Source organism: Brachionichthys hirsutus, chromosome 20 (assembly GCF_040956055.1).
Source record: "Brachionichthys hirsutus isolate HB-005 chromosome 20, CSIRO-AGI_Bhir_v1, whole genome shotgun sequence".
In the NCBI taxonomy this organism is placed as follows: Eukaryota; Metazoa; Chordata; class Actinopteri; order Lophiiformes; family Brachionichthyidae; genus Brachionichthys; species Brachionichthys hirsutus.
Genome location: NC_090916.1, coordinates 1,671,367 through 1,813,120, shown reverse-complemented (window position 1 = coordinate 1,813,120; position 141,754 = coordinate 1,671,367). Strand labels below are relative to the sequence as shown.

Sequence of the window (141,754 nt, the reverse complement as noted above, 5' to 3'; positions counted from 1 at the left end):
GAGAGATGGAGGACAGATGTAGGGTGGACAGCAGGAGACGGTGTGAGGAAGCAGGGAGGAGGAAGACTGGATAATGCTTCCGTTAACAGCCTGGTGATGCTCCTTCACCAATGGCATAATCAACCCTCTCTAATAAATTGTCTCACATTTATTACATTTATAAAAACAATCGAGAGCGTTTTACCATCACGTGTGACCAAGTTATGTTTGAAATCCACACATATGAGAACCTGAAACCAGCAAATCAAAGCAATTATTTACTTACAAAGTATAGGGTCTCTGCCAGTTCTATTTTTTGCATCTTGTGGGAAAAAAAATACATTTTACATCTAAGGAACTTCAAGTCCCCAAATTCAAAGCTTAGAAATGTTCCTCCTCCTCCTCTCCGTGGCCCGAATGTCAGATCTGCAGATACTACAGTATAGTACATATAAGGGCACACATCAAACCTTACACACAGTACTTTAACTTTACTAATATTCTCACCTCACTCTCACAATCTTTGACAGATTATGTCGTTATTTATGAGTCAAAGATCACTTAATTAAGACGAATTCAAGTCCATCTTAAGTGTGATGCCACCAAATGTGGAACATTCTGTTCCCCCCTACTCCTGGAGGCATTCGTGATTTTCCTGCCGAGTTGGTTAAAAGAAAAGATAAACAAAAAAGACTTTCAAATGGAAACTATTTAAAAGACGTGAAAGCAAACTTGTCTGCAAATAGATGACCAAAGGGGCCAAAAGAAGAGATGAGGCAAGACCCAAGAAGATGGAAAGATGCAGACAGATTAGCCCGGCTGTCTGATCGTAAAGCAGCCGGGGGGGGGGTGAGGCGCTAAGCCCTCCAGTGAAAGCAGAGCTTACTTGACTGACACAGGGCAGTGGACCCCACTCAGCCCACAGTGGCCTACGGCAGAGGACCTGAGCCAAAGCAAAGACACATGGATAAACAGTGAGAGACGAGGCTCCACGCCTGCAAGCCCCACAGCGCTAAGGCAGCCCAACAAGCAAACACCCCCCCCCCCCCCCCCACACACACACACACACACACCAGCCAGGAGGGGAGACAGGAGGGTTAAGGCTTGGCTCCCTAACTGGCCGACAGGAGACAAGCCGAGACGTTTGACACTGTCTCAGTCGCCGAGTCCATCAGACAGAAGAACTTTTTGAAGCACCACTCATCCTCCTCTTCACACTCAGCGTCACGTCGGGTGTGAGAAGGTAGACGCAGAGCCGCTGACCGAGGCGTAATCAATTCGTCTAATGATCGATTGCACATTTCAGCATTCTTTGGATTGCTGCGGTTCATTTAGCAGAACTAAATAGCAACATCTTGTCTCATTAATATTTTAATAGTTCAGTCATCTACGTCCCACATCCCGGCTGCGTTATGGTATTAATAGCCAGACGGGCCAGACCTCTGCCAAGGCGGCTCCGTTTCTCCATTATGTCACTGCATCTAAAAGCAACGGTCCCGTCACCGTTTGACCCTCCTTTGATTCCTTGACCGAGAGAACCCTTCCAAAGATTTGGGATTATTATTATTATTATTATTATTATCATTAGTTTGATATGTTGGTGCAGATCCAGGTCAAGGTAATCCTTGAAAGCTGAATCCGGAGCAAACAGAAGTCCAGTCGCTTCCGAGTCGACTTTCGACCATGAGTCTGATAGGATAAAAAACATTTCGTTAATACTTTCGTATTTGTGACGATACATCAGCGCAAGCCAAAAATATATCTGTTTGCTGTGGGTAATAAAAATAGACCGTATATTAGTCTCATGCCATGCAGAGCATAACAATCACTGGGCCTCCGAGTTAAAAGGGTTGCTGTGACACACAGATCAATCGCAGCGCGTCTCCGCAGGCCTTAATCTTAGCCGGACAATCAGAACAAGTCGAGTGTTTATGGATGCGATTCATTGCTATGATCCACCAAATGCTGATTGTCGCGTCGCAAGCATGAACAGTAATGCGCACGCCCAGGCGTGACACGGATCCGATTGGTGCTGCAAGTCTAAAGACCTGCTGCAAGACAGACACTGAGACAGACAGACTCATTGGATACTGCGGCACCAACTAATGGAGATCCTTAATAAACTAAACTAAACTAAGATCCGAGCTAATCCAGAATTATCAGTGTCTTTGTCCCGATTCCCTCCATAGAGCAAAGCACCTGTTCCCGTCCCAAGCCGTGACCTGCCGGCGACCTCTAGTTAGCACAGCGATGACAAAGGTCATGAGTGTAAACTGAGGAGGCCTCTGTTCGCCACTGTCGTGAGAACGAGAGCAGTTTAGGTCTTTAGCCACCCTGGATTTCACACACAGCCCTCGTCTGCAGACGCATTTGCAGCTGCCGCTTCACAAGGTCTCTGCTGTTACGCTGCCGTGTGTTCGGTCCAATGGTAGGTTTATGGATAAAGTACCTTCTAAGGGTGTAAAACGCAGCGAAGTGGCCCGGGGGGTAGTGTGATCCTTGAAAGGCTTGCAGGGTGAGGAGAGCTCTGATTGATTTAGGAAAGAGTGTAAAGCTGTTGGTGCATAGTGAAAGTAGTCCGATAGCCGGACGCGGAAGCGACCGATGGTTTAGAATGCCGAGCACGGCGACAGTTAAGAGTCAGGAGGAAGGACGCGAGGCGGGCTGGGGTGAGACAGGCGGGAGCCGCAGACAGGCTGGAGTGTGAGCCGGGGAGGGGGTGGGAACAGGTGAGCTGCTGAGTGAGGGGCTCAAACTACGCAGGGGCGGCAGCAGGAAGTGATGTCATTGTAAAACTCGTTTAGTAAAATCAGCAAGTCGAGGTTTTGCTAGCCTGGAATGAACTTTTACAGCTTTGCTGTAAAATAAAAAGAGAGGAAACTCGGGATCGCACAATCGTTCAGACTTTGACGTCATGTCTTCTCCAGCTGTTTGGTTTGCACAGGGAGACTGAAAATATTTTACTTCACAGTAAAAATATGAACAAGCTCAAGTCAATTAACAAAAAATATCCAGAAACTCAAAGCATTCGCTGTAATAATGAGCCACCCGTTTCACGTTCAGTTGTTTGCAGGCGACGAACTTGTTTGTTCGCCTCCGGGTACAAAAAGCATCAGATGCAGGTACCTCATGACATCTAGCCCCACTTTGAACCAATGCAATCATGAGTTGTAAGATCAAAAGAAGGCCTAAACTTATCTCAGACTAAACAGGTCAAACCGAATGAAACTATTTAATACCTCTGTCCCGTCTCTTTTCTGTCCTGTCTCTTATTTTGTTGATTTCCCTCCCTAACAGGGTTTCCTTGAGAACTAAATCTACTTAGGATTTATTGTTTCTTATTATTTCTCGTCATTGGAAATTATAATCCTTTCACCTAATCCCCCCCATCCCCCCCTCCTTTTCAGATCATATTCATCGAGATCATCCCCTCTGACAAAGTAAGAAATCAGCGCGGCGGGGAGGCCGAAAGAGAATGTGTACTGAAACGGGGTTTCTTCCTAATCAAATCAGGTCCCTCTGATGTAATCAAGACGAGACGCCAAAGACGACGACATAATCTCTCGGGGGGACATGCCTCCCTTGCTTGCGCGTTATTAAAAAATGAGGAGAAACAAATCTTTAGATTGAAAGACTGGAAAAATGGAATTATCATAAATCGGTTGAAACTGGGGCAAGGTTGGATAAAGGCTTCAGATACGGATGAGGGGCAAATCTTCACAATGGTTTGGTGTGTGGGCATGTGTGTGTGTGGGGGGGGGGGTGTAATGTGTTTGCATGGTTGCTTATGAAATTTTTCAATTTACTCAAGATCACGTCCCTGACCTGACTCTCTGTCCCTACCTCTATGTAGAAACTCGTCATCCTTGTGTGTGTGGAAGGGGGGGGGGGGGGGGGGGGAGTGGACTGCGTGTCATCACGGCTGGGCTCCAGCTCTTTCAAGGTTCACTTACACTGGGCTCCCACTAGGTGGCGCAGTGTGACCAGCTGGGACGTGGAGCGCTATTTGACCCGGTTTGATACTCGACATGAATGAAGCAACTCCTGAAAGGACAGTTGTCACAGTTTCAATGCTCATCTTCAGTTAACTGATCTAAAGACACACACCTGCTGCAACATGAAGGAACACAGCATGCTGCAAAAAAAAAAAGTACCAACACTTTACACCAGTATACAGTGTAACAAATTAAATTAAAGTTGGTATGTAATTATTGTCACCTGCCCTTAAGAGATTTGAAAAATATATATGTACACAAAATAAATGCGTGTATGTCTTGCTGTGGCGCAGTGGTAAGCGCTGTTGTGCCTCACAGCAAGAAGGTCACAGGTTCAAATCCAATTTGGGCCATAAGTGTGTGTGTGTGTGAATCACTGTCTCTCCGTGTGTGGCCCTGCGATGAACTGGCGGCTTGTCCAGGGAGTACCCCGGCCCTCGCACGTTGACTGCTGGGGTAGGCTCCGGCACGGACAAAAGCGATTCATAAGATGAATTAATATTTTGACACGAAATAGCCAATAGGCAAATTAGAAAATGAACCATTTGTAGTATTTAAGATTGAAATTGAAAATAAATGAAGTTCAGTAATGACTTGTTCTTGCAGGTTATTTCCTTCCCAGGCGTCACACCTTTTCCTGGAGGTCGCTGAGCATCTTCTCAGTGTAAAGATAAAGATAAGTCATTCACACGCTCATTCTTATCTTATATCTTATCTTATCTTATCTTATAATGAGGCATCAAGGCAGATAAACAGCAGTTCAATCGAATACTGAACTTGCATTTATTTATTTAACCCCTTCAGTGCTCAACCTACTCCCTTCATTTAGTGACACCTGTTGGGCGGATGGGACCGATCTTATTACTGACCTGACCCTGTTGTTCAGGCACACCGGCTATAGGGGGCGCTGTTTGCTTCATTTAAGGAACCTTGTGTAAAATTGGGACGATAAACAAATAAGAAGTTCGTGTGACATGCCAAATGTAAGATAATTGCTAATAACATTAAGCTAAATTAAATCCATTATTTTCTTGTTGTTGTTTTGACATTTGTAAAATAATTCATTCGGTTATTCGAGCGCTATAACAAATAATGGAAAGGTTTTGTGAATGGCTGTTCCGTTCATTAACCAGCAGGCGGCATCATTTCGATCCCCAGTGTGAACTATTATTGCCCCCCCCCCCCCCCCCCCCCACATGATCCCACCTCTCTTTGGGCGAGCTTCATTCTGGAGGAAGACGCACGATGACGGGCAGCATCCAGGGAGTGGAGAGGTTTGACAGTCCGGGAAAAGGTCGAGGTCTCCGGGCCAGCAGAGCGTTTAAAGCCGGGGAGCTGCTGTTTTCCAGCCCCCCGCACTCCTGCGTGCTGTCAGTCAACGGGAGGGGCTCCTACTGCGAGTGCTGCTTCACCAGGTAAGGGGCCGATCACCTGCCGCTGCGTCAGAGCGCGTCGCCTCACTTCAGGTTAGATGTGAAAGTTATCATCAGTTCATCATCAGTGACTAGACGCTGACTAGATGTAACGCAAATAGCACCAGCATTGTGCTTTGGTTATTAGACGGTGGTTCATGTGTATCACATGACCTGCATCCCCCCCCCCCCCCCCCCCACACACACACACACACACACACACACACACATGAATGATTTTTATTTAATCAGGTAAGTTCATTGAGAGCTAATTCTTGTTTACAATAACAACCTTTTTTTGTCCACCTATGTGTCTTTTAATTTATTGTTATTTTGCATCTGTGGAGTAATTTATTTTTATTTTATTGGTATTGTTAAATGTCGATGATTTATGTACGAAGGACTTTCAATGGAAACAAGACCGCAAGGGCTTTTTTGAAACACTACTCTTAGACAGGATATTTGACTGTATTTGTACTGTAATACATGCTATTGTTTGATAATTGTACTGCTCTAACATTCTATCTAATAAATATATTCACAGAACACGAGGCATAGTCTGGTAACACGAATGGCAGGTATGGCCTTGCCTCACACCTGTAGCAGCAGCAGTTGTTCCTGATGGAGGCGACAGCAATAGAAACCAGTCGACCTGTCGAGCTGTGCTGCAGGCGTGTGCGAGTTTAAACAATTTAAGTGATGTGTGAACACAAGAGAATATGTTCTCATTGTCATTCACCAGCATTCATTCGCCGTATACAACAGAAATAATGATGATGATAATAATAATGAGACACTGTATGTCTCGAGTGTGTCAGACAATCACTCTTGCAGCAGCGCTTTATGTCTTTACAGATTGCGTGAAAGCAGCACTTTTATTCATTTTTAGATTATGTATTTACTCAGAAGCATCTGTAATTTGTGCTTTTGATCAATGAAGCGAGATTAGAGCTGTGAGAGACGTGGACGGCGCCTTGCTTTCAAAGTCAGAGACTGCCCCCTCTGGGTGAATCCAGGAGAAGCCTCGAAGTCCCATGCGGTCCTCGACAACACGCCCATAGAGGGTGAAACACCTCTGAGAGTTCAAGCCTGTGCTTTACATCAGGTGGTTGTGACCCCCCCCCCCCCCCCCTCACCAACCAGCAGTAAGCCTTTTTAAAAAGATTTATTTGGACGTACTGACTTCTTTACAGTTTCTATGGGGTAATAACGACAGCTGGTCCTCCGTAAGGTCAGCTCTATTAATACCACAGAATGTTTTAAAGCCCTTCGTCGCTATCGGTTACAGCTGCGGCTCCTCGACTCCGAAGGATGTTTAACTGTCGGGTGGACTCCCAGGCAACCAGACACGGTGGTGGACACTCACCTATCTGCTGACACCGTGTCTGGTGTTGGAGTGTTGTTTGCTTGTGTGCCTAGAAAACCAAATTATAAAAAAAAAAAAAAAGGTTGAGTGTGGCTCTTTTAGGAAATACGTTGTTTGATGTTCATCTAATATTTTATGTCGTTTATAGGAAACAAGGTTTGGCGAGATGTGGGAAGTGCAAGAAAGCCTTCTACTGCAATGTGAAATGCCAGGTAAGGGGGGTGGGGGTGGGGGTGGGGGGGGTGACTGGTTGAATGATAATGAGCACAGTGTGAGGTGATGTGGGGGCATATAGAGATTCACTGAGTCATATTTGTTCTGCTGGGGCTGATTATAAAGTGTTTAGTTATTTTACTCCATTTAAATCCAATAATTCTGGTTTCTCGTGTAAAAATCTCAACACAGTGCATTGATAGACTTTCAATGTATTTTGATCTGGGGGGCGGGTGGGGGGTGGGGGGGTTCTGTGCTTATTCTTACATATACTTTTATTTTATTTAACTCCAGAGGTGCTGCATGTAAGAAATGTGTGACAAACATTGTAATTGTTGAAGGTAAAGACGATCCTGAGCGATGATTTGTCGAAGAAGAACAGAGGGGAAAGTTTATTTTTGTGATAATGTTCTGGCAAAAATGTTAAAAAAAAACAGTTAGTGTGTGCTAAAAACATCACCCCACCGGTTACCATGGTAGCGTGCAGCTGCGCTTTTGCCCGCTATTAATGTAATTTCAGTTTCATTTTCAGAGGCGTTTCTGACAGAGCTGTTAGAGACAGAAAAGAGGGACGCTGTCCTGCAGCATCCGTTTGCTATTTTGACTAAAGACAGCCACAGATATTTCATATAAGTATTTGGGAACTGCGTTAACTCGTGGAAGAAGGCTGTAATATGTGACCTTTAAATCATTCTGCATCATGGTGGTGCATAGAAAGCGGACTGGGCCATGCACAAGCTGGAGTGCTCAGCAATGACTGCTTTCGGAGAGAAATGGTGCCCGTCAGAGATGTCCCGCCTGGTGGCTCGGATCCTTGCCAAGAAGGTCGGACCCCTAAAAAAAAAAAGACAAAGTGTCCATTTGGAATGTCTGGAACACTTTGTGGTTTATGCAAATAGTTTTTTTTTGCTTGTTTTCCCATAGAAAACTCAGAAAGAATGTTGCGCCTCTGAGAGGATCTTGCTAATAGGAGACATGGAATCACGTGAGTTGTTGGTCCTTTAACACAAAGGTATAAAAGCACATGTTATTTTGGTTTGTGATTTGATTTGATCACATGGTAACAATGTGTTCCTACCTGAGCACACAGAGAGTGATGAAGGTAGGAGTGCTGTCTCGCGTTAGAGACTTTCCATGCCGTTGTATGTCTCCTGTTTTTAGAAACCGAATGTTAAATCTCTTCAAAATAAAATAGGTGAAGCAGGTTTGCAGTACGATTCAACTTAAACATAAATCGTGAGTATTTTACTCCAAATAAGCATCAACTAGCAGCAAGACGTTGCAAGTTCACCCACGCGGTCACTTGCAGATAAGATATCTTACACATGACGGCATGCATCCTTCATTTTGGCAAAGGTCATACACCCGGGGGGGGTCCAGCATGTCCTTCCTTGTCTTAATTTTAGTATGGAATAAATCTGGAATAAAGACTGCTGTTGTTTGGTGAATACGATCTTCTGGTCTTCCACTAACAGACGTGGACGACCTAGATAATGAGAGACGGGAGATGCGTGAGGCAGACGTTGCCGGATTGCATCGTTTTTACTCCAAACACTTGGATCTGCCTGACCATAAAGACCAGCTCACACTGTTTTCCCAGGTACTGCTTGCGCACACACAGAGAGACACCTTTTCTCCTGTCCTCTTAGATTTGTGCTGCCAATACCAACTATTTGCATGTCCTTGAACGTCTCGTGGAAAGAGAACCTACTAAATAGGAATATGATGTGCTTGAATTGATTGGTGACCCTGTCCTCTGTCCTCTTAACACCAGGTTGCCTGTAATGGTTTCACTGTAGAGGATGACGAGCTGTCCCATCTGGGTACGGCCATCTACCCAGAGTAAGAGGAGAACCTCACACGGGACCGAAAACAACACTAGTCTACACACAGAGTAGTTCCTTCTTCACTCTCACAACCTTTCTCTCTATGTCTCTGCTTTTGGTCTCTTTTTGGATATGTGTATGCAGTTTCTTCATTTTATTTGGGGAAAACACGCACACATAAGAAGGACAGATAGTATGAACAGATGATAAAAAAAAGAACAATAGGCAAATGTCAAATATTACAGCCCAGGTCGGGGCCGTTAAATTTAAAACTGGCCGGGTGAAAATGGATTTGCCTGCTCAGCTTATTGCAATCCATGTATTTCAGTCAAATGCACATGTGCACACATTAGAGGTGTTGAATGTGCGGTCGTAGAATAGAGATAATACTTAGAATAAATCAGATTGATACTGTGAAACACTCCCAGCAGTAATGTTCTGCCACTGCAGGAAAAGTTGTCCATGTTTTTGTAACTTCAGGCTGGATTATTGAAATTCATTACTGTCCAGTTTCCCCAATTAAACATCTTCAGCTGATCCAGAACGCAGCAGGACAGGAACCAGACTGAGAGAACACATTTCCACTGTTCTGGCGTCTCTGCATTGGCTTCCTGTTAGAGCACGAATTGAATATAAAATCCTTCTGCTCACTTTTAAAGCCCTCAACAGCCAGGCCCCTCCTTACCTCACAGAGCTCATTATGCCATATTGCCCCACAGGGGCCCCGTGGTCCAAAATTACTGTCTCTCAGTCTGCAGGTCCTTCTATCCGTGGCGTTGCAGAACCTGGACCTGTGGCTGTCGAACCTGATTTCCTATTGATAGCATTAGCATTTATAGTTTTATAGAGCAGCTCTTTACTCAGTATCTTGTTCAGCAGCATATAAGTCACGTTATGTTTTCGTCTGCTCCTGAGCTGTCTCTCCATCACTCTCTATCCATCGCTTTGTTTTTGACTCTCCTCCTACCTGTCCTTGTCTCCGTCTCTGTCATTGTCTCTCTCTCTCTCTCTCTTTCTCTCTCCTTCTCAACCCAGTCGGTCAAGATAAATGGCCGCCCACTATGAGTCTTAGGTTCTGTCCAAGGTTTCTGCCTAATAAAAGGACGTTTTTCCTTGCCTCCATCTCCTTGCTCTCGTGGGTCAAGTTTGCTTCCGTCTTTCCCTGCAGGTCTTTCCCTGCTACACCTGTAAAGGGCTTTGAGATACTTTCTATTATAATCTGACACTATATAAATATCAATTCATTGAATTGAACTGTGGGTCTTGTGGATTTTTATTCTCATTTCTGTCTGTCCCTCTACAGTGTGGCTCTAATAAACCACAGCTGTCTTCCCAGCGTCATCGTCACGTATGACGGGACGTCGGCTGAAGTTCGGGCGGTGCAGGACATGAAGCCTGGAGATGAAGTGAGGAAAGATGACAGCTGCCATTAGAGGGGGTTGGGTCTTGTTCAGTTTTGTTTTTTACCCTGTGTGTGTTAGATGAGCATTTCTTTATTTTCATCTTCCAGTGACACAAAGAAATGAGTGAAGTAAATACATATCAAGATGATTTGCTTATCACACATCCTTCACAATATTTCAAATAATCATGCACATATTAACCCAAAAAGATGCAGAAAAGGTAGTCCATGCTTTTGTAACCTCAGGCTGGAATTCATTACTGTCCGGCTGCCCCAACAACTCTATTATACATCTCCAGCTGATCCAGAACGCAGCAGCTCGTGTTCTGAACGGAACCAGACTGAGGGAACACATTTCTCCTGTTCTGGCGTCTCTGCATTGGCTTCCTGTTAGAGAACAAATTGAATATAAAATCATCATTCTGCTCACTTTTAAAGCCCTCAACAGCCAGGCCCCTCCTTACCTTACAGAGCCCATAATGCCATATTGTTCCACTAGGGCCCCGCGGTCCCAAAATGCCGGCCTGCTGTTGGTTCCAAAAATGTCTAAATATCTCTTCACCTATATAGAAAGTGAAGAACCAGATTTTCAAATCTGGAAGCAGCCGTGACGAAATACCTTTCAGCTTTGTAACATTGGAAAGCCTGGAAGACCTTAGGCCCGTTAGGATTTCAGACTGAACGAATGTAGAGGCGTTTGCATGAGTGCATCATCGCTGCTGATTTACAATACGAGGTCTTTGGCGTTTCGTATCTGATGGCAAATAGAGAGATGAAGGAAGGGGAGAGTGAATTATTCAGGCATCTCATTTGCAATGCTGGTTTTTCAATCTCTAGCTACTCATCAGCTACATAGACCCCCTCTATCCAACAGAAGACCGCAACAACCGGCTGAGAGAGTCCTACTACTTCACCTGTGGGTGCCAGGAATGCAGAAGCAAGTCCATGGTGAGATGCAAAGACAAACTTGGTGGGCGACCATAGACAGGGACCGTTTTCTGTGAACCATTACTGAGAAGGATTATGTTACATACATTTAGAAACTGATCTTCCCGCTCATGGTTCCTGTCTTCACCTCCAGGACAAGACAAAGTTGAAACTACGCAAGAAGAGTGAACCCACTGAGCCGCAGGTCATCAACAGCATGTTGCAGTATGCCAAGAAAACCATCACAGAGTTCCGAGCTCTCAAGCACATCAAAAATATCCTTTACTGTTACGAAGCAGCACTATGCCATGAATCTGTGACTGAATAGTGGAGTCAAATCATGCATCTTTATTTATTAACGTCTGATGACGTGATCCAGAGGCCTTTGACGCCGTCTTGACTCGGTTGCACCCCCCAGTGAGCTGATGGAGATGTGCGAGCAGAGCTTGGAGGAGATGGGAGCCGTGTTCGACGACTCCAACGTGTACATGCTCCACGTGATGTATCAGGCCATGGGGATTTGTCTCTACATGCAAGACTCAGAGGGAGCCATCCGATACGGGGAGAAGATCGTTCAGCATTACAGGTGCTGAGAAAGGCTCGAACCCTGAACACACAAAGCGATCATGTTAGAGTCGGTCTTTAGGCCAGAGATGATGGAGCCCAGCTTTTACTATCTGCTTCTTATGGATTGTATATTATAGGAAATGTAGGTTCCAGTATTCTCGGTGTTTATTTTTTACTTTAAACTGAAAGTCAAGTCAGATTTACCCGAACTTTGAAAGCATTATGTGGAATGTTTTTCCTACTATCTTTATGATTACAGTCAACGATAGGATTGTTGTGATATCAGCAACGTGTTCCTTCATCATGTTTATCTTATCTTATCTTATCTTATCTGTGTGTTTGTCTCTGTCCTGCAGCAAGCTATATCCGCCCCACTCTTTGAATGTGTCCTCCCTGCTCCTGAAGTTGGGCAGGTTGTACATGGAGCTGGACAGACACGCAGCTGGCATCAAGGCTCTCCAGAAGGTCAAATTAACATCAGCATCCACTCTTACAAAGAAATAGATGCCAAGCACTTTTAACTCTTTCAGAGCCAGACATTTTCAGCTCAGCTATATGCTGAGTGCTCCAGTATTCGCCCGTGTTGCCCGATTTTCCAATCCCCACAGAATATTCTTTACTTTGACTCAGCAAACATATCAAACGAAAAATCAAAGTATCTTCTTTCATTAGGAAAAGAAAGTGTGTTCCTAGTTTTCTGACTTCTAAAAATAAGTAATTTAATAACTTCAACCAAGAAAAATATGAAAAATAAGTTGGCAAAAATTGCATGCGATTGCATAAATATGGATAAATATGTTTCAGTATCATAGTTTTCAGCACAGATAACGGGACAGGTCAGTTGGAAACAAAAAGTAAACCTAGAAATCGTGTTTGTTCTTGAATGACGTAAAACATTCACCCCCGTGTTGGTGTGTGTTTTTACAGGCAGAGGCCATAATGGAGGTGACTCATGGAAAGAATCACTTCTACCTGATCAAGCTGCGTGAAGAGATGAAAAGCAAGTGAGGAGAAATAAAAGGAATGGTGCAACCGACCGATCCTGTGGCCTGCACACTCATTTGACCAGGAGCTCCACGGAAAAGAAGGGACTTTAGTTTTTACAGAAATAATTCTAAAATATGATTTTTGCACATGGATCAGGATGTGAATCATTTTTAAAATATGAGTAAATGTGATTGTGTTTCATTTGTTTTGTTGTGTGACCGACCTGTGAGCTGCACCCTGTCGTTCATCACAGTAGAGTTATCTTTAGCTGTGTGTGTGTGTGTGCGTGTGTATGTGTGTGTGTGTGGTGGGGGGGGCACAGAAAAAAAAAACAACTTACAATTTGCATTTCATCAGAATAAAGGGGGTAATAAAAATACTTCACTTTTTGAAGGAAAAATGATCAAAACAAACAGAAAATAAGGCTTTATTCCAATATAAGCAAGTAAGACAGCTTCATACATGACAGGGGAGAGAAAAACAAAAGACTTCAAGCACTGGAAATGCATATACAAACATATGTACACATACTTTGAAAGTTATTTGGAAGTTCTGCCAAAAAAAGGGGGGGGGGGGGGATAATTAAATATGAACAAACAGTGGAATGCTGTGGGAGAAAATATTGTCGAAGAAGAGAAGTGCAGAAAACACTTATATGTAAGGAAGCTTATACTTGAGAATATATACATTGAAATATAAAAACATGCATAGTTTATTATGTTGCTGTATTTTGAGGGTACCAAGTCAAAAACTATAAAATACAAATAAGAAAAAGGCTTGTAGAAATCTGTTCTCTCGTGTACAAAAGTTACTCTGGACATGGTTGGCTTTTCAGAAAGATTCAGAGGGGGGGGGGGGGGCATGTTTATTTAAACAACATGGGAGAAAGGGAATTCTTCAGAGAGCGTCCCGGAATATGGGAGCAGAGCAATCTTTAGGGTTTGGATCAGATTATCAGAGACGGCTGCCTTTATTTGGCAAAGTGAGTTGAGTCACATTGATAAACCATCAGCCTCCTCCTACTGCCTCCTTAAGATTTGGGCAACTTGAAAGAAAGGCAAAAAGTTCTGACGACTGAAATCGGACACAAAGATTTTATCTTTGGAGGTTCAACAAAAAAAAAGGATTTTAATTTATGAAACTACCCAGGACCCTGGTATCAGCCAGGTGGCTTCCCACTGTTTCATCTTTAAGGCACAATCATGCAGAATATATTATAATCTACATAAGGACACAAATATATGCTGCATATGCAAACAGAGAAAATAGATTTATACATGATGCCCACTGGATCTTCTAGATTTTGAGACACTAGGTCAGAAATGAGACACATTTGAATCTTTTGAAAGAGGATGTCGATTTCAACATCACGATGGAAGACTTTCTCTCTGGAAAATAGTTAAAATGAACACAAAATACGACAAGAGGAGGAAGGAGGATCCGCGTGTTTATCGGTGATCTGCCCTTCAAAATAAAGGTGACAACCCTAATGGAAATAAATAAAGATATCAGTTCCAATGCGGAAGTTAATATTGCTGTGTTAATCGACACACTTTAAAATAAAGAAACATTTTAGAACAGTGATTGAACAATACTTTTGTTTGGCAAACTTTCAAAGTAGAAAAGCTAAGCGATAATACTGCTGCCACCTACTGCTCGGGAAGCACACTGCCATGGCTAACGGCTGAAGAATGAATGAGAAATGTAGCATGCAATCTCTGTCCAACCTCAGGGCGGGTTTCAAACACACACGGGGGGGGGCACGTTCACACCTGCAGGCAAATCAAGCTGCTCATTCACGTGCCCTGCATGGAGGAAATGCAAAAAAACAGGCATTCTTCAAAGTCTGAGCAAACACCACAAGAGTAGAAAGCAGAATCTTGTGCTTGTGAGTTTCTATACAGGGAAATATGTAAATATTTTCATCTCTTGAGTCGAGTTTGTTTAAAAAAATAAAATAAAATCCACAAGAATTTCCATTAAATAAAATTCAGCATGAATCTCTGTTTCTGCTTCCAACCAGATCAATTAGAATCAGTTGTACTGCAGGTGTGTGTGTGTGTGTAGAGCGCACGTGCTAATTTGAAGTGCCGTTGCTGTTTACCCCGTGCGCATTCTGGATCCCGAGTTCAGATGAGACGGGAGTTCTTGAGAAACTGGATGAGAACCTGGTAGACAAACTTGTACTGGGAGATGGTCTGCACCATCAGCATCCTCTGCTGCCTCAGCCCCGACAGCATGGTGGGGACTTCCACGGGCTGGACGGGACGGAGGACACACAGAAAGAGACTCTCAGCTACATGAGACGCTCCTCGACCGGCCTTCGCCACTGTTGTGTGCATTTATACTTCTAGAGCATTTATTAAGTAACATAATATATGGATCCAGATTGACCTTTGGAAGAGATTAAAGACCTAACCGGATGCTTGTAATCAGTGCATGGTATACTTGTGTCATTTGTGAGCCCACCTCATTGTGCTCCAGGCAGCTGATCATGAGCTCGGTGAGGATGACCACGCCGGTGCGGCCCACCCCCGCGCTGCAGTGCACCACCACAGGAGGATTGAGACTCTTTGAGGTGTCCAGCATGGAGTTTGTGTGTCTCCTGACAGACTGGATCTCTTCTAGATAGGCTGCAGAGATAAAATAGCAAAAAAGTGTGCTATAATACCACTGCGGGGGGGGGGGGGGCGTTGCACTAGTGTTATCCATTGTTTGACACTGCGCCTGTGCTTTATGCTAGATGAGGCTAAGCTAATAGTTTTGAACATACAGACGTGACAGCAAGTCGGTGAATGAGAACATAAAATGTCACGACTTTAATCTACTTAGATTGTAGGATGGCGTGTGATTATTTGATCACTTCCTGTTTTGTGTTAATGATGATGATGATGATGATGATGAGTTCACTCACAGAGAAATCCCTGGACGTATTCCGGACAGCCCTGCTCGGGCCAGTCAGTGTACTGCAGGTGCCAGACCGTCCTCTCCTGGCCAGACAGGAGGTGCTTCACCTTTAACCCTGTCGTGGCATAGCATCCCGAGTCCGTGCGGAATTTGGTGGTCACTTTGAACTTTCCGTGAGTGGCCGAGTTGTGTTTGGAGCCGAGTTTGGGCCAGTAACGGTGACTCTTGGATCTGCCGCCCTCCTGATTGGGGAATGAAGATAGATTAGGGATTGCAGGGAAGGAAAACAGGAAGGAGATGAGGGTACATGGATGTATGCTACAGTACACACACACACGTTTCACTGTGGTGTGCATCATGTCCATGCACGTGTGTATCTGTATGTGTGTGTACCTCTTCGGCAGTGACCATGGCGATGACATTAACCCCTTGCTCCCAAACCATCTGCCAGAAGTCTGCACAGGTGTTGGCCAGTGGGCCCTGGGTGGCGATGTAGTGCCACTCCTCCCCCCTGATCATCACCTGGGAAAACACACACAAACAATGAGTGAGGGCAAATCAAGCCGACAGACGCGACACAACAAATCTGCAGCAAATAAAAAGTCTCAAACAGCACAGTCATCACTGGTGCGTAAAGGCAAACGAAGGCACGCGCTAAAATATGCATTCATTCACCATTAGAGGGCAGCATAAATGTCATAAACAACAGCTGAAGTTCTCCAGTCTGTTTTTCCATTCTCATTAAAAACCACGCGGCATCACGCAGCACTGAATAGGTTCCACACCGAGACGCCAGAGAAGCATGGCAGAATGAGCAGGCTCCAGCTAATGCCTGGGGCCACCTTGTGACCGTGAACGCTGCATTCGCCCCACCGACGGGGGGGTAAGAGGGTTACGCCGTGATAAGCGGCGACTCCTTGCTGCTTTGGTGATTATACATGCATGCTGGACTGCAATTAGCCCCCCCCCCAAAATGCAAACTCATGGCGCAAACACTGTTTGCAAGCATGCATGATTAGAGGAACGAGTGAGAGCAGCTCAGCCTGACTTAGGGCTTGGAGTTTTGGGTTACATTCTTTGGGCATTCTACAAGCTCTGTGAACCCCCCCCCCCCCCCCCCATCAACAAAAAACCCAAAAGCTTTGAAGAGATGTCTTTTATCCTTTCCTCTGAGACATCAGCGGCTCAGGGATGACCACAACAAAGGCTCGCCAGGAGCCAAACCTATCAGGTGCATGTCCCTTGATTTAATTCACGAGGTGTGATGTGGGCGAAGCGCCTTAAGAGCGTAATCCTCAAGGGCTGAATCAGAGGCTGCGAGTCAAAGCTAAGCACATAAGCGTCAGTCTAAAAAGATGCCGTGGAATACTTTATGACTTAATTTTAAGAAGACAGCATCATTATTTTTTCCTTTAAACTGGAAGCTGAAGGAGAATGGAATTTAAACAATGCAGATTGGGATGGATGCTATGTTTGCCATCCAACTGTTTTAAAACGTGTGCTTTAATAAAAATAAATGCAATAGGAATGAAGTAAATTAATCAAATGAATAATGACGCAAAAAGGCACGTGATTTTTAAAGGTCCCATATTATGGAGAGTTTGAGTCATTATCAACCCAAAAACAGCTCAATAACCCATCAGCAATATTCGTATGGCATCTGCCACCTCGACATGTTTACCTCGGACTGAACACCGGACCTCCTCCCTTTTGTTTGTGTGTCTGTTTGTTTTTTAACAGTATTTCACCTTTGACCTCTGAAGCCCACCTTGATATGCGAGGCGTTGATGTAGCCCGTGTTGTTCTCCTTGTTCGGTACGAGCTCAACCCGATTCTCCTCGTACGGAACGACGTCGCGGAAGCGGTTGCGCTCCGTGTTTTCCGGCAGCGTTGCCGTGGCGACAGCACAGTCGCTCCTCTTCTTGGGAACTTGCTCATACTCAGTGAAGACTCGCTCCTCTTCCAGCTTCAATTCCAGGGTCTTGCACTGACGAGAAAGAGGAAGGAGGACGGGCGTTAGTCACGGAATTCCAAGCAACGCATCGGTCGGCGTTTTCACTTTCGGTCCCCAAAGGGCTTTTATCCATTTAGCTAAGACTCTATCGACGTCTGTATCCAAGAACTCAAAGCATGTGTTCTGCGACAGCATCTGAAAGGGTCGCATTCATCCCAGCGGGGGTTTGTTTACTAGGCCAATGCAGCTCGGTTACTCTCGCTCTCTCTCTCTCTTTCTGCGTGGCTCTCTCGGCCTCTGTTGTGTCACATTCTTAACATTCCGTCGGGCCGAGGGGGCGATAAGCGCCGCCATGTCACGAGCTCCCACAGCCCACCTTTAGCTTAGCAACAAGTCCGTGCAGAGGCTGGGTTTCACACGCAAAACGGACCCACAGGATTCAAACCAACAACCTGCGGCGCAACCAAGTTTAACCACTGCCTGTTCGTGAGATATTCAAGAGAAGAGTCCTAGTATGATGTCTTTTCAATCTCTAATTCAGTAAAAGCTCTAAATCTAGACCAGCGCATGGAAAAGTGTTCAGTAGTACGATTTGATTTGATTTTAGCTTGAAATGGTTTGTTTGCATGCTTTTGAGCACTTTGCAAATAAAAATAAGTCTGTTTTTGTATCTGTTCTACAACATCGCTGCAAAATCTACTTTGCATCTTAATCCATCTGGGAACATTTGAATCGACTCTCATGTAGCAGCAATAAAGAAACTTTATTTCGTTTTTTTCATTCCCGCCGCATCTTTAAAGCCATCATAACCGATTCCTGGGTAAAAACGCGCCACACAGTCGGGGGGGGGGAGAGAGAACATCTCACCCGTTCGTCCGGGGCAGCCTTGGCGTCTTCTTCGGCGAGGTTCTCGGGGACAGGCATCCGGGCCACGTAGAGCCCGTTCAGGGCGGCCATCATCAGCGGCCTCTTCGTGGAGTCCACGGACATCTTCTGTCTTTCCAGCGTCTTTAAGAGAGAGGAGGAACCCGGCGTTATGCTCACCGGTACCGGCAGCATTGCACTGGCCTCAAAGCAGTGCTCCCATAGAAATATGTAAATAGGAGCGGGCAGGAGAAGCTCAATGTGAATGTGTGTGTGTGTGTGTTCTGTTTGTGAGGCAACCCGGACTGTACCAATCGCCTTGTGTTCAGTCCAAAGGTGTGATCTAGCAGGGACAGCCCACAAAGCCTATTAAAGTGGACTCCCAGCGTCTGATCCGTCTCACTTCAATCTGCCACTTATTTTCATGCTTTAAACATTGATTTTTTTTCCTTCTTACCTTTCTGGCCTCTGTTTGTCTCACAGAGAGCAGCTCGGCCTTCACCCGGCCTTTTTTTTTTTTAAACGCTCTACCAGAAAGTCAATTTTTCGACCCACGTCAAATTGTCTCCCCTCACTCCCTCCCAGGATTACCCCTCCTAATCTCTGATGCTCCACCTCTTTCATTCCCCGCAACAACATCTCGGGGGGGGGTCAGTTAGGGGCCGTCTGCGAATGATAAGACACCCTGCAATTTCATATAGCGATTCTCACACCGCTGTCGGGCTCACCAGCTGAAGCCTGACAGAGACTCCTGTCCGGTCTCAAATGTTTGTGTGTTAGCAGAGAGCCAGCCCCCACTGAAGCACGACCCGGAGAATAATCTGAGGGATTTATTGAGGTTTTAGCTGCTTGGGGTCACTCAGAGCCTCGTGTTGCCTTCTAAGGTGCTGAACCCCAGATTAAACTGTTCAGCTGTGTTGTAGGTTCTTGTCCAGAACTCAATAAAAATGGTGCCTTGAAGTTTCCGACCACGGCATTGATTTAAAACAAAGATGCGCCATGACATAATGAATGCATTGTGTTAAATGCGTTGTGTTAAATGCGTTGTGTTAAATGCGTTGTGTTAAATGCGTTTATCTCGTGATTTTTGATTCCTTTCGGTCCCAACTTGCCCGGGTCGTGGAGCTTTTAGTCACATGTCTCGCTGCTCTGACTGGTTGCGGGTCACATTTTATTTTCAGTAACTGACTGTAGATCGATCCACATCATCAGAACAGCATTAAATAAGCAATAAATGAAGGGGTGTCAGGGCGCCGGGCAACCCAAATGACTTTCTTACCCTTTGAGCGATTTCCCTCTCCACTATGCTGTCTTCTAAGGAAAACATCTCGGACACTGGCCTCTCTTTGACCGGCTCCTTCCTCACCCTCTCTTTCACACTGGTCAGGTCCGGTTCTGAAATGGATGGACCCAAAACCCCTCCATTCACTGCATTCTGGTCCCCTCGGGTTTGTGTCCCACCGCCGCCGCCTGCACCACCACTACCTGCACACCCAGCAGAGCTCTGCACAGTTTTGAGCAGTCTGCCCTGGTCCCGGCTGGGCTCCACTGGGCCCTGGTTGTTCTGTGGTACTGGGTTCTGGTTGTGGTGGTGGGCGTGGTTATGATTGCGGGCGTGGGAACGGATTTGAGCATTGCTGGGAGGTCTGGGAGGGCCAGGATACTCTGGAGGGGGCTTGTTGGGCAGCTTGGCCAGAGCAGCCAAGAGTTGCGCACTGATGCTGATGTCCTCATTGAGACCTGGGATTTGAACGTCCAGCTCAGGTCTCTCCTCTTCCTCTTCATCCTCTTCACTCTCACTGCTGTGTATGAGCATAGTCACATTGGAAAGAGTCTTTTGATGCTGGTAGGCCACAGGCGGCCCCGGTGGCGCTGCAGCAGCCTCGGGGGCTTTCTGGGTCGGTTTCTGCGCCGGCAAATCCTGCTGCTGTTGGGGCGGGGGCGGAGGCGGAGGCTGGGGTTGAGGCGGAGGGGTTTGGTGCTGGGGTTGGGAAATGGTTTGAGGCTGAGGGGGCTTCACGTGCTCTCGGAGAGTATTCCTCCGAAGAAGTGGAGCGTTCACGCCCTTCATCGCCGCGCCCTCCATCCCTCCCCCCCCACCTCCTCTCATGCTGCTGATCACTTCCATGCTGTGTCTCTTGCCCAGCGTGGAGCGATGCTTAGCTGCTGCAGTCAGCGGCTCACTGACCTCCTGCAGGGACTGGTGCACCACAGCCGAGCTGTCTGGCTGGAAGGTCTTGACGGACAGCTGCACCATTCGCGTAACCAGCTCTGGACTGCTGCCCCCAATGCAGCGGTGTCGGAGGCTGGCCAGATCCGGGGTGCTGGTGGCTGGCCGGAAGGAGCTTGAAGGGTAAGGTGGAGGAGGACGCAGCATGTGGTTTCTCAACATGTTCGCGGTAGCTGCGTAGCATCCTGCGTTTGTCCCCTGTTGCTTGGTGTTCGCCAGATCGGGTGTGCTAACAGTGTGAGAGATGGAGCTCCCTGCTCCTCCAACGCCGCCGCTGCCTGCACCGCCATTAACGCACGGCGAGTGAAAGGGGCCCTGGCTGCTTGCCGGCCTCCCCTGATGAGGGCCATGAGACACGGGCTTGCTGTAGCTGATCTGCAATGTGAACATTCACAAGAAAACAGTGTGAGAAGCAGATGAGAGCGAGCAGTAAAAAGTAACACCAGAGCGTGCGGCCCTACCTGTGGCGTGTACTGTCCGGGGCCGGGCCCGAGGCCATAAGGGCCTCTCTCTCTCATCTCGGGCTGGCTGTACACCAGAGCCTCAGGCTGCCTGTAAGCACACGCATTGCTGATGTTCAGACTGCGCAGTGATTGGCTGTGGAGGTCGTGGTGCGTGGGGAGCACGCGCCGCTTCTGCCGCATGACGGCGTCGTATTCAGGAGTGGGCCGGTAGGACGGAGCGATGATGGCACTGTGGCGGTGACTGGGGATGTAGTCAGGGCGCATGAGCTCGCTGCCAGGTATGCTGAGGTTGGAGGACATGGGCGACGGCGGGATGAAAGTCTGGGAATGATTGAGGGAGCTCAGACTGGGGCTGCTGTACATGCTTCCATTGGGCACTTTACCATTTCGGAAAGGAAAGTCTCCCAGGCAACGGTCCAGACTAGTCTCTGACTTGTAGTATGGATCCTCATGGAAGATGCTGTCTAAAGAGCAAGACGGGGGGGTAAGGAGACTTTGTTATGATTTGGAGTTACACGTCATAGGGGGGGGCCATACCAAACATAATGAAACCCCACTTTTAACATAACAAATAGAGTTGTAATGCAAAATGACACAAAATAAATCAAACGTGGGGAAATTTCTTTTTTTTTAATCCAAACATTTAGGAGAAAACTAAAGCTACAATAAGTCATTTAACGCTCCACTGAGGATGGCTCTGGGTTTCTCCTTTTTTTTGGATGTTACAAAAAGGACTGTTGACATTTTCAAGACACGTCTAATGCAAAAAAAAAAAGTGTTTCTGACTGTAAAGCAGCAGCAACAAACTAGTTCCAACTCGGTTTCGGAGCGATTTGCTAATATTTTCCTCCCACCATAATGCTGGAGAAAGCGGAATGCACGTTTTTATTAAACAGACAAAGCATTCTCTCACACTTCAAGCCCCTAAGAAGGCATCATCGTGATAGCTGAAGCTGAAGCCGCTCTTCACCAACGCATCGTAGACAACCCAGAATGTTTTCCACTCGCTCTGTGTTTTTTACTATCGAGCCGACCTGAGTGAACTTTTTACGCATTTCAGGCTGACTGGGTGTGTGAGAAAGACGCACAGATGAGGTCACTGCTTGGCACGCCGAATGATGGGCTCTAATTGGCTGGGAGACTGTTAAAAGCAAAATGGCTTGTGAGTCACACACCCAAATGGAAAAGACTCAATTAGCTCCATTCAGATGTTGAAGTTATTATCAGGAAGGATAACACACAGAACACTGCAGTCAAAGCAGTGAGCGGGGGTGGGGGGGTGGGGGGGGGGAACTTAAACATGTCTATCTGTGAGTGTGTCTGTTTTTACCTTGAGAGCTCTGTGTGTCCTGATAATGCTCTGCGTACTGGGAATGGAGTGACTGGAAATTGCAGGACTGGGGCCGCGGCTGCAGGAAGCAGCACATAGAAGGCAGCACAGTTAAGAAGATGCAATCATTTCCATTGCAGCCACTTTTCCACCCAAAATATTTATTCCCAGGAATAACCTTTCAACAAACTAAAAGGTTCTTTCATTCCACTGTTGTTTGCATTTCCACTGTGGTCCTGTCAAAAAGGCAAATGAGTCCGTGGATGTACGCAAAATGTGACAGCAGTGTTTTCAGAAAATTCCCATACTTTGGCTGGTCGTGCGACTTACACTCCAGAGCGACGTATAGTCCGGAAAATGCGGCATTCCTTATTTATTATGATGCCTATCAGGGTTTTCATTTTCTTTACATGTTAAAGCAATCATTTTGCTTTCGTTCTGTTCTAACTGCAGGTCCGCCTCAGAGCTGCTCTCGGGCTGCTGAGCTGTCAAAGGCGCTGCCTGTGGTTCTGCAGCCCAGCGTCGAGGCACTCCAGCGGACTGAGTGAACAGCTATTGAGACAAATTTAGCCAAGCCATTGTCTGGCCAGGGGGGAGTGAGACACACAAATCGCTGCCTTCATTGTTGCACCGGAAGTCAAACCAAGCAACACCCTTGCAAACTTTCCAACAACACCCACCGCACCGCCGTTAAAAACCGAGGCTCCATCCACAATTAAGAGCAGGGTCAAATCTTCAGCCACAGCTGTTTCTGTCCTCCCTGTCAGATTCCCTCCCTGTTTGCTGGCTTTCCACCGGGCTTATAAAGGCCAGAGGCGGCAACAAACGGGACAGCAAGACAACAGGAAGCAGTCACCGGGCAACAGCCAATCACATTGAAACAAAGCAAACAAACCCTGCTGAGCCTACCAGAGATATGCGATGGGTCCAGGTGGGTCTCCGTCTGATTGGTGCAGGTGAGTGAGTCGGCCTACAGCGAAACAAAGCCAGACCAATTACATTCAACCAAAAAATACATGTGCAAAGTATTTGTTTTTGTTTTTTACATAAACTTGGGCATTGGGTGGGTGTACTATAAATGACAGATAATACTGTGTATATAACAGAGTGTGTGTTTTTTAACAGCCTTCAGTTGGCCCCTCCAGTGGCCTCGAGACTTACTCAGCACAGATCTTGTTCTGTTTGTAGAATTTGTGTCTGGCCGTGAAAAGACGGGCAATGTACTTGGCCATTTCCATATCCTCCTGCAGACGGAAATGCAAAATGGAAAACAAGGTTTTCGCAGAATGGAGACTAAATTCGTCCCACTGTTTTGCCCGTGCAGAGATAGCCGGGCAAGTGTTTGTTCACTTTCTGTGTAACTTCCCACTAGAAACCTTGCACTGAGCAGACACAACACTCACCAAGTGAAAAATGATGGTGTCGTCTCTGCTGGTTATCTCCACCGTGATGGCTGACTTGTTGTGTCCTATGGTGCCAATGTCCTTCCACCTATCAAATGTGGAAACGCAAACGCAAACATGCAAGCGTTTCAATTTCCCATGTAAAAAAAAATCCTTCCGATTTGTTCAGTAGTATGAGGTCAACCAGCTCATGACCACAAATGCCTTAACCCTCTCACTACAGATTGGTGAGGGCACACCCAGCCGCGGCACCAGCGCCACCTGCTGGTCAAAGTCAGTGCCGGTTCCCGGTAACGGTGGCGCATATTACCGTCAAACCGGGCATAGACAACAATAGCGGCGGCTACATGATGGTAACAAAGGGGTCAAAAAAGCCACCCAGGCAACAAACGCACGGACTTACTTGTGAAGCATGATGGATCTGCCGTTTCTGTGCTTGACGAACACACCGATGAAAGAGACGCCGATGAAAATATCATTGGTGTAGTTGTCCTGTGGGAATCAAAACAACAGAAGTCTTCACATGCGCAAGGCAAGAAGCTACTCTGTCCACTCTCATGCCAGCACGTAGGAGGCTAACACGGATGAGCTTTTACCTTAGCAGGAAAGCTCTCCTGGCCAAATCCGTCCAGTTTCTCCACTTCCTTGATGTACACGAGTTCTGCTTCAGCGGTCGGCATTCGACTGGAAGGCGCAGACAGACAGAGTAACAGTTAAAAGGGGAATCATTCTTCAAGCGTCTGGACATAAACAAGAAGTTATTAAAAGCTGAGAGTACCAGTGACTCTTGTGCTCCTGAGCAACTTTCTTGGTCCACTCCTCCAACACCTCATCGCCGCTCGGCCAGTTCTAAGAGAGAGAGAGAGAGAGAGAGACATAATTTCATTTATGCAGGTTGGAACCCACTGGATCCTCAGCCCATGCTTTCCGCTCGATCTGTTTCTGTTTTAGGTCTGACATTCAGGAATGCAGGGGGGGGGGGGGGGGGCACATAGGTGATAGTGGAATGTGTGCCTTCAGGCAACATGCAGAGTCAAACACACACACACACACACAGTGAACAGTGAAGGTTGAGGACTCACCACCGGGAAGAGCACGTACTCCCTGAGAAAGTCCTGAGACATGAACTGAGTGAAGTCTCCAAAGTCAGCTAAAAAAAACCATACAAGTATAATTCATTAGGTGATGCCTACAGATCATCACCGGGTGCTATGTGATGATTAAACTACGTCAAACAGATTTTACAGTTCATACGATAAGGTATATTTTGCAAAGGATGCTGGTACAGGAAGTTATTAATTCAGGAACCGCTTGTAGTGTCACAACAATTCTAGGGAAAGAAATGCAAATGAGGGGGGGGGGGGAAACGAGGCCTTGAAGAAGCTCTCATCTTATTGGCCAAGCAAACAGGCTGAGTAGTTTCTCTCTCATTTGTTTCATGTTCTTTTTACCCACTCGTTTTGTGTCACAGACATAAATGTCATAGTAATAATGCCTGCACATTTGTGCATGACACGCTCAGCCCTCCAGGTGGGACCCGTGAGATCATGTCGGGCTCTGTTCTCCAGTGTAGCACAGCGCCCTCGTCTCCCTGCAGATAAGGGTCTTCTTAATGCTGCTAATGCTAACCTTGGAACCAGTGATAAGCCGGGACACAGACAGGCCCCCAGGTACAAAACCAAGGAGATTCAGAGAGGCTCTTTGTGTATGCATGTGTCAAGACTGATTCCACAGGAACTCAAGTGGACCGGTCTCTTCCACTGGTATGCAGCCATATTAGGTAGTGAAGTCAAGACAACCTGAAAAAGTGCGAGTTTGTGTCTCTCTCTGGCGCTGCCCGTCTCCCTCTAGCAGACGATTCACATGGGACACACGTGAGTCAGGGGTTTACCTTGCACCGCTAGGCCGGCTAGTCTGATCCCCTGTTCTACTGCACAGTGGAGGCGTCCATCCAGCACCACCTTCTTCACCTGCAGGTAATACTGGTACCTACAAACAGGGAGAGAAAGCATAGTTCCTTTAGCTTCCTCCACCAGTAGGCGTGTTGGGGATGCAATGTGTGTTGTTTTTTTTACTTATGTTTCACTTTCTAATATCTTGAGGCTGATTCAGGTGCAAACATTGATTCTCAATCTCTTTTTCTTCACACAACAATGTGAGTAAATGTACCTTTAGTTAATATTTAGGCCAGTATCATCATAATAATAATAAATATCCCCTGCACAAAGAACTCTTGATGTACCACCTCTATATGCAAAGGATCCACATGCAAATCACAATCTGGATTCTGGTCATTTCAAATATATATAGATATTGGGTGGAGACATGACCCTGCAGCCTATATGAAATACAGCAGATACCGTTGTTCAAATTGTTGTCATGCATCTGTGAACACTATGAAATTAGAGCTAGATGAAGATATAACTGTTCTCCCTTATTCTGGAAGATCCTACCACGAATGAACTAAAAGTGAAAAGCACAAATATCTGAAAATGAAATAGTTTTATGTCTGATAGCAGTCAGTGAAATGTAGTTGGCTAAAAAAAAGTAAAGAAATAAAATTGCCATTGCTCAACATTAAACAGCACGTCGGCACGATCAATATGTCAATGCAGCGCACTAAAGTTAGCAAAAAAAACTGCTGTGTATAAATAGAGTCACGTAGCTGTTAGCATGGCTGTGGATGTTTTTCAGACAAAACACCTCATCTGAACAGTGAAAAAAAAAAAAATACACAATCAAAGTGGGTGGTAGAATATCGGTTTTCAGAAACTCTCCAGAATTTCATTGGTGGTTTAAGTTATTTTTTCCAACTAGCCACGCAGTCTGTGAACAGCACGGACATAAAAAAAATGATGATGGGTTTTCACTTCACAACATTTATCCAAGGAAAGTCCGAGCTGCAGAGTCATCAGCAACAGAACGGAGCAAACATCTACGGAGGCCTTTTCCTCTGCCTCTGCTGTTGGTGCAACAGAGAGTGTGTGTCGGGACACTTTTACAGCATCAGCTAAAACAACGCCAGAGAGGCCTGTAGCAGAATCCGGGTGAGGAATGAGTCAATCACCTCTATCTGAAATGCCAGTGACTCATTCTGGACTCGCAAGGAATGCCAAACGTATACCGGTAAGGGCTCAAGCAACATGGTTTATAGCTCTCTAAAACCTCCGGCTCAGAGTGGACATGTTAAATGGAACCGATGCTTAAACCCTTGGCAGGCCAGATCACACTGGAACACAATAAGAGTGTGTTAGAATTCCTGTGGAAATGCGGGACAAACAGAGACTGGGGCTTTGCGTAGTGGTTTTTTGCAAAGTGTAAACTCATATAAATACACAGTTCAAACACGGCAGGAGAGGCTGCAAGCTCCTCTGAGCTCCTCGAGTTCCAGGACACCTTTTTGTCCACTTTTAGCTGCGGTCCAGCTGGACGTTTGTCCTTAAAGGCCCGAGGAGGCCACACAGGACGAAACAGCGAAGAGCCAGGGCAGCTAAGCTCGGCTGAATGAAAATGTTTGCACCACTTCCTGTTTGATGGCATGGAAACCACAGGCTGAGTCTTCCCGATGTGGGCTGTTGGACACCTTTTCTGATGCACACACACACACACACACACACAGAGCTAGAAAGGTCTTTCTTCTTCTTTCTACATCAGACAGGCTTCTACTCTTTCATTCATAAACATCCTCTGTATTGTATAATTCCATCTCACAGTTTCAGAGTTTTACACTCACATCTTTCATCTGCACATTTTTTTTTCCTGACAACCCCCCCCCCCCCCCCCCACACACACACACACACACACACACTTCTTCTCCAACTTTTCTACATAGAGCTCTACTCCACGTACTCCCGGGGCCTATAATCTGACCCTGCCCTCCTCCCTCACCCTGTCATTACACCCCTTGGCTAAACTGCCATTCCGTGCCCGTGGCAACCCTCTAATTAGACAATCCCAACTGTCATGGCTGCACTGGGGAGGGTTGGCGGGGATGCGGTCTGGAGGGGAGGAGCCTCGCGAGACACAAAGCCTTTAAAGCCATTGTGGACTTTGTTTTTTTTTTTTTTTTTTACAAACTCTCCGTGCTGCCCACGCGGTGCCGGTGGAAATGTTGAGGTTGACAGAAGTTGCTTCTTATTTCTGAGGTTTGATGGTAACAACACGATGGTGTTTGTTCACACGTGAGGCCAGCAGTGAAGCGGCGGGCCAAGTGAAAGCGTGACAGCGAAAGCCACACTAGTGTATGCACTTGAATAATAATTACATAAAACAAAGAAAAGCAAACCTTTTGGTTTTTAGCCCTTAAAAGAAAACGGCCTGCTTGTAAACAGTCTGCAGACATTGTAGCTGTAATTTAATTACTTTCTGAAAACCAAAAATATATATTTTCACATTTTGATTGATGAACTCACCAGACATGTTTCAATACTTAATTACAGAACTACACAAACTACGCAGGAGTGACTGGATGGTTTCATTTAGCCGTTTTTGGGTTGGTAATGACCCGAAACCACCAAAATATTAGTGTAGAAACATGGGAAAAGTGATTTTATTTTTCAATAATATGTCGCCTTTAGCATAACATACAGCAAAAACATATTTCAGGAATCAATGGATGATGAAAGTAAAATACAAGAGAGAAGATTTCCTTTCACGATAACCAGATTCATGAAGAGAACTATAAATGAAACAACAATTATTTCATTCCCATTTTCTCTTTATCAGACCGACACTATATGACACATTATAAAGCAATAGTCGAAGCAATTTGCGACTTTATTATCTGCAAAAAAATGTGAAAGGGTATTCTCAGGTAGGAAAGAATGGTTTATTGTTTATTTATTTATTTAAAAAGGATCCCCATTAGTTGATACCGTGGCATCAGCTAGTCTTCCTGGGGTCCGGATTGTTGAACTGGAATAATCAAGACCATCTAATGTAAATAAAGCCACGCAAATGTCAAGTAATGTGTAAGGATTAAAAAAAGAAAAGAAGTGGAAACCGTGCATGTAATTATCCTGAATACATTTTTAAAGATCGGTACCTCACTGTTCACAGAGAGAAACACAGAGCTCTGTGGGCTACATTCAATTTGAGCAACCTTTATTGGCACAGAGGTCTTCAACACAAATCACTACAGGTGAGTGAGAACGTCTTTACTGGGTATAAATGAAATAAACACAAGAAAAAGCCGTCTGAATGGTGGCTTTACCAATGACACTGTAATCACGCTGTGGACTTTCACTGCTGCCGACGCGTACGTGTCCACAAAGACGCCATTCCAGCGGCACACACCTGGCCTTGCGTGTCAGAATGACATCACTGCACCGTAATTACAGGTGAAAATACATCGGTCACTTGTGATTTCCACTGAGGCAGAGCGCCCTGCTGGCATCGCACACAGCCACGCAGACACAAAGGGTCCTTTATGGGCCCCCGCACGCTCGAGCCCCGCTGGCGACACACTGCCAGATGTCCGAACAGCGAGCACAACACGGCTGCAAGAGTACGAGCACACATGCATGAGTGTGTGTGTGTGTGTGTAAGTGTACATGTGCTTCTTAACCCACCATCACCACCAACCTTCGCAGTGGTACGACCCTGACCACCCCTTCGGCCTGTGTGGGAGGCAGGACTTCACTTTGAAATGTGTTGAATCAGCATGGGGCACGAGCGTGTGTGTGTGTGTGTGTGTGTGTTTAAAATCTATCTGAACAAAGCTAGGACTTCAGGGCTGTTTGACGGGGCTGATGGCCTTGGGGGGGGGCTGCTGAGGCCAGCTGGCCCTGCTTTGGTCAGCAGCGCTCTTTTTGGGTTCCCTCTCTGGGCCACTTTGCCCCTTCTTCTTATGAGCGAGACAAAAGGCTCCAAGCCCACGAACAAAAGCTGAAAGACTCTAATGTGTGCTAAAAAGCCATTTTTGTGTCAGTGAGGCAAAGGAAACGCATGATGTCCAGTTACCAGGGAGTGATGTATGGGAGGCAACAGTAGGAGAAGCAGTTCAGGGGTCACACACAGCGCAGTCGATTCTGTTTGCTGCACACACACACACACACACACACACCTACACACACGCCATGGTCTTGCTCAATAAAAGGTACGGTCTAATCTTACTTTTGGTGAAGTTGATAAAACTGATTACAACGGCACTTGACTGGATCACACACGGGCCGGCGCGGTGGCGCAGTGGTAAGCGCTGTTGCCTCGTGGCAAGAAGGTCACAGGTTTGAAAGTCACGCCTTTCTGTGAGGAGTTTGGGATAGGCCGCAGCAGGACGTGACCCGTTAACGGGCAAAGCGGTTCGGGAGATGAATGAATGAGTTTCATGCATGCCAGGTCCACCACTCCAGCACCAATCAAAACTCCATTTGAGAGTTAACTCCGCCCACAGATCTCTGATTCAGTGGAGGTTCCTGGGTTAGTGTTTGTGGCTCTCACTATTCTCTCCCTCCTCTTCCTCAGATCTCCTGAGAACTTTATTGATCCTGACTTTCCTCTAGAGACTGATGAGAACCTGGGGTTCTGGGAAAGGAGCACAAATAAATCCATTTGCACTTTCTTTTCAGAACACTGTGTATTTGTCGCTTTTTGTTTGTCCATATTGTGCGTTCTCCCAGTCTCCGCCTTCTCTGGTTTCTTCACACCTCCAAAAACATGACAATGGGCACACCAAAATTGTTCATGTGTGTGTGTGTGTGTGTGTGTGTGTGTGTGTGTGAGAGAGTGGTTGTTTGTCCTTTATGGAGGCCCCACAATATGCTGGCGATACGCTCCAGCAACACCCGTGACCCGCAACACGGAATAAAACGGACATTAACATGAATGAATAAATAGATTACTGGTGAGAATATCTCCAAAATGTGCACACACACACACACACACACACACGCACACTTTACCCCTCTCCTCACAGCCGTTTGGAGGAAGGAAGAGAGATAGAGGAACAGATGGATGGATGGATAGGAAGAGAGGGAGCGCCAGCGTCAGGTTACACATCAGTCAAACACTCAGCTTCAAAGACCTGACCACATTATTATACATCACCCTCAGAACATCTCAGCAGCTCAGATCAAACACAGCTACAGAGAATCCTTTCAGACTGGAAAAGGGACTTTTCTCATAAACTAATTCCGTTTGAAAATGCACGCGCATTAATTAATGTGTAGTAAACATCATTAACGGCGTGCAATTAAAGCAATTCTCCTCTTCAAAGACTCTTCAAAAGGAGGACGAATGCAAGAAGTTCCCGAAAATGAAAGACACTCGCTCCTATTCTGCTCTTATAGACGGGAACAAATGTAAGTTTCTATGTGGACACAAAAATCGAAACCCTCATAGACAGTGAGGTGTAAACCCAGAGGGGAATTTGTCCTTTCTCTGTCCCCACGTGTCTTTCTCTGTCCCTCTGCCTTTCCCTCTTCATCAGCCCAGGTGTGAAAACACAGACAACATTCTCTGTCATCTACATTTTAAAATGAGAGCTGTGAGTTTCCTCATTTTCACACTGACTGATTGGCAGTTAAACTAAAGGAAAAACACTTTAAGGATTAAGGGTGAGGTAAAGTATTTTGTTGGTGCTTGTGGAACAGCTTGCCTCAGAGAACACATATGTTCTTTCAATGTGCTGTATTGTGACTACCTCTGACACGGCTGCAGCTGGCTTCTGAGTGAATTCTTGGGGGGGGGGGTAAAGTGAGAGAGATTTTGTAAGCGTGTGTGTTTTGCAAAACCAGACAGCCCCATCCCCTTTTATGCCCCCACCAGCACTTCTGCTGGGAGGAATGTGTGGTCCGCCTCCTACGCTGGACGGCTGTGCCAACATTCCTGACTGAACTGAAAAGGAGAAAAAGGGAGACAAAAAGGAGGACGAAGGGACCAAGAGAAAGAGAATTAAAAAAGAAAAGCGGGACTGGGGTGATGTGGCGATACGTTCGTGATAAAGGGGAGCCGGAGTGACACAACGTGCAGGGGCTGTCATAGAAATTAGATGGACGAGGGGTAAAAAAAAAAAAAAGGCTGAATTGCCCCTAGGGCCGTATCAAAGCGCCTTTAATCCCATAACCCCCCCCCACACACACACACAGATTTCCCTGTGAGTATTTTACTGATAAATAACGATGCATCTCAGAAATCCTCAAAAACTGCTTCACACAAACACACACACACACACACACACCTCCAAACTATTTTAAGTGTCGAAGCCTTGATGTGGGAAATCGACTTTTCCCACATCCCACAAAGCAGAAGCAGCAAATTCAGCAGCTACGTGCGAGGCAGACCTGCAGGGTGTGTGTGTGTGTGTTTGTGTGTGTGTGTGTGCGTGCGTGTGCACGAGCGTGAGAAGAAATTACAGATGGCAAGACGGTCCACTACACACTGACCTCTGGGCGGCCTCTGCACAGCTAGCTGAAAGCTGCTCTCACATCTGCACGCACATTCTGGTTTTAGCAGAAAGGAGCTGCTGCTGACGGCATAAACGCACCTCAGCAGGCTAATCAGACTGGCACGGCATCAACCCCGTGGATCGCATTCACACGATCCAGCCAAGCAGGGAGGGCCATTCTTAATCCCCCCCCCCCCCCGTAATGCGACAGAGCGCGCATTCTGACACTATGTGACCAAAGTGGACAAAAGCCCATTGAGTTCAATGGCAAAGCTGACGGAACTTCCCGTTGATTTCTCAATCAGGTATTTCATGGATGCCGATATTTCGCTGAGGGGAGGGGCTTGAAATATTTCAGTGAAGGATTTTTTTCACTCAGTTTTGATGTTGTTGTTTTTTCATTGTCAAAGAATGGAGGAAGTAAGCATCAGTGGAAGTTGCTACAGGAGTCAGGAAGTTATGCACTCACTTCAACTGAATATCATCACCACCAAAATATATGGACTCTGTTCTTATCAAGCAGGGTAAGAATGAATTGTTATTATTATTATTATTATTTAAGCTTTTTGGTGGCATTGTGTGCAAATTACGCAGTTTGTTCCCGATCAAACGTGCAGTAGCATAATTTCATGGCTGGGACTGGATTTCTAAATGAATAGACAATAGTCTACCGAAGAAAATGTTCATAGAACTTATTAAATATATCGTTATAGTTTATGCTACAAGTCCCACCGATAAGCCAGAGAGTCGGATGCTAATTAGCTAGTTAGTCGATTAAACGTAAAGCTTCTCGATACATTTGCCATAAAGCCTGATCAGGGCACAGGATGTAAAAGTCAATACATGAAAATGAGACAAATCTTTAAAATGACTTAAATTCTCACGTAAGTCCAACTGGAAATGACACTTTTGACCGGCTTCCTTGTAGATGAACTGATTCTTTCTGATTAAAATGTTCAAACAGTTATTATATTTGATGTACGAGTAAGTCACATGAGCAAATGTTACAAACTAAAATGAGATAGGAATGTTGTTGCCAAGTGAATGTAACGGCGTAAAGTGTAGCGGGGATGCAACGTGCGACATGGCGTGGGTGTGGGTGTGTGCGTGTGGGTGCGTGTGCGTGTGTGCGTGCGTGGCTGGTGGGTCGTTACCTGGTGGCCTCTTGCTCCAGCCGGGAAACGCTAGGCACGTAGAACATGACGCCGAAGAACAGCAGCGGTTCGTTGCCAAACTTGTCCAGCTGCTTCTTGAGCGGCTTCTCCAGTTCCACCCAGCGATGAGCCGGAGCCTGGGTCTTCCCATGGAACCACAGCCCGAAGTAATGGGTCTGGAGGCAGGGGGGGGGGGCATAGTGAGGGTCTCACATAATGTATATATAAAGAATAAAGTTTTGAAAAGTGTATTTATTTAAATAAGTCTACATTTATACTGCCGTGTAATACATTGAAACGGTTATATTGTTCAATGATATTATCTTATTTCAGCTATTGTGTCGAAATATGGGGAAAAACTGAAGCGTTATTCACAAACCTGGTTTCAGGGATCCCACAAATTCATGATTTATTCGTTCAGGATTATTCAAATGTGAAAACCTAGTAGAATCGCAGACTCTGTTGTTTATGTTGAAAGCCAGAAAAGAAGAATATTCCAGAGGACTTGCAAAAGTTGTTTGTGTTTACTTCAGAAAATGAAAATCATAGAAGACGACGTGACTTTAAAACATCAAATGGCACAAATTACTTTTTCTTTTTAATTGGGTGTTAAATTGTGGAATTTTCAGGAGAATGATTGAAAAAGTTGTCGACATGTTGGAATTTTAAAATATATACACAAAGAAACAATTTATTTTATACCAACTTGATTGTTGACGGAATGTATTAACTGTAAGACTGTGGGGGGGAGGTAGTGACCATCTTGTAATGATTATGATTAAAAAAAGGTGGGGGGCAGACAAACATGAGAATGTAATTCTTCTATCTGCTCCTTTCTAATCATGGACATGTTCAAAGTATTGAAAGTGTGTGTGAGGTGTAATGTTGTGAATGCATTTTCATGAATGGTATGATGAAAATGAAGGATGGAGAGATCAAGAGGAGAAGAAGGAGAGCTGGAGGGATGAGAGGCAGATGGAGAAAACGGTGCCAAGTGGAAGAGAGGAAGTTCTGAGATGAGAGAAACTGTTTAGAGAAACCAGGCAGAGCTGAAGAGCGGAATAATAATAATAATAATAAGCTGCTGAAAGATAAGAGATTTCTTTTTCCATTTCAAATCTTTTCAGACCTTTCACCTGAGTGAAACATAAATACGAGGCGAAGCTCAACTCCAGCGAGGCGAGGCGGCCCTGGGAGAACGGGAAGACGAGGATCCCATCCGGACTTTTTAATCCTGCCCGTGAGTTCTCATAGTGCTCTTGTGCTATCCAGAACTATTTTATGCCTCACTGCACTTATGGCTTCCTGGCATTGGATGCAACTGAAATTTAATCAAGGATAAAGGCTGTTAACACAAGGCAGGTTTCGACTTGCTCTGATTTGGCCTTACATCACTTCCTGTCAGGTTTTTCACCAATCAAAGAACACTGTAAACCTGTGCTTGGACACGCAAAAGGTGACTAAAGTGTGTGTGTGTGTGTACAGGTGTAAATTAAGTAAGTAAACTTGTTATTCCCACCGTTAAACATGTATGTGAGTGCCAGATACTTCAAAGAGAGAGAATGTACAAAGATTAGTAAAGCTGTGGAATTGATGAAACACATGAAATAGTGGAATTTGTTTTTATTTGTACATAGGATTATTTATCAATTAAAAAGGGACATTTTTGTCAAAAAGCATGAGTACCATTTCTACATTTTCTAATAAATTTACTCTTAATTTAAATAGCAGGATGTTGAAATACATAAATACATTTTTAAAATACTATTCCCGCCTTTGTATCTGTGTGTGCGTACATCTGTGCGTACGTTATATGTGTATGTGTTTTCCTCAAAAGCAAAGACAAACAAGCTCAAGGGCTCGGGCATAGCAATGAAGCTGAGAACAACACCCTGAGACAGGCACAGGCACACACACACACACACATGCACATGCACGCACACACACAGTCCTGAGCTGGAATCCATTGGGGGGGGAAAGACAGCTGGAGCTGAGGCGTCACACACCACCTTATTTATGACGTTGCTGACACCTGGCAAATACCACAGCAGCGTGTGAGTACAGACACAAACACATGTATTCATCACGTTCAATCAGCTGTCAAGCAAGCACACATTCCCTCCCTGATCCATCAGCAGCACACACACAAGCCATCTGACCATCGGACGCGGTGCAAGCAAACCGGGAACTGGATGTGTTCTGTGGGCAGGTTGAGGGCAGAACCATGGCATGGTCAAAATCTTCACCTCGCCGTTTGAAATGAAACATGTAGTGTAAGCACGGGGGGGGGGGGGGGGGGGCATCTTTCACTTGTTTTTATGTGTTGGAGATAAAGGGTGAGATATCAGCTGTTCTCATGTGCCTCTCCAGCCCCATCAGATTCTTGGATGGTTAAAATTCGGAGGCAATCCTGACGTTTCCTGATCCATTCTATTCTTTTTTTGTTTATTGATCTCATCCTCTAGTCTACAAGGTTTAAATCTTTGTCTGACAGGAGCATTAGGAACCGGATCATAATGAAGATTACCTCCCGTAGCTCCAGCCTTTGGGCCACCGCCTCCAGACATTCCTGTCCCGTGCTCTCCACTGACAGAGTGCATTCGATCACGTTGCTGTCCAGCAGGCGAATCCGCGTCACAAAGTAGTTCTTGCTCAGGACGTTGTAGCGCCGCGTTCGCGGCAGCTTCAGCCGGAAGGGCATGTCCGGGGTTGGAGGTCACGGCAGAGTTAAAGGTCAGAGGTCAGTCGGAGAGGCAAGGGGAGGAGAGGGGCGGGTGGGCTCTATGACCTGGCTGTCCTCCTCACTCTCGCACGACGCCAGCCACACCAGCGGGTGGAAAGATGCACCCTGGCAAGGCGCTGGCCCATTCCCGAAGAGGTCCGGAGATGAAGGAGAGGAGGGCGGCGGAGAGGGGAAGGGTTGGGAGCTGTAAGGGAGAGAAGAAAAGAGAGGTGGCTCATAAATAACAAGAAACACTTCAAAGATCCAAATCGATCATCTAAGGGATTTGTGTGCTTTTATTTTTTTACTTTGACATTTGAGCTTCTGGGGAAGCTTCTCTAATCAGGCGCTCCGGCAACATGCAGTGTCTCTCCCACATTTAGCATCCCGTCTGCCAAACGAAACACAGAGGAGGCGAGCAGAATCACGGGAGATAGCGTCCCGGCAGCAGACCGCTTCCTCCAGCTCTACGGCTGGCAAAGCAAAGCGGGGGGGGGGGGGGGGCGGTGAGCAGTGAGCAATGGTGGGGGGGGGGGTAATTGTACAGTAATTGTACTTTACACGTACTCATACATCAACCGACTGCGCACACACATCCATCTGAACCCGGCAGCTGGTTCTGAGGAACTTGTGGTGGTTTTTTGCCTCATATCTGCCTGTGTGGGAGGCCTTTCCTTCCCTTTATACCACCGCCCCCCCACCAACCCCTCCCTGTCTTTCTATCCGGCCAGACTCTGCAGCAGCATAAATGTTCCACCAGTCAGCTGCTGCCGCTGAGCAAGACACGAGAATTCATCAATAGCAATATTATGAGGCGACACACACACACACACACACATGGATTGGTCTTCTGACAGGAATGAAATCACAGAACCAAAACACGGTTCCACGCCCTACCAGGGAGGCAACAATCTGTGTGCCCCGGACGGACGTCCGGAGAACGGAGACAAAAACCTCAACAGAAGAATGAAAAGACCAACATATTGCACAACAATGCTCCAGAGATCAGGAGACCAGTGGGGGGCAGCAGAGATAGGAGGAGGAGAGTAGAGAGGGAGGGGGGGGGGAGTAAAGACGGGGTGGATGTGTTGCTTCTTGTCCTGCGCTCTGGCAATGTGCTGTCGATAGTCCGCTTGGACCCCAGCCCAGATTCCTCTCTAAGCCGACTGGAAAAACAGAGCACACCTGACACAAGTATGCAACACAAGGAAGAGAAGTGTGTGTGTGTGTGTGGGGGGGGGGGGGGCAGCCTTTAACAAGTTGACTCTTTTTTTCTTTTCTTGATTCATGGTTGTGTTTTTTGCTACAAATTGATGAACAGTTTGTTTCACATTCGTCTCTGGTAATAGCCGCCGTCCCTTTGGAAAACATGAAGGCGTTCTTTACTCTTGAATCCATCAGAGACCGCTCGCCGCGGAGCGCCATCGTTCGCACCAACACACACTCCCCAAGCAAGACAGTGAACAACCGAGCTCCAATGATTAAGACGTGCGGCTACGGTCGGCCAGCAGTCACCTGACCTGAGCCCGCAGCCCTCTGACACGGTGCAAAGCGGCGTCACAGCATTCACAAAAACATGCCTGAAGTGGGAACACGGGCCCTGCAGGATCACTAACAGGTGTGCACGTGTAGCAACACACAGACACACACACACACAGGGAACATGACAAAGCACACGGGATCACACACAAATCAGGTCCTGCAAAGGTTAGCCAGAGGACCAGACAGCAAATAGAGCAACTTTGGACTAGCAATCAGTGGCGTGGTTGGGAGTGTGTGGTGGCGTAAGACCAGACAGCCAGACAGACAGCTAGACAGACAGCTAGACAGACAGACAGAGAGACAATAGCTCAAGACCAAAAACCAATCCTTCACGCAAAAAAATGCTGCTTCAACACCACTGCAGTGCGGTAACAACATTCTCCTCCAACCGTCATCTTTATTCCCAGCGTGTAAAAACAGCACGGACGTTTATGAATTTGTACGTTGTAATTTTGTGGGATGCAGAAAACTAGAGGGAAAACTGAGGGAAGAGGGCTGGTTTTATTCTTTTCAGGGTAGCGAGCGTCGGCTAAATATACGTGAAACCATTCCCATTTGTTGTTGTTGTTTTTTTTTCTTTATCCCCTCGGGCTAGGCTACTGGAAAAGGACAGATGTTTTATTCTGTGAGTTTAATACAAAAGTAGTGACGCTATTTTTGGACACGTTTTTCTTGAAAATAAAAATAAAAATAAAGGAAGTTCAGCATAAAGGAGCCGTGATACGGATTCAAACGAGGTGAAAGAAGAAAATGTCTGACCCTTGCAGATCAGCATCTATCTATCTACAGTGGCACAAATACAGTACCAGGTGGAGTCACGTAAATTGCATCAGCAGTTCTGGACTTGTGGATGGTCAAGATGGCTGATTACTCCTGGGGCATAAACATCTTTGGCGATCTGAAGTCCTGAGAGAAAGTGAATACCTTCAATTAGGGCTGCACGATATGGCATATCGCGATATTTTTAGGCTTCATCGTGATACACAATATATATCTCGATATTCTCATTTCTCCTTTAAATCACTATATAAATGTTAAATTTAACACTTTGAAGCATAAAATGACACGAGTATAGTCATTGAAGCAGACTCTTCTGTTGGATTGGAAATTTGCTTGCAAAAAGGCGGGAGGGGGGGGGGATCACAATCAAGTTAAGTTCAGTGAACCTTTTATTTCAAACCGGGCTCTGCCCTCACAAGCTTTAAAAAAATAGAAATAAAAATAATGGCATGGTTGTGATTCACTCCGGTGCATTTTCTGGTTCCATTGATGTTTTATGTGGATTAGGAGGAGACGGGGGGGACATGCGGAGTTTGAGGCAGTCTTCGTTTTGAAGTGGATGGCGTTTCAGGTTGTGAAAGAAATGTGTGGTTCGGCTACCTTTGGTGCTTCGGTTTACCGGCATAGATTGCAAACGTCTTCCTGGTCGAAACCTGAACCACTTCCAGATGATGGAACCGGTGCTGCGGGGGGGTTGGAACCAAGTCATCCGTCTCCATCTTCAATGAACGCCTTAGTAACTCGTAAACTCGCCTGGGGTCGTAACTTTTATTTGCTCTCTCTCTAACACAAAAACATGATTGATCCGTTAGACCGCTGCCCAGACATGACCATGTTCTGTCTTCAGATCAAACTCACAGATGGTGGTGTTCATCACGGGGAGGGGGGGGGGGGGGTTATAGCAACCCTGACTTTGGGAAAGAGAGGTGTCGGCGGTCTGTCAGAGGACACCGGCACCCGAAACTCAGCCAGACGGACACAGTGCTGAGCTGAAAAGCGCGATGACAGAGCTGCCGCCTCCATTATGGCGTCCTAACCTTCACGCCGAGCGTTTAGGCGCTGCGTTGCCCTCCCGAGGCTTACGAGAGCTTTGAGTCTGAAAGAAAAGACCCATTGTCTCAGAAGTAACCAGAGATCTATAGTCGCAATTCTTCCTGGGTTATTGTAAACTGCAATGGGCCTCGTGTGAACAGAAAGATTAGCAGCTGTACCAGCGCTATGATTTTGGGGGGGGGGGCATGGTGCAGGCATGTTAAAGCCCATGCTGACACAGGCACCCCCTCAGAATGTCTGCGGTGTGGAAGTATTTTGAAGTGAATGAGAAAAACCTGCCGATTGAGCTGCTGTTCTTTTTATTTTAAATATACGTACTTAATATTTACTGTTGCACTAGTCCAAGTTCAAAGTGAAAAAAAGTATTTTATTTATTATGTGAATGTTGAAGCTACGCCACAGAAGTGCTCTGTTTAAGAGTTAAACGTTGAAATAAGATGAATAAAATAAAAGATCACTTCACTCGTCTTTGGATCGGGACATCCCTAATTAAAACCAATGCAAACAGGCTGCGACAAACATCACAGGATGTTACAGATAACTTGTTTCTAAGCATCTGCAGGATGAACAGAGCCACGGGTCCGGTCTGCCTATGATGGGCTTCCCTCTCAGGGTCGTCCTTTCGTTTGCTTCGCTCCATTCACATCCGCACAATAACGGCAACAACACAGCACTTTGTCGCCTACTGCTAAGACCATTAGACACAGGCCACTAAAAGCTGAGAGCACAAGTGTAGCATGAGCAACTCAATCAACCCGATCCCTGTTGCTTGTCTCCGTCTGAATTACCATCGCCGGCCCCCTCCTCACCTCGTGTTACACATGAGCGCGGCAGCAAAACACACGGGTTAAATGCTTCACAGCTCGTAGCCGCTAGTCCCCCCCCCGTGGCAGCCTGAATCAGGCATCACACAGGAAGCCAGTCCAATGAAAGCAGCTCTGGGTACTCCTGCTGCCGGTTTATGTGGAATCAGTTATTGAACATTTGAGCAATTAATCCAATGAACGTCGGGCTGAGCGCATTCTCAAAGGAGACGCAAAAACATCAAAGGAACAAAAATTAAAACGTGACGATTTTTATTTTACTTTATTTTAAATTACTACTACTACTACTACTACTATATTTAGAGATACACTGGCAATTAAACATTTTACTTGTTTTAGAGACACACTGGCGATTAAACATGTTACTTGTTTTAGAGACACACTGGCGATTAAACATTTTGAGATCTTTAAACATTATAATCTCTATGCTTCATCCGAAAAGACTTTGTTTTGAATTTATAGCTTAAAAAAGTCTGTTGCATGCTAGTTTTATTGTTCAAATAAGTTTTTATTTTTTAAAGTACACTTATGTGTGTCATTTAGAATTATGAAACATATCTGAGATTTTCTGAATGGAAGGGGGGGGGGGGGTGCATGTAGTTATTATGTGAGGCTTTACTCCAGTATTTTACTTGTTTTTATTTGCATTGAATGCTCTTATTTTGACCCTCCTGGCTGTGATAGTCGACAGTGAAAGGTTTTTGGGAAGTTCATGTACATTCCTGGACAAACACTCCCGGGGGGGGGGGGGCGGGGGGGCTGACACAGCGCCGGACTTTATCCTTTAGGCAGTAAAACGCAATCACTGTGACATCTTCAGCGATACGAAGACAAAAACACGGACACACAGGATGCACGCGCGCCACATGGCTGTTGTCCCAGCATGCCAAAGAGACAGCTAATAATCTTTTCCTACCCAAAACCTGACCCAGAACGCTGAAAAATAATAATAAACATGGCCTTTATTCAGCATTAAAAATAGAAGATTGTAAACAGGAAGTAGTCATCATATCATATCCTGTTTCAAAATGAACTAGCCAAAGCCAACCATTGTCCAACTTGCAACAGGGCTCCCACCCGCAGGAGCACTTTTCACGCCCCATGCAATGCATTCTGGTTGTTGTAGTTTTCCACCTTTTATGCAAACCCATGTTGTCTGTTTGCCCTGGATGTGTGTCACCAGTTTCATCAATAATAAAGTTTTCTACAGCACAGTAAAATGTCATGATTTTACAAAATCTACATCAAACAATAGATTTTCAAGAAAAATACATAAAGCTTTAGATGTTTTCACTTTCAGGATCTCTATAGTCTGCACACAATCTAGTCTAGTCTTACACACACACACACACATTAGCAGCTGCAAACAGATGGCGGAGCCAGACAGCCGGGTTGGGTTTCGAGCAAGCGCATCTGCTTTTTCACTCTCTCCTTTTTCCCCTCCCTCCGTCCCTCTCTCCCTTTAATACCATCTCTGAGACAAAGAGATGAACAGCAGCGGTGACCACCAAAGAGAGAGAGAGGAGTGTCCACACAGACGCGACGCCCGGGCAAGGAAGGGCGCCTTTCACAGCCTCAACACACACCTGACACAGGGTTCATCTGGAGATGGAACGCATTCAACGAAATTCAGAAAAAAAAAGCTTTACGCATGATCCAAGGTGGAGTCACATACTTTCAAAAAAACATTTGATGCAAAGTCTAATCATAGAAATTTAAAAATAATCAATAGAACAGACAATAGGTTCCCCAACAAATCCCGAGTTAAGCGGTTTCAGATACAGAGGTGCTGCAAATGCGTCCGAGTATGATGGAGTCTGTGTAGCAACATAATGTAAACGAGGAGCTAAAAAAAATTTCTCCCAAATACACATTTTTCAACTATTTTTTCAACAGACTGCACATGCAGCATCTCCAAATGTGACACTGGTTGTTCATTTAACATTGGAAAGTAGAGAAAAGAGCACACCGGACATTGAATGTCAGGCACTCCTAAATATTGTGTCATCCCAGGAACTGCAGAAGAGGTCAGCAGTAAATAAGGAACGGCCCTTATAGGACACCGCAGCGCCGGGAGGCGGGCGCGTCTTCGGTGGGACGCAGTTTAACACTGGCCAGAACTGGCTTCCCCCATCAACAAGGACGAAGCCCCGTCGACTCAACCTGCGGCAGCAACGTGTGAGGACTTACAGCGTCCTCTAAACAGGCCGAGCGATGGGGACGCCCAGCAGCGAGAGGACAGCTCCAGATTAGCGAGGATGTGGAGGGAAGAGGCGCCGTGACACCGGCGGTTCTCAGGCTCTTATCATGTTGGTACAGTGGTTCAGGAGGAGGGGGGGGGGGGGGGGGTCTGAGATGTGAATGGAGGGAAGGAGTAAATAAACACAGACAGTGAGGCTGATAGAGGCAGAGACACGGGACCGTCAGCCCTCGGCCGCCGTGTCTGTTCAGTCCAAACCGCGGAACTGTTAACATTTTCCACACACCCCCCCCCCCCCCCTCCTCCTCCTGGGAACCGCATCACGCTCACACCTCCGTGCATGCAAACGCAACTCCGCACGCATCCTCAATCAAGAGTGCAAAGGGTTTTCTTTTCTCACAGCTGAAACAGGGACTTCAATGGCCCGGCGTTTACGGGCCTATGAAAGCAGCGGCGCTTTGGGGTTCGCTGCTGCTAGCATCCGGCTGTCGCTGGAGCCAATCACGGCTGAGAGGAGAGGCGGTGCAGGCGCAGTCGGCTTCTCATCATCTAATGGAAAATTCCTCTGCTCGGTTTAAAAGTGGCCCAATTCCCCCCCCACACACACACACACAGTTCCTCATAAAATGTAATTTTTACCCTAAAGAAGCCGCATCCGTGTAAGTGTGTGTGTGTGTGTGAGAGAGAGAGAGTGTATTTAGAGCTGCAGAGATGCTTCTGTCTAAAGCTCTGTGTTGTGTAAGCGAAGGCTCTGGCAGCCGGTCATGCTGCGACCTGTCCACCTCTCCCACACTGGCTTTCAGGTGGTAGTTATCAATCGCTGCTCCCCTGACACTCACACACACACACACACACACACACACACACAACCTTAGACACACAGAGTTACTACTCACAGTTAGGTTTTATGAAGTCATGTATTTTACTATCTAATACAGTAATACCTTGACATGCGAGTATAATTTGTTCCTCAAATTGCTCGTATGTCAAGTCCATTTTTCCCGTATAAAATAACTGAAAACTATTTAATCCGTTCCGGACGTCTAAAAACACTCAAATCAACGCTAATAACAATGGAAAAAGCATTTTTAATTGCTATATAGATTCACGCACACACAATGATATAATAGATATGCAGTATTACTGTAATATAAAATGTGGTTTTATTCTGGGACTAACTTCGAGACAGACGGTAGCGTTAACGGCGGTGAGCAGTGCGATGGTGGGGGTGGGGGGGGGGGGGTAATTGTACAGTAATTGTACTTTACACGTACTCATACATAAACTTAGACATAATGGTTCCGCCTCTGGAAGGCTTTGTGTTCTTAATAGCGTCTGGAACCCACATTGGTATTATTTCGGAATCTGCTTCTCCTAACATGCAAAGTCACTTGTAAAATGGGACGTGAGTGTGGTATAAAGCGTTTCATGAAATCTAAATTAGAAAACCTTATTTTACCCCACAACACGATAATATTTCATTTTTCACACACACAAAAGCCATTCTCATTCTGACACTGCAGAACTGAGTCTCCACAGAAAACAGGAGAACCACAAGAGGAATTCTGTCCATTTCTTTGCCCTCGGTAAAACTGCTAAAACAACATTTCTTTTTTTTTCCTCCCTCGTTCTTTTTCCTGTGCTGCACTTGACCAAAATTATAGGTATGCGTGGCCCACATAGCGACTAGATGGCCTTTGGACACAAATGGCCTCGGGTTAAAACAATAGCCACTTTCCCTTTTGCCTGCAGACTCGCATTATGTAGTAAACAACACCTATTATAATCCTACCAAACTGCCCGTAAACAAAAACAAGGCCTCGGGGCCACGAGCGTTAACGTTTCAACAGCTTCTAGAAAGTCTCCTTCTATGAAGGAAGGACTTGTGTCTTGCAGGGGCCAACGAAAGGGCCCCCGTCGTTATGAAAACGATCGGGAACGTGCGATAAACGGTGCATTGACCACTCTGGTGTGTCTCGAAACAAACGCGCGCTTGAGGATGGAGGCTTGCAGCAGGGCCGACTGCGCTGACATCTGCTCCTTTAAATTCTCCACAAGTGTCTTAAACGTTCTGTGTACTCCCAAACCACTTGCTCTGGCACCATATAATTTACACAGCATGCCTTTGAGCTTATAAAGACAGCCAGATGTGTGTGTACATCTGTGTGTGTGTGTGTGTGTGTGCGTGCGTGTGTGTGTGTGAGCAGCCTACGCCCCCTGCAGCTATGCGTTATTTGCCTCCTCTTTTTACAGTAAGGGTGCCAGCCCATGGTGCGTGTCCAAACACATCTCCAACACGTTCTCACGCATGCGTGCGTGCACGGCGACGGCGTGCACAAAGGGTGGCAGCCGGAACGATGGCCGGCTTCAGCAACAAAGTGATCATATCATGATCGAGGGGTCAAACAGAAGCAGAGTGCAAACGGCCCCTCTAAACGTATCCATGCGCGTGCAGCCTTCATCCCCGTCATCATCAAAGCGGTTCAGGGTGGAATATTCTAGATAATCCATCTGATGGATCCGAGCTGGCGTGTGCCAATTTGCTTCCCAGTAGGATGTCCAAACTGGGATCTGAGGGGACATGATGGCGTCCCAGTACTGTGAGAAGGTTACCTGATGAGAAGTTTCCAGGTGTCTAGGGGTTCGAGCTCCGGTCCCAGTCGGACAGAAGACACCTCCTCAAGCAGAGAGAAGGACGTGGGGCTCTTTCTGTTTGTTTGTTTGTTTGTTTTTAATGCATGTTTATCTCGTGGGCGGGTGGGGATTAAAAAAAATTGGGATCCTCAGTCTGCCAGACGTGGCCAAGCAGTCCTTTTTTGTTTGTTTACTGATTCAGTCTTATTTGTGTGCGTGTGTGCGTAGGTGTGTGTGTGTGTGTGCGTGCGTGTGTTTGTGTGTAGAACGGTTACTTGGGTTATCTAGAGCAGAATCAAAGTCTTCTCCAAGAGAGGATTATATTTATTTCTAAGAACTCACCCTTGATCCAGCGCTACATTGATCCTCTTCTTGCTGCCCGCTGCAGAAAGAATCTCTCCTTTACTACTTTACTCGACGACGTTGAACGTCGCACCGCAGAGATTATCCCCGTGTGGGTTGTTTTCTTTTGAAGTCGCAAAAAACAGGAGCTCCTTCAAACTTTTCCTTTTGTTTTTTTGGTTTTTTTTTACGGAGAACAAAAAGTATAAAAGAACACACAATAAAACAATCACAACTCGTTGTCCAACTTGACCGTGAATGGGAAGAGGATCCTCGGAATGTGCAGCAGCGGCGGTCTCCTTTAGTCCAATGGAGGCGTGCGGGACGGAGGGAGAGGGGAGCGCGTGATGCATTCAAGAGCTGCGGGAAATATTGGAATCGCGGAGTTTTTTTCTGATTAACGGGTTCGGGATCCTCACGAAATAGTTGCAAGAATAAGACGGGAAGAGCGCATGTGTTTCGGATTCATTTTCTCAATGTTTTCTATTTCTTTGTGCGAGATAATTATCACTTTCACCGCGACTTTTATTAACAGCTAACTCCGGATAAACCTTTCACGCAGTGAGGCTACTGCGCAACATAAAAACGCGCTTCAAGCTGCTGAAAAGAAAGTTTCACGTTTTACTAACAAAAAAAAACTATTGTACAAGCTCGAAAAGAACTGGATGCAGTTCAGTAGCGAGAGTTCGGAGCCTTCGCTGGGAACGTGAAGGCAGCAGCGGTCCAGATGCCTCTGGAGTCCGTCCCCCTCTGCTCTGACATCAGAGCGCAGGAATCCGAGGAATGCCAGGCTCTTGAGAGAAGCCCTCCTCGTTTAATGGTTTTCCAGGGGCCACAGAGGTGACCAAACACCGAACAAAGGAGGTCCCCTCACATATTTATGTCCCACTTAGTTTGCCTTTTGGCCAAGGATGAGTTCGTGTCCCAGCGGGGCAGACTATTTGACTATAAGAAGGAATATAGCTAAGTAGGGAGGACAGATTGTTCAGATGATCGTCTCTCTCTCTCCTGTGAGGAGTACCTGTTCAAGCAACCCTTCTTTTTTCAGAATACCCTCATAACCAGTGGCCTCGGTAGGCCTATTTTAGGGCTTCAGGATACTATACAAGTTGTTTTATAATGGAGGAGAGGAAAGATGAATGGAGGAGGGGTTATTCTGAAGGAAGAGTTGGTGCAGAGTGTTCTAGTGTCGGATAGACTGATGCGTTTGAAGCTGGAGATTGAGGGAGTCATGTTGAATATTGTTAGTCGGTACGCTCCACAGGTAGGAGGTGAGTTAGAGGAGAAGGAGAAGTTCTTACGCTCCACAGGTAGGAGGTGAGTTAGAGGAGAAGGAGAAGTTCTTACGCTCCACAGGTAGGAGGTGAGTTAGAGGAGAAGGAGAAGTTCTTATGCTCCACAGGTAGGAGGTGAGTTAGAGGAGAAGGAGAAGTTCTTACTCTCCACAGGTAGGAGGTGAGTTAGAGGAGAAGGAGAAGTTCTTACGCTCCACAGGTAGGAGGTGAGTTAGAGGAGGAGGAGGATTATTATAGTGATGACGAATGTGAGTCCAATTACAGATAAAGGGTTATATCTTACTGCAACACATTATTGTGATTCTCCACAATACAAACATGTTCAACAAACACATCGTGTTGGTTTATTCAAATAGATCATTATTTTTTATTTAGTATTATATGTTTAAGGATCAAAGTGAAAAAAGAGCAAATGCACTGAGCTTAAGAAGCTCAAGCCCGTCTTATGTTTAATTAAATTGCAGCCTCTATTGGATAAACTGTGAATTGCAGCATCTAAATAGTCACCAGTAAAGCTCATATTCGCTTACTCATCATGTCGTCATTTTAATACGCAAGAGATCGTTTCTGTATTAAATTAGGTTATCAATCTTTTCTCCAAACAGATGAGTGGAAGCAAAGAAGACATGCGTGACATCATGACGGAGCTGATTGGGTTGGATGCACTCTCTGTTGTGTTTGTCCCGACAGCTGCTCAAATCCTAAACCTAGTTCTGTGTTTGAAAACTGTTTCCTGTGTTGCTTTGCAGTAAAAGTGCAGGTTTGTCTCGACGAGTTTGTTTTTGGCAGCTAAAAAAAATTACATCATACAAGAGTAAAAAAAATGTTGTATCACTTTTAGTTTAAATGTAATACACATTTTTCTGCACCAAATTATTTGCTGTTATTTAAAATCCAGACTGGCTCCTTTAAAAGAATATATATAATATATTATTGTATTATTACCTCTGATTCATCAACATCTCTCTAAATACTGATACTAATGACTTTATTAATTGTTAAGTAGTTTTATGTTATACAATATTCATGAGCCTGATCTTATGGTAAATTTATTTGCAGTCATCGGCTTCCATTTGTAGCTCCGTTTCCGTTCTCCTCTGGCTTTTAACTGAGCCTGTGCTCGAAACTCCCAGTAGATGTCAGCAAAGAAGAGATCTTTAAGAACATCAACCCCTCAGTTTATCAGCCACCCCTTGATCTTTATTTAGTGAAACCTTTACCTTTTACGTTAACTGCAAAAAAAAAAAAAAAAAAGTAACATTTTTATTTTAAATTCTCTGTATTTAATCTTTATTTTATATTCTATGGCGTATCAAGAAGAGCAAAAAAAAGAGTCAACATGTCTTGTAAATGTCTGTTTTTTAATTTCAAGTTTGAAAGTACATGCAAATTCAATGTGCCGCTCATCCTCTGGTTGAAGGAATGGCCACTAAATCGTGCGTTGTGGAGGCGTTGGAGTTGTTAGGAGAATTAGGTTGATTGATGAATAATAATAAAAATAGTAGGCCTGCTGTTACGTTTGCTGGTGTAGTCATTTATAATAGAAGATGAAATTGTTTAAATGAGTCTGTCAGCAAGTCTTTGGTACTTTGGGCCAGGAGATTGTGTTTGATGCCCAGATCTTCCCTGATCTGGGCATTATCGAATATGGAAACTTTCCATTTGAAATAACAGGAATTTCTGGAAACCAACGGGAATAAACTGGGAATTTTCCAAATTGAAGGTTTGCTCCTCACAGGGAATTTAAATATAGTTGGGGAAAGTATATTTTAGCATAATCTTGACAAAACAGATGCCACTCAAGTACACATAAATATCCTCCATCACATGCACATAGCACACTGCTCACTGCATGACTATTGAGACCACGCCCCCTACATGCACAGATGATTTCTAAAAAACTGGACCACACTTTTGAGCCTGCGGACGACAACAAGTGAAGTAGGTTTTGATAATAATATGTGGTAATATATTTATTTCATGTTTATTTAATTTGCCATCTATGAGGCACTCTCATAATGATGCTAGCTCCCTCAAATGTGATGCTGTTTTTTGCTTCCTGCCAGATGTTTTGAAGTTGATTCCAGTTGTTTAGCTAGACTAACTATTTATATCTCTGTTCATGCCATTACATTGGTATTCTTAAAATGCCACATGCGCTCTCCAATGTGTGGAGGCATGGTACAGCAGCTAATGTTCAAAGAAAGTCTGTGTATGTTTGTAAATATTGTGATTAGACATGCGTGAATCTTTCACAAATTCCCCATCTTAATGGAAATTTATCAGAGACTTACAGGAAATTTCCCAGAATCGGACGTTCTAGAATCTAGGGTCTCACCCATTATCTGGCGACGTGAGCTACACCATTGATTTAAAAGTGTGTAAATTGCCTTTATAAGCCACACTCAGACTTTTTTTTTATAAAGAAAATGTAATAATTTGGTTCATTATGTAATAAACCACCAAAATGACATCTGCATAAAGTTTTTTCTATTCTATATTTATTTTAGTCTTTTTTCTAATCACATAATATTTGTTTAACATCTTCCAGATGTGCCTGTGTCTCCTGACATCACAGCACACTGAAAATGTTTTGTGTCCATAATGTGCATTTTAGTGCACTTTTTGTCTCTGAACTTTCAAACACACTCTGCATTATTATAATAAAGAGTAACGTTTGAATACGTATTGACTCATGAAACATCTCACTAGTTATTAAAACAAGTTGTGAGTCATGATATGATGTTTAAAATCAATCTTGTTCTAACATTATTATGCTTTTCTCAATTTAATAATTTGGTGAATTATGTAATAAACCACCAAAATTAAGACATCAATTATGGTGGTTTATTACATAAAGCACCAAATTATTAAATTCTCTTCATAAAAAAAGTTCAACATCTGCATTTTCTAATAACCGGTGCAATATGTAACAACTTATTACATAATGCGGCGCTACAGACCCTTCAATTGGAAAACACCCTGAGGCCTTGAGGATCTGAGCTCCGCACTTCATGTGACAATAAAAAGGGCTTTCCTCCTTCTAGGAAGCAACAGAGGACCGTTTCTGCTCATCACAGAGCATAGAGGAGGCAGAGGAGGAAGAGATCAGCCAAGAATCAGCCACTTTACTGGACATAGACGGAGAGAGATAAGAGCAAAGGGGGGAAAAGGCTTTTGGAAAAGGTAAATAAAAAAAACTTGTTTTTGTATTCATGCAGTTGAACAATTGAGGCTGAATGTTTCTTCTCTGGAGGAAAGCAACGATTGACCACCCTCACTGTCTGATTATAGCTTTAATATTTTATTGCATGTACAGCTACCCTTGCTCTGTAAAATAAATGTTTCGGTGTATAAAGATACCAAGAACAATTTAGAACCTTTTGATGATGATCCAGATCACCGTGTGGACGGTGCAAATCTAATGACGAGGGGAATGCTGCTCGGCAAAGGTCTGCGCTCTCTGAGTGCTTTTCTAATTTTTTGTTTTGTTTTGTTTTTTGTAATAATATATTACTGTACTGTGCTTTTCTACAATTAAGGTCATCTTAATTTCACCTTTCTATATCTGACACACATAAACCCATAAAAAAGGGTTTTAAAACAAGGGTTTCAGGGGCCGGAGAACGAATTAATTGTCGTTAAATTAATTTAAATGGGGGGGGGGGGTGGTTGTAGTCAAAGAACGGATTCAATTAGCAAACTGAGGTTTGGCTGTATAAAAATAATTTGATGCAGATACTTTATTGCCCTTGGAATATGGCAAGAGGCTCTTCTATGGTGTCATATGAGATATATTACTCATTATTTTCTCTGTTAATAGTAAATCTCCCAAGACACAAATCGTAAAACATCAAACACCCTAACATCTGCATCTTAAGTAGATCGGCAGGCCACATTCTTTCTCTCCACCACTAAGCAGATCATTATCCATATACATTAATGTGCTGTTGATAAACAGCACTATGCGTCCCAACGTGAGTGCATTTGGCCGGGAAAATGATTTGGTGCCATATGTTACACTGTTAAAAATTACTTCACATTAAATGGAAAGTACTGTGGTGCAAGTACCTAATTTGTATTTCTGGTTTCATCAGCAGGCTGAGGATGGAGATTCAGTCAACGTTGTTTGTGGTGGCAATGGCACATTTGTTCGCCCCCGGATTTGGGTGCTCAGACGGCAGCATCTGTAATGATAAGAGCCAAAAGAGAAGGCTGCTGGTAGGTCAAACTGCCGTGGACGTAGTCGTCTCTCTGTTTGTCACCTGTGTAGCAGCATCAGCAGCTTCATTAGAGACCGATTTCACACGCGGTACTTAAAAGTGGTTTAATAATGATACACCCAGAATAAAAATAATAATAATCTAGTCTCACTGAAAATAGTCATGATGTGAACCTTTGATTCAATTGCCAATCTGAAACAATCAATGATTAATAAGTCTTTTAAAGTCGGCTTTGTAAGATGTTTTTCTAGCATGTTCTAATGTGGAAAAAGCAAATGAGTTATTTAATTGATTTTTCCCCCCCCCTTTTTTTCTGACATTTTGGGTGTCAGCTGATATTAGTCAATAACAGAATTATTTTTAGTGTTCTAAAATCATGAACCTGAATCTTAGGTTCATTTCATCCTTTTGTTGAAACAAGGAGAAACTGTCTCAGAGCAATTTTGAAAGATTGGCGTAAAGCCCACTGTTATAAATATTGCAATAAAGGTATTGATTTTCTTTTTTTCTTGTTCTTCCAAATTCATTCCCAAAGCCCAAAGAGTTCAGAGTTCACCCCTTATTTCTGCCGTATCAAGCCAACTTTGTTCTTATCTTCATGTGGAAGTTGAGATTAAGGCTTTAATCCATGATACTAAACATTATGCAAATCACAGAGTCTTTGAATGAGTCTTTTTTTCGTATTAGCAGAAATCATAGGAATAAAACAGCTAATTTCTCATTGCAGCAGCATCATAACAATCTCTTCTTCTTCTTTGAAGATACGAGTGGACTTTAAATAGTACTGTGTGATTCTTCCTTGCAGGACTCTGTTCACTTCCGTAAGTCTGTGATCCAAACTGAATTACCAGCTCCCGGCGCCTTGTCCGTAAAGGTTATGGACGATGACACCTTATTGCTCAGCATCATTTTCATCAAAAGGGTCCCTGCAAACAAAATATCAGAGTCAATTTTGGAAGGACAAAACAATCAGAGACGCTCTTACGGGCATTTCCACTGGGGCAAACACGAAGGCCGCGAGCCCCGGCCTGTAAAGGTCTTTGCTGCTGCTCGGGGTGGATGGGGCACAGTTGATGGAGTTCCCCCCCCTCAGGCACGGAGGCGACCGAACCGTCATGAAGCAAAGGAAGGCCCGAATGGAGAAAGTCATCCAAAGCAAGGATTGTTGGCAGCCAGGGTTAGCTCTAAGTCAAATGTCCAGCCCAGCCCACATCAGAGGAGACGTGGGACATATGAGATGAGACACTTCAGATGGGGGCGTCCATCTGTCTTCAAACATAACGGCAACGTCATGAGGGCATCGACACAGAGAAAACAGAGGCAGATGGCCAAGCAAAGTAATAAAAGTAAAGCGAAGGATCTGCAAAGGATAACAGGCAGGATGGATAAAGAAGAGGAGGCGGGCCGAGTCATCGAGAAAGTATAAAGCTATTACACATATAATAGCTTTTATAGCAGCACCCATGAGTCTCGGTTTTTACATCACTGGCTTGTGACTATTAACTGCATGTTGTTGAATGATCTTACTTGAAGTTGAGTTTTCTGTTGAATCAAAGCCTTCATTCATCTGCAGACTGCCTTGACCCGACTTGGTTTAAAAGCTTTCTGTGGAGATATTTCTCTTGTCATAGATCCAAGTGTTCATGAAAAGAAAGCGAACGGAAGCTGAGTGTTATTACAGGAGAGGAAGTCGTGTCCCGCTGCGTGAATTATGCAAGCTAACGGCTTTGTTCTCGGGTGGAATGGAGATTAGTGGGGAGCAATTGGTTCAAATCCACCTGAGGACCTGGGACTTTTCTATATGCATGTTCTCCTCATGTCTGTACGGGTTCCCTCGAGGTTCTCCAGGTTCTTCCTACACCAAAAACATACAATATATATGAATGAGTGAGTCTAACCTGTCCAAAGGTGTGAATGATTGTCTGTCTGTGTTACCCTGCCCCCCCCCCTTCAGACCCACCCAGGTTAAAGAATTGTGGATGTTTGGATGGACGGTGCAAAAAAGAAAAACGAGCAAACCTGGAAACACAACGACAATTATGTAACCAAATGCTTAAAGGTGTCAAAATAAGTATATGATTTTGTTGTTCAGACATGCATAATTCCATGATCAGATAAGCATGTAATTTAAAGCTACTATAAACAAATAAAGGGCAACTTATAAGATGCAATAAATGTCTGAATGTTATATTTATGCGTGCATTTATTTATATTTGTTTGCCATTCGTAAACGTCAGCAGTTTTGAGACAGTGACAGCGACTTACTGTTGCTTTTTTAATTACTGGCGCCAGCCGGGCCGGTTACTAGCATTAATTCATTAAAACAGTGATGCTGCAACTCAATGCTGTAGTTTCCACAGCTTTCACTACCTTGAAAAAGCACAATTAAAAATGTATTTGGTCTGTGCAAAAAAATGTCAGCGGCAACAAATCAATTCTCCGAAATGAAAGCAACCCTTCTTCAGCCAGTCATGTGAAGCAGCACAGACTATTCGCTGTGGCGCCCACTTCCTCTGCATGAATGGGATGTGGCTGCAGGGAAAGGAGCAGCAAATGTCACCGAGATAAAAACATCAACCGCAGCAAATGTTTTGTTTCTTGTCAGAGTTTTGCGTGGAACTCGGCAGTCTGGAATCCATCACTGGTAATAATCAGATTAATAAACAGATTAATAATCAGATTAATAATATATATCCAGCTGTTTATCATCTGTGTTGATGGACTGATATTCAGCGTAAACGCATTGCCAAAAAAGGACCCTGAAGGGACTGTGGGTAAGGGGGGGGGGGGGGGGGTTATTAGTTTCGTTTGACATTGTGTTGAACTGGAATTTTGACCAAAGTGTACATGAAGCTAATAAAAAAAAATATCTGTTGGGGGTGAAAAGCAATAATCAATCTTGCTTTCAGAGCACTGACATATTTCCAATCGCATGTGCTGTGACGAATCAAGACCACATGTCTGAGGTGGGTGAGAAAAGAAGCACACAAAGAATGGGAAGTGCTGGAACATATATAATACATATACATTTATTATATACATAATAATATATATATATACACCCTCACGCTCTTCAGGTCTTACCCATACAAGCTGAGGCTCAAACCTTCCTGCAGATTTTTCAGTCTGTGTTTTCTCAGCTGCAGCCCCCACCCCTCCACTACATCTGTTGCCTCCTGCACCCCCCCCCCCCCCCCCCCCCAATCACAATACCGCTGCCTCTTTTCCAGCGAGCCCTATCATCATCAGCAAATAAACGTCCCTGTGGACACCTGGAAAAACGTAATTCATCGTGATTATGTGAAGTAGATGACTGATAAATGCTTCCCTGATGGCTTCCATTGTTTTACCTGGAACTGACTGGACGAGACCGAGCCAATCTGGACCAGACTTGGCCTCTCGGTTAGACAATCTCAATTTCTCTGTGTAGGTTCTCAGGCATCCAGGTCGAGGTAAAGAATCAACCGGGCTTGCTTGCGTTTGGATGAAGACGTTTCACCTCTCATTTGTGACCCAACAAGCATCCTCCCACCCACCCCTAACATGCAGAGTTCTGTCTGACTCAACAACTGACTCCCTTTTTGCCCAGACCCTCGCGTCTCTCCTAAAGTTCCTTTTCTTTCTCTCTGTTGCATCTCCTCTCAATCAAACCTGAGTCCCATCTGTGAAAGATTGACAGGACCATCAACTACTGGCCAATTCACCTAACTAGCAGTCAGATGTACATCCCCGCTAGAGCAACCAGCGAATTTAAAATCTTAGAACTGAAAACTTACCCAAGAACAAAGTGTTACCATCGACATTTGGGCTTTGCGCTAAACAAGGAGGCACAGAGAGGAATACTAAACTCCAAATAGTGACGAAAGGCTAGATCACAAATGTCATGGTTAAGAGCAACGTATACAGCAGGGGGCAGGAATCTATGGCTCGGGAGCCAGATGTGGCTCTTTTTATGGCTGCATCTGGCTCGCAGACAAATCTTTAAATATATATATTTTTAAAGAATTCGTTACACTCCTTTGCGCGTGCGACTAGACTAGAAAGGCGGTTCGCTATGAGGCAGAGATCAGAGGAAGTCCGGCATACATACGGCGTTCTGCTCACTGGGAAAGGGACAAACGACGATTGATAGCGGGTCGATCTGCGTTCAAAAACAAACCAGTCATTTCAGTGGGAAAGTGGCAAACATACATGTTGTTGTGCCTATCTATCTATCAATCAATCACCTAGGCAACGCAGATGAGGCAGAGACACTGTTTATTTTGCTGTCGAAAATAGTGGCCGATGTGCACATGTGCAAAAGGGTCCGCCCAACGGCCTGTTGTGAGATTAATCGCGTTGTCAGCGAGCTAATTTTAGAAGATGGCTGAAAGAAAAAAAGATGAGGAGCATCGTACTTTTCACTTTGTAGTCATCAGTAAAGCCACGCAGGACCAGAAGTCGCATCAATAGTAAGTAATATCCATCATTGGTTAGCAGCAGCATAACGTTATTAAAGATAATTCAGAGACTTATTGTACTTTAAATGTGTTATTACATAAAATGCACACATTTACTTGTATTTAGTTTTAAACATATTACCAACCAAACCAAAAGGGTTCCCGACCCCTGCCTGTATACCAGGGGTCCCCTGGTGTACAGCACAGATATTTTTCCACAGTCTTTGAAATGTACACGTTTGATTTGGCGAGATACAGAAGAGCAGAGAAATTGCACAGCTGCAGACTTGACCCAATCATCACGGAACCAATTACCTCTTTCATCTCATCTGGAGAACGTGGATCTCCAGAGGATACACTAACTTGCATCGGAGATGGATTTGTACTTTCATTCCAAAAAGTATTTCAAAGCCAAATACCCTTTGGGTTAATAGTACTTAGCGAGCCTGCATATCAGAACATTTGTCTGCACCGAGTTGAAGTAAGGGGGGGGGCTCTGTTGGGTTTCAGCGTAATGTTTCTGATGACAACATAATCTAGTTTAGCGCTCCTTAATCTCTGAGAGATGGTCAGACTGGAACTGGAGGCATCGCCTCATGCCGAGTCGCCAGGGCGATTGCTTTGCAGTGAAAGCCCCGAAAAACAAACTGACTCCATCACCGAGTGTCTTTTGCCTGCTCTCTCTCGGCTGCAAGTTTAGACCATCCTAGTCTTTTTTTTTTACAAATTGACATATAGCATGACTCTGCAGTAAGCGATTTGGAAGATGTGCTGCCCCCTCCCTCCCCCCGATGGACAGATGGATGCACTCTGTAGCAAATGAGTCCAGCTGATAAAACTCGAGAAGTGTCACCTATAGATCTTTTTTTTTTTTTTGCATTTTGAACTCTAAAATCTGGCAGAGGAGATCCTGAACTCTAGAGCAGCTGAAATCCTATAAATCAGACTAAAGATCTAAAGTCCCGAAGCACTGCGTTGTTAAAAGAGGAGGTGATGAACGGAGGGAAGCGCGACCCTGTCCCGACAATGTTTAAAAGTCTAAATGATTAAATTTGTCTCTTTCCACAACTGAAATCTTGCCTTTGCTATTTTGCTATTCCATGTATGGCTTCAATGAACTGAAAATAACCGCTTAAAAAATAAATATGAATGTCCGAGGTGGGTGTAGTAGAAACTAACAATCAAAATCAGAAACAGATCAGACTCTTTTTTTTTTGGCGGGCAAAGACAAATTTATTGTACAAGACATCAACATCACCAGCATGCAAAGTCGTTTATGTCAATCGTAAGGCATTTTCCTCCTCGTCAAAGCTGCCTTTGTCACCAGGTAATCCAGCGTTAAAGTGCAAAGTTCACACAATGAACCGATTCGACCGACAAGCTCTCGGTTGTAAATGGTTCCATCGACGAGACAGAATGAAGAAAGCAAAATTCGGTTACCGTCAGTTAATACTACAACTAACACCACGCAGTGATAAGCACGCCGGTAGATTTACAGGCCGATGATGCCGAAGACAGATGGGGGGGGGGGGCATAACCACAAGGACACACGAACAAAGACAAACACGGAGACAAACGCTCAAAACTGACATCATGTTGTAGAGAAATGCTAAAACCGGCAGGAAACTGGGTTCTAACTCCAGATGATCAGGGACAGACAGACTACATAGAGAAAAGAGCGATGGAAGCAAAACATGTTGGAAGTGTGGTGCAGTGAATTCATAGCAGCACAGGTGTGTGTGTGTGTGTGTGTGTGTGTGTGTGCGCGCGTGGGGGGAGGGGGGGTGACGCAGTCTTGTGAAGCACCACAAAAGCAAAAGGCAGCAAAAGGTACAATTTAGCCAGAAGGATGAGCTATCAACAGTTGGGCCGCATTACCTTGAAAAGTTATTGCCATTGTACTTAATACCTGTGTATTAATACCTGTGTATTAATACAATAAATGGCTTTTTATCTTGTTGCCTCAGAGATGCACTGCAGCAGCTTCACGTAGGGAGCAAAGTCATTTCAGACAGACAGAAGGCGATACAGGACGCGGCTGATGCTAAAAACGTGCAGCGAGAAACAAAGCTGGACCTGGGGGGGGGCCTTTAAAACTTGAGCAGGGCTTGAACCTCAACATAAGTGCTCGATTTCTTATGTCACTCTTAGATTTTTTTATAAACTTCTCTGACTATGAACTGCGCAGCTCCCTCACAAATCCTGGAATTCTAATTCTAAATTCTAAAATTGGAATTAACATATATATGAAAACACAGAAACTCTCCTGGTCTGTACACTGGCTTAAAGATTTAGATATTTCTCTCTATATACACATTTATATGGAAAGTAAATAAAAAACAAAAATCATATGCTTCACGAACATCCAATGTTTGATCTGTCAAATATCTCAGAAGTTTATTGTGCATGTTTTTGTGTATGCTTGTATTGGAGTCACCTGTAAGGCACACTCACGGGGGGACGGACGGACGGACGGACGGACGGGGGGGGGTTAGCAACCAGATCCGCAGCTATTCAACATAAGAACAAGGACTAAGCTGCAGGAAATAAATGCCTGTCGTAAATTAAAAAGCACTTTTGGCTGACCCTAAAAAAGGCAAAGCAAAGAAAAAAATATGGTAAAACGTTAAACACAGAAACATGTTCAAGAGGCAGGGAGGACAATTAATAGCGTCGCACACATCTATCCATATTTAATTTAGAAAAGCACAATTAACTGAATGTACTGCATTAATAACAATAAATCCCATCGAACATGAAATGACAAATGATCGGAGGGATGTACGGAGTCACAAACACACCGAAAGAATCGCAGCATGCCCCCCCCCCCCCCCCCCCCAAAAAAAGAGTCCACTTACAGAGCATGCAACGTGTGGATTCATTCTAGCGCCTCTGCAGCAACTCTTCACTCATACCTCACAGTTCTTGGCCATTTCTAATTTGAAAAATTCAGCCAGCTGAATTCCTACAGATATTTAAGGACAAATAAACGAAATAGAAAAAGAATTTGAGCATTTGCTGAAGATGTCCGACTTGTTTTAGGTTGGAATCACAGGATTAGAAAGAAGGGACATTACGTAAGCAGTGGCTTGTTCTTTACTTGGCTTCAAACAGTTGTGGTTTCTCTCCTGATCCACAGTGGCTGCTTGACTCCATTATCAAGATGCATTAGCAATGAAGAGCAGTTGCCCCCCCCCCACAAAATCCCTGTCTTTGCGCATGGACTCCGTCTAGTACACACAGAGGTCAGGAAACTTCATCTCATAGATGGGGACAGATCGACTCTGGCTTTGGCCGAAACCTGAAGAAATGGTTCCAGATGGGCTGGGCGGGGGCCTGGATGAGGAGACGAAAGAGACGGTCATCGTATCGCTCTCTCACGCCTCATTAAAAATTAAAAATAAACAGTGAAAATGATCCTTGTGCACTCGCACTGAAAATGTAATCCCTTTAATGTGAAGTTTTGCCGTTTTACACTAAAACAGCAATGGTGGAATTTTCAATAGATTCAATTCAAGGTATTCTATTATGCAAATAAACAAAACGTTGTCAAGTAAATGGAGCCTTAGTCGGTATAAATGTCACCACTACCCTTTCAAAAAGTGACTTGTGAAAGATGACTCGCTGAAAACACCGTTTCTTACCTGATTGTGATCTCAAAGATCTGATTGAGTTTGCTCTGCAGTAATGTCGCCTAAAAGGGATCGTAAATATGTGAGACTAGAGCAGAGAGCAAAAAAGCCTGAAAAGAATACATCTAAAAAGGAAATGTTTGTTGTACCCTGGCACCACAGTGGGCAGCGATCTCCTCAAAGGGCGCTTTCTGAAACTTCTCAACCACTTGTCGCCTCCGCTCCCTCTCCTGCTCCTCCATGCCGACACTGTCCACTAGGGGGAGACAGATACGCATCACTGTTATATGTTTACTTTCTGCTAAGCAACCTGCTACTCATATCAGCCACTAAATTCAAGGCAGCGCAATAATAACAATATGACTAAATTGCAGAGCCCAAAATGTTATTATTATTATCTTTGGTTTCAACTGCTCTGAATGATCCAACAGAACCTCCTCCAAAAACAATTCTTCACATTTACATTAAGCAGAGACTCCGTGCTGCTAAATAAAGAGAAGAAAGATAAATGAACATACCAATGGCATTTTTCAGGCTTTCAAACGTGATCTCCTCTGCTGGTGTCCTCTGAAGACAACAAGGAGACAATTCAAATATATTTCCAAGGGAGCTAAAAAAAACACCTCTTAATAAGAGAGAAAATAGCATATACAGTAATAACTCGACATACGAGTATAATTCGACCGAACTCATAACTCAAATCGCTCGTATGTCAAATCAATTTTTCCCACATTAAATAACAGAATTATCTCTTTTATCCATTGCGGCCGTATGTTAAAATTTCATATTTTATTCTAGATCTGGATCAGATCCAGAAGACATTTTGCATGAGTGTCTGTATCAGACCCCTTTATTTCTGGTGAGTGAATTGAATGGATACAAGGATAGGTTTCTTTTGATAAAGCCTCCATAATGGGAATTTTTTTTGTATCCAGATGGGTATCCGGATCGCTCTCAAAATGTAATGGAACCCAAGTTAGAATTGTTTTTATTTATTTTTTATTCAAGATTCATCCAGACGTTTTTCGGTAATCCTGCTAACAAACAGATAAACGGCGTCAGAAACATAACCTGCTTGGCGGGGGGGAACTATTCTCAAAGTGTCCTTCTAGTTGTAAACACTTTGTCTTTACCTCCTCTTTTTCCGGACTATTTCGGGACTCCACCTCCACCTGCAGTGAGATGGTCTCGCCGATACTCTTCCTCTTAGACAGGCGGTCCTCATCTGGAAACAGAACACACACTTTACTCTTTTACAATAGAAATTCCTGACAAATTGAGAAAATGAAGCAGCCTTCATGCATCTATTGAAGATGGAAATATAGAAGGTCACTAAGGTCATTTAACAATTGAATATGAGAGCGAACCGGCTTCTGAAAAGTTAAAGGTCCCATATGATGAGACTCTCTTTTCCCATGTTTCTACACTATTATGGCGATTTTGGGTCCTTATCAACCTCAAAACAGCAAAATAAACCATCCAGTCAATCCTTCGTAGTTTGGGTAGGTCCGTAATCACCTCCTGAAACACGTCTGGAAGAAATCGCTCCCCTTCTGACGTCAGGAGGGGCAAAGGTGCACAAGCTGTGCGTGCGTGCGTCCCCGTGTCCGCCCGTCCACGCTCTACGGCATTTTCCCTGCATAAAGTTTATTTTTGGTGGTAATGTTCCTGCGAAAATGGGTAAAAATGTTTTTGTGTGTGGCTCAGGCGGCTGCCCCCTCGACCCGACCCGGATCAGAGGTTTGAAGATGGCTGGATGATTCAAGGCATTTTTATTCCGTCCTGAGATTATTGCCGTCATTGCACCGTGTGTAGAGACACTCATTTTATTTTATTGTGTGCTTAAAACGCTACCATAGTAGCGTGCATGCGCATGCTCACTATGAACTTTTGCTGCCGGGTTTAGAGCGTTTCTGGCGGAGCGGCTTGAAACAGAAATGCCGGACGCTGTTCTGCAGCGTCTGTTTACCATTTAGAGCAAAGACTGGCACAGATATTTCATATGAGAGTTTGGGACCTGCATTAACTTGTCGAAGAAGGCTATAATATGGGACCTTTAAGGAAATACTCTCCTTCAACTGAATGATCCTGGCTGGAGCGGCCCTGATGGGGTGGCCTTCAACCCGACACTAAATCTCCATTAGCCCCAGAGGAGAAGTTCAACTCTACATTTTCATTCAAAAATCCATAAAGGGCCCAGACGGCGTCGAACCACTCTGACGCGTCGATGAAGCGTATCGATATTTTGTTCATTATTTTCTTGGAGCCACAAGCCAGTCAATGAAAGAGCTCAGCGCTGCAGCTACTGGAGCTGCGTACCGGTATACTGGGGGACGTAGGGCGTTCCCAGCCGCTCTGTGTTGTAGCCACTTCCTCCGAGGACCTCCGTGATCTTAGACTGGAGGAACAAAACATCCCCTTCTACCTTCTCCAGTGAAGAGGGCAGCCTGAGGAGAGAAGGCGGAGGGTCGTGTATAATAATAAAAAGCTGATGTTGGTTTGATCTGTGGGAGGAAAAAAATATCTAAATGATACATACTTGGGATTGTCAATGAAGACACTCTCAGGCAAAAGATAGGGACTCGCTTTCTGCCTCACCTCGATAACCTGAAGGGGAGCAAAAAAACAGAATGTTTGGTAAAACCGTGTGTGTGTGTGTGTGTGTGCGCGCGTGTGCGTGTGCGCGAGCGTGTCACAGGGAAACCCAAACCTCATGTATGTGCTGGCAGAAGGCTGGGACCGTGGTGAGCTGGCAGATGAGGTTGAGGTAGGCGGCAGCGAGGGCATGGATGGCGCAGCGGTTAAAAACGGGCAACGCCTCATCGGTGGACAGAGCCAGGTCCTGTGTGGGAAAACACGAGCAACGAAACGCCTTCAGCTGCGCCGCACGGTCAGAAACGCCACTCGGATGATGAGGCAAGGGAAGTCCTTCTGGTTTGATCAGTTTGTTTGTTTGTTGTAACTGTGTCTCAGAGTAATAACAGAAAACGCCACATTTATTTCCCACAAGAAATGAGCAAATCCGTCCTCATTACAGAGCGTTCTCTTCATCGGTACCTGAAAGGCGAGCGCCAGGCGGATGAGATCCACCACCACCTCTTCGTTGGCCAGCTCCACACTGATCAGGCCCAGCAGGGCGAACAGCGTCTCGTAATGGCGCCGGCCGCTGCTCTGCTCCTTGCAGCCCAGGTAGATGTGTCGGTACAGCTGCTGGCCGTGCTGACAGAGGGACGCGCGGAAGGCAAGGTGAGTCCGGCAGACGAGCGCGCCCTACGGTCTGACTACTCGACGGTCTCTGAGAAGCCCGACCTTTTTCATGAACAAGTTGTCCTGTCTGGAGCACTTATCCACTTTGATCTTCAGCACGGAGATGTCTGCAATGATGCTGCGTGGGAAAGAGCACAGTCGTGAATGCAGGTCGTCACCAAAGGAGGGAAGCAGGCATCTCCCTGCAGCGGCTGTAGTTTAGCATGCTGGCTAGCAGACATCCAGCACACCTTATGTTGGAGAACTTGGGCGTGTTCTCATGCCGGTCGATGAGACTGAGAAGGATGTGCAGCACCAGCAGTCGGACCTCCGGATCCTCCGTCAGGAAGAAAGACAGCAGGGGCTCCAGGAAAGAGCTGGGCAGCGCCGTCAGCATGTTGGTGGTCTGGAAGCCCGCCGTCACCTGAGGGATTGATCGTCGAAAGCGACTCGGGATTTACAGGTTTTCTAACACACACACGCAAAAAAAAAAGGAAGATCAATCCTGCAGCAAAAAAACCTCAAAGACAGAAATCTAGAAAGTACAACAGGCTCTGAAATTCTAACGAGACGACGGGACTATCCGTTTCAGATATAAACCTCTCGTCTACAGTTGGAAGGACTGATGCATTAACATCCTGAGAAAATAGTCTTCAGTAGATCAGCCTCAGGTTCAGCTCCGTCTCAGAACCTCGACCCGTCTCCTGCTTCTAACCCAGAATGTTTTACAAACTCCGTCAAGCCTTTTTAAAGCCTCCGTTATCAGTAAATGGGAAAGTACAAATCGCAGCAGTATCGGCAATCCGGATCCCATCCGGATTAAATTCGGGGGTGAGATAGAGGCCCCCACCCTACATGACTATCAAATTCCATAAACATCAGTCAATATTCAACCGCGATATTGAGGAACACATTTCGAAGTTCTATTTACTGCAATGTTCAAAGTCATCCAGAATCCAGGATCTCTTCTGGATCATCACCAACATTTAATCGACTGTTCCTGGTAAGATTCCCTGCATTTCATCAAGATCCAACCATAACGCTGGCGAAAACACACCCTCCTCGGTGGAGGTAATAATCCGAGTAATGAGAGATTAAGACTGTACCTGGACCAAGGACTTCAGCAGCATGACCTGAATCATCCTGGTTCCCTCAGGCCTGCGGATTAAAGCAAATTAAGACTCAATCTAAAACGCATTGAAACAACATTCCATTTACACAGATGTATTTATAGCATAAACACAACTTACCCAGAGCCTGAGGAAGGTAGAGCTGGGTGAATCCCGGGGACGGGGATCTTGCCCATGATGAAGAGCATGACCTCTGACCTCTGGTATGTTGGCAAAGTGTTGGCGAAAGAACCTGATGGAGGAGTGAAGCCCACAGATCAGCCCCAGTCCGTTCTGCCTCCCTCCCACACCGACTCACCGATGGTCCTGATGACAGCCTCCTGCAGCTGCCTCTCCTCGTGAGCTTTGATGATCTTCGTGCCGATGCTGGCGCTGCCATCGTAGGAGCCGGTCAACTCGTAGTCCACACTCAGACGGAGCTGCCGCAGCAGGGTGTTGAACACCTCCAGCACGGTGGGGCCTGCAAAGGCCAGCGGGGAAACGTTGAGAAGATTCGATCCGTCGGATCACACATGGATTACTCGGTGTGTGTATCCATCCTCTCACCGACGGAGCCGCTGGCTGCAATGGCGGCTGCCTCCAGCAGCACTTCCACTATCCCAGCTCGCACTGTGGCAGAATTCTTGCTGTTTGCGTCCAGGTGACCCAGAAGCTGCTGGATTACCAGGTGAGAGTGCTGGGACTAACGGCGAAGACAAGGGACGGTTATTGAAAGGAGAAATGTCCCCGACGTGCAACTCCTCAGCTAAAAATGAATTACAGCGACCTTGAAATAGTTCTGGTTTTCTTTTTGTTAAACCCACAAAATATATTTATTTGGGTTCTGAAGGTTAATAGAATGGAATGAAAAAGGATCACCTGGATTGAGTACATGATGATTTTGAAGCAACGCACTGCAAAGGTCTTCCCCTCCCACAAAGAGTGGTTGTCTAAGTGCCTGGGGGGGGGCAGAGAGGAGAGGGATGAGACGGATGCAGAAGATGCAATCCTATAATATATAAAGCCGGTAGAGGTAGGGAAGGAACATTTTTAATGCCCCCAAATCCCCCAGACAGCAACCATCATCGATAAGTACATGCAAGTATTTACAATGTACCGTAATAAATAAGACCGAAGAGACACGATAGCATAACTCTTCATCCAATGGGGGGGTCAGGGTGTTGACATGAGCTGTAATAAAACACCAGTCAACCAACGATGATTAAAAATCAAAAAAAGATAAATGGGGGGGGGTATTTCGACCACCTGTATAGGATATCTTGTCGTTTAGGTCACGACCTTTCGGCTAAGCGCCTTTTTAACCGCGACAGACCGATACAACGGCCGGATCGCTTCAGCCGCTGCACCGATCCGTCGGTCAATCTCACGCTCAGAGAGTCGGGAGATTGAGATCGACTCCTGCGACCCGCGAAAGCGTCTGTAGGTAGGAGATGGATAACTTTAGCTTGTATAAGAATTATAACACAACCTGAAGAAGGCTTTATGTGCACAACCAACAGGAGGAAATGATGAGCGCCGTGAAAGAACAGCAGGAGAGCTGAAGTGATTCAGATAAGAGATGGATGGAAGTTAGAAGACAGGACTAATCACATCACTAAACCAGGCTCAGAGAACAAACAAACAAACAAAGTTTATTTAGCTTTAAATTATCATTTTTTTGGATCATTAAGATGATTTTTGAATCCGTAAATGGGGATTTCAGTGTTAAAATTAAATGTTCTTTACCGACTCCCTTCTGGATCCGATCTGGATGAAATCCGGTGGCCAGGTAGACGTCCCCGCCCTACGTGTCTGTGTCAACTTCCCTAACACTTGCTCAATAATCAACCAAGATATAGAAAAATACATTTTGAAACTCCGTTAACTGCAATGTTAGCGAAGACTTCAAAGTGATCCATCATCCGGGATCGGTTCTGGTTCCATTCACAACATTTCCCGAACATTTCATCAAGATCCGTCCAGAACCTTTCGAGCTATCTTGCTAACAGACAGACAAACGTCAGCGATGACCTAGCCCCCGCCTCGCCGGAGGTAATCATCGTTCTACCCGGCTTGATCAATAGGATGACCGTCCATCTGGAGAAGAAGAGTAGAGACGGCCCTTCAGGGGGCTTGACTCACATCAGTACGGGTGTGACGGCGTTCTTGATGTTGCCATAGGCGGCCCGTCCCAGGAGCTCCCTGAAGCAGCGCTCCGCCAGCTCCACCAGGCTTTCCTTCTCCTTCTCTGCCTGCAGCGGAGAAGGAGAGCGACTGGCGGGGAGAAATGCAGGGGGGGGGGGGTCAGGAAGCGAGAGAGGGACAGAGAGGCAAGAGGTTGAAATCAATCAGACTTAATAACGATTACAGCATTAAACCAGCCACCGGGGGGGGGGGCAGTTGCTACTGTCATTCTTTGCTTTGTTCCCACGCATAGTTAAAACCTCCAGCGTGAGTCTAACTTGGTCATGACTACCCTCGGGTGGGCCGCTGATGATGACATCACTTATTCATCAGCTGCAACTCTTTCATCTGCTGCCGCCGGAGAGGGAAAATGACTTCCTGCTTCCGACTTCACTCTCGTTCCAAAATTAAAACATCAAAGCAAGAAACAGAGGCTTTTCAAGGACACAAACACGAATCGGGCCTTTTTATATTGCTGCAGATTCAGATAGGAGCCGATTTTTGGGTAAATGGTTCTGGCCTTCGTCCAGCCACTCACCGACCCCCCCCCCCCCCCCCCCCCACCACACCCCCTCCCAAACCAGTTTTGAGTTTCACTCGGTTTACTTTTTGTGTTGTTAATCTTTTTTTCTTTGCTTTGCACTGCAATCATATTTCTGCTTCAGATGTCGCCCAACTCTCTCCAGATTCCCTTCCACCCTCAGACAAAAGTCAACATGATCTAAAAGCTTCCTCGCTTACAGCAATCTGGACTCATATCGTCCATCACACACATTAAAGAACGCGTACAGAATGTGCAAAATGTGCATTTCATTACTTGTGAGGGGAGAAAATCTGCAGAAGCAATACCTGGGTGAGAATTCCTGCAGAACAAGAAGCCTGGGAACGTTACTTTACAACACATTACATCCAACTTTCCTTTGATGGAAAAGGAACTGGAGAATAATTGTAGGTGATCTTTAAATGAACTTGTACGTGGGATTATCGTAGAGAAAAGGCCCCATCTGTGAGTTCAGTCAGACTAACAAAGTGCGTGAATAAATAGAGGATCTCTCTGTATGCTCGACCTCTCTGTATGCTCGCCACTCTGCAGGTTGAAGAGCAGGGAGGGGACGATCTTGTCCATGTGTTGCGGGTCCCAGATATTGGCCTGCAGCTCGTCATTCACGGTCTTCCTCACCACACCCTGCAGGCCATTGATTCCTGCCATGCGTATCCTGCGGGTCACAGATTGAAGATGGTGCTTAGGAAATAGAATTCCTATGTCATATTCAGCCTGTCTGCGTTTGGCCGGTACGCGTCATTCAACAAAAGCTATATTTAACTCTTCAAAGAGTTTATAAGGTCTATTTCCGATTTGACAAGATCACATTCTCTTCAGAAGATGTTAAAAAATAAAAACAGCTGGAAGCTCACTGAAGTCGTCTAAAAATAGAAGCTCCTGACAGAGTTTACCCGGCAGGAGCGCCACCACAAATCGGCAGACTCACTTGGTGCGGACGTCAGGGTCCTCGTAGCTGGAGTGGCACATCTCGCTGAAACGCGACACAAAGAAGTCGTAGCTGCGGTGGTACGATGGCGTGTCCTCCTCAATGTTGGCAAACTTCACAAACTGAGAGGAGGAGAAGAGACAAGGGGCCAAATGAGATCAAACTCTACGTCAAACTAAAAGCTCCGGAGGGTCACCGTAACGACTACCGAAACGCTCGGCCTTATTAAGCTCATCTTAATTTCATTAAACCGTCTTGAATGAAATAACGGCCATCCCCAGTGGTGAAGGGCCTCTAAAGTAAAGTTCAACACAGCGGCCCATAGCATCTCATTAGGCACAGGGTAAATGAGGGTTGGGGGGGGGGCTTCTCCCACTGGGCCAGAAAATGTCACCGCTTAAAGATGATGACAAGAAGACTCAATAAATGATGAACAGGATTCATTTAGAGTCAGACAGAACAAACCTGCAGAAGTACATTTATTAAAGCAGCGCCAAGTCCGAAACCGAGGGCAGCTCATTTCACAAAATCAGAAACGCTCCTCATTATCTCCTTCTGGTGTTTCATGAATGCTTCTGAATAGATGAGCTGAAGCTGCAGCATTTCCACCAGGAACAGCTGGAAGGTTCTTATTGTGCTGCATCAGACGGAGAACGTCTAACCTGCTCCTTCCTCCGCTCGCTTTGACACCAACAAGGATCTGTGCGGCAAGCATGGGCTCGCGTTTCTTCTAAATACAAAAGTGTGCGTGTGCGTGTGTGTGTGTGTGTGCGTGTGCGTGTGCGTGTGTGTGTGTGAGACTGACAGCGTGGAGATTACGAACGCGAGCCGGCGGGTCTCATAAAGCTGCAGACGACCGCAAAGCTTTGCCGGTGTGACGATGCAAGCTAATCTGATTTCCTCTATATGTCCTCTGCTGACCCGGCCAACAAGCGATGATGATGATGATGATGGCTGCCGATCGGATGGGCCGATAAGAGATCAATGTAAAACTGGCTGGTTTTGGCTCTGATGCAGCCACGGTCTCCACCCACAGCACCATCTGATTGGTTACACGGGGAGCCATGGCGCGGGTGAAACAGCCAATCAGCAGTGAAGCTGTTTTGCGAGTGCAGAAACACTTGGAGAGCACGTATATGTTTCAAAGGTTACTCTGTTTTTATTCTCATGGCAGGATTAAGTCATAGCGGAGGCTGCTATAAATATCTTACCGCACAGACAGAGGCTAACGTAAACAGCCAGCGCAGTCACAGCTGTGGTTTAGGAAAAGAAGCGATGGGATAGAAGAAGAAAAGGAGAGGATAATGATGGTGATGATGATGATGAGAGGACAGGCAGGTAGGTGGGTGATGCAGACTTCTCCTCCTACCGTTTTTGGACCTCTATATCTGAAACCCTGCATAGTCATCTTCTCCTTGTGATCACTTTGCTTTCTGTGTTTTACAGCTTTTGCCACCAGGCCTAAAGTCATTCTTCTGAGTTCTGTACAAACGTCTCACAAATATATTCCTTAACTAAAATGCATGAAAAGCCTTGAGTTTCGTTTGCAGGGTTTCCCTCTGCTTAGCCGCAAAACTATATATTACCGACTAAAACGTGACCCCCCCCCCCCCGAGAAACTCACAGAATTGGTTCCTAGGATCTGCAGGCTGGGTTTGTCGGACTCGAGCAACTTGCGCACCATCTTCAGAAAACTCTCCACGAACAGGTTAATGCTCTGACAGTGGCAGGCCATCAGCAGCTGGTCCAGGGCTTCCATGGCTATGCACACATACCTGAATAGACAGGGGGGGGGGGGGGGCAGAACGTGAGGATGGTAACTACACATTCTAAATAAGCCAACGCTGCACACTGAACAGACGTCAGCCGGTCTCTGCCGAGTGAGACTGTAATCTGTGCAGGCTGGTTGGATTGTCCAATGATGAGCATGACCAATGAAAAGACGGCAATTTCTGCGGCATATGAACCAAGTCCAGCAAGTACAGAAGCATCGCTGTGGGTGATTCCAGGCAACTGCCACGCCACCTGCGTGGCTAAACGTCCCTGGATTTGGATGCGTTAGCTTAACGGTGCTGAAATCACGTCGGATACGTTGATGTGTGGGAACCGTGCGGACTTCTGGGACCCGTTTGTTCTGCCTTGCAGGTCCTCAGATATGGGTGGGGCTGAGACGGCGTCAAGTAGATGGGAACAGCTGGCCATGACTCCCAGGCTACTTAAACCCCGCCTACCCAGTCACCTGGTGTCTGGGGTCAGCAGTCACAGACGTGGGTGTGGCCCAGTGAGATGGCCGTAACAGGAGGAATAACTAATGGGCACAAAAAGCATTCTTTCCTGAGCGAAGGCGGCTGGAACTGGATTCGGTGGCAGCTGCTTGAATATTCTCACCCGTATCTGTGTCTGGTCACATCCCTGGACAACCTCTCGGACAGGTAGGCTCCGATACGGTCGAGTTTCTCTGGAGCCGACAGGGCGTAAAATGTCAGCTTCTCCATGTTGGCCTTCACCAGTCCGTCCTGTGGGAGAGACGGGGACGGATGGAAAGATGAAGTGGACAAAGCAAAGAGTAAGGGAGTCTTCGTCTCATTGGCGTGGGTCAGGACTCTCGCAGCGGACGCACACCAGGAAGACGTGTCCACGAAGCAAAGAGGCAGCTATGATAGCTACACCCGAAGTGGAAGAAGAAAACTAGATCACCGAGTTCCACCTCCTACTTTCCCCTGACCTACTTCACCGTTTTCCAGCTCGGCCTGGGGAGGACCGAGCTGGATCCATCTCTGGTCCCTCTGAGATCCTGTTTGCATTCAGACCAGCACCAGCAAAAATCAGTTCCAAATATCAACTCTGATTCACTTCTACTTTTCATGGTTGGTGTGTAAAGATACCGAGAACAATTTAGAACCTTTTGATGATGATCCAGATCACCATGTGGACGGCGTAAATCCAATTAGGAGGGGAATGAGCTGCTTGGTGGAGGTCTGTGCTCTCTGAGTGCTTTTCTAGCTTTGATCTGTTGTGGCAGGAAATGCACAGGTCTATTCTTATAACCACATTAGTTGCTATATTGCATTCTAGCTCATTAGCATAGCTTCCTGGAACACCAAGTGAAATGGGAGCCTCACTTAGTGTACATTTCCTGAGGCTGTTGGAAGCACAGCCGTGATCGCTGTGCTTCCAACAGCCTCTCAAAATCATCCTGGAACACGCTATCCACAGCAAACCAACGTTCTCCACTTCACCCTGTCCTTTGCATCGTCCTCCCCAACACCAGCCACTCTCATGTCCTCCCTCACTACGTCCATGTATCGTCTCCTGGGTCGACCTCTAGCCCTGTTCCCTGGCAGGTCCATCCTCAGCGTCCTTCTACCGATATAGTCCCTGTCTCTCCTCTGGACATGTCCAAACCATCAAAGTCTGGTCTCTCTGACCTTGTCTCCAAAACGTCTAACCTTCACTGTGTGCAAGAGACACACAAAAGTACAAAATATACCCAAGCGCTCACTACTTTGAAATACCGAAAATGCAAGCACGCAGTATGCCTTCCTTATTCCCAAGCTGCTGGGATCCAGTGAAAACAGAAAATAATTAGCAGCTACATAAACAAAACAGGGAACTGAGGCGTGTGTGCACGAGCATGTCCAACGTATTGCGGTTTTTTTGCAGATTTTCCGAGTAAAGTGGGTCACTGCGGTAGCAATCTGCCTCTGCATCATCTCCTCTCCACCTAAATGAATTGTCTTTATGAGTCATCTGAAATCTGCAGCACCGACGGGGTGTGAGGTGTGACACCAACAGCTTTAATGGAGTTGTTTTTGGACTATTCCTTCAATTTGAAGAAAATCTTAACCTGACATCTAATCCATACCTGCCAGGAGACTGCAGATGGCAGGCTTCAAGCTAAAGCTGCTGCAGGACATGGCTTCTCACTACTTGCCATTATTGGTTCAGTGTTCGACAACAACTGTTCTTTAAATAAAGCACAAGACAGACTCAATTATAGAACCATTTCTATGAACAATTAAGGGGAATGGAGAATAACCGTCATTCGGCTAAGAGGCGTACCCCCAGGTTGGGGACAGGCTGCAGCGAGGAACAAAGCATCCATTGTTTTTCTCACCTCTGGGTCTTCTGGGAAAATGTTGTCGACCAGCCTCTTGTACCGAGGCCTGAGAGCCCCGCAGCATCCACAAACCCCTGGAGGGGGAAGGCGAGAAAACAGGAGGAAGAAAAGATGATTATTAGTTAAAGGAATTCCTACAGTTTGAATGGCAAAAATATTATTAAAAAAACCTAAATAGAACGTCACGTAGGGAAATGAAAAATCACAACTTCATATTAACAGGTGAAAAATTGTGTGTGTGTGTGTGTGTGTGTGAATGGCTGTCTGTCTCTGTGTGGCGACACGTCCGAGATGTGCCCCCGCCTCTCACCCATAGCGAGCCGGGATAGGCTCCTGCAAGTAACACCCGAGAGCGGGAAAAAGGGGCTGTAGACGAGACGACCGTCAAAATCAGGGCCAGTTGCTGACATCTGGGATTTTATTTGAGTATTCCATCAAGAAAGTTCCTGTTGAGGTCTTATATATAACGGCAATTGGTCACTTTTACGTCTATAGGTGACTTTTCAGGTGTGGCGCTACTGAAGGAGGAAAAACACGATTGCAGAAAAACACTCCATGAAAAGCTTCTAACAAAACCACGGCAAGCGCGTATAAATGTTTACCTTCATAAAGTACAGAAATGAAATCCCAAATGTCAGCAACTGGCCTGCTTTATTCCAAACATTACGATTTTAAAGCCCATCTGTCCCGGGACTTCTGTGCAACGGTATTTGAGGAGTGAGAGAACGCTGTCACTGTCACTGCAACCATTTTCACACCGACACACGCTGTCCTTCTCTCCCAGCGGACTCCAGAAAGTCCTGAAAGTCAAAGCAACACAGCGAACAGTGATTCGTCCGACTCTGCGTGGAAAAGAGAACAGGCAGCAGAGAGAGCGCTGAAATGCGATTGGTTGGGGGAATTCAGCAGCGGTGAGTCATCAGGGATTCCTCTGGGAATTACGGAATAGGAACAGCTTCCATTTAACCCATCACCCTGCACCTCTCGCCCCATCACCTCCAACACTAATGAGCCTCTGCACCCTTCCCTTCGTCCCCCCGCCCCCCCCAACCTCCCTCTACCACTTTATCAATGCTTAATTTGTCCAGGAGTAACAGATAAATGAATGCTTGTAACTGTAGAGAGGAGAGGATGGAAGACAAAAGGGGACAGAGATAGATACTTCTCTGTCCGGGACAAATCTGGAATCTAAATCTGGAATTATCTTAAGAGGTGCAAAAGAAAATTAATTTTTAGATGTTCTGGTGTTAGTGTAGAAAAGGCCAAGAGAATGCAACAAAGTGGGTGGGCAAGACTCTGGACATCAGCGTTGAAATGTGCACAGGGGGGGGGGGGGGGGGGGCTCACGAAATCCACCCACTCTGTAGCAAGCTCCACAATGTTTAGGGGCTGAACAGTGAGCTCACGATCACACGCAAGTGCAGAGGAGGACTCGGAGGAACGGTAGATTACGGGTCTTTGGTTTGCGAAACAAGACAATAAAGAGAAGGCGGACATTTCTGCAGCCTGTTCTGTCAGAGATGAGAACTTGAGTTGCTCGTTTTTCACTGATTGCGTGCTTCGTGACACCGATGAAGAACAAGTTGAAGATATGAGCCAGGTCCAGCTCGCAAATCACCGCGGCAAGGTGTAAGCCAATCACAATGCTACGGGCTGCTACATGAACAGATTACACTGTCCATCTCCAACAAGGGTGTCAGCTTCACGACTCCCCCAGGAGAAGAGAGCCCTGCAGAGAGGGGAGGGGAGAAGAAACTGCACGCTGGAGTGAGAAAATCAGGGCTAAACGTTCCGAGTGAGAAACAGGATTGTTCAGAAATGTTGCATAAACGCAGTCCAGACGGACAAATCAGAACCGGACAATTGCATACCACAAACTAAAATAGTTCTGCATTAACATCTGGGCCTTAATGTGCAATTAACCCGTTAACAAACGCAAAGCGTCCTGCAGCTACAAAGCTTCTATGTTCGACCCAAGCTCAAACCCAAAATGTGGCTGAGAAGAGAAGGTAAAAATGTTGATTCCTAACACCGAACATTTCAAGACACTTTTCATGATGGTTGTGAAGCCGGTTGGCCCCTTAAGGGGTATTAAGGAGACGCAGACCTGGCGCGCTGTTTAATATCAGCAAACGAAGAGAGGCATCCTTCAACCGCGACGAACAGGCACCAAGCAAACCTGCTGCGAGAACGAGACTGAACTGGACAAGGTGTGTAACGTCTAAGACCAGGCCGATTCAGCAGCCGGCCAACATGCCGGGAACAACATGAAGACGAGTCGGCGGCTACCATGACAATGAGGCTAATAGCATTAGCAGGTCATCTGGATTTCAGTCATTAAGATCATGAGAAAGTGAAACGATACTGCATAAACATAATAGGCCATCCATCACGGCGAGCCCCCCCCCCACCCCGATCAATAAAGTATATTGAGGCTAACGCACGCAAAGGTACTGCACGCACTCTGCAGCATGTTCACTGTATTTGTCGACCTCCGATCAATGTGCAGCGAGCCAGATTGAAAGCCCGCTTCCGATCCAGTGCGGCTAGCGGCTGGTATAATGTGACCCGACACGCTGATGGGCAGACCCGGCCCAAAGCCGCGTGACGCCAGGCCAATCCGACACGCCACGAATCAGTCAGGCAGGAAGAGAAACGGGGCTACGAGGGACGCTATCGACGCAGCGGCTCAGCTGTGCCACGATGCCCAAACCAGCTTGAACCAGGAGACGTCGCTAAACCATTAGCCAACAAACCAGTGCTTCTCCCCATCAAGGCTCTTCGACCTCATTAGTTTAATAAATCGGTACTAATCACTGAATTATCCATCAATATGTCCTAGTAAAGAATGACAGCAAGATCTTTTTATCCATGATGCAACATTTTACAAACATTTCAAGCACCCAGATTTTACATTTTGACGGCACACATCTTCACCTATTTTTTTGCGGATGTAAACATTTTAAAGGAACTGCTAACAGAAAGAAACGTTATTTAAATTGTCAGCTTCATAAACATCTCTGAGTCTATATTACGGGAGAATAACAACAGCAGTAAGCACGATGTTATCGCATCACATCAGGAAACTATTTAGGTTAAAGAAAAAGCTCAATTAAAAACAAAATAAATATTCCATTACTGAAAAAAAGCATCTTCAAGGTTGCCGCTCCAATTAAGGCAACAACTTAACAGAGCGGTGTCTTCATAACGACCCGAGTTGCAGTAATGAGCCTCTGGGAGACATTAGACCCTCCGACGGCGACAGCCTGAGACGAGAAAGCGAGGAGGAAGCGAGGAGGAAGCGAGGAGGAAGCGCATTTTGTAGAATGCAGGAGAACTGGCTGAACGTGCTCGCGTCGACCCACAGCTTAGACCTCAGACAAACACGCAAAGAAGTGTGCGCTATCCTCACCATACATCGATCGTGATGCTGGAGCCTCTCTACACACGCCGACGCGTCCTCAATGCAGCCTCGCTCGCAACAAACACATCTTCTGTGCCAGGAGGCAGCGGAAACACACACACAAACACACTCTGGGATAGATGCGTGCACGTGTGCTTGGAGCGAAAATGTGCAGCGTGATTGGTGCAGAGCCTGGCTCGACGTAATGAATTAGACACGCTCCCCACCGTGCAGATATATACACACACACACACACACACACACACACACCAAAAAAGGGGGTCGAAACGCAACGTCACAGCAGAGCGTGCAGGAATGACCTTGGGCTTCTTCTGCGCCGCTGCTCCGTCTAAAGGGGGGGGGGGGGGGGTGAGCAGATTTCATATGCAGCCACACGCAAATGTTATTTTCTCAGAAAGGAGCAGCGAAAGGAGGGGAGTGTGAGGAAATAAAAGAGAAATGTACACCACAGTGTACACCCCCCCCCCCACTGCCAGCATCACTCTCTCCCTCCTCACTGTCATCAATCTTCCCGTGCGTCCTGCTTTACCTTTAGTTTCTCCATTCGCTTCCATTTTCTAAGCTCACAGCAAAATTTGATTTCCCCCCCCCCCCCCATTTCCATCTCATCGGGGCTGGAATTAAATTATTTGTTTGAGGATACTGCAAACAAATCAGCCATTTATTTCAGAATTAGTTGCGTGATTATATAAACATGCTTTGTGGCGTTTGAATTATTAAAAGGACAAAGACTAAAACTGTGACGTATTGGGGATGCTGCTGATAAATCGTTCTCTCAGGCTTGGATTCCAAAGACATCTCGTGCATGAATCCATCTCTGCAGCTCGGCTCAGCCGTGTCCAATGGCAGCCCCTCACCTACGCAGCAACGCATCACATGACCCATCATTCAAGTCAATTCATTTCCTGACCCACATAACTACACAGCAATGCGTATTTATCAAATGTGTGCCTACTCAACATTTTAGTTTTGTATTTTTCCTTTTTATTCCAAACAGAATCAATACTTTTGCATGAATGATTCCACAAAGAATATCACCATTAAAAAAAAAAAACAATGTTGGCCATCATTTCACTGCAGCTTGGTGCAAGACCATGTGAGGCATAATTTAATATCTCAGATTATTGTTTGTCTCATGCTGCTGATCTACAGCCGTTTTCGTCTGATGCTGATTTGCTTGAATAATCTTCATTGTCTTTTACACTTTCGCTCTCTCTCATTGCCACAAGCCAGAAATTCTGGTCTCTTTGTAATGCGGAACAAACTCTTCCTTTGTACAACGGGAAGCATTTATTTGGCTAGTTTTCTTTTAAAGAAAAAAGATGGACACCAACTGCACTACAGACAAGTTATACTGAATACCAGCGAAGTCTATAGTCCTCCTGATGTTGGGCCTAGTTGTGTGCTCTGTACAAACTATAAAATGAGATGGATCAGCTTTGCACAAGAGGAAGAAGCTCTGAAAGTCACAGGCCAAATATTCCTTCACATATTGTTTTTGTTGGGCATTTAGATATCAAACCATCAAATGGGAAGGGTGCAACATTTTTGATGAAATATTTCTCTGCACAAACCACTCGGAAAGAGAAGGAGCCAGCAAGAAAACAGGGGATGCGTGTGTCCTTACTTACCTTTGCCAATGCGATGGTCCAGAAAAGTGTGACAGTCCAGTGCCAGCCTCCGAGAGGCCGGAACATCAGACGCAGGCGAGGGCATGGCAGGCAAAAAAAAATGCACTGCTGCTCACAAACACGCCACAGTATTCAAAGGTGCAAAAAAAAAAAAAAAAAGCCTCCAAACAAATTCAAAATCTTAAATGCAACAGAACACAGACTAAACTTCTGAAATCAGATCATTCCCGAGTTCTTTACCAGATCCACAAGAAAAAGAAAGAAAGAAATCACGTGCACGCATTCCTCGGCTCATGCTCCAACTTCTTAGCAAAGTTTCACAATCAAACAAACCGTGAAATTCACTCACAGTCCCTTCTAAACGCCACCGCCTATGTTACCGTCTCGAGGCTTCCGATGAATTCATGTTAGGAACACGTACAGAGATTGACCGTATTAACAAAGAGATTAACGATTAGCCTTCTCAAGCAGCAGCTCTTCTCTCTGTGCACGCCGATCTCATTAATAAACATGTCGCTGATACAACGGCCCTCACTATCCACCCAGAGTCTCCACTGTGGGCGAGAGAGACAGAGAAAACAGAGGATGGGGAGGCAGAGAGCCAGGGGGGGGCACTGTGTGGAACAGCCATTCAGCCAGTGGGCTTGAAGTTCAAGGAATGAAGCCATCAGAAAAAAGCCAGACAAATATGGTGAGTGATATCTCCATAAAACCGGAAACAATGCAGAGCAACGACAGAAGTACAACACACACACACACACACACACACACACAAAACATTTACAATCAGCACTCAATTGTTGTGGCTTATCTAACTGGTTTTAATGTCCTCAGCACCCTCTTCTGTATTCAATGTTTATAGTGTTTATTATTATTATTGTCGTGTTTTTGTGATTATGTTTTGGTGAATAGTGTTTCTGTGCCGCCCACCTGTCATGTTGGATAAATGTCACAGGGCGGCGTAGCTCTTCCAGAGTCACCGCGGCGGGCAGATGGGTGGTACCCTCAGGCCCCCCACCGAGCCTCCACCACCGCTTCCAAAATCAGGAAAGCCGCTGGATTATGTTTGGCCTGTGGGAGTTAGCATGCTAAAATTACTCGCACGTATTTGAAACTATCATAATCCAGAAACGACAAAGTGTTAACGTTTAACCAATCAACGACGAAAGCATCGTAATGGAACGCACCTTTACACCCGACAATAAATTCCATATCATGACATTTACCAATAAACACGTATTATTAGCATCCGTTTGTGATAGCAGCTAAATATGCTAAGGCCCGCTAACGAGAAGAAGCCCCTGGGTGCACTTGTTTGAACTACGTTAGATCTTCACGACTGTTGCTCACCACGCAGCGAGAAAAATTGCATTGCGTAAATTGTGCGGCATTACGGATAGCAAGCGTCCGCCAGCTGTGGCAGGAAACCGCGCAGTTCCTTCCGCTAGCAGCTGCTACCGGCTAGCGGCGCACATTCGGCCCTGTGGTGGACCTGCATGTGGTTTACTCGGAAAATATTTGACGTAATAAATTATTTAAAAGTCTACCTCTTAAAAATAAAAAAAAAATGTGCACGGATATACGGATAGTGTTATTCACCATATTAAAGTTGAGCTGAAGTCCAATGAATGTTTATTAGTGCAGAATACTGTTATAAACATGACAGTCTGCAATCACACAGATTATGGTCATATCTAAAGACAGCTACATTGCAGTGCAATAACCATTTATAGGTATTAACCTGTATTTATAACAGGTTTTTCAGTGTAACATATCATACCTGGTGTCTTTGACATGCCGTCTTTTTTCAATGTCTAAATTTGGAGCATTGTGGAAATTAATATGTTGTGATTTTAATCTACTAATGTCTCAAATTCCATGCTCTTTTAAGACCACTAATTCACCAGGTCTTCGATGGCACATTATTTGCGTCCTCCTATACACAATGCAAATAGAATCCATAAGATGATCATTGGAGTGAAACCTGGGATAATATCACTGTGTCGAGTGCGTCTACCTTCTGTACTACACTTGAAAGGGACGCCCTTGCACGCTGAATGGAAGACAGGATTCCACTCGAGTCTTTCGGCTCTTCAGTCCGTTTATTTTGAGTCTGGTGAAAACCTTCAAACAAACACAACACCAATATAAAATGCACACAACTCTCAAATTTACAACACACCGTACATTTTTGGCAAGCGGACCAATATTAAATACAAATTTTGCAAAACTGGTATATATAAACAGTTTACACTTTTAAATAGAAACCGATTTGCACATAAAATCAACTTGTAAAATCTTTCGATACTATAAAAATGCTATAACTTCAATACAGTGGCTAAAATAAGTAATGTTTCAACAACTTTTTTAGTTATAAATTAACAATGGTATGAATCACATTTGTAAGGATTTTTAACTGTACAGTATTTATTAACTATTTATATGTATTTATTAAGTATAATATAAATTATTTACCTATTTGTAATACTTTTCATTGCAACTTCAAACCTTGCACATTTTATGAAATATAATTAGAAAGCAAAGAAAATGCAAATTACTCGCAATCAGTTTGGAAAATAAAACTAATCTTCAGAGTTGGGCAGATTAAAATGACTAAGTAATCATTTCATAAATGAAAGATCCCCCCCCCCGCGCGTATTAACACACCCAAGCTTTTGAGAGTGAAGCCCCGGCCGTCACGGCATCGATATCAGCGCAGTAAATCATTGTCTCTTACCGGCTGTCAGTTCAGACTGCTTTGTAAGATCGATATTGCGCAGCACGCGTTCATAACACGTTTTATTTTTGTTCTGCTCGTAGTCCAGCAGCGTTTATCCTTAGCCGCTCCCCGATCATAACAGGAAGAGGAGGTGTGCGTAACTTAAACCTGTCCGACGGCACCCCGATGATACAGATCAGTTCCGCCTGCTTCGTGCGGAAAATCCGGTTGATTGGCCGCTGTTATGATCCGGGAGATCAGATGGACCCATAATACGCCTGTTACTCCTTAGAGATACTTTCATTTATTATAGTAATTTAATTGAAGTATTGCTTTTAACTGTTCACCCTCATGTCTACAAAATAGTCCCATAAGCACCAGGGCAATACAGGGCAGAGTTTGTTTTTTAGTTTCATCAGAATTGGGAGTCATTCTGTAAAATAAAACTGCAGCAGAGGATGAATCAGTGCTGATCGCAAGGCTCCACATTTCAGCGTCAGCCCTGCTTTCATACTATTTGGATGATACATCTTGGCTCGTTTCATCACGGCAGAGACGGTTTCAGAGTCAATATTTCACGTTAATGGATTGTATCCTAGTTTTCATACTTGCATACAATTCCCCATGTTGAAAAAACTGGATTATGATGAGCTGTCTTGAATGCTTTGCATGGCAAATGCTGGAGATGAAGTAAATCAGTGAAGGTCAGTGCTGGAACCGTGAACGCATTTTGTTCACAGGCCTCCACCAGCCTGTGTCTGTGAATTGTCATCGGGATGAACCACCATAGGAAAGGTTTTTAACTGAGAATTACATTTCTGTTCTCTGTGCACTTTACAACCAGGCGAACAGGTTCCTGAGATCAAATTAATGAGTGATCCTTCCACACAAGAGATACTTAAATGTTTGCTGTGTGAACAACAATTAGATAAAATAAAATCACCCGCAGCATAAATATATATATTTTAATATATAAGTATATTTAGTAAAATCTCACCTGAGTGCCGCTGCAAATGTGAGCTTACTCCCCAAAAGCAGCTTTTACATGTAAAATGCTGTTTCTGTCTGGATTCAACATTTCTACTTTTTTCGCTTTGTCTCAGATTACTTGTTTTTTGGTCCATGTCAGTCTAGTGGTGGAGCTTTTATATATTCTAACATTTATTCGTTTTTTTTTAAATTCATTTGAAGTGTCTCACAAAATTATTTAAGTAAAAATAAAAATAAAAGTACTGAGAAAAAGCCCATTCGGGACAATTTAAATGAAATTGAAACTTGAGGTGGGTGGATGAGGTTCAGCAACAACCTTCTTTGGAAATAATGAAAGCAACGCAGAGCATTTATGTCCCAAGCTTTGTCTTATTTAAAAAAGAAAAGAAAAGAAAAGAAAAGTCAATCAATAAGGCAATCAATAAGACAATGAAAATACCAGGATTGAAAAGAAAAACGCTCAGAATCAGCACTGTAGTCGGCAATATATGGAGCTGTCCAGTGCTGATCCTGAAGGCGAACTTCAGCACTGGACAGCTCCATATGTAGCCGCCTACATATGGTGTTTAGGATCAGCACTGGACAGCTCCATATGTAGCCGCCTACATATGGTGTTCAGGATCAGCACTGGACAGCTCCACATAATGGTAATGTGCCCCTTCGAGAAAATGAGTTTGACGCCCCTGGTCACCCCTGGACTTGAGACTTGAAAGCACAGCTGGCGGCGATGCAAAGGACAGGTTGAAGTGGAGAAGGTTGGGTTGCTGTGGCGGCTCCTCATGGCACAAGCCGGAAGTACAGTATTAGTGGTGATGCACTCCTTCGGTCATCCCTTGAAGACTCTCTGGGCTCCATTAGTTTTGACTGCGACTAGCGCGGGTATTCTGATGATCGTCGATCGTGAAAATGAATCACTCAGTGCTTGAAAAAGTATTTCTGCATTCATGCCGGGTCTTAACGGGCCTGACACAAGACTGCTTTCCTCCTTCGTAATATACAATCAGTTAACCCGACTTTTGTTTCTTAAAAACTAGCAATGGTTATATTGATTTTTATTTATTTTTAAAATTAGGAACAAAAACAACGGTGAAACGGAAGCGCCAAAAATGAACCTGGTGATAATACGGGAGTATTCATGAAATAAAATCAGTGATTAGCGTGCCCCCCATCAGTATTGATCACAGAATAATCCTCCCCATAAGCTATTACTAGTCTATTGAGTATCAATTTAATTACAGCAGAGCTTGGCAGTGGGTAAAAACCTGGTATCGGGAAACTGTGACAGAGTGGGACGTCTTCCCCGGTGTCGCGCTCTGGACGCACGCGGGCTCTGATTCTGTGCTTTAGCGTTGTTGTGGCTCCTTCCTAATCCCGGAGAAAGTTTCCCTTACGTTATATTCTTATTCTCCCGCCGCAACCATTTAGAAAAAGCATGGCGGAATCTCAAGAGGACAAGCTTTACAAGGCGGAATACGCCAAAAGCGGCCGCGCGTCCTGCAAGAAGTGCAAAGAAAACATCGCGAAGGACTCGCTGAGAATGGCCATCATGGTGCAGGTAACGCAGCGCTGCTAGCTAGCTAGCTAGCTCACACCGGAGAACGGATCAGGGTGTTTAGGCTGCAAATGCAGATACTATCAGTCGACTCGTTGCAAAATGAGTCGACTGATTGCGGCTTCCTCAGAAGCCACGATCACCGCCGGGGATCAGGCGCCATCCTTCCCTCTGCGCACCAGTTTAACATTAACTAATAAGCAATGAAACGGGCTAAATGACATTTCTACACCGCCGCCATTGCTTTTACACTAATGCAATCTGTTGTTTTATTTTTGTAAATAAATACATTTGTGAGTTTTACAAATAAGCTTGTATGTCATGAGTAATTCAGGATCAACTCGGTCTCATCCAGAGGAAACCACGTGATGAAAACCAAAATCACTGAGAGAAAGGAAATGGGGGGGGGGGGGGAGATAAGATAAATGTGACAGCAAATCACTTTCTGGCAAAAAGTTCCAATTTGAGCGATCGCAACATTTTATTTGTTTGTTTGTTAAATTATGAGGCCGGGCATGCTATTTATATCTAATCCATTTAAAGTAATTATTCTCTTCGTTGGCGTGTCACCTGTTCCGTTTGAGACTTTCTTGTCCTCTCTTTTGTGGCAGTGCAGTTCTTTATAGTATTATTCTCCTATAATTGCCCACGCTTATGTAAAATAAAATGCCAGTAACAGCATTAGCTGTGATAAAAGCACATCTTCATATAACGTTATAGCGATAAAGAAAATTCATTGCATTTGTTTTTATTTATTTGTTCACCAAAACAGAACAAGTTGTTTGCCAGTCCATCCAGAATCAGTCATTTGACGACACTAAAACATAAAACATAGCCCTGAAATAAACAAAGCCATAAGCAATGTGGCATCAATTGGAACACAAACATTATTGACCTAAAGGAAATATTTATTTTTATATATACATTTTTATGACATGGATTGTTCAGCGGTTTATCTCACATGGTGACATTTTGTTTTCTTTGTCCTCCAGTCTCCCATGTTTGATGGGAAGGTCCCCCACTGGCACCACTTCTCTTGCTTCTGGCAGCGAGCAGCAGCTCAGTCCACTTCTGATATCGGCGGGTTTTCGGATCTCCGCTGGGACGACCAGGAGAAGGTCAGAAAGGCCATCGAAAGCGGCGGAGCGGCAGGAGGTCGGTGCTATTCCTTTAGGATTAACTTGCATCTCATTTTGCTTCTAAGGTATCGTGTTACTGTCTAACGTGCATCATGAGCAGCCCCTGCGAGGGTCGTGGTGCTCATGGAACCGGTAGTTGACTTGATTTTATTCTTACTCTCGGTTCACTTGAAAGCGACATTTGAATGGTTTCTTTCTTGTAGGAAAAGGGGATCCGAAAAGTGGCGCGAAAGGCGTGAAAACACTAAATGACTTTGCCGTCGAATATGCCAAGTCAAATCGCAGCACCTGCAAAGGATGCGAGGAGAAAATAGAAAAGGTTGGAATCGCGTTTTATCTTCACGACGTAAAATAAAAACATAATGCCTTTTTATTTATTTGATATAGCAACATCTGGCCTCTCCTTTAGGGTCAGATCCGGGTGTCCAAAAAAATGGTGGACCCAGAGAAGCCCCAGCTCGGCCTGATCGACCGCTGGTACCACACGGGCTGTTTCGTGAGCCGGAGGGAGGAACTGGTCTTCAAGCCTGAATGCAGCGCTGCCCAGCTGAAGGGATTCAACGCGCTACGAGCAGAAGACAAAGAGGAGCTGAAGAAGAGGCTCCCTGCCGTCAAAACTGAAGGGTGAGAAGAAGAATAAATGGGCTAGTGTTCTTCGTGTGGACCGGATACTTCTCAGCATTTACCTGAACACAACGCTAATCAGTCCCGGTCTGCCTCCTCTTCATCGTTGCCGAAGGGGACCCGTTTGGAGGCTGTGTCTTTTGACATCCTACAGCACAAGAAGATTCAGGTTAGGGTTGAGGTGTCTTTGGAGGCTGTTGTCGTGTATACGTATAAGAAGGGGTGTGACAGGATGACGGCGGTGAGCAGCAATTCCACGTGGAGCGGAGTGTGAAGAAGGAAAAGAACCAGAAAAAGTGACGCCGCCGTCCTCGTCTCCCGGCGCATGTTGGCGACGGCCCTCGTCTGTCCCTCCCCGCTGCCACTCGGCTCAGACGCGGTTCGCCTTAGCTGCCGTTTCACGGCGACAAAGTTTTGGCCGTATATGGAAAAGTATGATCGGCAAGGGTATAATCAAACACGTAAAGAAATAAAATAAAAAATAGACCACATGGGTCGTGTCCACCACCAAAACAAAGAAGCAGCAGCTCAAATCGGGGGGGGGGAACCATCAGCCACGTGGTCAGGATCACCAGCGCGGCGATCCGAGGCGTCATCAGGACCTGGTACCGGAGGGGCTTGAAGATGGCCACTGCCAGCAGGCTGAACGCTGTGTGGATGTGTTTCCATGAACTGCTTGAGTCTTGATGGACACAGAGCTGCTGGTGTGAATCCCGACTGGCCTCATTCAGAGTTATTAAGAATGATAACGTTTCAGCTGCAACTTAAACTTGGGAGTTTCTCTTATAGGAAGCGTAAAGCTGATGAGGTGGATGGATTATCAAAGAAGCAGAAGAAGGAGGAGGAGGAGGAGAAAAAGAAGCTGCAGGACCAGTTAAAGGTACGGTATTCATTTATTCGTGGTTTTTTGGGGTTCTGAGACATTATTCTTTATCTCGTTTTGAATATTTTAGCGCCATTTTTGTTCGTTGTCGTTTTGCGTGTCTGCAGAGCCAAAGTCAGCTGATCTGGGGACTCAAAGACAAACTGAGGAAGTTCTGTTCAACCAACGACATGAAGGAGCTGCTGATTGCAAACAGGCAGGAGGCTCCCTCTGGAGAATCCAACGTAACGGCGCCACTCGGCTCACAATAAATTAGCATCATAAGAACAACTTTATTTCTGTCTTTCACGTTTTCTCGTTTTGAGCAGCTTGGTAGGATTGATTACATCCTGCATTCTAACAGGACCATAACCAGCACGCTTGTGTTGTCCGACTGACAGTTGTTGGACTGCCTGGCAGACGGCATGGCTTTCGGTGCTCTGGATCCCTGCAATGAATGCATGATGGGGCAGCTGGTGTTCAAAGGCGATGCTTATTACTGCACAGGAGACATCTCAGCCTGGACCAAGTGTGTGTTCAGAACCGCAACACCCGTACGCAAAGACTGGGTCACGCCCAAGGTAGGCCGCCTCGCCGCAGGACTCTTTTTGGACGGTTGTATGGGACGCATTGAAATTGTGTAATTGCCAAATACCGCAAACAGAAAAGAAAAGGCCCTACAGGGGGTCGTCGACTTACGACGACAACTGGTTCCGAGGGTTTTGTCGTATGTTAAATTAACGTAAATATATTGGGCTGCGTCATGATTCTGTAAATGAGGAGTAGAAAGAGACAATTTCCTCTTTGTAGACATCGTGCGATTCGCTCGCTGTCCGGTATGTCGTTAAAAAAAACAGCAGACGAGTGCGGTCGAAAGTCGACGACCCCCTGTAGTAAGAGGAGCAAAATTACATGTATATGAGGAATATCCTGGTTTCATCTTTAGGAATTCCACGAAATTCCATACCTGAAGAAGTTCAAGTTCAAGAGACAGAACAGGCTTTATCCGAAGGAGACTCCGAAACAAACGGCCATTGCAGCCAAAGCCGAACCCTTGGCCAGCGCCTCAAACACCCTGACCGAGCCCCTGCCAGAGGGAGTGCCTGCAGGTCGGTGAAAAGGGCTGCAATGAACCAAAAACCACGTCTATTAATTAGAACCACTTTAACATTCTCATTTTGTGACGTCCGCCTGCAGACAAGCCTCTGACTGGCATGAAACTGCTGACCGTCGGGAAGCTGAGCAAAAACAAGGAGGATGTGAAAGCTGCTGTGGAGGAGCTGGGCGGAAAGATGGTCGGCTCCGCCAGCAAGGCCTCCGTGTGCCTCAGCACCAAGAGTCAGTCTTCAATCGATGGAGGATAACCACAATATCAATAACATTGATTGTTATCAGACACACGCTGAGAACCAATGTGTCCCTCGTAACTTGCAAATTAATGTTTTCACAGAGGAGGTGGAAAAGATGACCAAGAAAATGGAGGAAGTGAGGGAGGCTGGTGTGCGCGTGGTGTCTGAGGATTTCCTCGCAGACGTCAAGTCGTGGCGTAAAGCCCTCCAGGAGCTGGTCTCCCTGCATGCCATTTCACCCTGGGGGGCAGAGGTCAAAGCGGAGGCTCAGGCGTCTTCCGTGGCCTCCAAGTCTGGTGCGCTGGCGACCAAAAGCACCGGCAGAGTGAAGGAGGAAGGAGGTCAGGACCATTTCTGACTGCTGTTAACCGCTTTGTTTCTAGGGGGGGGGGGGGGGGGGGGTGACTCCTAATGACAGTTTTGCATTTACCCTCCCACAGCTGGTAGCAAGAGCAAGAAGATGAAGCTCACAGTGAAAGGCGGCGCTGCTGTGGATCCTGATTCTGGTAGTCATGAGCGCCTTCAGTTCCGTGTTGTTTTCTTATTTTTTAGCTGTTATTAATGATTTTTGATTGTTAGGTCTGGAAAACAGCGCTCACGTCCTGGAGCAGAGCGGGAAGATGTACAGTGCAACGCTGGGCCTTGTGGACATCGTCAGGGGGACTAACTCCTACTATAAGCTGCAGCTGCTGGAGGATGACGTTCAGAAGCGGTCGGTTCCCCTCTTACCTTTCTGTGATACGAAAATGTCCACATGAACTCAAAGAGCTCAAAAAGGATCCGATTTATAAAAAAAAAAAAAGGATCAAATACAGAAAGCTGCCAATAAATCAGTGGGTGCAATATGAACTGTGCAAATAATAATATTTGCCCCCCTGCCCCTGCTTTGCCGATGTGCAGGTACTGGGTGTTCAGGTCTTGGGGCAGGGTGGGGACCACCATCGGCGGCAACAAGCTGGACAAGTTTCACGACAAGAATTCTGCCACGGACAACTTCCTGTGCGTCTACAAAGAGAAGACGGGCAACAGCTGGAGCTGCTCCAACTTCACCAAGTACCCCAACAAGTTCTACCCCCTGGAGATCGACTATGGGCAGGTGCACAAGCACGTTCTGCACTAGGGGGGGGGTCCTCCAGAACGACGGGTGTTTCCCGCGTCTCTGTCTTCTTGTTACCTCTCAGGATGAAGACGCGGTGAAGAGGCTGACTGCCGCCACTGGTTCGAAGTCTAAGCTGGCCAAGCCGGTCCAGGAGCTGATCAAGGCCATCTTTGATGTGGAGAGCATGAAGAAGGCCATGGTGGAGTTTGAGGTCAGACGGACACACTCAGGGCGGATCTGATTTGAGTACTGACCAATCGTGTCGCATATTTGAGTCATGCGGTTGTGAAAGCGTTTTTTGATGCGTGTGAATTTACTCTGTGTGTATTGCGGCGCCACCTTACTGTCTTCCTTCTCCTCTGCGTCCTTCAGATTGACCTCCAGAAGATGCCCCTTGGGAAACTGAGCAAGAGGCAGATCCAGAGCGCCTACGCCCTCCTCACTGACGTCCAGCAAGTCAGTATCCGACTGGTCCTCCTGGGCTTCGTCATTCTGGGCTCTGTCGGGGCGCCTCCCTGCGGCGGGGGGGGGGGGGCTCTCCTCGTGAGACGTCCTCGCCATCAGCCGGCCCCGGAGAGGTTCTGAACGACATAAACATTTCTCACCTTTTATCGCAGGCCGTGTCGGATTGTCTGCCCGAAGCGCAGATACTCGATCTGTGTAATCGCTTCTACACCCTGATCCCTCATGATTTCGGGATGAAGAAGCCGCCTCTGCTCGACAACCTGGACTACATTCAGGTAAAGACGCCGACACTGTCTCGTGCTGCACAAGCGTGTGTCTCTATGAATGGGGCTCATAGCGTCCCCGGCGCACTGCTGCTCAGGCTAAAGTCCAGATGCTGGACAACCTGCTGGACATCGAAGTGGCGTACAGCCTGCTGCGAGGAGGGGCCCAGGACGACGACAAAGATCCCATCGACATCAACTACGAAAAACTCAAAACCAAGATTGAGGTGAGGAGGAGGCCGTCCGTATCTCCTGGGCGTTGTTTAGCACCAGCAGAAACGACGAGCGACGGCTAAAACGTGTTTCTCAGGTTGTGGACAAGACGACGGAGGAAGCCGACGTCATTTTGAGATACGTCAAGAACACCCACGCTGCCACACACAACAGCTACACGCTGGAAGTGCAGGAAGTAAGTCCTCCAGAGCGGGTTGCAGCTGTATTGTGTTTTTTGTGTAACTCTGCTTCGCTCAGATTTCATGGCACCTCGCTGTGTCCTGACTCCCCCCCCCCCCCCCCCCCCCCCACTTTTAGATCTTTAAAATTGTACGAGAGGGAGAGCACCAGCGGTTCCGCCCCTTCGAGGAGCTGCACAATCGGCAGCTTCTGTGGCACGGTTCTCGCGCCACCAACTACGCCGGCATCTTATCTCAGGGTCTCCGCATCGCTCCCCCCGAGGCCCCGGTGGTGAGTTCTGGAAACTGCTGCTCCATTTGTTACTGTGCAGCGTTGTGTACTTGCTTCCCAAGTACCGAGTTGTTGTTTTTTTTAATGATCTTGTCCTCCTAATGTCCTCCTTCTGTGTTACTTCATTCCTCCAGACCGGCTACATGTTTGGTAAAGGCGTCTACTTCGCTGACATGGTGTCAAAAAGTGCAAACTACTGTCACACCTCGCAGTCGGATCCCGTCGGCCTCCTCCTGCTGGGCGAGGTTGCCCTCGGCAACATGTGAGTGTCCCCGCTCAGGACTGCGTGTCACTTTGCCTTCAACGATATGCGACCATTTGAATGGGAAGAGTGTTTCATTTTTAATGCAGGCATGAATTGAAGAAGGCGTCCCACATTACAAAACTCTCCAAGGGCAAGCACAGCGTCAAAGGTGGGCAGTCATTTCATCAAAGAGGACACTTGTCTCTTGCTGCTGCGTGAAGGGATCGGTTACATTTTGTTTGTAGGCCGTACATACAGGAAATCAAAGAGAACCTGTATGACTCATTATTTGTTTTGCTTTTTCCTCGCAGGTTTGGGGCGAACCGCTCCTGATCCGAGCGCCACGGTCACTTTAGACGGGGTGCAGGTGCCTCTCGGGAAAGGATGCAACACGAACATCGATGACACGAGCCTGCTGTACAACGAGTATCCTTTAACGCCGACCGTCCATCGGTTCGATTCTTTTGTTCGTATAGAATTACATTGTCAGACTTTGCAGGAAAGTTGGTGGCGCCATTGTCAGTGGATTTGTCGGCACCTTATTCCTGTGCGCGTCTTCCGCCCGCCTTTCTGTCGCCGTCTTTCTGTCCATACGCTCGTTTTCCTGAACCGCTGCTCCTCCAGGTACATCGTCTACGACGTAGCGCAGATTAACCTCAAGTATCTCCTGAAGATCAAGTTCAACTACCAGTCGTCCCTGTGGTGAGAGGGATCGTCTCGGGAACCCCCTTCAGCGAACACACGGAACCGCCGTTGCCTCCGAGCGCCTCGTTCTCCGCAGCAGAAGACGTCTGGCTTTACAATCTCTCGTCACTTTTCATCAGGTATACGGCTGGCAGCCTTCCCGAGAAATGCATTAGGTACTTGGGTTACCTTAAAGACAGTTAAGAGTAGTGGTCGAGGTTCGGTGCATATTCCGTACGCAGGTATCAACTTGGAAGCAAACAGAAAATGTCGTTTTCTCTGATTTTAGAAGCGTCTTCCTTTGTTAGTATCCCAGTTATGAAGGCGTAACGCTAAGATGACCAGTGGACATTTTGTAGACTTAGTTTCAAACACACTGTACAAGGGTTGCCATGTATATACCTGTTTTGTTGTTTGTCTCTTAAAGAAATGGCTGCAGTGGTATGTGGGACACGTCTTTTTGTTGTTCGACCAGAATAAAAGATTGAGCTCTCAGTCTGGTCTTCGTTTGTTTTCATGCTATGATCTTCCATTTCAAATATGGGGTTGGATTAGCGTGTTGCCTTTGAGGGTTTCTCTCATTGGTCAGGATTTATGGACCGATTTGTACGGTATTCCATGGACTCCAGCCCCCCCCCTGGATAATAGCTTTGCCTCTAAGCTGCAGGATATTTAATGAACTCTCCTGTCTGCGTGAAGACGATGGCGTTGACTAACCTGATCCCCCCCCCCCCCCATTTCGCCAAAGACGTGTGTTTTCATGATGGCACCTTCTACTACTGTACTTTCTTCTTGTCCCTGAGGGGTCAACACAGCGAATCAACCTTCTCCACTTCGCCCTGTCCTTTGCATCGTCCTCCCTCACTACGTCCATGTATCTTCTCCTGGGTCGACCTCTAGCCCTGTTCCCTGGCAGTTCCATCCTCAGCATCCTTCTACCGATATAGTCCCTGTGTTCGAAGGACTTTCAACGGAAACAAGACCGCAAGGGCTTTTTTTAAAATGATCTTAGACAGGATGTTTGACTGTACTTGTACTGCTCTAACATTCTATCTAATAAATATTCATCATCATCGTCATCAGACATGTCTGTGGTACTCTTCCTCAGCGTAAAGCCACACTGCTGCTCACAAATACTTAGTTCTGTCCTTAGTCTAGCCTCAACCACTTTTTCCCAAAACTTTATCAGCTTTATCCACCACAACTTTATTTACACAACTCTGTCTCCCCTTAAAAATAGAAAATACGTTTTCCACAAGGAGTTGCATTTGTATTGATTGAATGTAATTGGATGTATGCATATGTATATATTTACAATATAAAGTGACAATTGGTACATTAGAGGTTATTATTTATTTCTCAACTCGCCCTCCACATCGCGTCCCGACCCAGAATGCATTTTGACAAGGTCTTTGAAAAAGCGGCGCGGCTAATTCAAGATGGCGGAGATGGACCAGCTGTTAGACGAGAGTGAGTAACAACACGAATTCAAAGAGTTTGCGTTGTATTCGCGCGGCGGTCCGATAGCGTTCGAATACCTATTTTTGTAACAAACTACTATCTCTGTCCGTGTAACAAACATCGTTGGTTTTAAGTGGAGTTCTTAAAGTAATTTGTTTTGACATAAGGAGATACCGGTCTGTCCCAAATATGCTAATGCTTGTTAGCATGGTAGGCTAACCGTAGCTAATGTTGGAGTTGGCCAAGTTACTTCAGACCAACTGGGGTAAGCGAATAACGTTAGCTTAGCTATGAGCTAACGCTTGCTAGCCTCATAGCGTAAGCAGTAATAACAAAAGGACTTCGCTGTCGCCCCTGCCCAAATACACAAGCTAGTCACAAGCTATCCTGTTTATGCTGCACATCGCTTTTGGAACCTTCCTTTATAATAAATGTCAGCTGTGGCTCGCGTTACATTTCTGTGATATCATTTTTGACGAGTTGGTGAAGGGAAATTAATCGGGATTTGAGTAATAAATGCTGAAAGTAATTTCCGTGGAAGTGATCGTTAGTGCCAGGTCCTGGTTGTAACGCGGTCCCGTTTGACACGGATCGGTGATGTGATCTGTCCAGCTGATGACAGCTCAAAGTGGTGGTTAGGGCCTAAACGACTGCGCTAGCTAGCCTTTTATTTCACTTCATCCGAGCTCCCCTGCCTGCTGTCACAGTTTAAAGGCCAGCCTTCAAACGATAGCAATTAATAGACTTCGCGATTGGTGGGTAAATTAAATCTATATTGATTTAGAGCTGAAAAACCATGAACTCAAAACACTTCCAATTTACATGCATACAATGCCCACATAGTTTAGATCAAAACGTGAACATGGTGCTGCTTTTAGTCAGATGTTTTCTGTTGTGTGTGTTTGTGTAACATGCTGTTTATTAAGGTATGGCTATTCTGTTCCTCAGGCTCTTCAGCAGAAGCACTCGTCAGTCTAAAAGGTATGTGGACATTATTTTTAGCTGTTTGTACATTGCGATCGACTGGAAAGGAGTGAAATTCCTTGTGCCGGGCGGGTTGAGTTTATTCTGACACAGATGTGCTCATATCTGCGTTTGTCTGCTGACGCGTGCTCTAAATGAACAAATTAAAAGTGTTGTAAAAACGATCCCTTTCTCATTGGATTCTTATTTCTTTCTGGGCAATTTGTTTTCTCGATTTTGGATTTATTTTTTTCATTGTAAGACAATCTCTCCAATCACCTGTCAGTAAAATGTACATTGTTTCTCATTTATAGATAGCGTTTCGTTTGACATTCAGTTTTGTTGATCTCGCTTGGGTTTTGTATGTGATCTATTCACACTATTTAAATAAATAGGTGGTTTGTTTGGGGTGTTTTTTCACAGAAGGGAGTTTGTCCCACACTCTGAATGAAAAAAACAACTTCCCGAGAGCTCACAACACCAGGGGACGGCATTCAACCCTAACAATGGACACGGTAAGAGACAAGTATTAGTTAATAAGTTATTAACAAGTGGAAAACATAGAAAGAGGAAGGAATATGCAGGACTTCTGTCTCTATAACAATTTTACAGGTGCCACTTTTAGAAATGTAAAATATTATTTTGTAAAGTTTTTTGCAGGGTTGATTTATTGAATTTTGGTGTAGTGTTAGAAATATTTTAGTAGCAGGGGGATGAAAGTATTTATCATAGTATTGATTATTGCTTGTTGTTTCAAATTGTGCTAAAATATGTACTAAACTGTCTCTTAATTTTAGTGACACCATATCGGATCCTTCTAGAAAAACGTGTTTTAGGAGGTAGCGTAGGAAATACTCCAACCAATCAAACCAGAGCAGCATACCACCAGAAATGAGGCCGGCATGCGATCCACACTCTGATGAAAGCATTGCCTACTTGCGTTAATCAATACAACCATTCCGGTGTGTTTTCCTGCTGCTGCAGTTTCTCTAACATTTTAATAAACTAACTCAAACAAACACTTGCAGCCGGATTACTATGACTCCTATTGCTCTATTCCCAAACTCCTCTCCAATTGTCCTTCCAGCCTACGCGGAGCTCAAAGAGGAGCCGTTTGTTTCGGGAGGAGGAGGAGCAGCCCCAGCCGCGTCTCCCTGCCAGGTCCCCTCGGAGGAGCCAAAGGTTCGGCACCACACCACAGGTAAAGACGGCCTGCGTGCCTTTTTTAAAATGGCCCTACCCTCATTGGGTTAAAGATGCTGTCTGGCTGTGTTGCTGTGTTTTTATAAATATATCCCACTCACAATGGAAGAGTGCCTGTCATCGTCCCATCGATTCATTTACAGCTCTATTCTTTTTTCCTCTCTTCGGGTAGTAATGTCTGCTTTTTGCAGCCTTCACAACTACTTCCTTTATCTTGTACCCTTTTTTTGGAAAATATAAAGCCGAACGAGTTCGGAGAGCACGCAGAGTCGATGGCTAGCTTTAATTTCTTCTGGTAGTCGCTTTAAATGAACAATGTAAAATACAATGAACGGAGGCTGCCAGGCCCTGCGATTTATTTCCAGCAGTCTTGTGCTTGTAATAGTTTAAATCAATAGAGTGATATTTTGCAGAGACTAGGAAAGTAAAAAACTGTTAACGTAATGTGTTTCTTTGCAGAAATTTTCTGTTGTGACCCCAGATAAGAAGGCATCCCAGAGAATAGGGCTACGATTAAGAAACCTCCTTAAGCTACCCAAAGCTCACAAATGGTGCATCTATGAATGGTTCTATTCCAACATTGACAGGTACAGTCGCACCTTCCTCCCCAGAAGGCTGCCGTCAGTTTGAATTCATCGTGCTTAGTTGAGCAATGGTTTTTATTCATGTGTAATAACGTTCCGTGTGATTTTTTATGACAATGTTTGGTCAGTGATATGTTGTGCTTGTTGTGCTTTCCTCTCCGTTTGTGTTTTCCAGACCGCTCTTTGAGGGAGACAATGAATTCTGCCTGTGTCTTAAGGAGTCTTTCCCCAACCTGAAAACAAGGAAGCTGACGAGGGTTGAGTGGGGAACGATCAGGAGACTGATGGGGAAACCCCGACGGTACGCTGAAGTCGTCATTGTCTGAATAAAAAAGTATTTAAGCCGTATGCCGGTCTGGTCTGGTAATACTTATACTTAAAATAATACAGTTTGATGCTAACTTCCCCAAGCAGCGCATGGAAGAAGGATTGCATGATGACTTGTTGGCGCATAGTGAAGAATGTTTGAATACATTTACCGTTTACTAGAAACATATATATACCATGTGTACATGCATGTAAAATCACCAATAATTACTCAATAGCAAATGTGCTGAAAATAGTATATTTTACAGGCTTCCAATTAGAGAGAAGTATATTTTTGTTTTGATAATATTTTACTCAGACCCAGAAAAGTGCAACTTTTAGCACACAAAAATCAATGTTAAAAACACGTCTCATGTCTGATCACGGGCTGATCGGTCGCCTCAAAGAAGAGCCCCGACCGTTCTCGGTCCGGAGAAGCTATCATTTATTAACTGATGGATTGTAAACGACATAAAACATTTACCGGTACTGCCAATGTTTTCACTTGCTCTGCTTGCACTCGTTATTTATTTATTTTTTGCCACTAACTACACACACACACACACACACACATACCGTGCAATGTGCTGTTTAGCAACCGGCGCTACGCTACCCGTAAACAGAAATGAACTTATTTTTACCAAACATGCTCAGGTTTAATTTTTTACTCCCAAAACTGTGATGTTTATTTTTCTTTCTGCACAAACTGAGCCTCAAATTGAAAAGAAGTGCTCTTCGTGTTGAGCTCTGATACGTAAAACTTCAACTTACGACCAGAATTGGTTTCGAGGAATCGGTCGAAAGCTTTCCGGTATGTCGCAAACACAAACGAATTGACAGAACGGTCGTAAGTGGACGGCTTCCTGTATTGTAGTTCACACACTTGACTGTCTTGGACTTGCCTCAATGCTTTTTAAAGCTAGCTCTGCACGTCGTCTTCTGTCCCTTCCAGGTGTTCGTCTGCGTTCTTTGAAGAGGAGCGGACAGCGCTGAAGCAGAAGAGGCAGAAGATGCGTCTGCTGCAGCAAGGAAAAATATCAGACATGTCCAACTGCAAAGACCTTCCAGATGAAATCCCCCTGAGACTTAACATAGGAACGAAAGTCACTGGTAAGATGAAAAGAAAAGGACAGCCCGGGTCAAAGGTCATCACGGCGACCAAAGGACCTGCGACTCACCCGCTTCAGGCTGTCTGTATCAGTCACAGGGTTTTTGTTCCCCTCCACAGCGCGACTCCGAGGCGTCCATGATGGGCTGTTCACCGGGCAGATCGACGCAGTGGACACCAGCGCAGCCACCTACCGTGTGACCTTTGACCGCAGTGGCCTGGGAACACACACAGTGCCTGACTACGAAGTTCTGGTAGGATTAGCCTCTTAGCTAACAACTCGACCCTGAATGCGTCTCAAACTGGATGTTTTTTTGGGTTTTTTGGTCTCTTTCATACTTAAATTCATCTGATTAAAGACCACGGACGTGTTGGCATGGCAACATGGCCAGTATCGTAATTTACTAAATGACCCGCTGACGCTTGTGTCTCGTAGAGCAACGAACCCAACGAGACGATGCCGATTTCAGCCTTTGCCCAGAAGCATCGGACGACGCGCTACATGCAGAACCTCATGACTCCGCCTAGAGGGATTTATCCAGCTGCTCCCGCTCCCGTCGTCATGGTACTCTAAACGTCCTCCTACCACAACAGCTGGGCAGCTTCAACGTACAGCTGTGACGATACCCTCGGGGTTTTTATGCTGTGCTGTGACGTCATCGCTACACAATTCACGCAGCCTCTGATTGGTGGGCAGGATGGGTAGCCAACAGTCATGCTGATAGATAATCACAGTGCACATTCAATGTCGGACCTGTTTCTCTGCTGGATCACGGAACGTCTGGAAAGGATTCCTGCTCATCGGTTCCAGACCTATGAACAGATTCTGTGACGTGCAGCGGGACGACTCCCCGGCCCACTTGCTTGTGTATAAATCAATTCAATTCAAATGTTATTTCTGTAGCGCCAGATCAGAACAGAAAGGTATCTCAAGGCGCTTTACAGGTGTAGCAGGGAAAGACGGAACCAGACTTGACCCACAAGAGCAAGCACAGAACGTCCTTTTATTAGGCAGACACCTTGGCTCACAGTTGGGCGGCCATCTGTCCGGACCGGCTGGGTTGAGAAGGAGAGTCAAAAACAAAGAGATGGATAGAGAGATAGAGAGCAGACAAAAATATAATGCTGCTGAACAAGATACTGACTAAAGAGTATGCAGACTATGGAAAGCTATAAATGCTAATGCTAGCGATAGCGACATCGGTGTTGAGGGACACAGGTCCAGGTTCTGCAGCACCACGGACAGAAGGACCTGCAGACAGACAGAAAGAGGGACAAACAGAGAGATTACTGACATATATTTATAACATGAATAATTAGAGAGGGAGGCGCTCAGTGTGTCATCGGAGGTTATTCCACCAGTGCTGGCCTCTGGCAGCATATTGATTATCGACTATTCACTTGCTATTCCTTTTCTGTCAATCAGCGTGAACTCATTTCTTGTGAAGATAACAAACAACGTATTGAAGGTGACACCGGAGTCTTTAGATGATGTTGTATGCCTCTTCCTCTAATAATAGGACAATGACCCTCTTCTCAACCAATCACCATGGAGGAGCAATCTGCCCGGAGCCGAGGGCGACACTCTGGGAGGATTTCCTGTCAAGTTCCTTGTTCAAGTGGTAAATGCTTCATGCTAAATGCTGAATTCTGAGCCTGCTTTTCGTGACACTTTTTGTGACACTTTCATCCATCTTCTTTTTTTCCCCCTGTAACCAGACACGACTGTCCAAAATTCTCATGATCAAGAAAGAGCACATCAAGCATTTAAAAGAGATGAACACGGAGGCGGAGAAGCTGGTACCATCATCTCATGTTAAACGTTGCTCCAAATGCATTCTGGGAAGTTTGCATTCAGTATGTCAAACACTTTCTTTTGCTCGTCTTCCTTCCATGTGCAGAAGTCTTATGCCATGCCTATTGACTTGGACTTCCAGAAGAGGTATGCCACCACAGTGCTGGATCTCGAGCAGCTCAACAAAGATCTAAACAAAGTGCTCCACGAGGTTCAGCAGTTCTGCTGCGAGGTAAACCAGCAAGGAGGGAAGCCGCTTCCAGGCGGGCGTGCGTTACCTGCGACACTGATTTATTGTGTCTGAGCAGCTCGCTCCGGATCAAGGCATGGTTCCGGCCGACCATCCCACAGAGCTGCGGCGCCACTGTGAAGAGGAGGCCCAGCAGATGGTTCAAATGGGAATCTCTGCGAAGGAGGAGCAGCAAAGGTTGAGCAACCCCGGCCTCACGCACCTCATCTCCCGCCTCACGGCGCTGCTGCTCCAGATCAAGGTCGGCTTTCAGCCTTTCAGTGTCTCCTATTTATAGTCATTTACTTTTTGCCTGAATTTAATTTTATCGTTTTCCTCCTGCAGAGACTGGCAGATGGAGGCGACTTGAATTCATTTGAGTTTAAATCTCTTATGGATTCCCTCAATGACATCAAGGCATCGATCGATCCCTTGAACCTCAGGTGAGAGCACCCATTGGCGCAATAATTCAACTCGCTGCCTGTGTTTAGTCCACCTGACATTTCCTTGACTGTTTCTCCCCCCCCCCCCCCACAGTTGCTTCCAGAATAATGTTGAGATCCATGTGGCACACATCCAGAGTGGCCTTAGTCAGCTCGGCAACCTGCATGCATTTGCTGCCAACAACACCAATGCAGTCTGAATGGCTGCGCCGTGACCTTTCACCTGAACTGTCGAGGGACTTTTAAAACACACACACACGCTCCCATGGATGTTGTGAAGCACAGTGGAAACTGGAATTCGATGTCCCAGTGGAAGAACTTTGGAATCACACCCAACAGGGGCGGATTTTACCCGTTTTATTGTACAGAAATGTTGTTGCACTCAATCGAACGCAAACCTGAACGAGTCTTAATCTGTTCCTCCAAACACGGTTATTTATTGGTATCACGTGCCAAACGTTAACTCTTAAAGTTTTTATAGTCTATTTATTTATTTTTTGAGTAGCTGCATGGTTCCGAACAATATTGAAGTTCTCCCCCACCCGCCTCGCCCCCGCCCCCATTGATCTTGTTCTGATCTGTTGCTCCACTGATGGTAAGCACAGGGAGGCTAAAGAATGTTTTATAAGACTTTATTGTAGATAAATGTACAATATCTGTGATTATTAGGACTATCGTCGATAGCTTTTATAATTTTGTGTGCACTGAAAAGAGATTTTGGTATTTTTATAAAGGAGAACTCTGGCGTTGATGTCTTTTACTCCGGTGAAGATCTCGGCATTTCCATATTCGGCATGGCTGTGAGCCCCCCCCCCAAAAAAAACAAAAAAGTCAAAAGTGATTTCAAATATTCACGTTCTTTCTGAGCCTCGTTTTTTTCAAATTTGTAAAGTTGTACATGTCGGTTCCTCTGAGCAATTGTATATAAATGTAATTTTTATATTAAACAAAGTTGCAAAGCAGTATTTCTGTTCTGTCTCAAGTTTTTAAGAACGGATGAAACGGTTTAGAACAGTTTAAGAACTTCATTACATTATTATATTACAATAAATATATATATATATTCACATGCAAACAGCTGTACATCACCTCTTATAATACACACGACTCTTTGCATTCAGGATGAGTCACATGAAGACCCCAAACCCCCCCATGGCCTCAGCTTCCCATTCGGAGTCTGAGTCTGTAAACTCTCGTGCCTCGGTGGTGTGGCGATTAAACGCGTCCCCTGCGGCCCTGATGCACGGGTACTGGATTTGGGAACCATTATCCGTTGGCGGTGATCGGCCTACGTTATTCTGGGTTGGGATGGGAGGAATCACGATCTTCATCTCCGGTCCAATAGTCTTGTTAGGTGGGAAGTTGTCGTATTCCACCAGGACGGTCGCACCTCGGCCGCCGGCCGCTTTGGCCTCGGCCTTTGGGTGATGCTCGTTCTCCTTTGGATACAGGTTGACGTTGCAACACGGGACGTCGGTGATGCTGGGCTTGTGTCGTTGCGTCTGCTCGGGCCTTGCTCTGCTCCCCTCCTCCTCGTAAGCGCAGGAGATGGCTGTGTGCTCGTAGCCGCCGGGCTTGCGGAGGACGCCGCTTTTTTGTGACTCTTCCGTGTTTGGGTGCATTGGAAGTCTGAAACTGTCCTCCAGGCCGAAACCTCCTGTCCGGTGTGCCTCAGCTCTCTGGTTGTGGTCATAAACTGAAACAAACATAATGCAGTAATTAGATCTGACATGGAAAAATACATTGTATTATGTTGCTCTACATCAGACCTGGGCATTGCTTGGCCCTTTGGGTGACTCTGACCGGCCCCTGTAAGGCTAATTGGAAATGACAAAATGAACACATTTTCTAGTTTTACCTCATGCATGGACTAAAACTGCATTCAGTGACGTATCTGTCTTAATGAGCACAAAGACACTATTGTGATGTATTTAGGATGCTGAGAAGCTCCGCACAACTTCCCAACAGTATATTAAACTCAAAATGAGTTTTAGAGTGAATGTGAGTGAAAATGTTCACTAATATGAGTCACAAATGGTAAAACGTTCACATTTATTTTACCATTGTTTTGAATAAATGACTTTTTTTGTAAGGTAACCTCAATTTTTAATTGCTTAATTATAACATATACTCTTACAAGCTTGTCAGAACGATGCTATTTACTGCTTTTTTAAATAAAGAAATGCAATTAATATTATGCAGAATTGAGTTCAGCCTTTTGGTTTCCTCATGTGGCCCCATGGAAAAAAATAATCCCCCCCCCCCCCAGTTGGTTTTCAGAAGAACACGTTTTGAAAACCCTGAGCCCAGGCCGCCGGTAACGTTTGGACTACCTGTCTCGGGGCCCATCCTGCTCTGGAGCTGGCTGAAGGCCCCCCCTCCCGGCGCGTTAGACACCTTCACCGAGGAGCCGACCTGGCGACGAGACTTCGCCCTTCTGTTCTGAAACCACACCTGGAATTTACAGGGGAAACAAACGTGGGCGAAATGAAATCCACCAAATCCGGTTAAGTCATAAAGACCTGGACATCCGCGGCGGGCGAGGCCTGTTGGATACCTGGATTCTGGACTCCGGCAGCCCGGTCAGAGCCTCCAGCCTCTCCCGCAGGTAGATGTCAGGGTATTTCGTTTCCGAGTAAACTTTCTCCAGCACCTCAATTTGCTGCTGCGTAAAGTTGGTCCTCTTCCTCCTGTGGGTCAATATGGCCACGCATTTATCCACTCTCGGTGCGGCGTGCGCGGGGTTGAAGTAGCTTGGAGCTTCTGACGCGCCATAGTCTGTAAAGAGAGCATAAAACGCAACATAAAGTAGCCGGCGCTTTCAAAGCGCACTGGATTTGCGCGTAAATTACGCACGGCTCCGCAACCACCAACCTGAGCTCGCCACGCTGTTCATCTGCAAAGCCCCTTCGTGGTGATACATGTGGAAATGATTCGGGTCTCCGTGGGTTGACATGATCCGCAGCCGGCGCGCTTCCAGGGACGAACCTTTACGGTTCCGCGCTCGGGGGTTAAATCCCCTCCGCGATCAAAGGCGCAAGAAGCAGCGTCGATGTGTGAATGGGGCGACCATCAGCGACCGCACAGAAACATCAGACGTCTGCAGGCCGGCCGAGGTGTGAAGATGTCGCACCTGGGACTGGGGGGGGGGGCTGCCGCATGTCCTTTTTAAAGAGTCTTTAATGGAATCTGCATGCTGAATACACATCGGCAGTGAAAACATTTATCCGCTTTGGAATGGATGAAGTCATAATGTACCAAAGACAGACGGTCGCTGCTCCCCCCCCCCCCTCAACGGGGGGACCCGGGGGGCAACAATTTGTCGTTTGAAAACAGCCATGATTATATATATTTTTGCCTCGTTGTGTCCATTTAGTTCTTCAGAACACATAAATAACAGGAGCATGGCTATTGCTTGCCCCCCCCCCCCCCCAAGTAATTAATTATGATAAAATGTGCATTTATTTAAGTGTATGTTATTATCATTGCACAAATCAGTTTATCGCTGTATTCAAATAATGTAAAAAATGTAACTGAAAAATGTATTTTATTTATTTTCTGACAGGACATTCTTAATATATATTTTTTATTTTATTTTATTTATCTTTCCGGTTAAGATCAATTCTAAATAATGTTTCTTTTCTTCCGACGATTAAGGTATTTAGATGGGAAAACATTCTTGCGGCAGTGACAATACAAAGATTATCTCAATACACAAACTATAATATAGGATACTCTACATTTAGTGGATTACCTTCCTCTGATCCAAAGGGGAATCGGGTCAGGAGGCCAGGCTGGCACCACCAGACAGACTAATTTGTTCACACATATTTAGACAAGATTTGAATGCAACATGAACTGATAAAGACCCCCCCCCGAAACCGTGCTTTATGGCAACAGCATATTTCTTTTAGCGACGTGAGTCAGTTAGGATCATGCTCCTGAAAAAATGGAATAAAACATCTTAAACTTTACTCAGGATATTTATTCCTGCATGAGACTTGACAGCTGCTTTGGTCATTTCACATCCCCAGCAGCACTTGCTGATCCCAATATGTTGACACATGCAGCATTGTTCAGAGAGGATGTGCTTGAGGAGAACAGTTCACAGGTTGCTTTGTCTGATGGCCTTAATTGAGTATTGCATGTGTGCATAGGTCTGATTGCTATGCTGACATTAGGCAGTTGCTTTATCCATCACACTTTACAATGAGATAAAGTCCATGAGATGTACAGTAGATTACTGTGTGCATTTATATATGACCAAAAGCTATTATAGGACATGGCTAATGAAGTGAAATATAGTGAGCAAAAAGTAAAACTGTGATGTGCCTCTTAAGTTTTACTATCAATGTTTATTCTGAATTTTCAAGATTTTCACCCCACAGCTATAAAATATTTTTTTATCCGGGATAAAAAGTCAGATTTGAATCTTGATATGTTGTGTGCCGCCGTTTACTGACACAGCAAAAAACCATTTCTGTTTCTTGTTGCCGGCTGACTTGCAGACAATCAGAAGCATTCACACCAGACCGGCCATTATACATTTAACATGCAAGGCAGACAGGGAGCTCATCCTCACACGTTTGCAGCTACATGTTGAAAAATCAGCTGTCTTCTCGGCCTTTGATATGTCTTTAGTCTTTGTGTATTTGAGGAGTTGTTTAAGGAAATGAGTACTTTATAATTCCCAAATAAAATTGTGTTCTTTTGTGATCAATATGATCACAAGTGTTAAGGGTGTTGATTGGTGTTACTGAGCAGCACATAATGTTAAGAAAGATCTGTTTATTGCACAGTTTGTCCAATCAGGGATCTTTATTGTTTGCTTATTTTGTTGTTCATATTCAAAATTAAAACAACAGCTGGCCACTTCGATATTCAAATTATTTTCTATAAGCAGAGACAAAAATTGCAGTTTTTTTTTTCCTGCAATAAACAAACGGGTAAAAGTGTAATTGAGCGAAAGCCTGAGAATGGCTGCATGTATATGAAATGTGGAATACAACTCACCACACAAATTACACAAACAGTGCTGTAAATAAAACTATTGTCAACGGTAAAAAAAAAGAAAAAAGAACAAATTAAAAGTACAAAAAAAATCAGTCTTTAAGAAAATAGCATTTGAATATTAAGTATTATGAACATATTCTATTCTCGCATTTTAATTGTATGAAATCCATACCTAATAGGGAACAAAACCCAATCAATGAACTTTTCTGTTTTGCCTTTTTAATCTGTACTTTTACATACTGTATTGCATTTATATAACAATAAAATTAAAAAGAATAGTCGTTCATTACTGTCATTTCTCGAGGAAAAGTAACTACTCAAAACGGAATGACTAAAAACATGCAACATATTCCATCTTAACTGCTTTTTTTTCTTTTTTTTTGTAGATAAATATCTTATCAGTTAAAGCCTCGTCATTATTTATCGATGATTATTTACATAAAAAAGAAAAACCATCCCGGAACTTCCGCCCAATCCGAACGGAAGTAGGTACGTGGCCGCTTCAGCTGACAGTCGACACGATGGCGACAGAGGTTCAGAGCGGCGACCTCGACAGCGCTACTTCCAGCCGGCTCGAGGTGTCCATCGATGGCCTCACCCTGACTCCCGACGCGGAGGGCGAGCAAGGCCGCGCCGAAGAACCGGGACCGGCCCCCGGCTCCGCGGACCCCGAGACCCAAACGCCGGATGACGCCGGAGACGACGATACAGAGACTAGCAAGTCCGGCGTAGAGCGCAAATGGGGGTTCCCTTTGCTGGAGCTCTACGGGATGGGCCTCAAGTTCTTCAGAGGTATTTAACGAGAGTCGCGGCGCTTTATTAGCCGGCAGAAGCCGCTAGCATCCGGACGCACCGGGACATTTGTGAGACGAAGCGCCGTGCGGTTAGCAGGAAAGCTAACTGGCGTTCCGCTTGTCACCGCCCGGGGCTGGTTTAGCCCTTTAGCCAGCGAGTAGCTAACTCACAGGCGAATGCTAAAACAATCTCTGCGCTCCAGAGCGGTCCGTGCGCGCCTGTGTTCGGCCTGCGGGCGGTTTGTTCCGGTTGTTTACCGAGAGCTGCCTCTGGTTCGTGTTCATGCCGGAGCTAGCACTCAGAGCTAGCACCCAGAGCTAGCACACAGAGCTAGCACCCAGAGCTAGCACATACCCAGAGCTAGCACATACCCAGAGCTAGCACCCAGAGCTAGCACACAGAGCTAGCACCCAGAGCTAGCACATACACAGAGCTAGCACCCAGAGCTAGCACATACACAGAGCTAGCACTCAGAGCTAGCACTCAGAGCTAGCTGTCCTGATGGAATGAGGGCTGCAAAACACGCCCCGCCCGGCGCACCCGGCTCGTCCCCGGTAAAGTTGGACGCTCTGAGGTCTTCGGCCGCCTCGTCCCGCTCCCTTCACCGGGCGGTGCTATTTATTTATGATCTGAGTGTTTACAAAATGAGACTTCATTGTTATCGTGACAGAATTGAAGCTGTAACAGTGACGTGGCTGTAAAGGCAGCGTCATTCGTTGAATTCGGTGGGAATATTTAAAGTCTGTATCAGGTCTCAAGATTTAATCAATATCACTATGCTTTGCTGTGTGTGTGTGTGTGTGTGTGTGTGTGTGTGTGTGTGCGCGCACACACACTGGGCTGGGCGCTGTTCGGACCTTGTCCAAATATGTTCTGACTCTGACGCTGTTTCCGTGCCGTCCATTGAAATGCCATGAGATTATGTTTCAAGTTATCAAGTGATTGCTATTTGCTTTTGACTGGAGTAGCCGCCATCAACAAAGTAATGATATACTCTGCTCCGTAGTTTGTAAATATGCCCCTGTGTACTGCTACTGTTTTCATTTGTTGCGCTAAGATGTAGTGGTATTAACCAGCAGAACGTAAACGAGTAAATGAATGTAAATGACTTCCGACCTGCTGTTCTCAGATAAGGACGGGAAGGCCTTCCACCCGACCTACGAGGAGAAGCTGCGGCTGGTCGCCCTGCATAAGCTGGTGTTACTGGGGCCTTACAGTCCAGATGCGTCCCCGGACATCGGCTTTTTTGATGTCTTGGGAAACGACCGAAGGTAACCCGGGCAGATTTCTGAATGCGTCTCTAAACCCGGGCAGATTTCTGAATGCGTCTCTAAACCCGGGCAGATTTCTGAATGCGTCTCTAAACCCGGGCAGATTTCTGAATGCGTCTCTAAACCCGGGCAGATTTCTGAATGCGTCTCTAAACCCGGGCAGATTTCTGAATGCGTCTCTAAACCCCGGCAGATTTCTGAATGCGTCTCTAAACCCGGGCAGATTTCTGAATGCGTCTCTAAACCCGGGCAGATTTCTGAATGCGTCTTTAAACCCGGGCAGATTTCTGAATGCGTCTTTAAACCCGGGCAGATTTCTGAATGCGTCTCTAAACCCGGGCAGATTTCTGAATGCGTCTCTAAACCCGGGCAGATTTCTGAATGCGTCTCTAAACCCGGGCAGATTTCTGAATGCGTCTCTAAACCCGGGCAGATTTCTGAATGTGTTCCTTTGTGTACTAAATATCTGCGTTGTGTACTAAAGGTCTCCGCCTTACGTGGTTTTTAAATTCACCTTCATGAAGACGAGATGACGGTCTCGTCTTCGGCTGCGTCCGGGTACACCCCGGACGAGTCGCCAGTATATATATTCAGGTGTCCATTTTTGCTTTGTTTGCAGAAAAGAGTGGGCCTCCCTGGGCAACCTGGAGAGGGAGGAGGCCATGGTGGAATTTGTCAAACTGCTGAACCAGTGCTGTAACCTCTTTGCTCCTTATGTCACCTCGCACAAGATCGAGAGGGAGGAGCAGGAAAGGAAAAGGTGAGGCGCTTCCTGTTGTCGTCGGCTCGTCCATCGGGGCCGGTGGACGCGCTGCCTCAGTGAGCTTCGTGCGTTCTATCCTTCCTTTACGTTTGCTCCAACTCAGGAAAGAAGAGGAGGAGCGTCAGCGGCAGGAGGAGGAGGAGAGGGAGAGACAAAGGCAGGAGGAGGAGAGGCTGCGGCTTGAGGAGGAGGAACGGCTAAGAAGAGAGGAAGAGGAGAGGAGACAGGCGGAGGAGGAGCGACTACGGGTTGAACAGCAGAAGTATGTCTGACTGTTAGTATTGATCCCACGGTGACGCCTGATTGGTCGTCCCCTGACGGTACATCAGAGCGGAAACCCTCCACCGTCCATTTCCCGTCTGCCTCACCCCAGGCAGCAGATAATGGCGGCGCTGAACGCGCAGACGGCGGTGCAGTTCCAGCAGTACGCTGCTCAGCAGTACCCGGGCAGCCCGGAGCAGCAGCTGGGCCTCATTCGGCAGCTCCAGGAGCAGCACTACCAGCAGTACATGCAGCAGCTGTACCAGGTGCAGCTAGCGCAGCAGCAGGTAGCCTGGAAACGCACGCACACGCACGCACACACACACACACACACACACACACACTCTGATGAGGTGCACGGCAAAACCGAAGCTCAGCAGGAGATAAAACATGATGCTCTTAATGTTGTACGCCCGTAATCGGTGTGGTGAAGGTGGTCCGGGCTACTTTCAACAGCACTGTAGAAACGTCCTGTTTGATTTATGCCCCCCCCCCCTGATTTATGCCCCCCCCACCCCAGGCAGCCTTACAGAAGCAGCAGCAACAAGCCGATCCGACAACGCAGGGCGCCCTGGAGCTGAGCGGCTTCACCGCTGCTGAATCCATGTGCACCTCCTCAGCAGGACCTTTGTGTCCAGCGCCCCTGCCTGCTGGGGGGGAAACCCCGACTGTCAACGGAGGCCAGTCGGACCCCTACCTGGAGAGTACGGACCGGGAGCCGGAGCCGGCAGAGGAGGTCTCGGAGAACGGACCCTTAATAGGTCAGCGGACCGCAGATGGGTTGGCCTTGGTTTCGAAAGACAAAGCGGGGGGGGGGGGGGGCAGGGGGGGCAGATAAATCAGATACAGTGAAGTTGGACGGAAGCTCATCCTCGTTTTGAGCAAATTCAAATCTGGCTCTTCTCTGCGATGTCCTTCCTGATGGCACCGGGAGGACAAGAGTGTGATTCCAGAACACTGAATCAAATGGATTTCATTCGGCTCAGTGCTGTTTAAATAAAGTTTTAGCGACGGTTTGACGTAGCGCCTTGGCATGCAGAGAAACTCGTTGATCCAAGTCCTGTCAAAGACGCCGGGGCGATGTGGGCCGCCGTGTTTTTCTTGTTCGTGTGGACAAAGAGCTCTTTAAAAAGACGATTCATGTGACGGTTCTGACACATCGTGCTTTGAAAGCTCTCTCTGCGTCATCGGTGTGACGCCGGCGTGAGGACTCTAAATGCAGCGTGGGGGGGGCGTTTCCGTAGCGTCTGCTTCCTTTAGGATCTGCACGAGCAGACCGTAAATCCTCTCGTCTCCCCGCTGCAGATTCCCCGCCGGTCATCGCCGCGCCCTCCATGTGGACACGGCCACAGATCAAGGACTTCAAGGAGAAGATCCGTCAGGACGCGGACAGCGTGATCACGGTGGGGCGCGGCGAGGTGGTGACCGTGCGGGTGCCCACCCACGAGGAGGGCGCCTACCTGTTCTGGGAGTTCGCCACAGACTATTACGACGTCGGCTTCGGGGTGTTTTTCGAGTGGACGGACGCCGCCTCCGCCTCGGTCAGCGTGCACGTGTCTGAGTCCAGCGATGATGACGAGGATGAAGATGGTGAGATGTGGAGAGCGTACCGTTCTTATCCCACGCCGGTCATAAATTGTTGTTGTTGTTTTTAAAAAGTATTTCAAAAAACACCATTTTGAAGTGTCCAAAGTACATAAATACAACCTCCTCGTTGGCCTTTGCTGACTCCCCCTTTATGCACTGCTCCTGTGCCCCCCCCCCTCCCCTAGGCGATCCTCCCAGCGAGGAGGAGAAGGCTAAGAAGGAGGCGGGGAAGCCCCAGGTGGATGAGATTGTGCCGGTGTATCGGCGGGACTGTCACGAGGAGGTGTACGCCGGCAGCCACCAGTACCCCGGCCGCGGCGTCTACCTGCTAAAGTTCGACAACTCCTATTCGCTCTGGCGATCCAAGAGCGTTTACTACAGAGTCTACTACACCAGATAAGCCTGAATGCGGACGTGGGGGGAGCCGCGGCGTTTGTGTTCGTCCGTACGTGTGTGTGGTATGTGTGTGGAGGTTCGTGCAATGGCGGTGTGTGTGTGACTTAAACGCAGAAACAAAGTCCACATCGATTCTGGACTGACCCACCAGAGGGAGACAAAGAGACACCTGGAGCCTTTTTTTATTTTTTTTTCGTATGTATTGCGTCCCGGACGCACCCACACATTGAGCCGTCGGAAGGCGTGTGTGTGTGTGTGTCTGTGTTTGAGCCGTTGGAAGGCGTGTGTGTTTATGCTGTAGATTCCCTACTTGCACGCCGCTTCTCATCCAGAGCTCCTCTTCCGTCACCGCCTCAGGCTAATCGTGTCCCAAATGACCTCCGAGTGGCGTTTCCCCCTGATGCACGAGTTCAGGCTAGTATCCGAGTTTCCTACTTGGTGGTGAAGGTGATTATTTATCCCGACAAGAACACAACGATGTAAATCAAATCATCCGGGAAAATGCATTCCTTACTGCCTTTTCTGTTCCACATTGAGCTTCTAGTCCCGCTTACGTGCTGCACACACAAAACACCAGCGCGTGCACACGTCATCCTTTTTGTTTTGTTTTGTAAAACAGTAGCCCATTGCTCCGTCTCCTAGCCACAATGCTTCTGCGAGGATTGGTGGGAAAGTGCTCTTATTTCTCTGCAAAACATTAATCAGTAAATTTCATCTTTGCTTCTTGATATTTTTTTTCTTTTTTTTTTTTTTGATAGAGTGGATCTGTCAATTTATGAAGGACGGGCAAGTAGTCATTCCATTGTTGAGGACGTAATTCAAGTTAAATGTTACATAAGTGAGTATAAAATAAAATGCACGTGGACAAACGTGGTTGTTGAACCTTCTGCCTCTATGACATCGAGGGTCTCACTTTGTTTCAGCCTCTTTCTAACTGACTGATGACATTAAATCTCCAACGGTTTTGTGGCTGATGCAGACGGAGCATTAATATCCTTATTTAATATTACCTGAGGGAGAGGGCTCTTATTTTGGGCGGAAGGAGACGCTGCACTCTATTCTCCGAACAGCAAAGGTTCTAGTTAATTTGGTGGTTGTGAATCATTACATCCCTGCTGCTTTCACCAATCTAAAACATACATATATATATAATTTAGTTGCCTTTTTTTATTCCTTTTCTTCCTGGCACGAGTCAAATTGTATGTGAATAAACTCAGATTATATAATTTTGTTTGTGTCTCGGGTGATGTGCTTACTAACTCATTCGTAAAATCTAAGTGTTCCATCTTTAAAGTCTTATTGTCAAGATGCAGATCAATTGTTTTTCAGTTAACGTCTCTTAAATCTACAATACTTTGTGCACAAACCACAAAGGTGCATTATGGGAAGGTTCTTTGTCGGTGTCAGCTGTATTTGTGCATTTCTGTGTGTGTTTGCAGCCCAACTTTAGAGATTTAAAGGTGGAATAACTTTACGGTTGGGCGACCCCCCCCCATCATATTTAATTACGGGCCACATCTGCCTACATGTCAGTGATTTGACTACGAAGATGTCGCTGTTTAACGACGTTCCCGCGTGTCCTGAGGTGTGATTCCCGTTTCTCTGGAGCTGATTTGTTCAAGCTTTGTATGTAAATAATCCGCGTTAATGAGAATATGTATGGATCTCAGACGGGGAAGGAGGATCAATGCACTGTATAATATTGTGAATGAGATTTATGTATACATTTCCCCCAAAATTAAAGTTTAAACCTTGTGGGAATAATTTCAACTGAAAGACACTATAGACATGTAAAAAAAAAAAAAAAAAACTTTTTGTATTCTTTTGACCGCTTTTGGTTTTCTTATGAGTGGAAAGATCTTTTTGGGCATCAATTTGATCTTGATTAAAGTTTTGTTCAGCTCTGATGTGTGTTTTTATGGTTTCTTTCTTTTATTTATGTGAATGTTTCATTTACTGCCTCAACAAACTATCCACTAGAGATGCAGATTTAATCATTGACATTGAGAAGAATCAAATTAAACCATCGGTCAAGTTTAATTCTTCAAGTCTACTTGTCATCCACGGCTGCATGGATTGTCCTATTTATTTCCACAAGGCAATGTTAAAACGGAGAGGAGGCAAAACCGGGAATGTGGGAAGCCGGCCTTTAACAATAGAGCAGTATTAGTACGACGTCCTCCGGCTGTCTTCCTGTTGTACGCGGCTTGTGCCAAGGGGAGAACAAAAGCGGATGCGTCTCGCTCGGGACAAGTTGTTCAACGTAAGGAACAGTTAAAAGTGTTCCCCGGTTTGATGATTCCTGTGTTGTGAGTAGTGAGAAAACACAACAGCCTGTCATCAGTCACCCCTGAAGTTGGTATGATCTCCTGGAGAGACACCAGGGAACCTTTTTAACTTGACTCAGGCGGTATTGGTGGGAAATGCCAGGCGATGGAGTACTCACGAGAGCAGACCTGGGCATTGTACGGCACCAGGGCCGCATACGGCCCTTTGGGTGACTCTGACCGGCCCCTGTAAGGTTAATTGGAAATGACAAAATAAACACATTTTCTAATTTTACCTCATGCATGGACTAAAACTGCATTCAGTGACAGTTCAGTGTGATGTTTCTGTGATGTCTTTAGGATGCTGAGAAGCTCCACACAACTTTCCAACAGTATATTAAACTCAAAATGAGTTTTAGAGTGAATGTGAGTGAAAATGTTCACTAATATGAGTCACAAATGGTAAAACGTTCACATTTATTTTACCATTGTTTTGAATAAATGACTTTTTTGTAAGGTAACCTCAATTTTTCATTGCTTAATTATAACATATAATCTTACAAGCTTGTCAAAACGATGCTGTTTACTGCTTTTTAAAATAAAGAAATACAATTAATATTATGCAGAATTGAGTTCAGCCTACGCGGCCGGTTCAGTCTCCATGAACTCCAGTTCAGGTTTTCCATCAGCCCGACGGACTGACGGAAGGGGGGGAGGCAGGTAAGCTCCCATCTGCATGAGGCTCCGGCTCCGGCTCCAGTGGCCACAGGTGGTTCTGAGTATTTATCCGGGTTTTTATTTGTACTTTTTTTGTCTACTTGCGTGTTTTTTCTTTCTTCCTCCTCCCCAGCTTGCCTCCGGCCTGGCTGAGTTTGAATAGACTTCGGGAGGAAACGTCTCCCGGTTCTACAACAGCGCAAAGTCCCCAAATTCTTTTGAAAAGCCCAAAATGTGGCGGGACCGGAAGGATCGATACTTAACGGCCACGGGCCGGCGGTGCGCGTCGGTGTCGGACTCGTTCTGAAGCCGCGAGGACTCCGCGCACGCAGTTTTTTTTTTTTGTCCCCTTAATAAGCTTTTAGTATGAAATAAATATGCCCTTTCACCAGAGGAGCATCGAGCCGCGGCGCGTCGGGAGGCTATCCGGGAAAGATGGCCGGATCCCGGCGGGAGCGAACCGGAGACGCACGCCGCGCAAGCCCGTGTTGTTCTCGTCACTGGACGAGGTCGCCTGTCACGTCATGACCAACGTTATTCACCAGGTCTCGGACCTTTCTCGCCACGCCAGCGACATCTTCCTGGGCATCGGGACGGAGGCGGGCGCGCTGTACCGGCGATCCTGCGAGATCCAGGCGCGCCTGCAGACGCTGCAGGTTGAAATCCGCAAGCTGGACCCCAAGAAGGTCCAAATCCGTGAGTTTGAAACTTTTACTCTGCAGCGAGGTCCAGTTGTGTAACGTCTATTGTGTTGAAGGTTTCCTTCACCAGCGCACCGGCCGCGTATAGAATGGATCTGCATCTGGGGGGGGGGTCTGATCTCACAACAGCTGCCGGCGTGGAGTCCGGACGATCAGGCTCGAATCTGTCACACTTTGAACGTTTGCTTTCTGCTGGACTCGCCTTGACTTTGACTCGCTGAGTCCCGTCAGAGGTGATGGATCTCTCTCAACACGCTGGCCGTCTGCGTTTAGGTCAGCCTGAGATCACAGGGGGGGGGGGGGGGGGAGTCAGAGTTCGGTCCAACCACAGGATGCACGGATGGGGAACCCATGCCCTTCGCTGCACCCTGCTCCCAGCGGATTGGTTTTGGGGCTTTGCTTTGGCTTCCTTCGTAGAGGTGCGTCCTGCGGTTTCCCACACGCTGCTCATATGGGCTGTGCCGTATATGAAACTGTCAACGGATCGTCTTTCCCATTCCTTCAATATGTGGCGTCTCCGTTTATCGTATTTCCTCTGGGAATAATTCATAATTACGAGCCCAAATTCTCAGCGCTCCCTGTCTACTCCTCCGGACTAAAACTCTTGCTGCGTCTCCTTTCCCAGTGACACACTCTCAGCCCCCCCAAAAAACACCAGATGCAGGAAGACGAGCTGCGCAGACGGTTCTCAGACGCAGGAGAACGGGACGCACGATGAGTCACGGATCGGTCTTTAGGGGCTCCGCTCGCTACGACTGTGAGGTCGTGTTTAAAGAGTCGTCCTCAGAAGTCATTTGGTGGCGGTGTGGGAGCATGGTCTGGAATGCCTTTTTGTCACCTCTGGCCTGTCAGCTCCCATGTTTCCACAAGGCTCGCAACCCAAAGGGGCTGACGGGTGTCAAGACGGAACCGAACGGCAGCCCAGAGCCTCCGTGTGGGGGAACACGTGGTGAATCTGACTCAGCGGTCGAGTCTTTCTCTCCAGACTCTCCTGCCGTGTGAGAAGTACGTTTGGATATGCCGCTGAACAGCTGGCGGAGTCGCTTTGAATGGGAATTAGAATAAAAGCTAATGTGTGATTTTAAAAAGCCCTGGTCTCTGCCGGAGGTTGAGTCATTCAGCCGTCAGGAAGTATTTTGTAGTCTTTTTCTCTTCAGTTTCATACATGGCAGTAATAACCCCCTACCCCCCCTCTACTTTTTTTAGCATCTCAACAACCTTTTAAATACAGGGAGGGGAAGTAAGATCAGTCCAGGGAAGGGCCACAGGTCTCGGCGAAACCTCTGAGGTCGTTTGGCAGCTGAATGCCCCCCCCCCCCATGCAAGCACAGTTTCTCATCCTCCGGTGAAAGCGAAATACTCTGTTTCATAGCTTTCAATGCTCATTCGTTTAGTAAACATCTACGAACCAGCCAAGTCTGTGAATTACTATGAAAAACGATTATTTTTTTGGCTTTGCAGTTTTAATAACCATCGAAATTGGAAGAAAAAAAAAAGATAGTGAAAGTTTTGCGTCTATCGAGGGGACTGATGTCTCCTCGACTGTAACAAGGAGAGCCATTTACCTGGGAAGTATTACTGTCTGACTTTAACTATGGCCTCCTTGCTCACTCTGGGGTCACAATTCCTTCTCTAACCTTGGGTCAGAGATGGATCATGTTACTGGGGGTTGGGGGGGGCATGGACCTCGAGGGAAGGGTCGAGTGAGTAGAGTCTCTGTTTAATCATCAGACGTAGTTTAAACAGAAACCTGATAGGCCAATGTTATCTTACGCTTTATGTGTATTTTGTCTTGTGCCACTGTTCGTCCATTTGTAGCGAAGTGCTGGTCACCGGGTCAGAGGTCACGCCATTCAGCCTCGGAGGACAATACCCGACCCTCTGCAGTCAAGAGTTTAAACAAAGTCTACCGTGGCTGGCTAATAGACCCAATGCACACAATCAGATACACGCATCTGCATCTTCTATGGGGAAAAAAAAAAAGATTAAAGCACAAAAATACTAATTTATATGCTTTTTTTGGGGACAAATTTGTCAGAAGGTTCCATTAAGATGTTATTTTCCTAATTTTTTTTCCCTGGCAAATATTTCATGGTTCATGCTTTAAAGAGAAAAGGGGTTCTGAAAATGTTGTGTTCATGTTGTGCTCCAGGTCAAAAACGAGAGCCACATAGTTGTGATCTGTCTAAATATCTTACATCAGATGCTCTTTATATCAGCAAGTACTCAAATGTACCTGTACGCGTTCTTAACCTGACGTCGGCGCTTCCCTACCGGGACACAATTACAAGGACAGTTTGTTTCACTTGCGCTCATTGGAGCTGAACATTACAGTGTACAGTCCCCAGGGTGTTCCCATGACAACAGCATCCAGTCTGAGTCTGAGATGAGGACAGCGGAAGCTGATGAACGTTTGCTGCCCGGTGGATGAGGTTTATAGTTTGCCTCAGACGGGGCTTGGAGAAAACCAAATGCTTGTTACTCAACGGACTTCCTGTCGATTCTAGATGAGATGCTGCGAGAGAAATGAAACGGCTTTCGGCTGCTAAACAAACTGCTGTCGTTGCATGTAAAACTTGCAAGGTGTTTTTTTTTTTACAAAGTTCTCGCCTGATTTGCCGTTCTGACCGGTTGGCTCGGTCACGCCGATGGAGACGTTGCGGTCCCGATTCGTGCCGCCCGTTTGTGATTACCACACGCTGCGTTTTGAGAATGTTGGCGTTTCACCAACGTTTCCCTCACGTCGTCCGCCTGGGACAGCCGAGAGTCGTCGCGTCACAAGCGTGTTAAACACCGAGAAGCTGTTGGACTCGTGTGTCCACACACACACACACACAGACACACGCTCTCTTTTTCCCAGCTCAGTTCACCACGGTCACTCGTCACCACGATGTTGCCCGGCTTTCGTAGATGGAGAGTCGTTACGCAGAACGTTTGTTCCCACAGTGTTCCTCCAGCGGACGGAGCCTCGGCTGGTTCTCGGGTTCTGGGGGTCAAACTGGTCCCACGAAGGACAAAACGGACGGGTCAGCAGGGACTTGAGAAAGTGAGAGAAATGTAGGGAAAAAGAGGCCTGCGGCATTTCAATGGCTGCAGGGACGTGGCCGTTGAACTGCATTTGACTTGGCGTCTGTGTGTGTGTGTGTGTGTGTGTGTGTGCGCATACGTGCGCATACATGTGGCAGCCCTCTCATACACCTCGTTAGCCTTGGCTAGCGTACAGAGGAGGAGAAAAGATGGAGGGATGACTGATGAATAGAAGTGTTGTTCTTCAGACTCTCCTGCGTTCTTGTCTGGATGTATATGCACGCGCACACACACACACACACACACACACACACAACCCCTCTGTCCGTGTTACCGTGCTTGTTGTAACATCCCGACTCCAGCGGTCTGCACTCGTGTCCGTCCGATACTTCCTCTCCTGAATAACACAACGTCGGCCTTGATTAACTCGCGTTGCTGCTAACATCTGCTACTTGCAGCAAATGGAGGAAAAGCGGTTCCCGATCCTTGGATTGGTGGCGCACGGCTCCGACTTGCCGCATACGATATAAACTGGCCGTTGGGGTGCTGCAGGATCATTTAGGGTTCAGCCAGCCTGCAGGGACGTAGTTTAATCTCATGCATTCGTTCTTTACACGCTTTATTCAGTCTCTTTGTAGAGTGGCTGCCTTTCTGTCTTTCACCAGCAGTGAAATTGGATTTATATTGGCTGCGTCACAAACTATATGTTCCGTGGTTGTACATCCTAAAGAACGGCGACTGCATCAACCAGAGGCGTTAAATATTCAGTCCGTCCGTCCCATTCTTTCCAGCGCGACAGTTGGGTTCATGTTTGCATCAGGAGTGATGAAATCATTTTACCTTTCGGGGTCAAAGGTCAATCTGTCCGCTGTTGTCACAAAACTAATTAGGAGCCATAATGTCATACATTCATTTGAACAAATGTTCACACTATCTTATTTAATTGGATACAATTTAGAAGTGATTCTGCAGAAATACCTTTCTGGCTGATATTCAATACTATGAGCCTTAGGTTCTGTCCAAGGTTTCTGCCTGTTAAAGGTAAGTTTTTCCTTGCCTCCGTCTCCAAAGTTCTTGCTCTTGCGGGTCAAGTTGGGTTCTGTCTTTCCCTGCTACTCCTGTAAAGTGCCTTGAGATGACTTTCTGTTGTGATCTGGCGCTATAGAAATAAAATTGAATTGAATTGTGGTGATTGAGTATGAGTCGCCTCTGTTTCAAAATGCCTTCACAAATGTTTTAGAGCCAAAGGTTGAACGGTTCGTCCCAGAATGCCTCTGTAATTCTCAGAAATGTGGAGGAGGTGGAATTACCGTACGAGGGGTGTTTTCTGCACGAGGCTTTGGTGAGCTGATGCGAAAAGTTCATTTAAAAGGGATTCCTTAAAACCCGAACGGGTTGTGTAGTCGAAACAAAACATTAGCCCCCCCCCCCCCAACAAGGTAATGCAGGACCGCCTAACATCATTGCTTAATTTACTTAAGCTCGATTCTGAAACGCGTGACTCTGGTTTGCTGCTTCTTTTGCTTTTTGCGTCTGAACTGGTTGTTGGAGACGTACGATCACAAAGTGGTTATTCCTGTTCACCGCGCTCTCTCTTCGGAAGCGTGTCCGACAGTCATAGATGACAGTCGGGATCTTTTTTTGTTTTGTTACATTTCTAACGCACACGCTTAAGGCGCTCTGAGAGGTTTTTTGTTTGTCGCCTTAACCCTTTTTATTACCTTCCATGTTAACTTAACCAGCATACATGACATGTGCTAATCCGTCCCTTAATCAGGTTCACAGCAGCTAAATGTTGCTTGGAATCATTAGTTCCCGTTTGGACCAGAGCTGGATTCGGCACGCGGCTGTCGGTGGTGCGATATGAGCGCCGTCTCTCGCTGTTCCTTGATCGCTGACAGCAAACCTGTTGGAGCGTTAAATGGGATTTCATTAAGAAAAACAACAGGAAATGTAGAATTGAAGACATCCTGTCGAATGCAACAGTGTAGAAGTGATGCGTATGGCAGGTGGACGGTGAAACGCCGATCCGTACTGTACACACAGACATCCTGCAGCAGCTGGTAGCTCGTGGTACGCAGCATAAAGGCTATTGTTAACCTCAAATATGCACTTCACTGCACTCTCTCTCTCGCTCTCTCGCCCTCTACACAGGGATCTTCGACCACATCTGTTAATCGTGCCACCAACACACCCTCAGCCGTGCACGCAAAAGGCAGGAGTGATGTTCTGGTGCCGTTCCCACCATTCGTCTCAAAAGCTGTGGCTGTCACCCCAGCTGGTTGGTCAGTAGAGGCCTGCAGGCGGCAGAGCCAGGGCTCGCTCTCAGAGGCCCAAACGGAACACGCGACAGCCGAATGCGGGACCACACTCGCCATTCGCTTTTAAAAACCTGTCCTGGGCTCATTGGGCGGGAGCGCCGGCTCTATTTGTGTTGGCGGACGCGTCCTTAGAGACAGCTGACGGCTCTCTCCAGGAATATTCTAGTCTTTTGTAAAGAGACAGTTTGAATTTTGTTGGGTGAGTAAACGAGACGAGTGACAATAGTACGAATGTCTTTGCCTTCGTAACACACTAGAAATAATTCATCTCTGCTGTGCACCTCAGGAATGGCGATTATCAATATTTGAAGAGGTGGCGTGTTGTCACATGTCAGGCTGCCGTCGTTTGCTCGTTTAAAGGTGCACACACACACACACACACACACACACACATTGTAGATGCACTAATAGTGAACCCACAATGTGCTCAGTGCCATGCTGCCCCCCTCCCTCTAATGCTGCATCTGTACTTTGGGATCAGACGGATGCAGTGCTAACCTCAAGCAGTGGCGGTCTGCAGGACCTACGGGATGGACCAAGGTGTGACCGGGGGGAGGGGGGGGGGGGCGGTGTCAAACATACACGCACCTGCGGCTCTTTGTATATCCTCTCAGCAGCGGAGGACCAACCTCGTTGCTACATTTTTAGCCTGCAGTCAGACCTCACACGCTGCCGACTGCTGTTGGCTGGGGGGGCGGGGGGCTTTCAGGCCACCACCCAAAGTGGCAAAATGCATCGCCCTTGGCAACCACTGGAAACCCTGGTGCGTGTCGCAGGGAGGTGGAGACGGGCCCCGTCTAATCTGTGCATGTGGCAATCGGTAAAAGTAGCCGTGATGTTTTTGCCCCTCCCACAGTTGCTTGAAGCAGATTATCGGCTCGTCATCCTTTGCACTCTGTCTCCTCAGAAACACTGCATTGTGAGAGAGGTGTGACTGAAGAATGACATACTCTGCACAGGAATCCCCCCCCCCCCTCAAATCCAGACTCTCTCTGTAGCAGCTCTAGCTGTTGAGCCCCTCCACAGAGCACTCATTGAATCGAAACGTTCATTCATTAGTATTTTTGCCTGATACGTAGAATAGTACTGCTAAAGTACTACGGGAGTGGCCTGTGTCATGATTTTGTACATAACACACTCGTAGCAGCGTGTTCAGGTGTTTGTGTGCATGTATGTGCGCACAAGGGTGTGTGTGAGTCCGTGGGTGTGCAAAAGAACAAGAGAGGGCATTTACCGAGGCGCTCCCGTCTCACGCAGCGAGAGGGGATTTTCAGTCAGCGATGGGATTGGATGGAATTAGATTTCATACGGCTGCGTAATGGTTCATCTCTAGAGGCCCTGCTGCATGCAGGCCCCGCCCTGTCACCAGAATGGACCAAGGGAAACCACTTGTTTGTGTGTCTTTACCTGCGTGTTTATGAGTGGGTGCAGAGAAAATAATTGGCTGTGTGGTAATTTGAGATTATATATTTTAAATTGTGTTTTTCCACTTGCAAACTAAGAACATGCTTTTGTTATTTCCTATTTTTGCACTTGCAGATTTTTGCCATGACACTTGTAAACACTAAACATGTTTTAATTTTGTATATTACTAATGCTGAAGGTTCACGGAATTTTACTTGATTGTGATTCCCCCCCTTCATTATACTCGTGTAATTTGATGCTTCAAAGTGTTGAATTTAACATTTATGTAGTGATTTAGAGGAGAAATCAGGATATTGAGATGTATATCGTGTACAAAGCCTAAAAATATCTCGATATTGTTGCAGCCTTAAGTTAAACCTGCCAGCCTGGTTCAGGGCGTGTTTTTGACTTTCCTGTGATGTATGTTTGTGTCTGTGCATGTGTGAGAGACAATGGAGTCTGAGGGTGTGCGTGTGTGTGTGTGTGTATGTGTGCGTGTGTGTGCGTGTGTGTGAGTCAGCGAAGCACACCGTGACGATTACAGCTGTTTGAACAGGCGTGCGTTTAGCATGTTTCAGAAGCACATTAACGTTGGCTCCAAACGCCGAGTGGGCATGACTCACTCGTATTTGTTCTTTCACCAAGGGAGTGGCTTGGTTTTATAACCATTTTACAACACAGTTATTCCTTGCATCGAGGTGCATATTTTAATGGCAGACAGGCCCGATGTGTGTTCTGATGAATGAAGCCTAGTTGAGTCAGTGGTTCCGGGCCGATGAGCTTTTCTGAGGAGCGGTGAGCGTTATTGTTCACCTGTCGGCGTCGTCGTTGTTCGCTCCTGCAGGATTCTTCTGCGATGGATCAGGTTCCTACCTCGGGGCGTTCTGTGTGTGTGTAGTCAGGGTTCAAGTGTTTCGGGTTTGTCTCTCCATAATGTAACTGTATGCAGTCGTGACGCTCGGGGCGTAATTCTAGTCCAAATCCTCACAGAAATTCCTCTGCTCTTAATGACACACACACACACACACACACCCTTGATGAGGAACACGGCAGCTAATAAGGCGGTGCTGCGCAGCAGGAACCCCCAGCACCAACTGTGTGCTGGACTAGAATTCTCACCTTCAACTGCTTCAATGACTGTCCCCTCCACCCCCCACCCTCCTCTGGGATAAAAGATAAATAAAAATGGTCTAGAGGCCAGAAGGTCCTGGAAGTAGCGAGGGAGTGAAAGCAGGGTAATTATCCGACTAGGGGCCCTTGACCCCGGGGAGCGTGGGTCCTCTGGGCCCCTGATACCCTGGAGGTCTGGAGATGAGACTGAGAGACTTTGTGGTGTGAAGGCCGAGGCAGTGATGAGTGTTGTCTATGGAAATGTCAGATTCCCTCGGGCAGCGAGGCAAAGAGGGAATCCATCATCAACCTTTCTCTTTTATCAACCAGACATGAGTAAGTCTGGGCTTCGAGCCGTGTTCTGTTCCCGCCAGATTTCCCATTCTGTCCTTCCTGTTATCTTTTTTTTTTGCCTCTTCCTCCTCAGCGGCTTCTCATGTGCAACAAGGAAACACAGCGCTCTGACTTCCTTCCCCCCCCCCATTCCTCGTTAAACATTTTTACTCCTTGACATGACTGTGGAACGGAACCTATGACTAACGGTGTGATCGGAGCGGAAACCTAAACCATTGTGTTCCTGAATGCACAAGCAATAAAATATGACAGAGCATCACAGCTTGACAGAAATCTAGGTTTATTATTCTGACGCAAGTGGACAAACCAGATGCACAAGTACAAAGTAGATATAAAGTACACCGCTCCTTAAAAAAGCCTGACGATGCCGATTTTTTGAATAACTGACAGCATCCCCGCCTTCAGTGTTCCAATCTTATTTTATTCAAAACAAACAAAACTTGTGCAACAGGTTACGCTGCAGACCTGTTGGGAGCCTCTCACCAAAAATAAAGTGCACAGCAGTATTTTCCCTTTTACATAATAAAGGAAATGACAAGTTTTGAGTTATTAAAAGAACTATCTACAGGACAAACTAACAAAACAACCTAAACCACTAATAATGAGTTTTGTATTTCTTGTAGTGCGAAAAGTAACAAAAGCCCAAATGCAGCGGCTTTGTGACTGTTTCAATGTAAAATTGTCAATCTAAAAATAACTTGCAACAAAAAGCTTACAGGACAAATTAAGCTCCTAAAAGTCAAACATTCTACAAAAAAATAGTGCAGCATGTTTAACATGTTCATAAGTCAAGGTTCAAGGTTACTTTATTTGTACCCGGAGGTAGACTTGATTTGCTGTGAGATGAGATAAAACATCCTATTTCCATTCAAACCAGCAAACATACATATAAAACTTACACAACCGTTAAAAGTGCTCAAATAACATTTCATCTAGCCCCGGTAAACAAGGTGTCATAAAAAGGTTTGCTAACCACAATAATAAGAAATAACACAATGTTAAGATTATGACTAAAATTAAACCCGATAAAAAGATTAAGGATTAAAATACATGAGGAACCGCAGACTAGTGCTTAGTCAGCAGACTCACCGCAGTCGGGACAAAGCTATTTTTGTACCTCTGAGTCCGGCACCTTGGCACCAGAAACCTCCGCCCAGAGGCCAGAGAGACACAATGACCGTACGGGGGGGTGCAGGTCGTCCCGTAACGGGCAAGAACGAGAATTAACATGATTTCTGCTTTTTCCACCAGACGGGCGACTTCTTTTTTTTACTACTACATGTCCAGCCGAGCTAAGCAGCTGCTCGCTAGCTGGAAATGTTTTAATTGCCATTTGTTTAACACACTGAATGTTTCTGATATTACATCACATCACTTTAGCCCTTCTGCTGTTGCAGATCAGGCTATTTCTGGCATGAAAGAAACCTTCTCATTGGAAGTATATGATATTTGAAAGAAAGAGGCAAGCGAGGGGCAGAAGGGCGAAACGGAGGAAATAATGGCGCTGTTTGTCTGGGGCTGTTTAAATTAGGGTCCTAATTGGGCCGGAGTGAGAGGGTCTCAAACAGCTGTCTGCAAGGCTTCTTAAGGGCGGGGGGCAGTAGGTCGGAGGGAGCCCCCTTAGCCCGCTAAGCTGACTACACACACACACACACACCCTCTTGTCTCCTCAACACATGGGAGCCCAACCCAGTAAGCCTTTCATGTGGTTGTGGCTTGGTGAAGACTTGGGAGGGGAGCAATTTCAGGAGCAGGGAGGTGACACACGAGGTCTCAGAGGCCTCCCCTTCCACTCCTCCGTGCCTCATCCCTTTGTTTCTGCTTCAGACTTGAACGACTTGGTGCGTATTTATTTATTTCTCTTCGGGGGATTGAACCAGTGGAGTGGTTTGTGGTTTGGTTTTCATCCCCAATAGTTCCCCGTTCTCTGCCAGAGTTTGGGCGGAGTGCTTTGGGTGTAGCGGACTAAGTTCTGCCACATGTGCGCTGAGACAATTAGAAGTTGCACCCCGATATCCATCAGAGGAGCTTTTGTCCTCTCATTCAGAACACAAGTCTAATAAAGTTTAACAGGCAGAGCATCTGGACATGTCCTGAATGGGTTGATCTAAAGAAGTGACGGACACGGCTCCTTTTCCCACACTCTACTGCCGTATTTTGAGTCATTGAAAGGCGTTTTTACTTCACGTCTCGTACCATCAACCAGCATCACAGAGAAGGCCGTCGTGTGACCTCACGCCTACCAGCCACTCGCAAGCACGGCCCACACAGCTTCAAAGCTCCACGCACACACCAGAAGGGTTTACCTTCAGGGCCACTGGGGCAATGAGAACGTGTGCAGGTCACATTTCCACACACACACTGAAAGATGAATGCTGGCTGTAAATCAGTAGTGCGGATGAAAGGTCAGGTTTCAAAACCGTTCTGTCCCGCTCTCCGTTCCTTGATCTGATTTCTCCCTTCATCTGAAGATCACGTCTAAATTGTGGATGATCATTCGTGTGCCTGGAGGCTCTTTTCAGTGCAGTTTAACCGCGCTTATCTTCCTGTTCAACTGCTTTTGGTTGCTTTTTAATCGTTATGGAACAAGGACCAGCTAATTAATTTATTGCGCCGTTTCTATATTGTGTCCACACTGCATAGGCACTTTATAGAAAGGTATTGGATTGTTTCGGATATACGCTATACATACAGAAGTATTTGGACACACACTTCACGATGTACCGACGGGATTATGGAATGGGGTTGTATTTCAGCCGTTGGTCTAGGCCCCCTCAGGAAGTCTCACTGCTTTCCTGTTCCAGCACGACTGTGCCCTGCTGTATGCCTCAAGATCCGTAAAGCCATGGGTCGGTGAGTCCGATCTAGAACAATATCATTGGTCCCGAGTCCTTTAACTGGAACAGAGATTGGAGGCCGGCCTTTCTGGAATGACGTCGGTGTCTGATTTCACAAAGTCTTGTAGAAAGCCTCCTTTGAAGAGTGGAAGCGGCTGCAACTGCAGCTTCATACGAATGTCTGTGAGTGAAGGAAACTACGGATGGATGGATGGAGGAAGCATTTCGCCTTTGCATAGGGGGAAGTGAAGATTTATGGCCAATATTGTAAGTAAATGCCATTAAAGGTTATAAAGCAGCATAAAGACATGAACCTTCAGGGGACGTAAAAAGACCTTTATAGCAGGAACTAACCCCTTACCAGAGATGAATTCCCCAGCATCCTGCAGGAGATGGCCCTGTCAACTACGTTTCCTGTTCCTGTTGCCGTCCACCCTACACCCGGCCTCGACCCTTGACCATTACGCTTTGACCCGTCCTTAATCTGACTCCTGCCACCGCGCTCTGATTGTTCCCGTGCTCCGGCTGGCGTCATCAGTCACAGGATGCGGCGACGTCTCTCAACACAGCGTCCTGCTGGGATGGGAAAGTAGAACGGCGGTTATGAACTAGCGTGCGGAAAGGGACAGAGCTGTGATTAATTAAGGCAAGCAATGTACACAGTCGCGTTCTGCTAAGACTTGTTCACCCTCATAATTGCCCTTGTGCCTGCTATAAATATATTGTAGGTCAGAGTTTATTTTATACATCAAATGAATGAAATGAAATGCTTTTATTAGTCATCATCTGCCGACACACACGATGAAATTGAATTCTCACCCTAGAACAACGGGCCCCTTGAAACAACCACACACTAACGCGTGCATCAAGGGGCCCTAGCGCACGGAGACAGGGCGAAGGCGCCGCCATGGTCGGCGCACCTGGAGCCGTTTGCGGGGACGGTGCCTTGCTCAAGGGCACTTCGGCAGCGCTCCGGAGGCAGACCGGCCCCTCTCCAGTCACCAGCCCACACTCCATATTTCACCGGAGCTGGGACTCGAACCAGGGAAGCAGCGGACTTCTCCGCTTCCCAGCCCAGGGCCCAACCCACTGAGCCACTGCCATCTCCAAGTGGCACACAGAAGACGTGTGCACAGATTTGTGTGTCTGCGGCCGAAGCCTCGGGGTTGCTCTCCTTCATCAGACGGACCGCCATTGAATAAAACCTGCCCATTCTTCTGGGCCCGATGGCTCAGCAGCTCAGCCCTACAAAGGGCCCGTTGGAGTTGTGCGTCTCAGTGGGAATGCTCGTGTGTGTGTGTGGGGGGGGGGGCCACACTGCCAACAACAGCCGCCAATAGATAGCATCTGCGTCACCATAGCAACCTTGTGGTTGGGAGGCTCCCGGTGAAGGGTGCTTGAATGAAACACTCCCTCCTCACACACACACACACCTCTTTCTTTTGTTCCAGGTTTTTGATTGGCTAGCGCATGTGCTGGCCGTGCACGTGTGCATCAACGGTGCAGGTTGTGATTGTAGTTGTGTGTGTGTGTGTGTGTGTAAAGATGAATCTGATGGGATGCCAGTGGTGCCATGGGACGTTTGTGAAACCTTGCACCGTGTTTGTAGCTGCGATCTGGTGTCAAGCCTGTTAAAGGGATTATAGGTTGGAGCTGGAAGCAACGGAGGCCCCCCCCCCCCTGCACAGGTGGGCACATTTTTGTGTGCGTTTGTTGTTTTGTGGTCATCTTTCTAGACGTAGTATTTGTACACATCCATACATGTTGGCAACAAACTCAACGGAGGACTGAGTTGTATCCTTGCGTATTCTATCTTTTATCACTCCCTTTAAAAATCTTTTTATTTTTTTTATCTTTGCTGTACAGTTCAGAAGTTAGTTCTTGCTCTTTTTTTAACCACTTTTTAATCCCTCATGCAAAGATAAACGTTCAAAGTGATCATTTTCAAGTTGGATGCGTACTGGAATGAAGTAAACTCTTATATATTCTGGTTTCTCACATCAACCTGAGCTGCACGATAAAGCATCAGACGCTGAGAAGTAATGATTCCAACCAACCCCCAGAATGCATGTCCGTCTGCATTTGAAAGTTGGATTGATCGTCTAGTTCTTTTATCTGAGAAAAGGAAATTAATATTTTATAGACGAGTCATTTCAGTGAATCTGTGATTCAGTGTCTGAAGCTCTTTCTCCCCTTTACGTCCTCCTCATACCTCGATGTTCTTGATCAGTAACGACTCCTGCGCTGCTGTAACAAGCAGGTTTCACGTCTCAGAAATGCACAGTGCATCATTTTCATCTTTTTGGAGGTGACTTGCTGAATTTAGCTGCGGCTCTTCAGTGTCGTGTCGGGAGTCCTTGCCGAGTCGTCGGAGGATCAACAGGAACTGCGACTGTGGAATGGAATCCCCTAGCCGCCAGTAAACAAACAATTCCTCTCCTTGTAGTATTTTCGTGATGTTTAAGTCGGTGTCAGCAGTGTCACTTTATTTTGCCAGGTCTCAACAGGCGCTCCTGATAATCTTCCAACACCTAATTCCACTGATCGAGCCAGGCTCCTTAACAGACACTAGAATAAAGACATGTTGTAACAAACTATCTGTCCTTGGTTGTAATTTTTTACGATCTTGAGGCTCTCTGAGGAATTTATTGTTACACAACGAGTGATTTTACAAACATCAAAGGTCCTTGTGTCAAAGATTCTCAGTGAATTTCCTAAATTATTTACAAAGGGGCTCTTTTCCAGTCATGAAATGATGCTTGGATGATACATTTAAGGCAGCAAATTGTCCTGTTAAGTGAGCGGTAAGGCCATCAGAGGTCGAGTGTATTCCAGCTAGCTCTGCTGCTAGTGAGTGGGTTTTCTCTTCTGCTGGAGATGTTGTTCGCGGCAACCAGATCTATGCTTTCTGCAGAAAATGTGGATGAGTTAATCTTTCTAGCCAAAACCCTTAAGCTTGAATAGTTAGTGGCAGTCGTAGTTACATTTGACATATTCAGGCTGTTGCTGCTAAGTGTTCAAGATTAATTTTATTAAGATTTTTAAATTGTTACAATAGTTTTAAAAACTCAATCTAATTTAGTCAAATTCTATTGTTCGCATTTTTTTTTAAATAAAAGCATTTGAAGTGCAATAATTTATTTCTGCCTTTCTTGTACCAAAAATTAACCGAACTGAAAATATATTTTTGTGTACCGTTACTAGTAGAAATGTACTTCTCTGTTAAGTAACATACACACGGTGATCCTGTTGGTAAACCGTCCTCTCAATAATGCATCTTTTGAACTTCGACCAGGTGTTTGAGGCTCAACAGTGTGGCACTTCCTGCTGTCTTAAGATAACGCTGCGCTAACACTGTAGCTGACCGTTTTAACACCAAAACACCCACGGAAGCACAGATGGGTCCAAAGTGCATTTGCTACTTAAAGCAGTGTGAGAACTAGGTGTGAACCGGTGCGTTGCAATATTAAGATAAGGCGCTTTGGTTTCCTCCGGGGGGGGGTGGCCCAGTGAGCGCTGTTGCCTCACAGCAAGAAGGTCACAGGTTCGAATCCGACTTCCGACCTTTCTGTGAGGAGTTTGCATGTTCTCCCCCGTGTCTGCGTGGGTTCTCTCCGGGTTTTCCAGCTTCCTTCCACCACCAAAAACATGCAAATTAGGTGAATTGGTGACACTAAATTGCCCGTAGGTGTGTACGGATGATTGTTTGTCTTTATGTGCGATGAACTGGCGGCTTGTCCAGGGTGTACCCCGCCTCTCGCCAGTTGCATGCTGGGATAGGCTCCACCATGACCTGCGACTCGGTAACGGACAAAGCGGTCAGGAAGATGAATGAATGAAAGGATGAATGAATGAAGCGTGTTGGTAAGGCTTTGCCTTCCAGTTTTTGTACGGCCTTTATCGTTGGATTTACCTAATGTGTTTTTAAACCCTCCGTACGATACTACAGTTTCAGACTGGTGTTAAACCCGTACCCGGGGTAGCTGGAGGAGGTACCTCCCTGAACGCGGTTAAAGGAGGTCAACCATTGTAAGGTGTGTGTGTGTGTGTGAGAAGGTGTGTTGCTCAGGTAGCGAGGTTAGCCTGAGGGTTGTGATCTGGATACGATCAAGTGAAATAACGCCCCGTCTGTGAGTGAGATCATTTGCCTCAGTGTTTTGTCAATGCAGAGCCCACAAGCACTGTTCTGTTTTCCTGTCTCTGGCTTTGTATCATTCACACACACGCGCGTGCACACACACACACACACTGAGACTCCAGTGATTCTCCAGTTCCTTCAGCGCTCAGCCTCCAAATGTTTTCTCGCCGTAGTATAGCTGAGCCGTCTCACACCCTGCAGCCCGTCTCACCCTCCCCGCGCTGATCCCAGCGCTGTCGCCTGCAGCTTGTAGCTACAGCTGACTGATCCAACCAGTCCATCCAACATTTGGATCCCAAGATTTACAAGCTCTTTTATTATTACAGCTGGAAGAACATGTTTTTGTAAGGCCTGAGAATCTCTGGATCTTTTATTGGGTTAGGGAAGCGTGCAAAAGGTCAGGAAGGCGTTGAGAAGATTCACCTCCACGCAGTTTGTGGTGAGGGGCAGTTTTATTATCTACAGCAGCGGTCCCCAAGAAAATTCACAGGCGAATATTACGTTGGATAAAATCCGGTAGTTTTTCAAATTCCGGTAGTTTTTCAAAATAAAACACCTTTTAGACGCTAATAATCAATACAACAGAAATTGTATACATTTGTTGTTCTTTCTTTGCGGCCCGGTTACAAATGCCTCACGGACCGGTACCGGGCCGCGTCCCGGTGGTTGGGGACCACTGGTTAACAGGAACAATGCTAGTTGATCAGCAGACATGCTATTGTTAGCTAGAGGGAGCATTTTTAAATGGATAATGGAAACAGTCGTAAGAGATAAAGGACTTAAATTAATCTGTTAGAAAATAGCTGGATGACAAATGCTTCTTTTTTTTCTGATACTGTATCTGTTGTGTATATTCAGGTTGTGTGTGTGTGTGTGTGTGTGTGTGTGTGTGTGTGTGTGTGACTGCAGGCAGCATTCAGTCTAATCTGTGTTAACGCTGGGTATTCACTCGACTGTCTTTTACACTTCTCTGCTGAACGAGCCTTTGGCCACAACTGGATAAACTTTGCCTGCTTTTCTTCCTTTGTTGGAGAATATAAAATGTATGACTGTGGAATTAAATTGTGTTTGTCGCTTTATAATAATTACATTACAACATAGACACCAAGAAATCCCAAAGCCACTCGGTATTTATGCGTCTAATTAATGATTTCTTGTCAGGTAAACCAGGTTTTTACGCTCATTAAGAGTTTAACAGGCTTCAAAACCAATTGTTCCTTGAACAAAGTAAGTTTGTCTTTGTCTTAGTTTGTGAAACTAGTTGGAACGAGGAGTCAACCCTTGTTAACAGACGAACGTTTGATGGTTTGCATGACTGTATGGAGGCTGTTACTGCACCAGTTCCCAGTTGGGATAGTATACTGGACATTTCCTACCACAGGCGGTATCTCAGAAACCCGAGGAGCCCAGCTGGAGGTCTTAGAGGTGGAGGAGGCACAAGAAGTGGAACTGAGATACAATGAAAAACACACAGTTCTCGTCCAGGACGGGGATCCATTTCATGTTTTTCTTTTCTTTTGTCAGAGAGAACAATATTTGCCTTTGGTTTGTAACTGAATACTCGTGTGCTGTCATGATGGGATGTGAGGGTTGGAGCTAAGGCACCGGACTTCACAGACGAGAATTAAATGTGTAGAATGACACACATGCTATCACAAGCATGGAAAGTAGTGGTGAGCAACATGTATGCAGCGATCTCGGTGTGAAATGCACACACACACACACGCATGCAGACACACACGCATGCAGACAGAGCAACATGAGGACTGGCTACAGAGGCGGGGAAGTCCCTACTGCGGTGGTCCGTGAGTGGGTGGCCGCGACCAGTGGCCTTTGGCGCTGAGTGCGAGGTAGGTAGGCTGGGAGTTTGTGTTTCACCCCACCCCCCCACCCCCCGACTCAGACGCACAAAAAGAGGTTGTGTTTGAGATGAGAGGTGGAGGAGAGAGGCCCTGAAACGGGGCAAAGCCAGAGAGAAATGTTGAAACGATGATTTCTGCCGAAGACATTTCAAATCAGCCATAAAGGGAGGAGAGGATGGCGGGATGGAGAGATGGAGAAACCCGATTGGGGCAGGGAAAGTGAGAGAGAGATGGAGTGTTGCCAGATGGGACCTGGGAACAGTTGGTAGCTTGTGGGAGCAATAATCTGGACTCATTTTAACTGTCTTCTCATGTAATATGGACGGCCAGAGAGCAGCGCACCAAATACGCACTCGCTCTCTGCGTGTGTGCTGATGTGTTCCACTGAAGCGCTGCTCTATTCTCTTTGTGTGAGTTTGAGTGCGTCCACCGTTCCATCCACATATATCTATATAAGGACCAGCTGGTCTCTACACCAACAGCTGATCCAGAGTCTGCCCTTAAATCCCCCACCAGCAGTTTGACATGCTTTGGAAGCTGTTCCAGGATCAGTAGTAAAGAGCGGTGGAAAGACGTTGCAGACAAAAATGTGTGTGTGTGTGTGTGTGTGTCAGACTGCTCACAGCTGTAGCGGGCAACATGCCAGACCCACAGTGGGCCCCTTTTGTCACTTTAACGGTCGGTTTGGCGTCTGCTCAATCAGCATAATTTACTGTCTCTCACTCTAGCTGCCTTTTTTTTTTTTGTCTTTTATCTTGCTATCTCTTCACTCTGTTTCTCTCTCTCTCTTTTTATCGCTTTCTGTTTTGATAGCGTTCCTCTATCAATGTGGCACTTCATCACTTTTACTTTTAATGGCTGCTGTTATCCTCCGCGTAGCTCCCCTCCTGTATAAGTCGGTGTTAATGCCAGCCTTGAGTGTTGCTGGAAGAGTTGCAGACCCCTCTCCAGCAAACACACACACACACACACACACTCACACACACAGGCCAATGTACAGCAAAGCTGCTGTGAATGTTATTTCACACATCCTGTGTTTCATTGGCTTTCTCCTCACTTGTGTGCTTGTTAACTGGCTTTATATATGTAAACATGTGGCCTGTAATTCTCACACCTCGGCGCATGCTGATCAAAAACCACGTCTGCTCGTATTCTCATGCGGACGCGGCCTTCTTTATTTGTGAATCTTTACCTCTCATTGTCTCGGCTGCTTGCAAACGTAGACACACACACTCTCGTACGAAAACAGATTATCCCGCAGCACCTGTAGTCCCACAGGCCCCATCTGGGAGGAGGGGGGGGGGGGGGGGGGGGGTTAATGGGCGTGTTGTCAGATTGGACTCCTGGTGGGTTGCCAGATTAGCTGTCAACACATGATCTGAACTTTGTCTCTCCGGTTTTTTAACCACTCAACCCTGTACCCCAAGAGTCCAGACTCACTTCTGTCATACATTTATCAGAAAGCAGAGGAAGATTTGACCCACAAGGGGCTGATTTGTTTAAAAAAAAAAAAGTAGCTATACATCATCTGCTTAAAAATATTGTAGAAACAGTGGTAGATTCTGTCCTCGCCTCGCCCACCCAGGGCTGCAGTGTGGAACACAGTTGGCATCAGGCTGAAGGAAGGAAAACACTCTGGATGTGGAAGCCGTCTTGTAATTGCATAACCTGGGCTGCAAAGTCTGAACTACTGTAAACACTGAAACGTCTATCTTCTCAATTTATGACAAGGAAAATAACGACTGATGCTGTGCTTTCCCTGCCTATTAAAAACAAAGGAGACATACAGAGTTGTGGAAACTGTAGGGGTATAAAGCTAATGAGTCATACAATGAAGTTATATATATATACAAGCCGGAAGTACAGTAGTAGCTGTGCCTTCTCTGAATCCGCACTAAAGGATTAAACACAAACATTATGCTGTGAAAATATGACCCAAAACTAAAGTAAAAGTGGATCTTCTGTTTGCTTTTCCTCGACTAATGTATTTACTATTTACAGGAGTGAGTGTTTGTGAACTGTGTCGTCAATTGAACAGCATTCCGGGACTTTTAAATGTCGGCGATGATCATAAGCGCTATTCAGAAATCCTCTATCAGTGAAACGGCTGGAAAATGACTGACACACACCTACACACACACACACACACACACACTGTGTTCTGCTTTCCTGTCGGGTGCTGCTTGTCAAACTCCGTTTAAAGATCAAATACACGGTGACACACACACAAACTCTTTCCACACAGCTCCCCGTGCGATTTGGAAACGGGTTGGACGAGGTGTCAGTTTAAACCCCGTGGCCGTGACATGCAGGCTGTTGGGCAGTAGGCAAAACGGCTCTCTGGGAAAACTCTGCCAGGTTTCCGGCCTCCAGTCGACGCACGTCATCGCCACACAGTCCGGTTCTTTAATGGGATGAACTCGGCATCTGTGCCTGATTTCCTAAATGCAAACGTTAGCCACATCTGGCCTCAGGTCTGCTGGAAACGCTCCTCCGCTCAGGCATGACTGATCAGGAATGCACAGAGCTGACCGCGCCCTTTCTCCCCTTCAACCACTGGACACGGGCCTGCAGGGTGTGTGTGTGCGGGGGGGGGGAATTACCTCCTCATATTACTGGCCTTCATTTGTCTTGTAAACTGTCTTGCCACTCCCTCTTCACGTCTTTGTTCTCTTCGTGCTGACAGTATCGCGTCGCCACTCTTCTTTGGCGTTCCTTTCATCTCGCCGTCACGCAGACGGAGACGAGTCTCCTCGCCGCATGAATCGACGGCGTTCACGCCGAGGAGCCGTGCAAGAACGCTCGTGGGATTTTTAATGCGTGCTGGAACAAGTGCACTCTGCAGCCGGCACGCTGGAGACGGCTGCTTTAACAGATGTGGTTCAAACACACCCAGGCCGGTGTGTTGGTGCCTGTTTATTGTACGTGTGTGTGTGTGTGTGTGTGTTGTGTTGTGTTGTGTTGTGTTGTGCATGAATGCTGAAAAACCAAGCACATGTGACTGACTTAAAGCTTGGCTTAAGCTTGGAGTGACCTGCCCCTTTAGGGTCAGAGTGGAGAGGGTCAAGGGTCAGTACCTGCTTTTTTTTTTTCTCTCTCTCTTTGTGTTTGGGGATAAACAGCACACACACACACACACACACACACGCACATTCTTTCTGCTGCGGTAATAGATGTTAGGATAATCGAGAATGTGGCTAAAGGAATGAGGGGATTTGTCTAACCCCACACAGGACCCTCAGAGAGTGTGTGTGTGTGTGTGTGTGTGTGTCCATGAAAAGCCCATTCCACAGAGGCCAGCCAAATATAGAGCTTGAATGTTCGGGATGGTGGCGTTATCTCTGACGGAGATTGCTATCTTTGCCCATTAACACACACAAATGCACTTTATTCCCTGCCTGGAGACTGTGTTGACTTTACTGCGATAGTTTAAGTGTTGGACATTTACACTGAGACACAGGAGCTCCGTTTCCTGGTCCAAAGGCTGTGCTGACCAGCAGGTAAGAAGAGGAATTTTAGTTCGATGGTGCCCCCATGTGGTCCGAATTAGAATTACACTATCATTAAATGTTATTTATCGATGGCATTCAGCAGCGTTTTCAGACTATTGTCATTTATTTGTGGTTTTAAACACATTCTGTGCAGCTCATCAGATCTCAAACATCTTATATCTGACTTTTGAGGCTCAGCTGAAAAAGCTGTTTTAGAAATTGGTCAAAAGAATAGTTAATTAAAGATAAGGATAATGGGAAGACGTTTAAGAGGAAAATAGTTTAGAAAAATATCTGAGTATTATACATAGTATGATATTCAATATGCAGTAAATAAATACACTTTAAATATAAGTCTTCTAAAAAATGTCTTTATTAGGGAGTAAAGTAAAGCTACAATCCGACATCCTGCCAGCTGAGGTGAAGGTGAGGTTAAACTCTCAGCCTTAAAGACAGGTCGGAGGTCACAGCATCACAGGTCAGCAGTAGTCAGGAGAGGACGGCAGATAAAAGCATGGTTAGTGTGTTTGAAGATAACCACAGCGCTCACACTCCGGAAGGATGTGATTCTACAAGTAACCGGTGTCTGTGCGTCTTCGTCAGTGAAGAAGCCAGCGTGTCCGTTATCCTCTTTGTCATCGCTTTCTAATCTTCTTTTCTTCACATGCAGGAGACGTGGCTATACTTTCATTCCACGCCGTTTTAAAAACGTAGCACCAGACGTTCTGGCTTTGGCAAGTGAATTCACAAAATGACGCTGCATTGTTGATATTATTCATGTTGTGGCAACAGTAACTAGGCATCAGTGTGTGTACTCTGCTGTATACTTAGAACCTGCCCACGAAAATATTGACTAATCGGGATGGACGTGTAGTTGGGTGATGAAAACACTCTTTATTCCCCATCTTTAATCTAACGATGAAGTATTTCTTTGTTCAGAGGTGGAAACATGCAGCGATCAACGGAACCTTTTAGCCGTTGGCTCGCGCATACGCAGGCATTAAAGCAGCAGAAAAGAGAGCGAGTCCTGTCCCGATGGAGACGGAAGCCTCTTTAAAGCGTCCCCACCCTTCATAGGACGGTTCTTAAATGATGCCTGTTGTTGAACAAACACTTGGAGACTCTCAAACCTCTGAAACGGCTGCTTTTGCTGCACAGTTCACCGAAGGTTTCACCACTTTTGTGGCACATGACAAAAGCGTCTCTTTAATGTGTGTCTAAAGGAGAGCAAACCGTCCTTGTTATACTTCAGGAGGGTCCCGGCGCCTCTCTGAGTCCGGCGTCCACAGGTTCAGCAGGGTTTCCTTTGTCCCGCATCACATCGCAGGACGTGTGTCTGAATTTAGACCCAGACTGACGGCTCCCTCGCGTTAAATGAATTGTAGAAATCTGAATATTAAAACTGGAGTTGTTTCCCCAATCAACAGCTTTTGCTGGAAATGTGCACCCGAATGTAGCCGTGAGAAAAACTTGGTTTTAAAGATGACGGTAACTGTGGGGGGGGGCTGCCTGGTACTGAAAGCCTCCGTCCGTGAACCGCTGTAGCGCCGGCTCTGTGAATGAATACCGGTACCGCCGAGACGCACTGCCAAAGTGTTTTGTCTTTTTATTTAAGAGGGGGAGAAATTCTAATTACAGGCTTCTGGGTGCATTAAACGCTGCTTTTGTCTGTACTTGAGTGTGTGTGTGTGTGTGGTGTGTGTGTGTGTGTGCGCGTGTGTCCAGGTAGGGTTGCGTCGGGCTATATTTCCAGACGGTCTGGTCTGCTGGTATCAATGTCAGGCCTCTGACGTCTGATTGGGCGACTCCGTTCCTTTCTGGCCACCGTCTCCATCACACCCTGCATGATAACATGGCAAGTGTGTGTGTGTGTGTGTGTGTGTGTGTGTGTGTGTGTACGCAAGCATAAATCAAGGTGAAATTGATGCTCTTCATTGCAATGTGTAATTTGGCTGAAATAAATTGTCTTTCATTTTTGGTAAAATGACAGGATGTAGTCTTTTTGGATTTGGATGTTTAATCTTCTTAATCAGTGATTTCAAAAGGCCGTCTCATTTTCAGTGTATCCAGTTGTTGTGATGGTAGAAAGAAACACATTTCAAACACAAACTCCTTTAAAGATCCCATATTATACTCTTTTTTTCCACAAGTTAACGCAGTTCCCAAACACTTGTATGAAATATCTGTGACAGTCCAAATAGCAAACAGACGCTGCAGGACAGCGTCCCTCTTTTCTGTCTCAAACAGCTCTGTCAGAAAAGCCTCTGAAACTAAACTAAATTCATTGCGTGCATCTTGTGCATGTTTTCCTACCGTGACGTCACAGTAAGAGAGATTTCTTCTAGAAGCATTTCGGTAGGTGATTACAGAACTACCCAGGATTGACTGGATGGTTTATTTTACTGCTTTTTGGGTTGATAATGACCCAAACTCACTATAATGGTGTAGAAACATGGGAAAAGGTGAGTCTTTCCTAATATGGGACCTTTAAGTACCGTACTGGCGTTCCTCCTGCAGAGCCTGGGGCTGGGATGATATAGGAAGGAAGAGGAAGTGATATAGCATATTGATTACTGTCACTGCTGCTGCTTCTCTGTGCAGCTTTAAGGGAATGAAAAGGAGATTTATGAAATGGAAGTAAAGTGGGGGGGGGGGCAGGATGCTGACCTCTGACCTTTAAATCCCTTTTGGGAATCATGCAACTAAACAAGCTTTTCTTCCCAAAAAGAGGCAATCAATAGTCTGAAATGTCCCGTCTGTGTTTCTGCTCTGTGTTTGTTACGGGCTTGTTGGCGTGTGTTTGAACCAAGTTATTATATAGTGTCGTTTTAATTTCCATATTTAAGTTCATACTTTGCACGACCCGTCTTGGTGCATTATTGCTGCGCAGCAGAGAGCCACGCAGGTTAATTATTTAAAGGACGTGGCATCAGTGCAGACGGACGTCTTTAAATATGCAGCTTCCGTGTGTTTCTGTGTTGGAAGCCTAACTTTGCGGATTCTGAGTACCGGTAGTGAACATTTTGGTTCCTTTGTGCTGAGATGGTAGATTTCCTCTCCGATGGAAAAAGAAAACAAGTTCAGGGACCTGTCAGAGGGAGTCTAGGACGGTTTACACTGCCCCCCGACCCCCCAGCCTCAGATCTGGGATCAGCTTTCAGCTGGGCGATTGGTCCAAAACGAGAGACGCAATGAAGTTACGGCTTCAAATCGATATCTGGAGCCGTCATGTAAATGTAGAACTAGGAAGCAAAGGGCATTGGTCAGGGTTTGGGGCTGTTGTGAAAACACACACACACACACACACACACACGGCTACCTTGTCACACATTCCCTCTGTGGTTACACTTGGATGGAAACTCCTCACCTCCCAAAGACGTGTGCACCAGAGCCCCCCCGAGGGTCATCTCAATGTAGATCAGCCTGAATGTGTTGAGACTTACGAAAACAAATATATAAAGCCATCCCATAATTCTGTCTGTTTTGATTGGCAGATCGGTCGGGGGTGTTTTCCTACTGTATGTTTCAGCAGCTCATGGATTTGAACTTGTTGTTTAACCAGTTGCGTCTGGCACCTCGGGCAGAATATCAGCTACGGTGAGATACAGCACTATTAACCCCCCCCCCCCCCCCAAAACAAATAAAACTTCTTAGTAGTACTGCGTTTCTGCTTGTAGGAGTCTGAGGCTGCAGATGGTCAGCGTTGCTCTCTGTCTGAACCCTTTACTGACAAGAACATGCCTTAAAGACGAGAAACGCCCGGGGATCTCGAGAGTAATGACAGAGTAGAGAGAAATGAAAAAGAGGTGTGAAGGGAGGGAGAAAGGAGTGGTTGTCTTGCGATCAAATGAATGGAGGGGAGGGGCAAAGATCAGGAATCACAGGAAATATGGAGAAATAGGGCGGCACAGAAGGAAGAAGGGACGGGCTGGATCGGGTTTCAGCACGGTGGCTCCGGGGGTTGGGTGTGTTCTTAACCTTAAACTCAAAACACAGACAGCGCTCGTATCCAGACGCACGCCGCGCTCTGCAAGGAATCCTTATCACGCCACAGGTGACCTCAACAGGTGTGGGCTTCCCTTCCTGGTTCCTACGTGTGCTGATCTCGAGAACCCGGACCCAGAGGGCAGGGGGGCCCCCCCCACAGTGGGACGGTTTGACGACATGCGCCTTCCTCGCTCCACCCAGTGACCACGATGCAGTCGCAGCCGAATGCAGAGGGGGGGAAGACGACTTTGTCCCAAAATTGAACGCAACTGCGTGGAAACCCTGAGAAAGCGGCGGCGTCCTCGGCACCGGGCGTCCAGCCGCACACACGCATAGCGAAGGATCCCTGGCAGCAGGATTTCATCTGCAAATGTGTCCGTGCACACATCTCCATCAGGCTGGGATAGACGCTGACACTTCTTAACCTTCCCTGAGCTGGCGCTGAAACGATGCGTGCCAGCTGGTGTGTGCGTGTGTGTGAGTGTGTGTGTGTGTGTGTGTGTGTGTGTGTGTGCGCGCGCGGTCTAACAACCGGAGATAACAACAACTCCTGGCTCGTTCTCGATACAGTTTGGAAACCGTATCTCAAGGGATTATTGTAGCGAGCAGCGGGGTTTGCACGTGCGCGTGCTTATCGGAGTTTGTGCTGCAAAGGGATGATTTTCCACATCGCTGGATTGCCAAATAGCCCCCGGGGGTTTGGGAATCATGCCCGGAATCTTTGAGTATGAGGGGAGAGACGATCTAAGTCTGACTTTTGGCTTGTAACGCCGATTAATTGGGAGGAGAAAGACGTTGGAGGCTCAGGCGACCCGAGCCGGGGTCATGATATGGAGAGAAACTGAAGGAAGACTGAACTTCACCTGGAGCGAATCCAATTCTTCATATAGAACTATATATATATATATACTTGGGTTTTTAACCCCGCAGCACCACAGGATGAGGGGGGGGGACAAGAGGTGCAACTCCTTTTGTAAGGACAAACCCGCCGGCCTGTCACGGGCGCTCAGCTGGCTCAGCGTGTCCACGCTTTCCCGCCAGAGCAGACGCATCTTCCACAGCCAGAATGAGCTCCACGCCATCCACAGCCGCCAAACGCAGTCGCACGCACGCAATCCCCTTCACGCCGCCGACAGTGATGAGGATGACGACGACTGGGTGTACCACCCTCAACACAAAATAGGTGAGGGCAAGGGGGGGGGGGGGGGGGGGGGGGCTTAAAGAGCTCTGGACGGTCTCCTGGACATCCTGGTCATGCGGAGTCTTGTGCACGCCCAGCGGGTCACGTGGCGTGTTCACAAGTGGGTCACTTGTCTTTTTTATGGTCCCGTGTTCACCACTCCCATCTCCCTGGCACTTCCTGGTTGGCATGGGGACGGGCACCGGAGGTGTCAGCCATCGGTGGGGGGGGGGAGTTGTTAAGGAGTCAAAGGGCGCTTTGTGTGTGTGATATCAGATTCAGAACACCTTTTATTGATCCCAGAGGGACATTTGATTTGCTCCACGCAAACGAAACTTAGAAAGATGAAAGGTCGAGTGTGTAAACAATCGTGCGAAACGAATGCTATCGTGGGCGTGGGGGGGTCATGGGGGGGGGTGGTGGTGATGTTAGCACCAGGCCTTTGTGCCAGGCAGAGTGTGTGTGTGTGTGTGTGTGTGTGTGTGCGCGCTGGTAAAGCCCATCTCAGACCACACTAAAATACTGCAATTGACACATTTACATTAAAGACAGTTTTACACTTTGTGCCAGGTCAGCATGTTTATTGATGCTCCTTCAGTGTCTCACAGGTATTGTGTTCCCGGTGGTCATTGTTTATTGATCGCTTCATTAGTTGTGTGCTCACATGCACGTGCGTGCTGCTATACGATGACCGGAGGGCTCTGCAAGGAGCCGGTGGCGTCTGTGTTTAAGAATGCGTCTGCGTCACTGAGTCTAAATGCAAAAGAAAAGAGCCTTTAGCAATTAAATGTAATCTCTTTGATCTTTAATTAGCGTCTCGACAGGCGAACCTGTTTTACATGAAGTGCAGTCAGAACGCGGCGCTTCCTGTCTCGGTCTATTGTAGATGATTTTAATGGCAACCTGCTTCATAAATACGCTTAAACGTACCTGTTGCTGCTGTTGGCCAAATTGAAATGACTTGAGGATTGTGTGGGGGGATACCGAAGCGCGTGTCTTTAGAACGTGGCTCAGTCCTTCCTTGCCACTCTGTGACCTCTGAACCTGACCCTTCCTCAAACAGCTCAGGGGCGCGAATGGCTGGCATGGTTTGGAGTCCTCGCATTGTTCTCAGCGCCATAGGCAGAGGAACGGGTTAATATAATAGTGTTTAATCAATAGCATACCGGTATAATGTATTCACACACACGCACACACACACAGAGAATGTACCTCTGATTGACCTGCAGTCTTGAGAACGTCCTGCCGAGACACAGAAGCAGCTGTGCTCTCTGTCTGTGAGTAAATATAGCTCTAAAATCACCGCCTGGGCCTCCAAACCCTGCAATTTTGACGCGGCTTCCAGTCTGACTGTGTGTATTTTTGCCTTGGTTGCCAACGTAACGGGCGCACAACGTGCTTCCTGGTGTGGTTTAGCCTGACCTTCACATCGGGACCAGTTCAGAGTCAAAGCATGGCCTGCTGCTATTGGCTGAACCACTTAAGATCCTGCAAACTTTGAATATATATTTTAAAAAAAACACGTCACAGGAATTACACATGCTCTGTCGACATTTTCACAGAGACAAATGTCTGGTGTATGACCCCTTTCAAGACTCAAAGTCCTTCATAATAATACAAGTATGAAAAAGTACAAGTATTTTGTGCAGTACCAGTACATAAGCTGTTAGATTCATTTTCATTTTCATTCCGACCTTTCGTCTATATTGGTAGGAAATATTTAAATACATTGGTACGTGGCAGTGAAACAGCATCTGGAATGATATTGACGGTTACAAGAAAAAGAAACTCTTTTCAAAGCTTTTCATACTTCTAAGACTTCCTTACGGCGCTTTTAGCACAGGGGGAGTCACCGACCAGCAGGACGACCTAAATAGTTCATGTCTTTGCTTTATGAGACGTTCCCAGAACTGTTCCTCCGCTGTCTAAATGTTCGTTCTCGCGCTTTGTGCTGCTTCTCACTTCCCTTAGTGTGGAGTGTATTTGGGACACGTTCCATTTCGTATACCCATCTGCGACAAAAAACTCTGATCATGAGGCCGATGCTTATTAAAAAGTGATTTAAAAGATGTGGCGCACAAATGTTTCTCTCAGCATCAACAGTCTGCACTCACGCTTATATATTTACACCGCATTTTGTATTAAGTTGTTACATATTGCACCGGTTATTACAAAATACAGATGTTAAACTTTGTTTTTTAATGAAGAAAATGTCATAATTTGGTGCATTATGTAATAAACCACCAAAATTGATGTCTTAATTTGAGAAAAGCATAATATTAGATTGATTTTAAGCATCATATCATGACTCGCAACTTGTTTTATAAATACTTATTCAAATGTTACTCTTTATTATAATAATGCAGAGTGTGTTTGAAAGTTCAGAGACAAAAGGTGCACTAAAATGCACATTATGGACACAAAACATTTTCAGTGTGCTGTGATGTCAGGAGAGACACGCACATCTGGAAGATGTTAAACAAATATGTGAAATAAATATAGAATAGAAAAAACTTTATGCAGATGTCATTTTGGTGGTTTATTACATAATGAACCAAATTATTACATTTTCTTTATAAAAAAAAGTTTAACATCTGCATTTTGTAATAACCGGTACAATATGTAACAAGTTATTACAAAATGCAGTTTTATTAATTACAAAATGCGTTTTTATTACATAATGCGGTGCTGCAGCATCCTGTCCTGTTTCCCGTCTGAACATAGACGCCCAGCGACCTGCTCAATCGCCTCACTCAAGCCCGTTGAGCCGCCTGCGTGGCTTTATGTGTGGACCAATGACCAGGCGGGAAGCCATCAGATGGATATCAGTCAAAGCTCCAGATAAGACTGAAGCCCATCAGCCCCTCTGAGCCTGAATCCCTACAGGCTTCACGTGGCTGCTTTACTGCCTCTGACACGCCGTGCAATACATGTCGCCACTTGAGCTATGACTCAGTGAGATTTCTGCAGTTGGCGAGCAGGACTTCACCGTACCAGGGAGATGATGGATTAAGGAGGACTGCCTGCCGTGTTTGTCCCTTTTGCCATTCCTTTATTTTAGGGTAACACCTTGTTGACCTTTTATTTATTTCCCAGCTTCTGCTCCCAGTGTTGTGGCAACTACAGCAGGACCAGCTTTGGGCCTCGCATTATTAAAGGCTGCGTGAGAGGTTTAGGACCAACTAAAGGGATTGATGCATTTATACAGACACACACACACAGCGATGCACATTTAACATCACGATGTGTTGCATAAATCCAGATTAGCAGACGATAACGCGCTGCGGGGGGCGGGATGCCATGTCGAAAGGCCTCATTAAAAGATGGACATGAAAATCTGGTGATGTGGCCCTGGCTGGATGCACGACCCCCCCCCCCCCCCCCCCTTTGCTGGCACAAATATAAAGTTAGACGCAATTGATCTCAGGGAAGAAGGATCTTTTATTCCTTTTCTAACCATGACTTTTCTTTCTCTCCTATGTGCTGATGATGACGTGATGCTTTTGCAGGTAAGTTAAATCCTTTCCTCATCCATGCAACCTCATGTTTGCGAGTTTATCCCAGCTCAGACCCGCTGCATGCTGAAAGCCTGACACACGTTGGCTTCATGCTTTGGTCTATATTAAATCGCATTAACCCGTATTTGCTGTAGAAAATCCAAATCTGACTTGCAGTGCCCTCCTTTATTTTGTATAATACTTTATGGATCCTATTAGCTCTGCATTCAGGATCTAATCCCAGGAATACCCTGAATGGATGCTGACGGGGAGTGTTGGGGAATGATTTCGGTGTCCGATGTGAGGATCGAGCTGTACGCGTTTGGTGTGCCTCCTGAGATGATCTATGAATTACTGCTGATTACTGATCAGCAGACGTTTGGTTATGTCCTTGTGATTCTTAGTTCGATCTTGCAGTGACGCAGAGCTGACAGCGGGGGCCCTTGTTTCTTTATTTTTAAGCATGTGGGGTGTAATAAACACATGAGATACAGATAAAGGGACATTTTTATTATCCTCAGAAGAGGCTGTACATGCAGCTTTGTGGCCCCCCTGGGGGGGGGGCTCCTTCGTCGGCTCTGGCTGACGGCGACAACATGTGCTTTGTGCTGTCCTGAATATTCTAGAAGATGAACGATGAGCGAGATGACGGGCTTTAACTCTTTCAGTGCCAGCCATTTTAAACTCAGCTAATATGCTGTGCCCCAGTTTTTTGCTCATTTTGCCCGGTGTTCCGAGCCCCACAGAATATTCTTTACCATGAGTATTCAAACACCGAATGTCCCAAATGAAAGATGAAGGTCTCGCCTTTCATCAGGAAAAAGAGTGTGTTCCTACCATTTTTCGTTCCGGAGTTATTGGCCGTTGCAGGGTTGGCTAGTGAATGTTTGGGTTTCGAAAAAACCTCTTTAGACGCGACTGGCACTCAAAGAGTTAAAGATGAGATGTGATCCATTCTGGGCCTTTGGCATGACTTCATAACGTCTATAAATGCCACATCGGATTCAAACACATCTGAATTGTTGTTTTATCTTTGGGTTTGTCGGGACGGCGACCGCTGCGGTTGTGTGGGAACCGCTGAATGACTTGTGGGCCACATGCTTCTGGGATGGGTGTTGGATCAGTGTTTGTGCTGCTTCTTATTTTAATTGGACATGGGGGGTCCATGTGACTGAGACACACTGAAGACACTCAGTGACAGAAGGTAATGATGAAATGAACACTCTTTGTTGCTCTGTCGGTCCGTAACCTAAATATTCCTCAGTGAAGAAGACGACGTCGCTGCCCAGGCCTTCGAGTGAGAAGAGGCACAATCCTTAAATATGAGTGGAAACAGGAAGGGATTCCACCTCTGCGTTTATGGACCAGCTTCGTGAGAGCGGTCCTTAAGCAGACCTCACGTTTTCATTTAGAGGTGAAGGTTTTTACGGTTGAAGCCGTTTTGGGGAAGTCGGCATTGAATTAAGGTGGAGGTGTGATCAAGTTGAGCTAAAAGCCGGGTTTAGGTGGGTTATTCAGGGATTTGTGGGGCATTTTAATTGTTTATTGGGTGATGCTTTTTATTTTATGCACTCTGGTGGAGGGGGGGGGGCTCCACAACACACGAACACACACACGCAAACTCGCACAGACCACTAAGCCTGTAATTGCTGACATCTGCTCAACGCAGGCGGGTCATTTTGGGATGGGATTAACACGTTGGCAGCACATTCTGAGTAGCAGTGGTCTCAGTTTAGGGTTTCTAATTATTAAATAG

General features: G+C 46.0%; 7 protein-coding genes across 9 annotated transcripts; 5 read left to right on the top strand and 2 right to left on the bottom strand.

The window, feature by feature from the left end:
* The first annotated feature begins 5,208 nt into the window (after positions 1–5,208).
* Positions 5,209–14,656, top strand: LOC137909069 (N-lysine methyltransferase SMYD2-like). Its single transcript, XM_068753477.1, has 12 exons — positions 5,209–5,389; positions 6,901–6,964; positions 7,680–7,790; positions 7,890–7,950; positions 8,441–8,565; positions 8,740–8,807; positions 10,095–10,197; positions 11,031–11,141; positions 11,275–11,395; positions 11,532–11,706; positions 12,044–12,152; positions 12,615–14,656. The coding sequence occupies exons 1-12, from the start codon at positions 5,220–5,222 to the stop codon at positions 12,693–12,695; spliced, it is 1,299 nt and encodes a 432-aa protein (XP_068609578.1). The 5' UTR covers positions 5,209–5,219; the 3' UTR covers positions 12,696–14,656.
* A 147-nt stretch (positions 14,657–14,803) lies between these two features.
* On the bottom strand, positions 14,804–36,064 carry LOC137909263 (tyrosine-protein phosphatase non-receptor type 14-like). Its single transcript, XM_068753704.1, has 19 exons — positions 35,891–36,064; positions 33,364–33,539; positions 25,718–25,815; positions 24,909–24,976; positions 24,605–24,675; positions 24,423–24,510; positions 24,230–24,318; positions 23,827–23,914; positions 23,585–23,667; positions 23,333–23,393; positions 22,424–22,502; positions 21,091–21,557; positions 19,679–21,004; positions 18,403–18,543; positions 17,350–17,568; positions 15,975–16,103; positions 15,589–15,823; positions 15,144–15,307; positions 14,804–14,932 (listed from the first exon to the last, which is right to left on the bottom strand). The coding sequence occupies exons 1-19, from the start codon at positions 36,062–36,064 to the stop codon at positions 14,804–14,806; spliced, it is 3,885 nt and encodes a 1,294-aa protein (XP_068609805.1).
* A 14,798-nt stretch (positions 36,065–50,862) lies between these two features.
* LOC137909494 (pro-opiomelanocortin-like) lies at positions 50,863–52,426 on the top strand. Its single transcript, XM_068753956.1, has 2 exons — positions 50,863–50,976; positions 51,784–52,426. The coding sequence occupies exons 1-2, from the start codon at positions 50,863–50,865 to the stop codon at positions 52,402–52,404; spliced, it is 735 nt and encodes a 244-aa protein (XP_068610057.1). The 3' UTR covers positions 52,405–52,426.
* A 6,221-nt stretch (positions 52,427–58,647) lies between these two features.
* LOC137909157 (protein EFR3 homolog B) lies at positions 58,648–76,341 on the bottom strand. Of its 2 annotated transcripts, none has more exons than XM_068753588.1 (23): positions 76,254–76,341; positions 71,196–71,272; positions 69,467–69,594; positions 68,703–68,853; positions 67,079–67,200; positions 66,656–66,805; positions 65,547–65,678; positions 64,284–64,362; positions 63,972–64,107; positions 63,724–63,885; positions 63,546–63,657; positions 63,402–63,453; positions 62,547–62,719; positions 62,359–62,434; positions 62,107–62,268; positions 61,760–61,891; positions 61,589–61,656; positions 61,369–61,496; positions 60,183–60,274; positions 59,568–59,616; positions 59,199–59,305; positions 59,062–59,111; positions 58,648–58,753 (listed from the first exon to the last, which is right to left on the bottom strand). In XM_068753588.1, exons 1-23 carry the CDS (start codon positions 76,336–76,338, stop codon positions 58,648–58,650), a joined length of 2,529 nt encoding a protein of 842 aa, XP_068609689.1. In that variant the 5' UTR covers positions 76,339–76,341. The 2 variants fall into 2 exon arrangements, with proteins under 2 accessions (XP_068609689.1, XP_068609688.1); XM_068753587.1 differs by lacking the exon at positions 76,254–76,341 and adding an exon at positions 74,611–74,617.
* Positions 76,342–81,394: 5,053 nt separating this feature from the next.
* parp1 (poly (ADP-ribose) polymerase 1) lies at positions 81,395–89,413 on the top strand. The gene is made up of 23 exons (XM_068753722.1): positions 81,395–81,517; positions 82,507–82,669; positions 82,857–82,972; positions 83,063–83,277; positions 84,067–84,157; positions 84,268–84,384; positions 84,541–84,720; positions 85,086–85,248; positions 85,337–85,477; positions 85,590–85,829; positions 85,929–85,994; positions 86,068–86,200; positions 86,389–86,584; positions 86,670–86,798; positions 86,960–87,043; positions 87,205–87,327; positions 87,414–87,542; positions 87,626–87,724; positions 87,847–87,999; positions 88,134–88,261; positions 88,351–88,412; positions 88,555–88,669; positions 88,868–89,413. Exons 1-23 carry the CDS (start codon positions 81,395–81,397, stop codon positions 88,947–88,949), a joined length of 3,048 nt encoding a protein of 1,015 aa, XP_068609823.1. The 3' UTR covers positions 88,950–89,413.
* A 932-nt stretch (positions 89,414–90,345) lies between these two features.
* Positions 90,346–97,928, top strand: lin9 (lin-9 DREAM MuvB core complex component). The gene is made up of 15 exons (XM_068753677.1): positions 90,346–90,397; positions 91,337–91,369; positions 91,775–91,866; positions 92,439–92,552; positions 93,014–93,141; positions 93,314–93,439; positions 94,397–94,554; positions 94,673–94,806; positions 94,989–95,117; positions 96,073–96,174; positions 96,272–96,352; positions 96,454–96,579; positions 96,656–96,838; positions 96,922–97,019; positions 97,114–97,928. The coding sequence occupies exons 1-15, from the start codon at positions 90,367–90,369 to the stop codon at positions 97,217–97,219; spliced, it is 1,641 nt and encodes a 546-aa protein (XP_068609778.1). The 5' UTR covers positions 90,346–90,366; the 3' UTR covers positions 97,220–97,928.
* A 4,616-nt stretch (positions 97,929–102,544) lies between these two features.
* Positions 102,545–109,006, top strand: acbd3 (acyl-Coenzyme A binding domain containing 3). 2 transcript variants are annotated; one of them, XM_068753576.1, is made up of 8 exons: positions 102,545–102,824; positions 103,957–104,098; positions 104,718–104,858; positions 104,965–105,123; positions 105,235–105,409; positions 105,643–105,883; positions 106,428–106,712; positions 106,895–109,006. In XM_068753576.1, the coding sequence occupies exons 1-8, from the start codon at positions 102,554–102,556 to the stop codon at positions 107,107–107,109; spliced, it is 1,629 nt and encodes a 542-aa protein (XP_068609677.1). In that variant the 5' UTR covers positions 102,545–102,553; the 3' UTR covers positions 107,110–109,006. The 2 variants fall into 2 exon arrangements, with proteins under 2 accessions (XP_068609677.1, XP_068609676.1); XM_068753575.1 differs by having other exon boundaries at positions 106,395–106,712.
* Positions 109,007–141,754: the final 32,748 nt, after the last annotated feature.

Excerpts from the sequence above, each read along its gene's own strand:
- LOC137909494 (XM_068753956.1), top strand. The coding sequence starts at position 50,863 with ATGGAGATTCAGTCAACGTTGTTTGTGGTGGCAATGGCACATTTGTTC. Across the intron at positions 50,977-51,783 it reads GCCAAAAGAGAAGGCTGCTG|GACTCTGTTCACTTCCGTAA; the intron begins GTAGGTCAAACT and ends TCTTCCTTGCAG.
- lin9 (XM_068753677.1), top strand. The coding sequence starts at position 90,367 with ATGGCGGAGATGGACCAGCTGTTAGACGAGA. Across the intron at positions 92,553-93,013 it reads GGTTCGGCACCACACCACAG|AAATTTTCTGTTGTGACCCC; the intron begins GTAAAGACGGCC and ends GTTTCTTTGCAG. Across the intron at positions 94,555-94,672 it reads CATAGGAACGAAAGTCACTG|CGCGACTCCGAGGCGTCCAT; the intron begins GTAAGATGAAAA and ends TCCCCTCCACAG.
- LOC137909069 (XM_068753477.1), top strand. The coding sequence starts at position 5,220 with ATGACGGGCAGCATCCAGGGAGTGGAGAGGTTTGACAGTCCGGGAAAA. Across the intron at positions 7,791-7,889 it reads CTCGGATCCTTGCCAAGAAG|AAAACTCAGAAAGAATGTTG; the intron begins GTCGGACCCCTA and ends GTTTTCCCATAG. Across the intron at positions 11,142-11,274 it reads AATGCAGAAGCAAGTCCATG|GACAAGACAAAGTTGAAACT; the intron begins GTGAGATGCAAA and ends CTTCACCTCCAG.
- LOC137909263 (XM_068753704.1), bottom strand. The coding sequence starts at position 36,064 with ATGCCCTTCCGGCTGAAGCTGCCGCGAACGCGGCGCTACAACGTCCTG. Across the intron at positions 23,394-23,584 it reads CAGAACAAGATCTGTGCTGA|GCCGACTCACTCACCTGCAC; the intron begins GTAAGTCTCGAG and ends GTTTCGCTGTAG. Across the intron at positions 21,005-21,090 it reads CCGGACAGTACACGCCACAG|ATCAGCTACAGCAAGCCCGT; the intron begins GTAGGGCCGCAC and ends TTCACATTGCAG.
- parp1 (XM_068753722.1), top strand. The coding sequence starts at position 81,395 with ATGGCGGAATCTCAAGAGGACAAGCTTTACAAGGCGGAATACGCCAAA. Across the intron at positions 81,518-82,506 it reads GAATGGCCATCATGGTGCAG|TCTCCCATGTTTGATGGGAA; the intron begins GTAACGCAGCGC and ends TTTGTCCTCCAG. Across the intron at positions 88,413-88,554 it reads GGGCAAGCACAGCGTCAAAG|GTTTGGGGCGAACCGCTCCT; the intron begins GTGGGCAGTCAT and ends TTTTCCTCGCAG.
- LOC137909157 (XM_068753588.1), bottom strand. The coding sequence starts at position 76,338 with ATGCCCTCGCCTGCGTCTGATGTTCCGGCCTCTCGGAGGCTGGCACTG. Across the intron at positions 62,269-62,358 it reads ACAACTTGTTCATGAAAAAG|CACGGCCAGCAGCTGTACCG; the intron begins GTCGGGCTTCTC and ends TCCCTCTGTCAG. Across the intron at positions 61,497-61,588 it reads GTCTTCATTGACAATCCCAA|GCTGCCCTCTTCACTGGAGA; the intron begins GTATGTATCATT and ends TTCTCTCCTCAG.
- acbd3 (XM_068753575.1), top strand. The coding sequence starts at position 102,554 with ATGGCGACAGAGGTTCAGAGCGGCGACCTCGACAGCGCTACTTCCAGC. Across the intron at positions 105,410-105,642 it reads TGCAGCTAGCGCAGCAGCAG|GCAGCCTTACAGAAGCAGCA; the intron begins GTAGCCTGGAAA and ends CCCCCACCCCAG. Across the intron at positions 106,713-106,894 it reads TGATGACGAGGATGAAGATG|GCGATCCTCCCAGCGAGGAG; the intron begins GTGAGATGTGGA and ends CCCCTCCCCTAG.